Genomic DNA, 106,611 nt, shown 5'->3' on the forward strand with positions numbered 1-106,611 from the left:
GATTCACTTATTTGATATAAAAATATATTTTTTAATCCCTTTTACAGTTTGTATTAACACCCTACGCACGTATATGAATATATTCTATGTATTTCCGATTTCCGAGAGTAATTACACCCCCTCCCGTTAGCCCACTGCCCATATAACCTCGCCCGCCTCCAGACCCATACTCCATAGACTCGCGGTCTCCTACCGCCCAGACATGCGCGTGGATTCTGGCACTATTTTGGACCTGTCAAAACCTAGGTATTCTATCTCCAGCATTTGCGCTAAGGCTACCAACCAGTGAGGTCATAGTCCAGAATATTAAATTTGTAAAGGTTCTGTAACAGAAAAAAAGCAGGTAAGTTTTCATGTATAATGTTATTATTAATAAACATTAAGTCTTGTTGTTGAAGTATTAGGATTTTTATCGGTATTCGTATGTTGTAGAGATGTACAGTTAGGTATATTATAACGTGAACAATAGTGACGTATAAATGAGTAAAACAGCTTTCCTGCGAACGATATTTGATTAAGATACGTACATTTTTCATTATTTTTCCAAAAAAATATTGTGATTTATTTCGATTTTTATTTTTATGTTAGCGCGATATAATACGCAATTGTTAAATCATTGCGAATGTTGTTGTTATAAATGTTTGTTTGTGTTTGGGGGATAGTTATTTATAAATATGGCTGTAATTGTTTTTGAATCATCATCTCGTGTTCACGGATTGATAAGTCACTCCATCAATAGTTGAAATCGGCGTTATCTGATTGTGATATTTTACATTATGGATTTCTGGTATTGGTTTGTAAAGATTATTTCCTTTTTCTTGTAGTTCTCAACAATGGCTAACAACTTAAACGAAAGCCTGCTTAACGTACCCGATTCCGACGAAGACGAAGGCCTGTTGAATTTTAGCCAGTATTACTTCAGTGAGTTGTTGGAACAATAGTATGATTGAACAGAAATATTTCATCGAATAGTCTTTAAATTGTATATCCTTTTACAGAGGAGTGGTCTGAAATCGAGGCGCTTTACAAGTTGACAATGTACAATGAGAGCCTCAATGACAAGGAGGAAGACTGTAGGTCAATTTTTTTTCTTATTATGAATTATACTGTCTAAAAATATTAATACGACATAAAATTTTAGCGGGTGCTGCTGAAACATCTCAATCCGAAGATGACTCTGACATGGATAAGGATTCTGGTGAGGATGAAGAAGAGGATTACATTGAGCAGCTTGGCAACGAGTTGGACAATATGGTCAGCTTTCATATTACTTACATATCATATAAATATTCATCACACAAGGATTCACAGGATTCTAAATATAATGTTTCCCTTGCAGATACTCTCCAAGCCGAATCTGTTGTATGAGAATCCGATGAGGGAGAACAGCCGCTTCCAGATTTATTCATTCTGTAACAACAGAGTGACTACGGTATGTATAAATTTACAAATGTATTATTTTATTTGGTGTTCATTGATTTATTATTAATTTATAGGGCCAGTGCTGGACCTGGAAGCCAGATCAAATGGATGATGATTCCTATGAATCTTCTTCTTCTGATGACGAGACGTCCTCGCTTTCAGACTAAATTATTAATCTTCAATTTCATACATGTGAGTAAGGTTTGTGTACTTGGGCAAATGGACGTAAATATTATTGGATATTTAAATCCATTTGCTTATGTAAAAAACCTTATCTTGCAGAACCCTTCCCTACGATACAAGTCATTAAAATGACTGTATTTTTTAATATTTATTTTAAAAGCTTCAACTTGCTAATATCTGGGTCATCTTTGAAGAAAATTGATTTAAAAATTGTAAGTTCCAGTTCCTGGCTATTTGAAATAATCTCGGCTATAAATGTGTCTCTTAAATAATATATGTATGTAACTATGAATTAAAATAGGTTTTTAATCTAAGGTGTGGCTCAGTGTAAAAGAGCTTTAGGATTATACACTATTATTCATTCATCTGCTTTAAAAATATGATTTTATTATTTGCTGATTAAAATAAAAAAAAAAAACAAAAAAAAAAATAAAAAAAAAACAAATAAATTAACAAAAAAAAATATGGTAGTACTAAAATTAAAGGACATAGTAGGTAAGGTTTTCCCCCTTCATGGTCTTAATATTCTATCTTTTTTTTCTACTGTGATATTTTTTATCTGAAATACTAGATTTTGTTGTAATCACTTTTATCAGGCTTTCTGCTTCTCTACCTACTCACTGTATTTTTATATAATTTGCCACATATTTAAAATAGAATACATCGAACAGGATTGTATCAAAAAAAAAAGTAATATCCGGCAGCGTGTCAATAGATGGAATTTGGTCTGTGTTTCAGTGGCAGTTGTATTATTATCTGTAGGTTAATAATTGGAGTGCATATTAATGCTTCAGTAGATGTATTTAGTTATAAGGCAGATGAGATTCACATTGACGGATTTCAAGCGGTATACAGAAGCAATATTAGGAGCATAGACAATCAATTTACCCATACAGTGTTATCACAGTGTGAAACCGAGGGTTATTCTTTAACATTTCCAAATCCAGTAGTTTGTCTCCAGTAGTTTACTTTGATATCCATAAATTTAGCATCCCACTATTCCGGTTCTTGCATCTAAGAGACATAATTATAGCTCAAAAAATAACTTCAAAGACGTAGATGAGAATAATTTTGCGCTACTCATTTACCTGTCAAATATCATTTATACTTAAAGACGGTCCTAAAATTATGATTGTTTTCTCATCTACGATTTTTCATAATAAAAAAAAATACAATAATATGTAACCATTCAATGTTAAAATAGGGTTTCGACTATAGTGTAACTTGAATTCTGTGGCCGGGTATGGTTGAACTAGTTGCGCCATGTGACTTATAGTCTGGTAAAAGAAATTTGGAAGTTTTTAGGAGCGTCAACCACGCTGTGTGCCCAGATGAGAGGAATTATTCGACCTCGTCCGGCTTTGCTCGATGTTTCCCCATGCTTAGCCTTATCTTTTATATAGATAACTATATCTCAATCGAGACGTGCCAATACGTATTGCGAATTGGAAGCAGGGTAGTTAGGAAGGTATTTATCTGATAGTGTATTTTCTAAGAATTCTCGGAGAGTAAAAGTTATTTATATAGAAGAATATCCGATAAAATAGTCCAAAAAAAAAAAATGTCCTTTATGATTAAAATTTTAGAGATTAAAGTTGTGTCTATTTACTCACAAATGGGTACTAAAAGGCCTGTATTTTCTTGTAATTCATGATGTACTTAAATTCTTATTTTACGTAAATTTCGGCCGTAGCTCAAATATTAACGTATTTTTATATTGTTATGTTTACAAGACATATATCTTAATTAGTTCCTTAACAAAAACAGATCGTAACTAAACTATTTATAAATATCATTTACATATTAATAATAAAACAAGAATTTTCGGAAATCTTAGAGACTGGAGTTTTTAACTCAATTATTTATATAACTTAAACATAAAAAAAAAATTGTGACTTTTTCACGGAAATATAAGTCTTGTGGAAGAGATGCAACAAATCTTTTCACATTTCGATATTTTAAAGGCTTGCGGTACCCATATTTAATTCTATCTGTAAGCATAGATGTAAAAATCCTGTATCACTTTTGGAATTTATCAATAGGTTTTTATTATATTTTAACTATTTTAGAGTTTTAAACTATTTACATATTGGTCATCATCTTTGTTAGTTCATAAATCTCTATCTATATTTTTACTAATCTCTATTTATTATGTTATTAAGTGTCGTAGGTTAAGTATTTTATTGTTAGTTTTCTTATTAAATACAATGTATGAATTTCAATTTTAAACCTTTACCAATAACCATGAAAAAATAATTGTAACCCCTTTAAGCCAAAACGACCCACTCTCCTTGTACACGAACGTGTTTGTTCATCTATCTATCATTAACATTAATATTATACTTAATAAATGTCTACATATAATTTGTTTTATTCCTTTGCAAGGACTCTAACCCTGCGATGTTGCCCTTTATGTTTATATTTATTTCTAAGTTCGTCAGAGATCTGATGTTTTACAAACATATATGAAGGGAATAATTAAAAATATGTTTGTATAAACATATACAAACATATTTTTAATTATTCCCTTCACATTTAAACAGTGCCCCATATCTGTGTTTGTACCTTTATCACATGAATAATGCTCTAGAGTCTAGTATTCTCGTTTAAATTCCAAACACAAACTCTATAAGGTGACAGTCGCTTATTTTTTCACGAGACAGTCTAGATTTCCATTCCGTAGCTTTATTCGGAACTGTTCTTGAAAATCTTTAGTGATCTTGAGATGAATATATATATTGTTGAATTATGATAATGGTTTCAGTCTTTTGAATCGTATAATACACAACACTACTCGCTTGCGATTACTTTTCTATCCATCGTGTTCTGGTACATTATGAACAAACAGAGGCAGCCACTTTCCTCTTCAAAAATAGGTCTATTAAAATTGACAAATATCGTAAGCAAAAGATATTCTTTCTTATCATGTTTCGATTTTCATCATGTGCCGTGCCGAACATGATTTAATACTTTTGCTTTACCAAGGTATTATAACTAGTAAGTAGACATCATTGTTGAGTTTGATTCGTATCCTAAATAATAATAGAAAGAAATCCTAGAACAGAAATATCTTTTGTTTTGAAAACTGGATATTGCTTGACTAAATCGACTTGGGTCATGGACTTGATTAATCGTTCAAACTTTAGTTTAAGGGACTTCTTAAGGCGGTGAAAGGATGTGATTATATTTTGACTGACTTGTTAAGCAAGAAAAGCTCTAGGCTATGCAGGTTTTAGGAAGTGTGGTACTAGAAAAATATTTATTGCGTTCCATATTCATGAAGATAAGGTTATAAAACTACACGGCGCGGCGTAACAATAATTTGAATACATAAGACTAATATCCACGGAAAAAGGAATGAAAATTAAAATGTTTATATTCGATTATTAAAAAGCAAAATATTGTAGTAAAAAAAGTTATTGTAGTAAAAAAAAAGCAAAATATTGTAATCATAATAATCAATTGAATATCTAAATAATTCCATTGCAGTTTCAATGGATTTAAAACTTTGTATATGGATTTATACAATACAAAGAAATTAAATTAATTAATTAATAAACAAAAATTTATGTTCCCATTAAACTAACATCATTTTACTTAACTTGAACGCATCTTAAACATCACTTCAATGTTACCCTCGTTCACGCTAAATTGATAGTATAAAATAAAAAACTGTCAAATGTAATTATCTGTTATTAATAAGAATTTTACATAATAAAAATAATGACGTATATTTTTCTTTTATTTTATTAGCATTAAATAATCTTGACCTTTATAATGTTGCCAGTTGAAGCATACATAGAACGACATCTTTTAAACTTTTCTATTTCTAAAAACCTGACGATGAATGTTGGAGTTCAGGAACTCTTTCATATTACTTCGGGCAACCTGTATAGATGGCGCGTAACGCTATTTATAGAGCTTAGTAACTTATAACGTAGCATAGATGTCAGTAGGTACATCTTTGAGTTAAAGATATGTTAAAAATATACGAGCTTTTATTAAAACTGTTTATTATTGAATTATCTTGAATGGAATAGTATATTTGCGTTTAGTATCTCTTGACATTTTTGTCATTTGATTTAGAGAACTCGAAAAAAACGTTTTGCTTTTTTATAAATTTCACTTCGCTTTTTAAAAACAATTTCTACGATATTTATTTTAGCCTACAACTTAAAGGTGGCGTTAAATCTATAAAAATTGGAATAGAGGTAAAAAGAGTTTGTTGTATATTTGGAGTATTATTAACACATTTTTTTCGCAAAATTAAATAAATATCTTAATTCATATTAATGCAGTTAACTAACTTTTTGGGTATGTTTTACCAAAAAAGGAATTTGAAGCTATACGTAATTTACTCTTAAAGTATTGTAGCTTGTGCGTGGGCTGGGAAAAACTTTCATCGATCCCCAGCCTAGAGCAATGTGTTTGGGACTATGTTCTTCATTGCAGTAAATCTGTTTGCAAAGATTAAAACGTTATACTGCACAAAAGGATTCTATTTCAAGCTGAAATGAAATCTAAATCACGAGACAACCAAAATGTAAGTTAATCTTTGTTTTTATAAAGAAATACAAATTTATGATCTATTCCGAAGAATTTTTTTTACAGCACACGTATTTTGCAGTAGAACCCGCATTTTAGTGTTGAATATCTATTTTTCTTTATCCGCGATAGTCCATCAAAAACTTCCGAAGCTATCAACAACCAATCCCTTACCTTACACGTCAGTGTAATTTGCCGTATTGTCATAAAGCCGTCCATTGATTGATTTCGGAGACTCAGTAATTGTATCAGCGAGTATGGTGCGAATATTGTACTTAACTTGAGACAGGTAACAGTATAGCATTATTACTTTTAAATTTACAATATTTTTTCTTGTATAATATAAAATAAATACATATGCAATAAAGAATAATTGTTTTTCGTTCCATTAGATATATAAGTAGCTAATTTATAAGCGCTTAATACTATTTAGACTAAAGCACACACAAATATATATAAATATATATATCGGCGCAAGCAGCTTCAATGACGGATGCAACATGAAAATAACTCAAGGCTGGCATCAATTACTATAACAACTTATTGGTCGTCGTTACTATTGTTGAAAGTAAAACGAAATCAAAGAGAATAGAACCATGTTTGAATTCTGGTATAAATATGACGTCTGGACTCACGACAGGAAACTGCAGAGTTCATCGAGTGTGGATCATAAAGAATGTGATTATGAAGAACCTTCGAGAAATACAAGAACATTTAGAAGAATTGAAGTTTCATTTTAAAATATCTGGAACGTACTGAAACAAGTGACATTAGTGACGTCAGCGAGGCTGGCGTCCTGTCTTTAAAACAATGAATTTGTAATAAATCCGATATATATTTTAACCGACAATTCCTTCTTATGTTTTAAATGTTGTCAATACATCTCTTTACAATATTTTGTGACGAGTAAGTGATAACTTGAATACACTCCGCAAACAATATCCAACAAAATCACGTAAATTACGTAATCCAGAAACTTCTATGTAAAAGATAGTAAGATATACTGTTGCGTAAATTAGGTTAAATGTTTCTGTAAACAAAAACTATAAATTTTAGTTATTTACCACAACTATTAATTAATATTAGCTACTCCAAAACTAGCTCGTCTCAAAGAGCGAAGTTACTCATCAACTCGGATATTACAATGTTAATTAGAATATTTCCGAGTAACGTTGTTTCAAAAATATTTTTGAAGTAGGAAGCAGTTATTAGATTACTTCTCTTACATCGTGTTGCTCTGAATGAAAATTTGTTTGAATTAATGTACGTCAAATATACAAGATTGCATTCTAGGAATTTGTTGTTATACATTTATTTATATATTATTTTATGTACTTCCTCCAAGTTAAATACAAAAGCATTTTAAGAATAAACGTGCCTCTAATTCACCTTGTTTATATTTTGGATTTCAATGACGTCATGAAAATGAAGTCACGTTGTGCCTCTAGAACATATCCCGAAGAAAAACATTGTTTAAAAATACAATACTTCGTAAGGACGAACTGTAAAAATTTATGAGTATATTTTTGTGGAAAATTAAAAAAAGGTTCATTTTAAAATCGTAATCAACAAAAGTTTTAACGTTTCCTAAAATAGTTTTATATGATGATAAAACATTTCCAAAACAATACCGTTGTGTTATATTTTTAGTATAAGATATTTGTGCTTTAAAATCGATTAGAAACAACTCGATTCACTGATAAAATAGATTATAAAAAATGCTTATGTATTGAAGTTCTGAAATATTACAATATTTTGATTCAATTGTTTAGGCCCAAACTTTATATATATACTAGCTGTTACCCGCGACTACGTCTGCGTAAGAAAAATAATAAGAAACTATGACAAAACTTTAAAGCCCCGTATGCGCTGCCCCGTATGTCCTGCCTCACACTCGCGCGTTATAATTTCGGGATGGTCATTCGGGATCTTGAAAAAAGTATCCTAAGTTACTTTCTATTACATCAGCTACCTGCCAATAAGTCCCGTTAAACGCGGTTCAGCCATTTTAGATATTAGCCGAAACAAACATACACTCGTATTGTGTTTACATATATTTAAAAAAATAGGGGTTGGTGATAAAAAAGCAAAAACTTAGGGTTGTATGTATTTTTTGATGCCCCATTATAAAAACATAAAAAAAAGAGATATCGTTCAAAAATTTAAAAAAAAGTGTTTAAGGGTGAACAACCCTTATCAGTAAGGGGTATGAAAAATAGATGTTAGCTGATTCTCACATCTATTTAATATGCTCACAAAATTTCATGAGAATCGGTCGAGCCGTTTCGGAGGAGTACGGGAACGAATATTGTGACACGAGAATTTTATATATGTATAAAATTCTTTCAAAATCAAGATCAGTTTAGAAATATTTCGTGATCTTGTAAAGTTTTCTGTGTCTGCTGAAGATTTGTGTGCACTCGGAGAACTTTATGACTCTTCCTGTATAAAGAGTATCCTATGTCCTTAAAGATACACAAGTAACCATTTTAAAACCACCCACTATTTAATAAAATTACTTCCTCTCTGAACTTTCAATTCACTAATAATTTTCCAATCAAAACTAAAACTAAGACAAAAAAAAAATCTCATAAATATCACAAAATCACTGAATTCGGTTCAATTATCGATGAAATATTTTTGTCTATTGTTCTTATTTTTGCCGCTAAACATTTGACAAACTGTAGGTGTGACCTCAATAATACCCTGCGGGTTTTTGATTGACGCAACATCTATTTCCATTATTTCTCATCGACGTACCGAAGTTAAATGTGAACAATATTCCATGCGCGCTCAACCCTTTCAAACGGAATAAACTACTGTGAAGGTTTTACAAACTGTATGACATCGTACCATACACAGTTGACACTTCTTGTATTAATATACATATTGTAAATTTCAAGTTGCATTTCTTAAGCCTCTAGCCTATTTCATACAATCAAATATATTTAAAATAAAAGAGTCCGCTACATCGCCTACTTCAAAATTCAATGCGGTTGCGATTTACTTATTTTTGGACAAGAATTATTACGAGTCTGTACGCGAATGAGTGAGTGAGTGTGATATCTGTACATTTAATTTTATTGTCAAATATTTAGATGGCACCTATTAATTATATGTGTCGGAGTAGGGTCCAAGCCATGGTTTTTAAAAAGATTGACGTCAGCATAACTGACGTCTTTAGTCTTGACTGTCATCAGGCTCTGTGGTAATATTTCTTGTTAAACGAAACCCATGTACTGTCGGTTGACATTTTAAACATTTAAACTTTAAATGACATGACATTGGCGAAATCTGCAAGGAAACGGCACTAACCAAAAATAATAAGAAGAAACTTTAAATGATTATTTATATAAAATTTTAATAATATTTATACATTAATAGAAATATGGAGGAGTATTCAAATTAAAATTGAATATATTTCGTTGTTATTTATGGCCTCTCATATTATTAATTAATAAAATTTATTGCAATCTAAATATTATTAAATGAAATTATTCTGAACTAAATTATAACATATAAATATTATAGTCCTTTGAAATTTAATATGATCTTTTAATATCAAGACTTCAGTTCAAGCTTTGTGAATAAAGTTGTTTGGAATTGTAGGTTTCGGTAATTTCTGTTCTGTACATTTGAGTATTCTTTGATTGCAACTAAAACAATCAGCATTTGAATTATTTCAAAGCCGTAGTTTTCTGATGTTGTCTGAATAAACTATCTAGCCAATAAACTTTAACGGGATCCAACATGTACTACAAAGGAACATAAAAGCGTTTTTCAATTTACTAAATATACCGTTTCGTTACGGAAAAGCAACTATCTTTTAGTCAGCTGTTACTAAATGTTAAATTAAGTACAGAATAAAATTTATTTTTATTGTCTTCGTGTTTTTTACTTACGATATTACGTGCACAAATTTTTCACATACAACAAAAACGAAAAAAAAATACATCAAAAGGAACTTTAATTATCCCGAGAGTAGTTAACAAAACAGTCTCGTTATGTAGTTGCAGCAAGTTTTTATTTCTACCTAAATTAAGGAAATACGTGAGTACCACAACGCATTCAGGAATAAAAATACACAAAATTTTTATACAAACCAATATCTATATAAAACCAATATAATATATATTCTTGTAATATTATATGGGAAATAGAATAATTCTAACAAGATGTAAAATAAAATTGTCAAATGTAATGTTTGTATCCTACGAAACTAGACGTAGTTCGACGTTAACCTTTTCGTTTCAAAATTGCTATCGAAAACAGATAATTTAATGTACTGTAGATATCAAGACAGTTTTAGATATCCTCGTTTTAAATAACTTACATTATTATATAACAGAGTAAAACCAAATTATATATTTTTTCAAATATCATTTCTATTATTTTCGCGAGTTTTATTCATTTAAATGAAACCATCTCGTCTGCCCGTGATCACGGTTGCTGAAAAGTAACCGAAACGTCGGGAGTATGTAGTTTTTTACAAAAACGAATCACGCGTAGTTTATCCGAAAAATACTAGTTTCATTTAAATCAAAATATTTAGCGTGAGCTTAGAACTTACACCGATTAAAATTTTCCCCTGAGCTCTATCCGACGTCTAAATACTGAAGTTCTTGTACCTTAGTGTTGTGAGTGTTGATAAAATCTGAGCCTCATTTATAATCGTAGACATTGAGAATTATATATGACATTGAATTAGTTATAAGCCACACCAATGGTATCAGTAATTTTGGTTTGCACTTTACACTAATAAATAATAACAAATCTCGTTCAAAAAGATAAGTTTAATGAAAATATAAATATTATATTTAATTAATTTCTGTAATTAAGTTTCGGCTACGGCTCCGGTTTGGTAAATGGTTCGTAATTTAAAGCTTTACGTACATAATAACTACTTAACATACATGCGATCAAAACAGACTTATATTAAAAGGTGCTCATTAAACTCAGGTTTAACGTATTTTAATAATTATAGAAGAAAATAATTATGGAAAATTATTTAAATAAAAATTAAAAAATAGAAAATAGAGAATGAAAAATTAATTGAAGGAGGATTAGAATTTTCAACCTCTGGAATATTGAGTACTATGTGCTTTACCAACTAAGCTATATGACTCGAGTCGGTATATATTTTTATCTTTCCTTTATCCTTTATCTATTTTTTTTCTTTCCTTTATTTTTCAATTTTTCTTTTTTTTTCTATCTTTCCTTTTTTTCATTCTTTTTTTCTATCTTTCCTTTATCCTTTATCTATTTTTATTTAACCGTAAACATTAATGTTGAAAATATAATTGCACGAATGGAAAATTTTATTTGCTTGAATTCAATTATTACAACTGATTTTATAGTACATGTAAAATTTTTTTTTTTTCTTATAAAATCATTTGAATCAACATTTTCTAAAAATTTGTTGGATATTATGCTTGGGCTGAATCCAATATCATGAAAACCTTTAACTTATCCATGATAGACAATAAAATATTTAAAGTGTGTACTGTATACAAATGTAGGCTAAATTAGAACAATGTTTTTCTATCAGAGATAATGGAGACAAAAGTGCAGTTTGTAAAAGTATTAGATCAAAAGTAATACCTACAGATTATTCTTACTTAAATGTAAGTTAGCAATATCTCTTCGGTAATCGATAAAAATATGTATAAAAGCATTAAAAATTGGTTTTTATAACAGAAAACATAAGCATGTAGTTATAACAATATTATTTACACTTAAAGGTAACAAAGGTGTATAACATGTCAATATTGTATTTTAAAATAGATATCTATTGATCCTTCTTAATTATATAAGATAGGACTGAGAAAAATCTGTTACTAACACAAACGAATTCAAACAATTTATAGTTAGTTTTGATTATTCATGCTGATATAACTCTACTACTAATTTATCACTCAAAATTAATCTAAAGAATAATCTAATTTTTTTCATTTTCAATACAAATTGTAATATTTATAGCTTAATCTTCAACAAACAAATTTCAGTTGGTAATAATTATGAAATAAACTTCGTTAGTGCTTTAGGATCTAATCAAATACGCCCCAGCCATTCAAAATATTGTAAACACATTATAACGAGATTGCGTTAGTTTTGTACTTCAATGCAGAGCGAAAATGAAATGTACATATCTATGTAGATCGATGGGAAATGAATTGCACAGAATAAAAATATTTTTCATCAATTACATATCACCTTGTTATCTTAATTAAAACATAGTTAATAATTCAAAGAGGTTTAGTTTTGGGTTAGTTCAAATTATTTATTAATAATAACTCGAAGTTAATTGGATTTTTTAATATTATTACGATATAAAAGTATCTCATTCCCACGTTTTGCTCCATTGTGTCACTTACGGCCATACCTTTTAAATTGTCTTACAATTCGCACGGAAGCAGAATCCGCTAGCTACGTCCTGAAGACTATGTATATAGTACAGTCAAAGGCATTCCTTATGAGATTCGGCACTTTGAAACTATCATCTATATTAAAACTTTAATAACCTATCTAAAATATTCTTATACATTTAATTTTATTATTAAAGCATAGATACCAATTTAACGTATGTTTATTCTCTTCATAAATACGGATTCGATAAAAAATGTAGGTATAATGGATTTTGTTTCAAGGTTTTGTGTGTGATCTTCTTCAACGTTGTTATAATAACTATATTTAAGGTAAAAAGTAAATCCATTAATTATTCTCGATAAATCCAAAAAATCGTTAAATAAAAAGAGCCGCTAGTAGCGATTCACTTTTGAGTGTTGGGATCGCTCGGCTATATTACTTTTAATTGTCTGACCGTCACAGGCTATGCTGTAGGGTTTATTTAATCTGAAATTTGAAAGATTTTCTTGTTTCGTATTTTACTCCGAAAGTTGGAGACGAAATTCATTCTTTATAGGTTTATTCATCGTTCAATAATTACAGTTTTTGCCCTATCCAATCCGTCACAATGGGAGTTTCTTACGTAACAAAGCGAAAATTATTAAAAACGAAATAATAAGTTTGGTAGTATGCAGTATGGTAGTCAATTTTACAAAACAATAGGAACTCAAGCATTGTTCGATGCTGGTGGGAAATCAATATATTTTGTTATATTCAGCAGTGACATTGTTTTTGGGGTTCAAGTAAGGGAAAGGTGGAAAGGTACAGTATTATATTTAAGTTATAATAGTAATATCGTTACAGACAGAATGTATTAATTGGACCACTTCTAAAAAAATAACTTTATTAAAAGACTTTACTTTTTATTCTATTTAACAGACGACTATGTTTTTATTACGATAAATAAAATAAAAAAAACTTAATGATTTATCTCAAATATTGGACAAAATAAAACTGTCATATTTGTCAAATAATAAATAACTTTAAAAGCTACGAACTTTTAACTAATGATATCCAAGGTCGCGCAGCTACTCGTAAACAACGGCAATAGAAATTTGCTATAAATGATGTTATCATAGTAAACATGAGCGCATTTGAGACATATAATAATCAGTAACGAATGATAAGTATGTTGTTTTATAAACATGTTGTGGGGTTATCGGCGCCGGCGACAAGGCACGCCTCACACATAGGCTCGGGAATCGAACATTACAAAATGTTTTATATAACTGGGGGCCCGAAAATCCGATCTATGGTCAAATGTCCGTTAGGGAACTTTACTCATTCATCTTTTCCCCAAAGGCGGGGAGTGGGGCCCGGAGCGCTGCGCTACTCCGTTACGTAACCCTGGTAGAGGGACTGGGTGACGCGATTCCTAGTCGAGCCGCCCTCGCGAGCGGACCTGTCCCGACCGCATCGTACTATAACCATAGAGCACAAACGACGCAAGTGCCGCGACAGAACGCTTGCTTGACGCGCGACTCCGCTCCCTCTAAAGCAACACTTAGCTTTGTTAGAAAAACATTCGATTGCTCCCACCACAACCCCAAGACGGTAAGTAAAATTATTATTATTCTATCTCATGCGTCTTCATATGTTATATAACATTTTATTTAGGTTTTTGCATATTTTTTTTGGTCTTACATAAATATTAAATTTACCAGAAAATGCTATGCGATCGTACTATAATGTTATGGTTTGTTCTGAGAAGATTTTATTTCTGCATCTATTTTGAGTATACAACGGTTTTATCACATATATTTCAGATGCTTGCGTGACTGTTTATTTCAAATGTATGTAATTTCGGACGGCTTCCATTATCACAGTAATTTAGCTTTCTAATTGCAAAATTTTACAGTACAAAAATGATGATTATCAACAGTATCTTTAACAAAGAGAAGGGTTAAATGGAAATTTAAAATTAAAGTCCCGAAAATCTTTTGTAGCGGTATTCCCGGCTTCCGTCGGCATTTTATAAAGAAGTCAAAATAAATCTTTAGTATATCCGCATTTACTTCAATCATATAACTTATTTGTATATAAATTCCTTAATGGATAATCTGTTTGCTACAACCAGCCTGGATATTAATACCAATTAGAATCTAAAGAAAAACATATTTAAGAATGCCTCACGTCTGCATAAATTTTTTACATTTTGTTTTCTACATTCCATTAAGGGTTTAACAAAAACAAAAAATATATATATACAATTGTTAAAAAATGTGAAAACGTAGTTATAAAAACATACAAGAGTTATATATATGATATTATAGGTGATATATTGTTTAATAAAAGGTGTCATCTATTGAAAATATTTTTAAATAAATATTCTGTTAAATTCGTTTACTATTGATTATCTGATTTTGGATTGGTGTACCTCAGTGTTACGAACACCGTAGCCTGTAGGCGTAACCGTAGAGCTCTTTAAAGTGGCTATCATTTTAATACGACTTCGGAGCTAGTATCGAATATCGCGTTTTATGTTCAAATTGAACACATAATATTAGTGTCTAATGCTATCCGTGAACTTGTTACTTCAAATAATATCTATAGTTCCGTGGAATCTTAAATCCATTTGATGGTTTATTATCGATGGAAGTTAATATAATTATAAAAAGGTAATAATAATAGTTTATACATTTAATGAGTTGGCTATAAAAGAGCTGTACCATTATTTTTCATAGAATAGAAGAATACAATAGATTTATTGAAGAAATATTAGAAAACAAAGTGAAGCTGACGGTCGTAACTAAAATTATATATGAAAATTTATTATTGGTGGCATCTTTAAATCTGATGTTGTTACTGTTGTATAAACTGTGTAAATATTTCAAGATCGTGAATATATAATCAAGAAAAGAGTTATTTGGTGTGTAAATATATTTATTATGTTACTAATTTGCATATAGTATTAGAATTAGCTTAAAACAGGGTAGCTTTTGTATTATTTAAATTCTCGTTTCCCATAGATGCTGTTTGAGAGGAAATATTTTTGACGGAAAAGTATTTCATTAACAGCCATTCCTTTTCGCTAAAACCTGCATTTCAGATTAAATAAACATTTTGACTGAAAGCTCTATAGGATGATTCAATGGGAAGGTGAAGAATTCTAAAATGTGTGCAGTATTTTAAAATACCCATACTTTGAAAAGGGATGGACCATCGATTATTCGAACCTCTGAAAGATATGAATTTATAGTATGACTCTGTATGAAAATAAACTCAGCTGATATCACAAATACAGATTACTTCGCTTCCTTTGTTTTTTTACGTCAACTGTTAAAAAGAGCGAAGTTTTCGTTCTGTTTTTAAATATGTTATATTGTTGCGCATTTATATTAAAGCTTTTGAGTAATTTACGGAAATCTCAGAACATGAGCTATTGAGTTTTACTAGTGCTGTTATTATTGTCTAATAATTACGGGGATCGGTTAGTGATTGCTATAATTTTAAGATAATTAATGTTAAGAGTTCGATACAGATTCGAAACAAAAGATTTTGACAACAATAATATTGATTAAAAAAATTCTAATCTCAATTTATTTGTTCTCTTTTCGATTTTGTTTTAATATATAAGTTTATTTTTGTTTCACAAGATTGACTCTTGTGAAAGTAAAATTTTAGTAAGGTTCCCAATTAACGAAATGGACATATGACCATATACGGTGGAATTTGTTCTACGGCAATGTTTTGATTGACCTACACCTTGGCTTGCATTCTGCTCTTAATTTATATACTCCTTTGTGGGATATATTCAGAAGTTGAAATTATTTATAAATTATTTTGTTTTAATACCTGCATTGTTTTACCTTTGTTTTTTTGCAGCCGAGATCTTGCCTTCAATGTTCCAAATTGTGTTACTACAGAGCCATCCTAATTTGGAATTCAGTAAACATTGAGATTTTTAGATTTTTTTTTTTTCTATAATACTTCGTCAACACTCACTTATTTATTCTAACTTTTTGGTTCCTGAATCAGTCATTTGTTTTTCAATTCTTTTGTCTGTCGTGAACCAATAATTTATTCCACGATTTTTTTATTTAATATTTTGGTCAAAATTTTAACCATAAAATAAAAAAATATTTTGAAACAACGAAAATAATTTTCTTATCAAACTAATGAGTTAGTTATAATTTATACAAATAATAATAAAAAATTTTGACTTTGGTGATGGTGAAAGAAACTTTGTTATTATTATTTTTTTTTTACATTTTTATGCTAATTATCATATATTCCTGAAATTAATAATATGAAGAGAAAAATATTAGGTAAGAGAGTGATGTGGCGCTATTGAAAACTGTAGCTCTTTTAACGGAAGTAAGTTTCTTATTGAACGTTAACCACAATGATATGATAATGATAACAAAATACATCCATAAGATCATATCCGTTTTAATATTAATTTACAAAGTGTTTCTGGCAATTAAACTTGATTGATTTGAAATTAGTGCTTTACATATATTCCTTACAGTTATTACAGTGACGTCATTAAAAAAAGAAAATTTTATAATGAAAATAGCAATGTTTATAATTTATTTAATATTTCGATGTTTTCCTACGAGCAATAATTTTACGGCGGCCCTGTTCAGTGAGTCATGACTGATTTATTGTAAAGAATCATTTTGGCCTTTATTGTTATATGAATTGAGTGGTTTTATTAATTTATTTTGTGATTACTCTCTCAGCTTCTCACTAAATGGATATAATATGTTTACCTAGAATAGAAAAACTAAAATAAGTCGCAAATATTATTTTAAGGAAGTATATATTAGTACGTATATAAATTTTTAGTCTCTTTAAACTTAATCAATTTCAAAATAAGTCATCTTAATGTATGTTATTACTTCAACGTTTCGTTCATTCGTTAGACAAAATGGACTGGTTTTTTTGTTTACCATCAGCTGTAACAATTACCATACATTTCGTGTTGATGAAGAGCTATTCCTGAGAACTTTGATCTCAACCAACTTGTCACGTTTTGTGTTATATGAGGCCTATAAACCACATTATGTATTCCCGAATGACTTGCCATTTAGGACGGGTCCGGTTACATATATTCAGAGTGTGATATTATTAATTCATCAACGCCCGCCATAACAAAATAACTCTTACGTATTGATTTTAGGACTCTCACGTTGAAACACCAAGCGCCGGAGAGTCTAAAGCTTGCTTAAAACATAAACTTATTGGTTATAAGATAATTTTTATGCTAAATTTGTCCGACTATATGTTATTTCATCATATTTGTTTAGATATATGTATACAAAATAAAAAATGTTCGATAACAACATGATTTCTTGCAGTTGCTTTAAATGCTTTGTACAGAGAACTCAAAAGAGTCACTGGAAACCAAAAGTACATGCGTAATGTACGAATTTTTAGGAAAAAATGTTTTTTAAATTTAATTTCTAACCTCCTACAGGTGAGAGAGGGGATTGAGAAATGGGGACAAAGTGGCTGAATTGGAAAACTGGCAGCACTGTTAGAACCTAGTTAGAACTTGCAGGCTAGTTTATTTCCCTAATACTTGAGAATTTCCACCATGAGATCACATTTCTGTAGTAGTTTACTGCATTATTTATGTATTAACTTCATAGATAATGATAATCTTGAAAAAAAAAACCGATGTATTTCAAAAGGAATATCATGATTGGATACTATTTTTTGTTAGGCCATTCCGAGCTTACAATCAACGTGTGTTGAAAAATCCTTTCTTAGAAACAATGTATGAAAGATTAATATATGATATTTTACACTTTCAAAATCTCCTTAAACCTGCAAACGAGGGTGAAAAAGGTTGAGTTTGTAACGTTGGGGTAACTAAAAAAAAAATATTTAGCATAAGCCAACATTGTGTTTTAAAACAACTAAAAGGAAAAATTAATAACACTTTAAACTTTCGTAATATTATTCTCCAAAAACGCAATGTATGTCATTCGATCTCGTCTATTAAACTTTTCAAGGAATCGGGCTTAGGAAATTGTAAGCGAAAATTCTAGACATTGCAACAAAGAATTAGGCGAAAATTGACTTAATCTTCCGTTATAAGCGGAGCCGTGAAGTTAATAATCTCGGATTAAAAAGTACGGTTAATGAAAAGACTCGTTATAATAAGAGGATTTAAGCGATTAACAACTTAGCGTATTTGAAATCGGTTGTATATAAATTATGTACTATAAATCAGAGAGCGAGTTATATTTTTAATAAATATATAGTTATTGTGTTTATCTTGTTAATATCGTATATTCAAATTATTTTACATTTGCACGATAATAAAAAAAATTGTGACTGGATTTTATGGAATAAAATAGACGTTGCTCGTATACAGCATTATTATATCGAATAACTTATATTTAAATAAACTTATATATAAAGTTAACTTCTCGGAGTCCATCAATATTACATGTTAGAGAATTTAAATACATTGAATAGAGTTAATTAAGAGGTAATTTTTATTATACTGTAAGTATGAACGAAATGTTTAGAAACTTTGAGCCTAATGAAATTATATGGTGGAAGTAGTCCTCTGGAGCCAAGTTAGTTACGTGCTCACATACGCATACGTAATTTGACAATGTCCATTATAAACATGACTTTGAATTGTAATACAATGTTCAGGTTGATTACCATTTTGTTTGAATGCGGTAATAAAAGAAAAGCCTCATATATTTTTTTAAACATAAAATAATGTCATGATTCTGTAACTAAGTTATCGATAGGTCTTAAGTAACTGTACATATATTAAAAATTATATGAATATATCTTTTTGACGATGTAATTAATAAGCAAATAAAATTAAAAGAATTATAAAAGTATAAGCTCTTGAACAGATTGCAAATATAAATAAGCAATCGTTATTTGTATGTAGTTAATCTATTTATATTATATATATATATATATATATATATATATATATATTCACACACACACACACAGTTCTGTTAAAATGTAGGTGCAGCGTGGATATACGTAACAGTATATAGAAAATCAAGCAATCGGTTGGTCGTTTGATATTTAGATTAGTGGGATACTGCGCCACATTGTCTTGCATGCATATGAAAAGTCCATTATCGATATCCAATTCATTTGCAAATGAAATCACAGGTTCAATTCATATATCTATTAAAATTAAATTAAACTTTAGATTATCATTTGTTTTTTATACATATGGAAAGAAAATCTCAAAATTCTGTATGAAGATTTATTAAAAAAAAAATTAATAATACGCTATTAAAAGAGTTCATAAATTAAGAAATAAGGCATCATCTCTTATCATATGTACAAAAGTTTCAAGATTACAGCCAAATCTGAATGTTACTTTAAAATTACATAAAGATAGCTGTTTTAAGTCATGACCAAGCAGACAACTATTTATTGATATTATCGTGAAGTCGTAGTTATTAAAGCCTTTTAAAAATTGAAACGGCGAATAGAATTTATAGCAATAGTATTAAAGAACTCAGCGATTTCTATTAATAAACGTATATTGACTGACCTTTTAAACCTATTATAGAAGATGCAAGAAAAACAAGGTCGGAGGAAAAGTGGAAAAGTGAATACGTTGAGTGATGTGGAGAAGAAATATTTTTTATATATATTTTCACGACTCGATCGACCAAGCTTTTATTGCTATATCAAAGGTCGTATTTATTTTATTCATCGACTTTATTGAAGTTATATTTGAAGCAAAATAAGCATTTTTTTTTATTTACTTCATTCAATGATTTCAATAAAATAAGAAATATTTTCTCAATCTTAACCGTTAATATAACTTTGTATTCAATGCACCAGTTATAAAATGCACATAAAAATATAACTGACTGTTCCTATACTGTCAAATTGTACCTATAGACGGTTAATTAAATTTCGATTTATAAAAAAATGTATATCATCCACAAGAAGAATAGAATATTCTATTATGTAACGCCTGAAAAAAAATAAACCCAAAGATTACATCACATCCAGCCGTTGCTAGATAACCAACCTCATTCGTTACGTTATCATAAAAAAAGAATAATGACAATTAAATTACATTTTATATACATTAAAAATATATTCAAACATCTTGGCATAAAGTTTGCTTGTAGTACAAAAACTTGTTTTACATCTTTATACTGAAATGTGCAATAATAAATTAATATATACAGGACGAACTATGTATCATACAACGTACTGTTTTTGATTTTTTATTGTAATACTTAATGTGCATAAATAAATAAAAATAAAATTATATGAAATTTAATAATTATATAGTGTGCAAGAAAAGGTATAAGTCGGTTAAAACACATAGTTGAAAGCTTACTTCTGGGATTAGAGAGGCTTCCATTGTTATGCAGGAGTGATGGCAAAGCGTTGTAACGTGTAAGTTTTGAAGTATAATTAGAAAGTTTTGTGACTTAAAGGCTATATTAACACACACAGAACATAGACCATGTAGCTTTTTGTTTGCAGTCTGTAAATTTCAGTTGATACTTTGACTAAGAGGAATGTGAATGTCCATTTGCAAACATGAATCTTATAATAATTAAATATCCACGATCTTCCTTACACATTCAAATCGCGAAGAGTTTGTTTAAATTGAAATCATTGACAAAACTTTAATATTTTATCTCCTCACACCTCCAATTCGTTAGATAAGCAAATATTTGACGCGTAAATACAGTGTTGCTCAGTTTCATCAATTAAGCGGATACGTAAAGTGTTTAAGTAGCAGTGATTGCCATTACACTTTTTTTTGACTATCGCAAAACGAAAATTGGAAAAGTAAACGCTGACGTTTCAATTTTGATAGCGCGTGTCAATACGATAAAAGCTATTGATGTTTTTACTTTTAGAATTGTATTATACCTAAAACTGCCTCGTGAACAAAAAATATTCACTAAATGTCTTGAAAGCATGTATTTGTATCGGGTTTATTCAAAATGGGTGAAATAACAGAGTGTACTGTAGTGGGGTGTTCTTAGGGGACGTTCGAAAACAAACGGATTGGCATAGAAATTCCCTCATTATTACCAAGTCCTCCTGCCGGGATTAGATCTGGCTAATAACAGCCAGACTTGCTGGATATTATCAAGGAACATGATACAAATAAAATTAATTACTATTTATATTGATATCGTGACCAATTTGAGTGTATTTTAAATAAAGGTTTAAAAAAAATATCTTCTTATTGTAATCCTATTAGAAGTCTTTATCCCTATCTCTTTTTCACTAACTCTTATTGCACCCTCCATACGTCCAGCAAATCTAATTTATTAAATACTTCGTAGACAAAGTTGTTTCATTCTAGATCTCTGTAGGTCAAATAAAATGAAATAAAGTTGCGTCTAAAAAGACATGGTTCTGTTCAACAAAGCAAGGTTTATAGTATTATAGTATTGAAAGGAGAATATTTTCTTTTGATGTATTGTGATATTTTTATACCAGTATTTAAGAAATAAATCTATTTCAACATCATCAAAGGACATCGGTTACTGAGAAAATTATTTCAGAGTTTAAAATAACTGCATAGAAAATAGAAAACTGCTACAGTGAAATGTGCTTTAACTTTTAACTTCGTTAAAAATTTGTGACTTGAGGTTGTCTAGCAGCGATGTCATATAATGAGCGTGGACTGAAACAATTCACATCTAAAATTTGTTAGTAAATTAACATAATAAAAAAATTATTACAATAGTGAAGGCAACATTTGATCGAATATCGCCTAGGAAAGCCTTCCCTCTCACTCCAACCCTCATTACACAAACGGTAACTGAACTTCCGAGGGTCAGGGAGTTGATTATGGCTTAGTGATTTATCTAGATATTATAGCTATTGTTCTTGCCTCCACATTAATTAGAAAGGAGCTCGCCATGGGAAGGACTACATTTGATATAATCTAAGATTATCTAAATTATTTTAATTTATTCTAAACGTTTTGTATGAATGTTAATGTTTCTTCGTTATTTATAATAATGCTGCCTTTTAGATGGTTAAAGAGATGAATTTTGAATTTAAGAATTACATTATGCTTTAAACGTTATTCACTTCTCAAAGTAAACATAACTTGAATATTATTTTTTTTGGGCAGCTATTAAAATAATGTATTTGCTTCACGTTTTCATTATGTTGGTTTTTTAAGGTAGGAAGCGTATTATGCTGAAATCAATGAATCCTATATCATCAGTTCAAGGGAAAGGATCCATTGCGCGCCGCGCCGCCTCTATCACACCCTATCATATCAAATTGCCCTTGGTATATACATATATAATTGTAACAAGTTGGTCTCCCTTCATTCAGCTATGGAGCTAAATAAAGTATTTAATATGAATATATCTATATATTGCTTTCTCATTTAAAAAATATATCCATATTTTATTTATATTGTTTGTATTAAAATACATATAACACTTAAAAGCCAATCAAATAATCATATAAAGTCGCTAAACTGATCGAACTACTGCTATTGACATTTCATCTCATACTTTAAGATCGGTAAGATAAACTCTGAATTTAATTCAACAAACGTACGTAATATTTTAATAACTTAATTAACACTCGGATAAATTATTCAACCGAATTAGCTTCAGGAAACTTTTATTCGTTTAATATACCGTTAAAACTCCAAACGGTTAACAAAAAGAGAACCGTTTTATTGTTAAAAATATTTTAAAAATTTAACTAATAATAATCTTATATTAAAAAAATATTATTTCGAAAACTGTTAGTTAATTCTAGAAAATCTAATTTCATAAAATCCAAATAAGCACTAAAATAACACGTCGCAGCTTAACTCATCTGGAACACAAAATATTGATCGCAAAATTTCAAACGCTTTAAATCCGTGGTCTAAATAAGGAATTTAATTACAGGCGTATAAAAGAGACTATCGATTCTATCGACCATTATGCTTAACGTGATAAGGTAATTATCTAAAATTATAGAAATTATATTTCTACTCTACTATTATTTCTACATTCCACTTTAATGAATCGTTATAATGTCAACATTGTAATCTAATATTAGGAAAGAAGCTTAGCTATAATGTATAAAAGAATGTTGCTGCTATGAAAAACATTTATAGAAAATAACATAAGTCCACTTTTATTTTCTGGAAGTCGCATGGGTCTTGCATTTTTTAAAAAGCCCCCTTAAAAAAAGAGATTCTATGAATGGGGACATTAATTAGGTAATAACTTTTTCATTGATTATGATTTTTTATTGATCAAATTAAATACTCTAGAGTAGTGTAGTAGCCATTTTATACAAGTGCCGTCAAATAAAAAAGAAGTTCGAATATCTTACAGTATAGTATACAGTCTACAGTCTACAGTCTACACTCTATGGAAAACTTTTTGTGATGTCTGATATTCACTCTTTCACTTTAACAGAAGAAGGTTTTATGGGTTTTAAAACATTATTATGAAAACACTTGATTGATATCGGAAGAAGAATCGGCAACTTTTTTGTCGATCCTAAATTTTTAGAAGAAAATTTATAAATGACTTTTATTGTAATTGAGATGACTTTTTCATATTTTAGATGAAAATTACCACATATATAAATTAATTAATAAAACAGATAAATATCTTTGAATATAAATAAATAAATAGCTTTTAATGTACTGCCCTTACTTCCCCCCGCGTGGAAATATAAATAAAACGTTCAAGCTAAAAAAATATACATAATCTGTTGAGTACCAGAAGGTTACTGGACTCTGTGTTTCCTTCCAATAATAATTTTTATATTTGGGTATTTCGAAACTTGAGGGAATAGGTTATGCTTAGGAGCACCTACAGCTTCTAGGACCTACAGGTGGAAAAAAAAGCAACATTTAATATCGCAACCATACCACTTATTTTATCTGTATTATTTATACTTTTTGCAATCAATGATAATGAATTATTAAACCTGATTTTTACTTTTCTCTTTATAAGTACCGAAACACTATAGCAAATATCTTTTGCCATAAACAAATTTAGGGTCATACAAATTGTAAAAAAGTAGCAACTTTGACAGAAATAGCGAAATTCAATATAAGTCCTTATTAAAGTATAAAGTCTATTGTAAATCATTAAATTTTTGAAATGAAAATTTCATTTCAATATTATAATCGCAGTAAAGTAAGTTACATCAAAGGATTTATATGTCACTTTAAAGTAAATCATTTTAACCAGCTGGTAAAGTGAGAATGGCGTCGAATTTTGGATAACGGATTCCACTAAATTCTTGTTATCAAATTTCGTTTATTTATTAGAAAATTCACACTAATCTATGGATTAGTTATTATGATAATTTAATTTGGTTCTAAGATCAACTTAAATATTTAAATAATGATATAAACTTTCGCGAGTATTCGTTAAAATAAAAAAGGGGTAGTCGTTTAAAATAATAGGTAAGATGTAGTACATTCGAAATTATTAGTTTTGATTAAATTAAATATTTAAAAATTTAAAACATCATATTATACTCTTAATGTATTTAATTTCTTGTTCTACAATCAGAATGGTAGCAGTGTCAATTGCATTTGACTTGTATTATTTTGTACATACATATGTATATATTTTTGTGTTGTATGAAATTTTGTGTTATACGCCATATGTAGTCTTAAAATAAGCCTATACAACACGCGACAGTGGGCAATATCTATTCAAACTTCAATAAAAATATATTCTTATTTGTTATCTTTAAGTAAAAATATCCGAACATAAATATATATTGACAACACATACATTTATTATCCCAGACAGTCGATATCCAACGAACATATGCTAGATTAGGACATATAAAATTTGTTATAATCTTAAAAGAAACATTGAACAAAGCTTTCGGATTTATTCTGATATATTTACAAACTAAACATACTTATATCATATAATATGACACACTGATAGATTTGTACCATTCTAAATGTCTATAAAAATCTTTCAAGTCATAAGCCTTCTAAGAATTACCTAATTAATATAGGATTATACTTCAGAACGTTATAATATTGATAGTTGATTAAGAAAACTCACAGCATGTCTGGCGATCTCATCAATTATATCTATAATGTGTGTAAGATATAACTTTTTGCCCGTGAATTCGTTCGCTTCTATTTCATAATTGGATTGTGAGAGAAACAAATGTGAGCTTAAAAAAATGATACGGCGAAATTAACGACAGCGCCCTCTTGTATCCATATATAATAACACGTTTTTAATCTTCCGAAGATTATATCCGTATGTTAGGGCCGCGGTTAAAGTTACGGGAAGGAACTAGATTAACAATGGGTTAGAAAAAGCTTGTTAAGTTGAACTTTTAAGCGTTGTTCCGCTTCAATGTTCTTATTATAATACTTTTCATGTATTTTACCTATCTGGTCTTTAATGTATACAACTATAATAAACAACGTACTCGTTAGTGAATCTCTTATCTTCTCTCAAATAGCCCATAGGTACATAGTGATCATTAAAATTAATTATGCTTAAAAACAAAATTTTGTAACTTAACTTGAATTTTAGTTATTTTAATGATCACGGAGAAGCAATACACAGAGATCTTAAATTCAATACCTTTGGTTATCTCCACTGCTATTAAAAATATATGTCGACAACGCAATACCTCGCAGCAAATGACATAATTCTTTGAATATTTCATTGTATTTATTGAAACTCTTATTTCGTAATTTAAAATAATATAAATAAAAAAAAAAATACTTAGATTTTTTGTTCAGTTATAAAACATAAATCAGTTGCTACAAGCTTAGTAATTTGATCTTTATATCTCCTTATATTTTATACTTACTGAAGGTTCAGTGTGATTTGAAGGTTTATATACAATCGAATAAGACGTTTCATAAATCTAGGTTATTAAATCTCACGATTAACATAAACTCCGTGCTGCGGCGTGTTTCAAACAGCTCTCGCACGTTTTAAACAAACACGTCACAAATTTTGCGGATTTTTAACTGTTGCTGAAGTTTAGTAATGAAAACATATAATGGTTACTTCAATAGATATGTAGGTAACGAAGTCTTTGAAGCAGAATATTTTATGGCGTGGTGGGGAGGATTTATTGAGATTATCGGATAGAATGTAGTGGAAAATGGTCGTCTGGATACGCTTTCATACATCTCTCTTGGTTCTCTAAGATTCAGTATCAAGTTAATATCTTTATTTCTAAAGAAAAATTAAGAATATGTAGCTTTATTAGCACCTAACAATTTGCAGTTTTTATATGTAGTTAGATTCATAAAAATATCTATTTATATTTACTAAATCTATGAACATGTCTTGGAAATTATATAAAATTTTTCGATTCAACAAGTAAATGTAGTCCAAGAATACTAAAAAATATATCATTGCATTCATTCTATACATTTACAAAGTATAACGTCAATGTGTACATTGTAAAGTAGAAAATGTAGAGTATAAAGTTAAGCTTTTGACCTTCATGTTTGACTAAAATACGAGATAAGGGGTAAGGAGCACTATTCGCATTGGTGCTTACCGCTTTTGTTGTTCGCTGTATACTATGTAATGAAGAATTTTACTTATATCCTTCGAAACAAATATATGTACAGTTGATGTTTAATTGTAATAATATTAATTATAGCTTTATTTAATTGTGTGCAACAAACAGTTTCAAAGACTCGTTCCTATAGAATAAATTTAAATTAAAGTGAAAGGTCAATATCATGCCCCGTCACTTGTCCACTATTCTGTACCTTTTTGGCTTATCTCTATCTAAATTGAAGGGATAATAGTTTTCTTTACTGATAACATATACGGACAGCTTTGTTTTAACTTAAAATACAATCTCAAAACAAAAGCGAAGGCCGTGTTGATTGTTTTATACGGAGTGTACTTTAAAATTAATTAATTATCTTACAACGTGTTATTCAAAAGGGCATAAATGACAACAAAATATAAATTAAAAAAGAACTGTTTCTAATTTAAATTTTTTATTCGAGTTAAATCTCCAACTCCCGTGGGCGAAGCAGCGGGATCCGTCTAGTTTTAATATAGAAGTAAATGTCTATCCCATTTAGAGATGTTGGCTTTGACAGCGTCATCGCATATTTAATAATATGTTCGTAACTTCGACACAAAATGTCCTTTTTTAATATTTTGTTATGACAATGTAAGTTAAAAATATTAATGGACAAGACAAATAGCATTAAACACTGTTGCTATAAAAGAAATTAGTTATATAGAGCTCTGAAATGATTTCCATGTCTAACTTACAGAGATATTTTCAAATAGCTTAGTCAGGGGAAGTAAATTAAATTTACAAAATCCAGGAATATTAATCGCCTTTGCGGTTACCGACAAAGTAAATATAGATTACACAATATCAAAGCTGCTCTAGGAGGTAATTCAAACTTATATTGGAAGATTCAAATAGAAATATGAAATTAATATCACCAGTGTATTGAATATCGAAAATTCAATTATCTCAGCTTATAAAAACACATTTTAGATCGACAATTTATTATTTTTTCCTTTTGATAACGGGTTATAAAATCGAATCTCTTATAAATATTGTTCAAATCAGGAAAAGGTGTTTGACATGAGAAATAAAAATCCTTATAACAGCTACTTCCAGGGCATTGGATTTTATGGCAACATCAAACCAAGTCTCAAAAGTTTTCAGATATTATTTTATTTTCACTGCTCTTTTATGTATTTAAAAAAAATATATTATAGGTTGTGGGTTATTTCAAATATGGCCTTCATCCGTCCAAAGACGTCCACAGTATTTTCTGCCAGTGTCGTGTAAAAATATATTATATAAAGTTGTTTCATGTAATGTCTAACTAGTACCGTAATCTGTCAAAGTCACCAGACAACTTAACGTATTATGCGACCTTACCTTTATACTTGCGACTTATATTTCTCCCGTAAATTGACGTCCTGTTACGTAAGATCACATTAAGTAGTCGTAAAATTTTATTCGTATCTATTATCTGAAAATCTAGATTGGAAATATATCTATCTAATAAAGTGAGCTGTTTGTGGAGGTTTATAGAATTGCTATGATGGATTGCTTGTGACATATAATTCATCACCACTATTAGAGACAGGACAGCTTAGTCAGACGTATCCAGCTATTGATGATACAAAATTAATATATAGTTGTTATGGACACGTAACACGTCACTCATTATTAATATAAAAGGAATTAAAACGCTTAAATGAAATCGTTTACCATTTAGAAAATAATATAATGAAAAAACTAGTGAACATTACGTCTATGAATGTGATATTCTATCTATGCTTTTATGAGAGAGCTCAGTAGACTTAGAAAAAATCCTTTTACACTCCACTTGTGATGCACTTATCAGTGAATTCCGAGTAAAGTGTTGATGTAAAGTTATTTTGAACCGATAAAAGACAAAGGAATTGTTTATGTAATGGAATGTTAAACTTAAAAGGTTTTGAATTTGTTTTTTTTTTCGTTCAGATGAAGTTTCATAATCATCAAGAAAAAGGTTTCTCCAAACTTCGTTATATACAACAATGTCTTCTTATAGCCTAATTATACTTTAATATCTAAACTAAAAGTTGCTAATTCTTAATAAAATAGCAGGTTATGCTGTTTCTTACTCCGAAAAACATAATTGGGAATCATAAGGATAATCCTTTTAATATATGAGTTTTAAATGAGAAGAAATATTGTAATAAAACTTTGTTAGCTTGAATCTTACGCCCATGTATGTTTCTGAAAATCTATTTACACAATATAGTTGATGTTATTATCATTATATGTTTGTCCTCATTTTATCTCGATTATTTAGTTAATAATCGATCACGTAGTTCCTTTTACCCTAAAAAAATATTTCGTATTTTACCTCTGCCCTGATTATAGATTCTTTGCCAGCGTCGCTGAGACTGAAATATATTTGAAATGCTTTCTAACAACGAGGTCGACTTTCTCAAGGACAAAGAAAATACTCACCGAAAAATATCTCATGTCCGTCCTGAGCGTAATGAATTGAGTGCTATTGTTGTTGAATTGTAATACACCTTATTAGCAAGATTTACTTCAACGGCTTATAAAAAAATATGCTGCAACAACGAAAACAATGAAGTAAGCAATGAAGGTTTTTTTATACTTTAGAAAAAAAACCGTTTTTCGATTCCAATTTAGCACAGTTGTATGAGGTTTTTTTTGTATATGTGAATGTAATTCAAAGGACGTGTTCAATCTCAAAGTAATAATTAGGTTCAGTAGTTTCGATGAACGAGTAAAGTATATAGTACCGTTCCGACTTTAAAACCCCACCGACGACTTTTATGCTCAGCTGTTGAAATAGTTCAGAAACTCAACGCGTCACTTGTAAGCAGCACAGTGTTTGTCATAAGCGTGAATCAAGTTCGCCGAGTTGCATTTTCTCGTCTTCTCGAAGAGCAGACTATTTTGTTCCCGACCGCGATAAAATGCCTGAGGAATACGCAGTAACCTTAAAATTTTCATTGTAGAAGCCCAATCAACTATGACACAAATGTCAGATCCTGATTCACTCATCGCTGTCACTTTAGAAAATTTGTCTTTCATTTTTATAAGCTTGCTAACCGAGTAGATTAGGGACATAAGAGCTTAAACGCTCTCGTAAACTTGTACGTAAACGAACCGCTCACACATTCTTATGGCTAATTTTAAAATATTTTATATTAGAGTTAAATTCTCTTTGAAAGTTTTTTCGTATCATCACGTTGTTGCAGATATTCCATACTAAAGTGTAGGAGTGCTTTAGGTAGATAAAATCTAACAATCTCTTCTAATTATTTCAAAACTGGTACTTTTTATTGAAAACTATTTAATATCTGATAACTTTGTCTATTTAAATGGAAAAACATATAATAAAAATAATTTTCATTCTGTGCTATCTGTAATATCTGATTCATTTTATTTCCCTTGCAACCCTCAAAAGCTGTTGTCGTATTTTCTAAATATTCAAAATACCAATGTTTTTATGTTACATATTTTTATGAAAGTCAAGTAACGGAAGGTTTTTCGTTAAAAGGGTAAATAGCCGTAACACTACTAATACTTGTAACTCTCGTAAAATAGGATCGTAAAACTCTCCTAAGTCAATCGTACAATTCACGATAAAAATATTACTTGAGTCCATTACACTAAATGGTTTGAATTAATATATATATATATTTCAAACCTTATATATATATATATATATATATATATATATATATAAAAGGTTTGAAAGTTTTACGTATGTATGTTGTATGTATGTATGTTTTACGTATGTATTCCAAATTACGAAAGAACTATGAACATTAGTTCTTTAGCTGGTACAACGTTGTTTTATAACTAATAAGTTTAAATTTCAGCCAAAATAAACAAGTTACCTAAACTTGTTTCTTTTCTCCGGCTACATATATCCATCGACACACATTTCCGACGACCGGGAATCCAACACGTCAACTGTCCAATTGTCCATCCAGCACAGATAGTCATTAAGGCAAAATGTGTCAAGATATAAGAGTGTTTATGTAGATAATACACACAGAAAAACATTCACTTGATAGAGTTTAAGTATTTACAAATCTATGAATATATTTCCAATTAATCAAATAAATCTATAATGAAATGAGAGTTGATTATACTATCTGGAATAAATGACCTTTCTATTTGCAGTAAATTATTTTATGCATATAATTAGTTTATAGTCAGTCCTCCAGCGGTGCATTCTAGGTTAAAATAAATGTTTATTGGTATTTAAATAGAATTCATTCTAACATGTCATTGTTAATGAATAGAAATAACTACAATACATGTGTGATACTTGTGTTTTTCAAATTAAAAGTCTAGTTTGCAAAGTTTTCTATTTTTACATCTTCAATGAAATATGTATGTATATTTTTTCGAAGTTTTATAACATGTTTTTTTCATTAGATAAATTCTTTCTGATAGAATTGGAGACAAATCGTGACGTGTATGTAGAACTTTTTAAAAAATATTTTTGTAAAAGACAGCCTTTTCACCAGTTCAAAATAAAAAAAAAAATACAGTGTAAAATGTAATTCGTTTTCGTCTACTTTGTTTCTGCATATACTGAGCAGTGAACGTTACACAAAGTGTGGTAATGCCAAGTAATACCATTCGATTTAGTCTTTAAGGCTTTAGAATGTGACGTACAACATTATCGACTTTGCCACTCTGACCTTCGCATGTAAGCATTAGTATCGCCGTGGAAGATAAACGTACACATATGTATAACCAAACTTACTTATTTCATACCTCCCTAGTTCCAATACTGTATGAACTATTATTTCTTTTATTAGGACATCAATAAATACAATTCATTAAATAAATAATTTCCTACTTGATTAATATGACAACAAAAGATATTATTGTATTTGAAATAAGATACGGCCCATTCAACTTAAATTGAAATATCATTTCTATCATTCAATACTATTAACCGCTCGAAAAGAGTAATCTTCAAAGTTCCATCGAGCTCCTCTATAGAAAGTCAAGATATTGAAAGAATAACGACGTTGCCTACATGGCTGGTTATGATCCCTTCTTTTATTCCAGGCTTTACGTTGTTCTAATCGCGATGTCTTTTTTTTTATAGGAGAATGAAATATATTTTTTATCCTCAAATCAAACATTTAAATGGTTAAATAAATTTCATTTGATAATTAACAAACACTATTAGAACAACTGCGGTATAGGAAAAATGAATAATTTCATAGTTAACATTCAGATATACATTAATTATTTAATTTTCACAGCACATAACAGCGTCTTAGAAAATAGATCTCGTGAACTTATATAAAGGGGTTACATAAAGCACATATTCATAGAGCTGTTCATACAAAGGTGACGGCACCCACGCAGCCAGGATCTGTTACAATCTGGCGGGGGTGTTTCTGATGCACGTCGCATATTTGGCGTGGTTTCAGCTTGTTACGTACCTAAAATCGATTGTCGCACCCTTAAACGTGCCTCCGAAATAAGAAGTGACATTTAGAATTTACAATGTTAAAAACGACGTCCGTTCTTTAATTATGATAGAGATAGTAGGCATTGGAGTATCGTTGAATAATTAAATTAGACTTTATCTTGAGATCAATAAAAATAATTATAAATAAATAATAAAAATTCTTAAAGGTCAATTGAGTCACATTATAAATGCAAAGTGAGATATATCGATCATTAATGTTATGTAGCGTCTATTTAACATCTTAATGGAATTTTCCAATCCGCTCGCTACTTGAGACATTTTAAGTTATCCGATTATATTTTAACAAGGCAGGTTTAATTTTTACATAAATATTTATTTTCTTTATTCTATATTCAATGTATTAATAGATTAATATTTTGACTTTCCTTTAATATATATATATCTTATTAAATATCCTAAATATATAATTTTGGTTTGCTGATAGTTTTATTTTAATCTAAACAGATGTTGCTTTGTAGCCGTGTGTATAATTTACACAAAAATTTGCTTTACATCGCAAGACTAATAGCCAACACGAGCGTTAGACGTTCTTGTTAAAATGTACAGGCTATTCATTATTAAATTAATTTCGAGCCACACTGCAACTAACGCAGGACGCTCTGTAAGAGGTGAGCTGTTTTATTATTAATTATGCGACGACCTTAAGAAAGCACGTTCTCTATGTAATCTTTTACATCTGTAGTCTCTATTCATAGTTCAGTTTGTATCGTCGCAGTACATACGAAGCATTTTCCGTTTCTCATTCAAGAACCTGAGGAAATGGTTCCATATGAATTATTATTTATTAATGACAAATAGTTGAACCTTCATACGCAAACTTTGAGTACCTGCTCTTGTAGAAAAATAATTTAAAGAAGATGATGTGATTGACATTAGCGATAATATTTTTTTATACGATTTTAACGCGACTTAAAACTCTCGACAAGATTTCCTAACATTAAATTATGTTATCAAAATATAATTAGTTAGTTAAATTTCTGAATCAAACATGATATTTATTAGTTTTACTTCGGGCAAACAAAACCTCATTTAATAAAAAGGTTTCTTAATTTTTATTTATTTTATACAGTGCAAAATATGCATATATTTTAGCACTACTTTGATTAAGTGCGGATTATACTCTGTACCATCGTTAGTCTGCTTTTCATAAAATATTTTTTTTTACAGACGGACTTTATGGTTTAAGCTGTATCGTTTTGAGATTCTTTATTCTTTTACATTAAAAAATAGGCGGTATTTAAAAAAAAATACATTTCCTAAATATGTCGCTTAATGTATTTCGTTAGAATAAAGTTAGTATACTATTTATTGCCATGTGGGTTTCATAATTTTGATAATATTGCCTCTAGAATTGTGTATTACGTAAGCGTGGGTAAGATCAAATGAGTAAGTTGCTACAACCTTATCTGTTCAAATGACTGTTGTGATAAGGCATAAGCCTACGGATCCTCACAATATTAGTTTACAGAAACAAGAAAAAGCCTACGTTAAGATAATCGACGAATAAAATATGGCATTAAACCCACAAGTAAGATATCAGCTTTGTCAAATTATAATAAATGTTGTCTTAGGAAAACAATACATCATTTTCAACCCGACGGCGCGTGCGAATGACAATAACCATTTAATTAAACTCCGATAGCAATATTTCATTTAAATTTATGACCGAAATTGCGAAAATAAAAAAGAACATGGAGATAATAATTCTCAATAAATAAATTTTAATCAGAAACTCATAGTTGAAAATCTCGAGAAGGAAAATTTCTCTTTTTTTTCTTTCTCTATTTATAGATTGCAAACGTTTCATAGAAGAGCACTGGTATGAGCTAAAGGGTTGAGATTATTTGCTTCCAGCTTTCAAATAATACATCTCCAAAGGCTATTCACGTAAACTAGAAGTAAATTTAAGAGTAACAAAATTTTACATGACATTTCAAAAGTGAATCCTATGATTAATATGTAATGTATATTGCATTATAGTTATATTTTCTATGACATTTAGCTTCAACCACTCTCAACTATTAATAGAATAAAATTCTACAGGATACCCCGAAGCTGAAATAAATAAATTAGTCTTTCAGTCAGTTGCTTTTACAATTGAGAGGTTTTTTAATTCACGTTCAATTCTTTGACAGCGTTATTTAAGTTTGATTTCAGGTTAAAAATACCAGATAGAAGATACGTAAGGTACCAAGCTAAATGTAGATTATGTTTAAATTTTTTATTTAATAAAAGCATTATAATTATTTGCTGACAAACTTTAATGATGGACCAGGAAGATGTTGTAAAACTTAACTTCAGTACGATAGATACACCGATAAAAATTCCCCTCCGAAAATTAAGTTCATTTCTTTCCACATCATTTCAACATGAAGTTAAATATATTATCTACATATAAAAAGTTCCTTTATTAAAGATAACGAGTATTATTTGGTTCTCAGCACATCCTGCGAGTAACGAGCCCTGTCTTAACAATTAAGGAGTTTAAATGTCACCAGTGTCAGACGTCAGGCGTATGATTTCCTTGAAAGTTTTGCTATTATTAATAGAACATTAATATATATGTATATATTTTTTAATTCTAAACGCTTTGAAAGTGTCAAGTCTTTATTCAATTAAGTGTAAATTCAATTGTTACTGGCACAGTCCGCCTAAGTTCTATTGTCGCTTGCTTGTACATACTTATGTGATGTTAAAGATGAAACAGCTTTTATAATTTGGAAATTACCATTACATTAAAGTATGTATTTCTTCAAAAATATACAACTTTTTACGAAAATGATCTTTACTTTTACATTCATGGAATCAAATTGTTTTATTTTCAATCGACTCAATTTTAAAATACAAGATTATACTTTTCATCCATGTGACTTGTAATTATTTTGAAGAAAATTATTATTTTTGCAAAATTTTTTTAAGGATTAGTATATATTTTATACTTTAAATGATTTCTATATTGATGGAATTATAATTTCAATATTTTTTTTTCAAATTTGAGCATTTCCTAATCGTTTAAACGTTTTGTTTGTTGGTAAAATTTAAAACGTAATCATATTCATATATTTAAAATTAAATTCTTCAACAGTTCTTCGGCATAACTTAAAATGGAAGCGGATATAACAATCAATATGTTTAAAACAAACTTTTAGACAGAACCTGTTGCGAAAATTGTTTCTGTTGAAGATATAAACCTGTGAATAATTCATCCCATCTTATTCGTAACAGCATTTCGAAAACTAACCCTATAGTTCTTTTGAATTTAACTGTTCTGCCCGCGTAAATTTAATATTAAAAAATCTTATACGTCCGAAGATAAACATAAAAATTCATTTTTTATTTCTCTATATAATCATATTAATAAACCTATAACACTCTGTATCATTTGGGAGTAAACTATTAGGTAAATTCCGGAATATATATAAACATTTAGAACATTAAAAATACCTTCAAGTATATTTTGTGTTAGAAGTAAATGATTTGTAATTGAAAGATATGAATTTTATTTTATTTTTTATTATAGCAGTAGCTTATTACACCAAGCAAATAATAATAAAATATTTCCATATAAAATTGTAAGAAAAAGTATTTCTTGCCTGGATAAACTTTTAAAGTAGGTGATGTACCATTTAAATCAAGTTTCAAAAGTTTGTTTTCGACATGAAGGAATCGTGCTCTCTAGAAAGTCTCGAGGAAATGCCTCTGTTATTATATTTATTATTCCAAGCAATGAATATACCTAATTAAATTTATTTAGCTTTATCTTTAGCTTTAGCTATACTTTGTTATCAAATTATATATATCAGTATTATCGATCTAGCTTTGCACATAATTAATTCTAAACTATTAAATAATTGTTTAATAAAATAAAACTCCAATATTGTGAAAAACAAATCACAGAAAAAAATGTAAAAAAGCAAAAATGCCACGGACCTCGGTGATTTTTCCTTTGTGATGGAGATAATCGACGTCTGTGTAAATTAATATTACTTTTATAACTATATCAATTATCATTATTATATATACCTTTGATAATACGAGTTCTTTACTATGATGAATCTGGATATTTAATCGAAATACAGATGATTAAAATATTTGAAACGAAGTATGCCTTCAGGGAAATTAAAAACTTTTCTATGTTGATATTAATGAGTATTGGATTTTGAAGATGAACCGACTATTTAACGACGAAAGTGCTTTATTGTATTTTAATTTAATTAGAGAGAGACAGATTTAAATTCTCGGTAAATTAGAGAATTCGATAATTTTAGATATGTCATATTTAGAATTATGTTAATTATATAAGGTGGCAACCGGTGGTTCCAAAAACTACGAAACTTACTAATATGTATATTATAATAAAAATTACATATTAAAACTTATAACCTATGCCAAAGACTATATAATTGCCCCGATGTTAGGATAGCAATCCCATTCCATTGCTTGTGTGTCAGGAATCTTCTGTTTCACACGGCTTGGTGTTCGTTCCGCGGAGTCAGCAACGTCGCTCGTAATATGATTATTGTCAATACAAAGATGTTGCCCCGGCGATTTTCATTTATTTTATAATATGTAGCGCGTACGTAACATGTTTAAACACTTTCAGGAGCAATTTATATTTAAATAACTTTCTGGTATAAGATTCCAGTCGCATGTGCTGGTTATTTAACTTTCATCTCCATTCACTTTCATCTCGTGTAACGGTAAACACGATTAATGCGAAGTTATCGAAACGTCAGGGTAAATAATAAAAATGTTTACACGGCACTTAATATAAAGATTAATTTAAAAACTTAAGCTAAGCTTTTGCTTAAACCCTTTCCATATTTTATTTACTTCACTTTTATGAATTTAATTATATTTGTAATAAGAACTAGTTCAAAATTATTATTGACGGTATTACTTTGGACCTTAAAATTCAAATATTACAAGGGATAACATTTTACTTTGTTCCATTACTTAAACTTAGGAAAATTGAGAACATTAATTTATAATGAAAATAAGAAAATCCATATCATATAAGGTTTTAACGAAGTATTCAAAGAAAATTAATGTAACCATGCTTGAATTCCGGTCTACGATTGCGCAAGCAACGGTAATTCAAAATAATTTTATTAACGTTTCAGACGAAGGCTTTGTAATCCCAGTCGAAGGTGTTATGAAAGTGTAAAGATTGTAAATTAACATTGGTTATACATATATGAAAATATTAACCTAACAATTTATGAGTATAAAGAAAATTGACCTGAGGTTTCGTGAAATTATGTTTAACGCGAAAGCAATGTTGACTTAATATTTAAATTAACATTTAAATTGGACGTAATAACTTGAAGGTAATATTCCATACGTTTCTTAGACGTATTATTCACGTGTAAATGAATTTTTAATTCTATGTATCCTTAATAAAAACCACGTTTTTTAAAGAAGGTATAAAAAAAGGTTATCAAACACCTATTATAATCATAGTTTGTATATTATGTATACTAAGTAGTAAATTCTTATTTTTTACGTTGTTACAATTCACTCTATAGAAATGGTGACTAAAGTTGCATGATTAAATAAACGGTAATATTGTAAATTTACATAAAATTTTATACTCTTTATAAACTACCAGCTATTTATTTTTTTAATTTTGCTTTTAATTTCGATGTTTTAGTTTCTAGCTTTTTTACGCCTCTACATTAAAATTGTGATGTGATACGTGATTAATTGAATTGTGTATTAATCGGATATTAGTCAACAAAAAATATTAGTATTTTAATCAACGTTTTCGATACTGAATATAATAAGGTATTATAATTTTTATTTTTGTTTCTTTTTATGAATTTATTATCATTTATTTTTTTAGGAAATTATGAGTTAGGGTTATTGCTTTTTTAAAGTAGAAAATATTGCATACTTTTTTTTTGTGACAAACTATCTTGACAGGGAAAAAATTGCTTTTAGACGTGGAGCCCAAAACAACCAACGACAATAAATCTACAAAGACTGACAAAATAAAGAGATTTCTGCCAGATACCCGTAAATATAAAATATAAATGGTTTAGTTTACAACGAAAGAATCACGTCCGAGACAATAATATAGTATAAATAAAAATTTAAATTCATGTTAACGGAATAAGCGTAAATTTGATGAGTATACTTATATGAGTTTGTATGGGAAATTTATAAAAATATATTCTCTGTATAACTGATTCCTTTAAAAAAGAAATTTTCCACTTTTCAATCTAATAAAACATTTGTCTCTAGTGAACAGTTTATTCTAAGCACGACCATGATTTAGTTTTCGTATAAAAGGAATTAATATATATATTTTGTAAGCCAAAGAATTTCTTCTGTGATTATAAGACACGGACGTTAGATATATAGTCTAAGACAAAACGAAGTTTATTTCAATAATTTAACCATATCACTCTGTTATTACAAAATAAAAACGTCTACAGTGAAACAGTTCAGTTTACAAACGTTAAATTATTAGTAAATTAAGAATCGATATAGTTTCCAGATGTTGTCTATAAATTAAAATTTTGGTAGACTTGGAAAGAGATGGCTGGGTTCAATAGGACGTTATTCCAATAGGACAGTTATTTATATTTCTTTTAGAAAACAACTCTATATTCACTTGTTTTTGCTAATAAAAAAGAAAATAACTCTACAGTGTATCTGCTGAGTCCTGATAAAGGGCAAGACTAATGATTCCTGTCATAAAACATTTTCTAAGCAATATAAATTGAGTAAGAGATTCGTTTACCGCATTACGTTTTTATTATAAGAATAATATTATCAGGGTAATGCAATTTTGATGAGGCGATTACACTGTAAGAAAATTCTATGAAGATTTAAAGAGTTTATATTTAAATTATTAGCTACATTAAATATTATGCTAATACATTTGTTAGTAATGCATAATAAAAATCGAAATCTCGAAAATTTTTAATTAATTGTATTGTCGTAAAATACGTGGAACTTGTAATAAATTTCTACTAGCGCAAACTGAAAGAAGCTTGGTTGCAAGAGCATTAATTTAGACTCTTGCATGGACGTTAGCATTCAATCTTGCAAGTCACACTTGTATATTTTAAATCGACTTGTATTTTATTTACGAATATAATTTTTTTATATGAATTATTGGCTAACAATGTTGTCATGAAGATGATTTTCTATTTATTTGTGATATATTTTTTTTATATTATGTCTAGGGTCAAATATAAAACGAATTATACAGACACAATTTGACGTATATAAAAATTTGAACATCGAAACTTTTATTACAGATATAGTTTGTATATTTACATTACATTTGCGGGAATTACTCATCAGACTATACACGGTAAAAGTTTCCTACCGCACTAAGAGAATTGGTATGCCAGTTTACAAAATGGAGTCGCAAACAACTTTCTGTACGTATTCCCTATACACCTATGAACTGATGTTTGTTCAACTATCAATTAAACGGAGCAACTGCACCTAGTTGAAAAAGTCATAGACTTCAAAGAACATTTTTGAATTTTTGTGTTCAAAAGCTTCTGTGTATTGCGAAGGAAATATCATAATTGGGCTGTAAAGGTAGTCTTTGAGTTTTAGTCTTTTTTGGAAATTATATGGTATTTATTTTTTAGTAATTGTTTCTGGGTCAGACACCAAAAATTTCATTCTAACTATCAATTACATTTCTAAGATTCACGGCCCTGCGCTTTACATTATTTGTTCATATTTAGACTATTGGTTTAGAAGCTTCATATATCCATGTAAACGAGAATAGAAGCCTATTTATACATTTCTACATACTTATATGAGATATAAAAATCTAGTAGGCTATATCCTATTATTATTAAGTCATTAAATTTATACAACCTAAACTAATATAGTATACACTCGGTTTCTTTGTTCTTAATTATTATGGGGTCGAAAGTCAGAGGGGTGGTCGAAAACAAAGCGTCATTTCGGCCGCAGATATAATGGACTCATTGTTTTTTATAACATTACAGGGTATATCTATCTACTAATCTATATGATTTATGTTAAAGTGCCCCCTTAGGGGTCGAGATACAGAAAACAATCTCTGGTGAATCATTGTCAATGACATTTTGCTTAAGGGAAGGGGGAGGGGTCGAGTCGCGGTACGCAAACATCCCCTCAGTTTATATGTTAATTCAAAACGTTTTATTGTTTCCCTGACTTTATTGAGGAATAAAACGAGTACCGCTTGAGCTAGTAATTTTACATGAAATTCTACGAAAGTAACCAGCTTGAAAAGGCTCAAGTTAAATCCCCCATTCCACATCTAAAGTTTATATTTGAACGCATGACTGCTATATAGAATACCATTACTAATTAAGTCCACTTGGACATGAATGTTTTTACGAAATAAGAAAATTGTTAACAAAAATATTTCTTACAGATCAAAGCTCTTTAAATGTGGTGATTATCTCTAATTTACTATTTAAAATTGTTTTTTTTTAATATTTTATTAATATTATATTTTTTTATAATGACTTTTGTGACGGAACTGTTTCTGGTTGATATAAAAAAAAATGTAAAAAGACAGAACTCTTATATGAAACAAATGGCAGCTAGTAACAACGTCTCTATGTGTGTACAATTACTGTGATAGTTGTATCTCTTTTTGTACAACAGTTGTCATCACTAAGTTAATTATTGATTTTACACGTTCATCCATAATTTTTTTTAAATAGTTAACCGTAACTTTTTGGTGTCAGTGTTGTCTTATTACTGTAAGATGATTTTCCTAATATTTTAACTTTGTATTTATTCCATACAAAAAAAAAAACTAAACATACTTTATTGACTTCTGTGCATTGGTTGTAAAATGATTTTTATAAACCAAATATTGATTGCAATTTTGAAATTTTCATCTTCTGAAGGAAAGTAGTCTTAAGTCAGGCACGACAAAATCCCACGGTCAATATTGCAACCGTTCAACCATTTCTGAACGGTTCGGAAACACTTACAGATATATATTTCCAGTCACGTAGGATATCTACAAAATTTATATGAATTTCGTAGGCGCTGTTTTTAAAGGAGCATCTATTGATCATCAAGTTAATGGTCAGCGGTATTTAATGTTTTAACATAAATTTGCTTACAATTGTAGTCATACCAATATATTACAAAACACTTGCGTGACACGCAGGTATTTTGACACTAGATAAATAATCATTCTTTTAGAACCCATACAGGGCTATATATATATTCTAGATTTTTTTACTTTTATAGGCTCAAAAATGTGTAAATTTTATCTAGTAAATTATTCATACTTAATGAAAGGTTCCGTTACAATTGTCATAGATAAACTAATAGCTGTTTTTACATTTAAGATAGCAATATATTTCTCAATATAGAAGGTATTATATATTTTTCTACTGATTGTGAAGAAAAATAAAAATGTCAGGGTGATGGAGTGAGTTGATAAAACATTTATTACATAAAATATAATTTTAAATAATAATTTGTTAATAAATTAATTTTACTATTTCAATTAAACTTACATGATTATATTATTTACATTAAATATATAATGTACTTTTCTCTGTTAACAATACAAAATCAGCAAATAATAAATCATGTTTAAGAAGGCCGTGTGAAGCAAACTTTCAGCTAATATTTCAATAAATCTGCTTTCCGAAACTTATTGCTTTCATGCATTTTCTAGCTACACAACTTATAATGATGCCTTGGAATAAAATTAAGGTTCTTCGAAACTTATTCTAAGCAGTTCGTCGGATGGTTCTTATAAATTTTCATTTTAAAACGACACATAACATAAAAATTCCCCCAGTTATTAACAAGCCACCCCTAACTTTCCAGTTATTCTATATTTTTACCCTTCATAATAAGGGGCCGCATGCTAATGAACTAGAAAATTTTTCGGGAATTTAAAATGGTTTGAAATTCCTTATCATATGTGTTGTATAATAATGACTTGATAAAATATAAAAAGCTGCTAACTGCTTTGATTTTTTTATGTGAATTAAAATGAATTTTGCCTCATTCAACAAGCTGCATCCTCATTTTCGGTTTTATATTCAGCATTCAATGTAAAAATTGTTTTTTCGATCATAAGCGTCCACGAAACTTTTTTAGAGTACTTTATGAATCGATTCGCTCTTAATAAAAGAGCTCAAAAACTTCTACAGTTCGTGTTAACTGGAAAACTTATAGTATAGTTGCCCCTTGCTCAATTCAATTTGATCACCAAATTATATGGAAACACTTCACTTTAAGAGATGAAAAACGCTCGCTCACTTTGTCAAAGATTGAGCCGGTAGTAAAATGTAAAAAACGGATAAAGTTATAACGTAGTTTCTTTTATGTAAGAATTTTTTCCCTTATTTATGTAAGCAATTTGAGGCAGTCAATTAAAGTTAAGGAAGGTTTAATATCGAAGCAGAGGCTGTTAGTGAAATTTTAAATATCATTTTAAAGGCTTAACATTGCATTATTCCCGTAATCCTCAACTGATGGCTGGCAGTCGAAACAAATATTAATATAAAGGTCATGTATATAATTTTTATAAACGCCATTATTATACTTTATATCAAAAATGTACTGGTTCCAAATTATCCTCATATATATCTCTTGAAATACAACTTGTAACAAAATTAGGATGTAATTAACACAGATAAGATCAATTCGATTTGGAAAGCCAAATAATTTTTGTATAACAACTTATATTTGTAAATGTTCTTGAAATTAGGTGTTCTGAAACACGAAAAGTTTTATCAAGATTGAAAAAGGTTGAACGACACGTAGCCTTTTTAAATGTAACCGGGTTCTTTTGAAAAGTAAGCAATTTAAGACAAAAATACTTGTGTTCGCGTTTCTTGGCTTCATACCTGGAACCAGAAGGCACTCTTTAGTATACATTTTTTTGTTTATTCTGCTCTGTTTGTTTTGACTCTACTGCCGTATAATATTAATAAAAATCAAAAAAACCTTTATAAAACTATCACGAAGGTATTACACCTCGGTCACGGTATCAAATTATGTGTCTGATTTTATATACGACACATATTCATACAAGTTCAACATCAAAGCTAATCTTGCTTAATATTCGTGTCCCTTAAAATGTTTTGAAACACAAATTTGTGTATCACATGAACTCGTGACTTAATTTATATCAGTGTATTTTAATAATTTTACTAAGCTTTTTGGATCGTGCCGTTTGATAATACAGTTTTGCTCATAAGAAAATGTGTTATAATATCAAATAATTTATCACAATCAAATAATTGAACCTTATTTCAACGGAAATTTTGATATTTAATTTGAAGAATATAGGTACCTAATAACAATTCCTATCTATACATATCATGACAGTTATAGTATATAAATAGATAATACATAGTGAAATTCAATGGAAATGACAAAAAACAAAAGTAAACATCTTGAACCATCTATTATCCAATAATGATCATCACTTAACATTTATCTTTTAAATATGATTTTCTTTTAAATATAATATATGCACAATGCTCAGCAACATTTTTGTGATAAACTTAATATAAAATACATGCTGACAATATCTAAAAATACTACTCCTTGAAATAAATAAAGTCTCAGCGTAATTCCTTCACAAGAGATTTGGCACCAAATGTGAAATAAGAGCGTGCTGGTATTATTTAGGTAATGGAGTTTTCCGTCTTTGTAAATAAAATGTAATTTGTTTATTAACATAACACTTATAACAACAATATTATATTAAATTATTCACTTATTTAATAATCGATTTGACTGTTTTAAAATACAGCATATCCGTTGTATAACGTTTTGTCAATAGAAATAGTTTAAAAAAAAAAACAAATTTAATAGAAAACGATTTTATTACAATTTACAAATGTTCGTTGATATTATTTGCTAAGGATAAATTCACAAGCGTTTTGCATTTTTTTATTTATTTGAAACCAAATCCACAAACTCTCTACATAAAATAATACTTTTATTCGTCTGTTGCAAAAATATGAACTGCGTAAAATCTATATATATATATATAAAATGGTTTCAATTTAAAATGTTGCTGATCCCTCCAAACGACATGTAGAAAAGATATTTGCATGTAAATTTTCATAAATACTTCATAGTAAAACCAAATAATTATAAGTAAATCATAATTTTATTAATATTAAATCTATTTGTTGTAAGGATTCGATAAATAATTGATATTCATCATCAATGTCCTCGATGTTATCGTGTTCTATTAAATTCCCTATAATAATCTTAGTCTGGAGGTCATGGAAATTATAAGATAATTATGTTAATCGATATAAAAACTTAATATTACGATGAAATAAAATAAAAAAACATTATTTTCGAAATAAACATATGCTAATATGAAAAATATGTCGTCATATTTTTACAAAATAAATTTAAAACTAAATGACGATTATAATAAAAAAAAAAATAATGTTATCAAGAAATCTTACTAGATGATGCTTGTACCCTCCTCTGGCATTGTTTAAAAGCTTCAACATTTCAAGTTAAATCGTTCAGTTTGTTCCACTAACACCTGCTCAGCTCTAACAACAAGCTATGAATTTATAATATATTATTGACTCGCTTCAAACAAACTTATGAAGTACAAGCTCATGGAAATGTACATATTATTTTCTTTACCTTATCGCATACATTGCTATCAAGCCGTGATATAAAAATGTTATTTCCTCGAAAATTACATCGTATACCATATTACAGCGTATTTATTTCTGGAGCACGACAGCACTTATATGAAATGTAAATTTGCTTTTTTTATTCACTTAAACAATTATGTGACATATTTGCAAGTTAAGTGAATTTCACCTATTACTTTGTTTAACATGTTTGTCGGTTAAATTGTTTAAGTATTACAATATTGTAAAATATCTTTACCAAAATTGAAAATTTGAACTAAAACTGCTTTTTATTTCTGACTTAATTAATTAGTTGCAAATTAAAAACTAGAAAATAATTTATATATAAAAAGCCAGATTGTGTAGCAGTGACAGGCGTATTTTTTATTTTTATACTCTTTTGGTTCACTTCTTGCAGAGTTTAATACGATTTGGAAGTCATGATTCCGCGCTTTTACAATAAATGCTAGAAATTTAAGAGTAAATTTAATGTATGATCCTCGAAAATCGAGTTCATAAGCTGTTTTCACAGTCGTACAACTTTTGATCACGACGGCTTGTCAGATCTTGACATTGACCTATTTCTTTTGTTATTTCAAAAGCTGTTCTTGTTAGTAAAGCTATAAAGTATTTCGAAAAGTTTAGCAGAAACACCCTTTGAGATATCCGAGCCGTTTATGAGCCACGTAATGAAGAATAATCAAGTATGAAGACGTTTTGAAAAACTTTGCATTCTTTCAACGACAAATATGGAGGGATACGAACAGAAATATATAAAACCAAATATATATAAAGTCGTTATGCGAATCTATATGACTTTGATTGTACACTTCAGTACAAAATTCTAACGTAATTAAAAGTAATTAGAAGTAATTAGAATGACGTATTATGAGTTAAAATGTGCTCCGTTGCGACAAAATATGGTAACAAACATGCACCTGCATCGGTAACTAAATTCCGATCGATTACAAAGTCAATTAACATCGTTATTAATCCTAATTTAAGCGGTTTAGATTTCCCTCATATTGAATTATGTATACCACAAACGCGCTATCAGATGAGATGACAAATGAAGCGAGTGAAAAGCGAACGACAATCAAAACGTATCAATGTGCAGTAAGGATTAGATTTGAAATAGTTTGTATTATATGTAAGATTGTATTATATGAATATTGCTACGTTAACCTTTTACTGTACCGAAGTGACTTTTTAATTCTGTGTATGTTTATTTGATTTGTGAGATATAAGTTAAAACATAAGCGGTGGCATTTAGTTATGTTTGCAAATAAGAAACATCTGTTCTAATAGTTTTTAAGATATCTTCGTTGTTCTTCAAATATTTCAACACTTTTCAAAGTAGTAGAGCAGGAAGAGAATATTGATATAATGAAATATATTTCTTAGGAATAATTTAAAAAAAAAAGTAGAAATTTAACTTAGGATATGAAAAATATATTATGACAGGCAGCCGGATCCTGTTTAGAGATTCTATCATCTTTTAAACGAATAAAAACATCCCACTTCTTTAAGATCTTTTTCAGGAAAATACCATTTTAAAATTTTATACCCATCGTGAGACCTTAAAAATTTATTATCTCTAATGTTGCTTTTTACATCGCGGAAATTGTGGTTATAAAATTTTCTTTTTTAACTCTTTGATATACCCAACTATAATAATTTTTTGTCATTTGCATAATAAATGTATTGAAAATATAATAAACTAAACAGAAATGAGATAAAAATATAAATCAAGCTACCAAAATGAGTTAATCATTAAAATAAATTTGGATAAAATTGTAGATATATAATAATGTGTGCAATTCTAAAAGTCCTTAACACATAATCTATTTAAATTAAAAGAACAAATATAAATAATTATTCTTCATTCGTTTAAAACAAAAAAAGTCCTTATATATAATTTACAGTAACTTTAATTAAACGGTTGAAGAACGAAGTTTCAAAGTGTGACAGCAATATTGTGTTGTTGCGTCTATCCGGGAAGCGGCTTTACTTTAAGCGAGAAAACGGAATCTTTGAGTGCCTCCGGCTATGCAGTGCTGGAGACTTTGACATCCACGTGTAATTGTTCTGCTATACGGATGCTTTTTAACGTCAGTGTTAAGTTGGACCAATTACTTTTTGAGGGTCATGTAAACATACTGGGTCCGCATGAGCGTAAGATTGTTAATTTTATCTCAAAATTACACGTGAGAAATATGTCACGTAAAACTTTATGCGGGAGAAGTGAGATAAATTTTACATGATAAGATGTTTATGTTTACATTTTAGTTCTAAACATTTTCCTCTAGTGTGTTATACATAAAACGAGTAATGTTCTTATTTCAGTTATTCATATCATTGAATTTAAGCGTCAGAAAGTTTTATTACATCTATTATAGTGATATCATCATCGAGAGAAGAAAAAGTGGCGTTGGAATTCGTCACAGCGAATAAAAACAGCAGGGGCATAGTAGGAAAACATGAAATTTATTGTTTCTGTTGTTTTTATATACAAGTGTAACTAGACTAAAAGTTAGGGATAACTTTGTGTCTTTAATTAATTGCCTATACATTGATGTTAATTTATATAAAGAAATCGAGGGAAGCTGTAGCTAATTTCAAGAAACGATTGCGTCCTGCTTTCTCTACATTTTCCTAAAAATTGTTTAAAATTTTAGAAATGAAAATCGTGCTATTCATTTGTTTTAATAATATAAAGATGCATAGTATCTTCTACATAAAATGAGTAACTCAAAAATTTTCTATGTAATGCCTTTTAACTTTCATCCTAGTAATTAATTGTTGCCGGCGCTTGTATCAGTACGTTTAACAATGAACTCGTTTACGTATAAACTAATTAAAAACATAGAACGTGGATAATACTGATCGTTATATCATTAAGTTAATTATATATTTTTGTAGCAACATTTAAATCTGTGAGACTTGAGATTTAATCTACTTTATACAAAGAAGGTTATGCCAAAGTAATGTTTTAACGTTTTAAAATATATGAAGACAAGCTCTGGATTTGCTATACATAAAAAAAACATTCCATTTGGGTCAGGGATTATAGATATTATGCATGTAAAACATACATGTATGAACACATATGTATAGATACCTTATTAAATACGTGATCCGTATGCTTAGGTTAATCCCACAGTTTTGTTAATAGTTAGTCTAAGTCGCGATTTACATTAAAAATATTAAATTTATAAAGAAGTATACTGCCTTTTGATTATTATTGTTATATAGGTTATTAGTGTCAAGGGAGTAATTAATTTACATAGCTTTCCTTGTCCAGAAGCCGTCCCCAAATTTGTTTCGATTTTTTTTAATTTGTATTCAAACCGACGGCAATCGAATGTAACTAATTGGCAATTGAAACAACATGCAAATTTCTTTAATATGCAGTCAGAATAATTCACTAATAGTATTGAAATATCATTTTTTACAAAATTCAAAAGTATCGATAATTTTTATAAATTATACATCGGAAAGACTTAGCAATATATTTAAACTGCAAACTATATAAATAAATATCTTTTATTTTCTTTATATATCTTTTTTCTATTAAATTGAATCGTGAAAATAAATAAATTTATGCACAACGAAAAAATACCTCATCGCTTTAAGACGAAAATATTTCATCAGTGTGTTGATACTGATGACAAACGGATCCGAAACGTGGTGCTTCACCAAAAGCCTCACAGAGTCAAACCGCTCATAGAGCTACGAAGAGAACTGTGCTCGGAGTTTTTCTATGGGATCGAATCAGAAATGAAGAGATACATAGAAGAACGGGAGTCGCAAACATATAGCATAAAGTAAAGATGGCCGTTGGGAACGAAGAGTTCCCGAAAGGAGATCACGGAACGGAAAACGCAGCGTTGTACATCCATCTACGACTTACTCAAGGTAAAGGGTCAAGGTGGATGAAGGCTGCTTTTGATCGAAGCTAATGGAAGTCGATGAGGGAACCCTAAAGCTCAGTAGAGGACCTCACACGGCTGAGATGGTGGTGGTGATGGAAAAAATAATATTAACTAAACCAAAATTAAAGTTATCTCACTAATTGCTGTTGACCAGACTTCTTCTTTAGATATATAGTTAATTAAGTTACAAAAATATATTGTTTTAACTGTAATTACGACATAATTTCTAAAAATAACTTAGTAGGTGAATCCTTTTGTAAAATAAGTTAGTATAGCGAAATAAAACACTAACGAATGTAATCTTTTCGTATACAAAAGTCTTGAATATTTTTTCCAAGTTTTATTTTCACAATACGAAATTTATTAAATGTTTTCTGTTTAGCAAAAATATCACTTTCGTCTATTTTCCGCTCCATAAGAGCCATTCTGACTTCCTGAGTGTTCCTTCTGGTTCTTCGATACATAAATATTTTCAAGCATTCTTTGTATTTCAAACAATTTAAATCTCTCAATGCTAACTCCTTATTTAGCTTGCGTTACAAAATATGTACAAATAATTTACAAACGAAACAACATATCAGTATTAATTTTAAGGCTAATTTACGAAAAAAATATATAAATATATAAAGAGAATAATAATAATGTATAAGGTAAATAAAATAAGCACAAACTTTCTGAAAGACAAAGATGAATAAAAATAAAGCTTTGTGAAATCGAATATTTCGCGGTCAAAACAACACAAAACAATTTGTCACCCTGAAGATCTGTATACATTTCAGTACGCCTAATCAAATATCATTCGATAATTATCAAAATAATTATTCTCTCTCTCTCTGCCTAGCCTTATCCCATTTCACTTGGGGTCGGCTCTCCTCGTCATTCTTCGCCAGGTCGGTCTATCTTGGATGGTCGAAGGCTCAAGTTGGGCTTCCTTTAGATTCTGGTTTATAACAGACATCCCAGTTAAAAAGGGTCTCCTTCGCTTCTTAGGTCCGGTATCTAAGCTCAGGACTTGCCTTGTCATGTTGTCTTCAGGTCTTCTCGTTACGTGTCCGTACCACCTCAAAGGCACTTCGGAGGCGGCTATGGCTAACGAGGACCATATCATGCGCGTAGAGGACGTCCCAGGGTAGATGTTTTTAATTTAGCACGAGATTAAAAAGTAAAGGAATTAAGGCTGAGTCCTGGTGTACACCTAATCCTACGTGAAATTCATCCCTCAGACCTGTAGGAGTTCGTACTATTGGGGTGACTTTGTTATACATATCCATAACCGCTTTAACATTTTGCAATCGAAACGATTGCACTATTAGTCCTCGTGGTACTCGATCGAATGCCTTCTCTAAGTCTATAAAAGCGAGATGTGAGTCTTTTTTTTTATATTTTATACTTTTCCAATAAAATGCTTTGAGTATGAAGAGCGTCTGTTGTTGATCTTCCTTCTACAAAACCAGATTGATTTTCAGTTACCTTAGTAAGTTTCAACAGTCTGTTGTTTATGACCCTTTCCCATATCTTAAAAGTATGTGATATGAGTTTTATGGCGCGATAGTTGTCACAGAGTTTGACATCACGAATGAAATTAGGTAACTTTTTCTCCATTCACTAGGTATTTCATTACATAAAATTCCATTGAAAAGAGTTTTTAGGTACTGGATACCGATTTCCCCTAAATTTTTCCATAACTCCACGGGAATCTCATCAGGACCATTCGCTTTTTAATTTCTTCGGTGGAAATTTCCTAAAAGGTCCTTTAACGGCATCTTCTACGGTTGGTACCTTAAATTGGGAGCTCTCATTGAGAAGATGGGAATAGTGCTCCCGCCATCTCGCCTTTATGTCGGAGTTTTTGATATATTTTGTTGTTCGTATATCCAGGCTGTTCGCATATCTATCTTGCAAGTCTAAATAGTTCTCTATCATCTTTGGCATTTTCCAATTTGATATAAAAGTCTTCACCATAGGTCGCCATAGGGCAACTTCCCCTTTCACCTCTTTTTTTACACTGCGATAGATTTCGTGATCATAATCGCTGTCGCTTTTTTGCCAGATCTTAAAACGGTTTTTCTTATTTCTCACTTTTTCTTCCGCTTTTGATTGCCACCACTTAGCTTTTTTGTTGTTCGTAAGCGGTCCTCTGGAGATTCCCAATAATTCGGAAGCCTTACTCAAACATTGGTCTTGGAAACGGTTCCACATTGTTTCTGTTGTGATATCGTCTAGTTGTAATATGTTTTCAAGGTATTGCTTTACATTTACGATCAGTTAATTTCCTTCCGTGAGTGGTAATTTATGCCAACGAATTTAAGGTGTCTTTTCTTTAAGAACTTTCATAGCCTTTGAAGTGATGAAGTCGGCCACTAGTAACCGATGTTGTGATGTGAGAGACTCCCCGGGTATAACTTTGCAATCTTTAAATGTACTTAGCTTAGAACGTTTTGCTAGGATGAAATCGATTTGAGTGTTAGCACTACCATTGTTTTAGGTCTGTCAGGCTTTCAGAAAAAAGTGTTAATTATTGCCAAGTCATGGGAAGTTGCAAAGTCTAAAATGTCAACGCCTTGAACATTTTCAGTTCCGTATCCTTGTCCACCGTGTACTCTCTGATGACACGGTGAGATCATTCCAACGTGTCCATTTAAGTCTCCTGCAATATCTTTTGTTTCATCAAGCGGGTAAAATTGCATTAGGTCATTAAGATTATCCCAAAATGTTTGTTTCTCCGCGTCACTACATCCTATCTGTGGTGCATACGCGGATATCACGTTGATGCAAGGTTGCTGGTTTTCATGGTTGCTGGATGAGGAGTTTGTGAATTGGCTTGTAGTTTTACGACCGGTTGCCACCTGACGTCAAGACAGAAACCCATTGCCAACTGGGGCTTAGGATGCCACCGTTGACTTTGGTTCTTTCGCTGCCATCCTCTCCACGACAGCCAGCCTGCTGCCGCTGTGTTTCGTCGGCCCGGTAACGGAATATGTCCGAGCGGCCCGACGGGACTTATCAAAATAATTATTAATATATAAAATTACCTCAAGGCTTTATGTAGGACTAAAGAATATAGTTTATTTAACTGAACTACGAGTATTTTCTTTTTATTAAAGAAAAGGTTACGGTAAAGTCATAAGTCTTCCAAAACCAATGTAACCTATTTATATCTAATGTAATCTATTTATATAAGAAATCAAGATTTTACGCTCTCAGTATACTGTTAATACTAAAATAGTTATATAAAAAACATATGATCCCCACAATAAAACAATGACAGAAATGTTCTAATTTATACACAAGGACACCAATGTGGCATATGTGTGTAGTTTTGTTTAGGTTTCATTATTTTGGTGGCCTAATATTCTTGTACAATATTAACAAGGAAAAGAGGACGAAAACATTGAAATGGGACGTCATTCTGAGTCTAGGGCAAGAATATAACTTATATTATTTTATTTAACACTTTCATTTTACTTCAATTTTAATTTACTCGTCATTGAAGAATTAAAATAAATTAAAGAAAATATTAACATGTATCAAGATAAGTCCGGAATATTACCCAATTACGCGTTCCTAGCCATCTAACATTTTGCGTAACTTAAAGCTTTACGATAATAAATTCTTCATATTATATTCGTAATTAATTATTTCACTTTTCAAGTCAAATAATTGCCTCTTAGCGTTTTATTTAAGAAAAGCTTATCCAGTAATAAAATGTAAAAATAATGAATTCTTGTAAGACACGTTAAAAATAATTCTATGGCAGAAAATGGAGACATTTCAAAAGCTAAACTCGTAAGACTAAAGCGCTGGTATTTTCTAGCACCTTTTATGACGTCGGAAAATAGACCCACAAACAAACAATACAAATATGAAATACCACACAGACGTCAACTGAACATAATACATATGTGTTGACACAGTTTCTTACGTCACCTTTGAGACGGTATATGTTCATAAATTTTATTGAATTATCAGCAGTGTACATATATATGAGAAAAGTCTATAAGTCTAATATATGAAAAATAATAAATGACATTTTTTAAGGATCGCTTTAGAAACAGCATAAATGTAATCCAATGCAATTAAAATCAATTACTACAACATTTCATGTCTAAATGTTTGTAATATCCTGTAATATAAAGCCAAAGTTTCTGCATTAATGATTTTTTAAAAACTGGAATTTCTAAAGTGTTCAACTTCACAAAGAAATACCAATGATATAAATTAATTATATAATACTAGCCTTACTTGGTGCAGCTATAATAATTCTCTATTAAAAAATTAATTAACTTAATAACAACAATATTTTAATAAAATATACATATGACTAAACATAACGAAACAAATATCATGTCAGCTTTCCATATGTTTCTAATGTATATTCACAATCGATTTTATATTCTTTTGTCTTCAAACGGTATTACTGTTAAGCGACTGTAGGTTCTCATGCCGCATGAAGTCTTGGGGCTTTACTTTTATGTCAAAAGCTTCAAACAAGATCATTCATGCAACCTAAGCTATTCTTTCATTAAAGAAACGTAGCTTTTTTAAATTTTTAATATATAAACAAAAAAAGAGTTAAAATAAATGTTCATAATGAAATGGATTTACATAAAAACGGGATAATTTATCATTCGCCTCCCCTCTTGCACAGCTGTCCGGCGTCGTAGGTATGGTAACGACACACAACATAAATTGAAAGTCATCAGTCCATCAACCAAAATCTAAATGTCGTTATGGCTTGGCCTTTAATATATTGGAACTTTATATCCACAACAAGAAAATCTTTTCGTATTGAAATAGATTTATTGATAATAGTAACAGAATATTGCACGTAATATGAGAGAGTTTATAACCACTCGTGTGCACATTTAAAAAATATATATTTTCCTGCTGCAAGTGCATAAATAGAAACTTGGCATTCATGAAGACTTCTTCAACTGAGTTAGGTTATTCAAATAGGTTTTATTATGGATATTTCTAATGGAAAAATAGCTTAAGGAAAAAAATGCTTAATGTATTCCGTAAATCTCTCGCTATTTAATTTCCTTCAGTGACGATTATTCAAACTATCTCGTTGCTCCGCTTAAGAATTAAAATAAGATCAAGGAAACTAAATTTTCTCTAAACTCAATTTTCCGTCACTGAGGCTTGTCGAAAGGTATCACTTTATCATCTCTGGTATGTTTAATCTGCTAAGCGAATATAGGACTTCTACTAAATACTATTAAAGATGAATAAAACTAACGACTACTCTTCGACTCGGTGCTTCCTGATAATTGTTTCTCGTTTGAAATTCAGTAGATATACGAACATATATTGTAATAATTCTAAAAATTTTTGATATCATCACGAAAATGCAAAGCGAATTTTAAACATGACAGATTGTTTAACATTTCAATAACGGAAGAAAATTTTCCTCATTTCAGATACTCGACCCAATATATCAGCGTACACGTAATTACGTGATAATATTCTAGCGTTATTTAAGTGTGATGGAGAACACATGTGCATATTATCCCGGAGGATAGGTTAAAAAGTAGAATAAGGTAATACATACTCAGCCTATATAACCCTTTTGCCAAAGTTTATATTAAATGCACATGAGGATGACCACATAACTCTTATAAGTATATTCATGCAAAATTCTTAATGGTGATCGTTTTGACTGTTGATAGAAAAACGTAAAATAATATAAGTAATGGTCATTAATAATAATTGCTAAATATACAATAGATTTATAGTAACAAATAAGAAGTTAGTAGGTACTCAAATTATGCGTTATTTTAAGAGATAACACAACTCAATAACCTTTACATACGTACCTTATTAAAACTATGATAAAACAGAAGAGACAAAATCAATCATTACAAAGCTTAAAATAAATTAAGAACAAAAAATCGAAATCTTAAACAGAGATATACAAGTGTAGGGTACGGAAATGTTGATTTATCGTCATCTCATAAATGGCTTGTTTTCGTTCAATATAAGTATTTCATTTACAATTCTCCTTCGTCCTGCAATATATAGGGGAAGGGAAATGGCTATAATTTATATCGAACGGGCGGCGATGTGACTAGAGTACACGGGACGGGGTTTTCCTCGTCGTAACCAATACTAAGGTGTCATATTGCGTTCTACTGAATCATATTATTCCAAAGTATTTCTATAAATGTGAAAACATTATTAATAACTCTACCATTAATTTAATTTAGTAATATACTTTAAAAAAATCTGTAAAAAATCTTACCGTTTCTTGGATGTCAGTGTTATAAATTTCATTATGACATTAAAATCTCTTATTTTATTTTATTTAAATAACTAATGATTAGTATTTTAAGTTTTTGTGTGCTTTTATAAAAATGTATTGTGTTTTGCAGGTCATTTTAGAGGAAAAGCTGAGTAATATGTAAAACGTCACTGTCTAAGTGACGACCATAAGCAACAGTTGTACTTGGTGAAAACTCAGTCGGCGCCGGGAGTCGACTAGCGAAAATGGGAAAGAAAAACTCAAAACTAAAGCAAGATACCATCGATCGCTTGACGAATGCGACATACTGTAAGTAGATATTCTAAGCACACTTATTACGTCAAAAATTTGTATTTAACCTCGTAGAATTAGTTCTCTGTTAAATGATTTAAACATTTTTTATATAAATATATATGAAAAAATGTAAACAATCATTAAATGTAATATTAAAATAACTTCATCTTTTTTAAATAAGCAATTAATGAATAATTTAAAAAAGCTAGAATACAACGTTTAGTGACATATATTATCTATTTTTTAATCAGATAACTATATGATATGATTTCTGGTGGAAAATTGTGCTTACATACGGAGAATGAAGATATGATAATTGTCGTAACAAACTACCGAAGTCTCCTTAATGCCATGCATAAGTGAAAATCGATTCCCACACAGTTAACTTCTTGTTTATGGCAATTAGGCAATGACTATGAAAATTCAAAGCGTAGATTGTCTTGCTGAATTACTTTATGATAATTACATCTCAATTTAGGTCAAGAATATATATATAATATTAAAAATAAAAAATAAATTTTCACACTGAGGAATTACAATTAGGGAGTCGCAACAGCCCTGGCATTCGTATAACAATAGTACGAAAGGACCCTTCAGTATAATTTATGTTTTTTCTTTGTCAAGCAATTAATATCGTAGCCGCTATACAGTGATTCGTGAAATGCCTTGGCGTGCAAACGGGCAATAATAAATACAATTACAACCGCACCTTCATTCACCAAATTTACTAGGAAGCCTAACATAAATATCAATTTAAGTTCTGTGACATCGTGATTGCTTTCCTACTAGAAATGTTTTGAATATTACACAAAATGTCTCCGATAATATTAGAATCTTCTTAATCATGTAATGCATTCAGCATATTATTTTTCTTTCTATTCACCAACTATTTCCTCACGATAGATCATAAGCGAAGGGAACAAATCCAAAAATCTTTACACAACGCCATAACTACCAATCAGTACTCAATACTCTGAAGTGGATTGTGTAATTAAAATTTACTGCCCCATAAATGGCGTTATTCCAATGCTGCGTTCCGTATTCTATGTAATTGCGGGATTTTCACAAATAAGTGGCAAAGTTGGCTTTAAGGATAAGTTTAGTTACGAAGTTTGTAGCTTGGCGCCGCTCAGTCTACCCTTGACGAGTTCTATTACACAATGTCTGGATGTGTGTCACTGAAGTTTACTGAAGTAGAAGATACCTTTAGAAAGCATAGCCATTAGTTAATGTATCAAGTATTGTTCTCGTAATAATATAAAATTATGTTTGACAGGGTCGTGTTTTAATGTTTAAGATAGGAGTTATAAGAAGAATATTTCAAAGAACTTAAAGCCAATCAAGAATATCTCTATCTCTACTATTTACTTTTCTGATGCACTGTTTGCTAAACAAGTTTGAAAAAACTGACAGTTGTTTGATAGTTGTCTATCATTTGCTTAGAGAAATCACAAAACTGTAACGTAACATTAGATTATATATCAATCGGTTGTTGAGATTCTTGTCACCTATAACCCTTACCCAATTACCTCGTCGGAATAATCTTGAATTTCACCTAACAACGTCTGTTTGCTACTGCTAAATTAGTTAAGAAAATAAAATTATACAGAACAATTTTTTGACCACTTTTGTTATAATATATAAAATATATATAATCGATATTTTTTTTTAGTAATAAAAATTTTTCAGTCAAAAACATGTTGAAAAAAAATCTATATGAGATTGAATCTGTGAGATAGGCATAAATATATTTAATCCCGAAGGAAAAGCGAAAGTCGTTATTTTAAGTGCCCCGTCCTTCATCCCCTTTATAATCATTCGAGTAACTTAACCTTACTATTTCATCGATGTTATTTATCGAGTCTGTTTTTGTTACAGAATTGAAAATATGTTTTAATTTGAAAAGCCATTTCTAACTTTGTAATTTAAAACGCTTTTAGGACTATATTATTTTAGGTATGTAGAGAAAGATTCTTGAGGTATTGATTTTTTTAACGTCAGGATTTTAATTAAATAATTAGATTTGAGGCTTATTAAATAATTTTTCATTTAAATAAAACGAATATTTTCTGATTTTGTAGCAAACGTGATAAGGGGTAGATGAGATGAAAATGGTTGATTTATTTTAATATTAAAATAAACATTTGCGTATAAGTTTAAGTCATGTTAATGTTATTCAAATGTAACAGTTTTATTGTTATTAAGTTTTAAGTTTTTATAAAAAGGTTTAAAATTACCACTCAACCGGAGCCATTAATTGAAAATAGTACACAATTTAATATATTTAAATCTTATATATTATCGCAATCTGTTACGATATACAAACAATTTATTTACAATGCCTTGCCAACGACTTTGTACTGAGAAAATTTATGTCCTATCGTTGGCCTAAAATATTTAATACTTACTAAATGTGCTGACCATATCATAGATAGCCTTTGGTATAAATTTTCTTCACTGGGATTTATATTGTTTTTAATGGATTTAAGCAAATTTTATTTATATTATGTATATAAGGTAATGTATCCAAAAATTACCTGCGGTCCGTCAGCCTCCCTCAAAAATACAAATGATCTGTGTTTTGTTTTATAGTTTTATTTGTATATGAAAAAAATAAAATAAAATTGAATTAGTTTTCTTAAAGGCCTTTTAAATATCAATAACCATAATTCATAAAGGTCCAAATTTTATATTAATAGTAATTTTTGTCTTCATCTTCTTGCGCTTGGCCTTTGGTATAAATGTTAGAATAAGAAAGAAATGTATAGAGTGTGTTTAAATAATACATAGTGACGTACACTCGTGTAGACTGTGTCACGTTACTTCATACTGCGTACAACCTTAGGAAACGATACCCAGGAAACTAAACAGAACGAAGGGATAAATTATAAGTGAATAATAAATTATAGTATACGTCTTACTTTGTTAGTTTGACCAAAATTTTGTGTAGTCCTTTTTTTAAAGAATAAACTCATAAATTTTGCGAGTAGCCTTTTTTTTAACAATAAACATGCATATATCTTCACAAACTTTCACGTTTGTAATATTTTTTCCATTACACTCGGTTCTGTTTAAATAAATGTCACAATTGAATTATAACTTTGATTCAGAACCCAATACATCAACTACAGGAGGCAATATCTTAAATCATTAATATTAATAACAAAAATTCAATAACTCTAGTTTGTAAACTTCACTTACAAATTTTAACTTCAGTAAAATTCGATTATCATGACATCTAGTTTTAAATAAGTTTACCAAGAACTCGTGACGGACGGAATATTTCTCAAATAAACTACACAATCTAAGATTTTTGATGTCGTCTTTTATTTCTGTAAAATATGATCTATGTATCTTAAGCGTCATATTAATTAATCTCTAGGTTCCTAGAGTTAAAATTCGCATATACATATTTTTTTATTTCGCATATAAATATTCGCATATAAAGATGCTGATGTCGGGTCCATCGCGTTGCAGGGAGAGGAGCTTCAACAGTGCCTGGGACTTGCGAACCAGGGGTACTTTAAAAGGGCACCTATCTAACGTGTGTTAAACGCGTAAATAATTAATACAATAAAAATTGATCTTATGACAAAAATCATAATAATGAGCAAAATATACTTGTATTCATTGTTGTCATCTCCTTACAACTTTTAACTAATTTAGCAGTATTTTCAATGACTTTCCGACACATCACACGTTTCAGAAATTATAAATGATTACAAATTGATATGAACTAAATATCAACTTGAGAATAGTATGCTGATTCTAAAAAATAATAAAGTTCGTTGAAAAATGGGACACTTTTTACAGTGAATTTACAAATCGTTTCAGTTATTTTCACACTGCCATATATATATCTATAAATCTCGTTTCCAACAAACAAAAAAAAATCAGAAAAAGTTATTATGTACATAAAAAATCGCAACTGGACAGTCATATTGAATTTAAAAGGTTGTTGTTATATAAAAAATATGTTATTGAAAAAGTGAAAAAGGAAAGTCTTTAAAGCTACTGTATTAGTGTTTCACAAATGAATGTTACAAAAATTAAAATATAAAGAAAAACGGAAATTGCTTCTTTTTCGTCTGTCAGTGAGATTCTTAAGATCAATAAAGTTTACTATAATCACTTCTCCTATAACGTACCTAACATTGATCTACATAAAGGCCTATTAATTTTACAGAAATCAAATCAAGACATGTTTAGTACCGTCTGCTATCTAAGACACGTTCGTCTTTTTTATGTTTAAATCATAATTTTTTTTAAATACATTTATTCAATAAAATAATAACTTAGAAACTACATAAATTTCTGGCTTAACTGAATGAGCATCTGTCACAGTTGACTCGTTCTAAAACTGTCAAATTTAAATTATATTCCGAAACTAGTAACTCTCAAATTTCAAGTTATTTTTTTAATTAGTTCTAAATCTTGTTACAACATGAATCTATATAATATTAATATACACTACTAAATTAATAGTTTATTTGCAATTATATTTCTTTAAAATTATCGTCGATCTTAAGAACTCTCTTGAGACTTTTTTCATTAAGTTAGAATAAAATTTACAAGTAATGGCGAAAGTTAGATATAGAATAGCGTAACCTATAAAAGAGGTGGATACGAGAAATAAATCAGAGTAAATAAATAAATGCAAACTACAGAGTTATTTCGACGAGGCGAAACTTCTGACACGATATATAATATATTTGAGTTGTAACATACATTCCGGAGCACACAAAATGTTTTACCAGCTTATATGCGACTAAAGTAATAAATTATATATAAAATTCTCTCTGATTAACCCATCTTGCAATGAAAAATAAAAAACTTCATAAAATAACTGTCCTACCAAAGCCAGCCCTTAAGTTAGTGATTTGAAACGAAGTACGCAATATAATTACGTATTTTTTTTCATAACTAAAGAAGGCGTTTCAAAATCAATTAGTTACAGTGTAGACCTATATCTTGATTTAGTCCTACATTTAGTAAGATCGGGTAAAGGTACCGAAAAAACTTGCTACATCTGTGGAGAGGCAGTTAGAACTGCTAAGCATTTGCTGGTGTAATGGAGGGTACTCCTGGATAGCAGTCAATATTCGCTTCGTCACTATATGGTTTAAAAAACCATACGCGAAGCGGTTATTCTTTCGTAGGGCAAAGGGCAAGGGCGTAAAAGGAAATAACCACCTAAACCTACACCTGGGTCGCAAGTCCCAGGCATGGTTGAAGCTCCTCACCCTACTACGCGATGTACCCGGCACCCGCACGGTTAATCCATGGAATAACAAGAGGTTTCGTCTCATTTAACTAACACATTTAAATCATAATGAATTATAAACAGAATTTCAAAGAACTGTAATCTCTGATTAAACAACACAGTTTAACATATATCAATAATTTTGGTAACTTTCAACATTAAAAAGAATCTATTTTTAGAACTCCCATTCATGTGTATATATGAAAATTCTTGCTGGCTTGTGTTACATATATATATGTTTGGGTAGACTTATATAAATGCTTAGGTCATATATAAACCTTTCTAAATATAGTTTTATTAAATGTAATATAATTTATTTTAAGCAATATTCGTACGTTTTATAATATGCTTTTAGGTGCTAGCGGTTTCCATGTTATATAATTGTATTTCACAAAGCTAACATTAGCTCAGCTTAAGCTCGCTTTGAAACTGAAAACTTCTCAAATATTGTAAAAGTTAAACTTGAAAAGTATTTAGTAGATTCGGTTTAAGTTCCCTTCTAACGCCTCGTTAGTTCCTAGTGAGGATTTAAAATCCCGTCTTGTATTCAAATCGTATGGTAATTGAGATAGTGTATATATTTATTTTTATATAAATAAAACACATTGTACTACTTGAAGAATTTGTCCTTCAGTTAAATCATATAATAGGAGTTAACTTATTAGTAATTTATCATATATGTAACATTCAAATTTTACAATACAAATATGCATAAGTAATGATAGCGTTATGTTAAAGTCTAAGTTAGTAATGACTATCGATTTAAAAATACTATGATATCATATTGATTTTGCCAAAGGGGACTGCTGGAAGCATTATATTGTGAGAGCCATCGAAATATTTTTCATGCAACGCATACAATCTAAATTTTTATTCAAACGACTTTCTTTAAAAAAAAAAGTCCATATTTAACTTCGCTCCATTCGTAAACATAACTTCAAAGTTAGACTTAATAATAATTGGATTAAACTAACTTTTCAAAACCAACTGAATGAACAGCGCTGACACTTTTTCATATAACTAATCTAACTTTTTGCTTATTACTTTTTATTTCAATTTAAAATGGAGGTGTGACTATTTTAACTTTCCTTAGTGTCACCTTCGTTTAAAATTGAGTGTTTTATGTTGCCGCGCTCGCTAAAAAATAAATGCTAGTTTAAAATTAAATAAGAGACTATAAGTTACAAACGTTATTCTGATGCTTGAGGTAAATTTCCAATTAATTCAATAATCTTTTTGTAAAAATTGTCAGTTAATTTCTCTGGAGGGGTATACGGAAATATATTCTCACAATGCCTGACTGAATGTTATTTCAAGCTTAATAATTATATTGGTTAATAAATATACGTATACTTATTTCTATTTTAATCTTTTTATATTATCGAATTACCAGATCAAATACTTTGTGAATTTAATAAGAAACTATATCGCAGTTTTGATATTAAAGAATATACTTTCAATTCAAACAAAGAGTTAATTCTGTTATATCTTTAAAATTACAAACAATTCCGTCCCGTTCTCATCCCAATCTTGATTACGAAAATTAGACTTAATTATGCTGTGCTAAATTTGTTGTGTTGTTGTAGCAAATAATTAACTTTTACTTAGAAACAATATTTTTCTTTTAAATCGAACTTCCTTATATCCAAATGATTACCTAATTTTCTAACACAATTTTAACATAGTGACCAAAAAATACTTTGAAAAATCATTACACTAAGTAGTTTAAGAGAAGTAGTTCAAAATCATATGACAAAGTAATGTTGGTATTCAAGAGATTCAGACAATATAAATCAAAAATATGTACGCGCTGATACAATTCATACAAAAAAAAACGTTAACCAAAATGATATAGTCGATACTTCCAACATATTATATATACGGCTATATTTTTTGCCGGTGTAAGATATTTTACGACAGACCAAAACTCCTGCACCCTTCTTGCTATAGGCCATAAAACTTTTTCTCTTAGACCGGGTGCATATTTTATCATTTCGGACGTAAAACTACGTGTACTCACGAAATATCTTGGGAATAAATAAAATAAATTCGAAATATACTAAAGAAAGTCTCGTTATTAATAAAAAATTTGCTCGATAGAATAAAATCGTTCCTAATCTATTAATCGGTTTTAAATTCATCGACGTTTCTATCGCAAATAGCTTAGGGTTTCGATTACAGGCAGCTTTATAAAGTAGTTTGGTGTTTGAGCTATCGCACAAACTCTCAAACTAAGTCGACGATCTAAATCTATTAAAGTGGAATTGAAGTCTTCAACGGAAACTAATGTAGTAGGTATTTAATTAATCCAAACTAAAAAAATGGATATATGGCATGAGATTTAATATATAAAAAAAAATCTGTCAAATTACTAAATAAATTACAATTAATGCATCATAATTATCATTTTCTTTTTTATAAGTTGACAAAAAAAAATCAAAAGAGAAAATAAATATTATTACATCGACTTTTTAAGCAATACTTTTCAAACTAGTTTTCACCACCGACTTTACTTACGTGAAAATCTTATGTAACAATTTGTATGTATTGCATGTTCCATCAAAATTGTGATAAGAATTATTACTTATCCTTATTTATACCTTTAATGAAGTTTACAAACATTCCAAACACTAACTAAAAATTGTTTTCCAATAAATCATAAACTACTCCCATATTCTGTTATCATACTACACCTAATATACTTGAAAATCACTATCAAAGATGTAACTCATGATTATATTTTTATCATTTAACACTACATAATGAACCACTTAGGATTTTAAACATATTAAAATATTTCCTAATAAATCGAGCAAAAAATGAAAAGTTGGATTCCCTCCCTTCCGCTCGTCCAAAACCTGTTTAATTTGTTCGTCCTTTGGCTTCTGAGATGCAACAATTTAAATGCAGCTGTTACAATTTCCTTAAAACATTACGTAGTGAACACCGTATGGCAGCATATATTTTAGCTACTCTTGGGCACCATCAATCCCGTGATGATAAATCAACTGAATCATTTTTTTAACAACCTGCAACATACATTTCATTTGTCTTTAACATAAACAATGAAATAAAAATGTTAATGTGTACATATAGCTTTTTTGTTTCATCCGTTTGAATATAATAAAAATGGGAAGCATCACCTTTCTGGGTGACTTTCGATTTTACCCAGCAATTAATTTTCGGGTCACGTATAAAATCGACATTGCGATCACGTGTTGTTGCAGACACCTATGTTAATAAAATACTTAAGTTCACTCAAATAGCGTTACATGATTAATATAGGGAGAAACTAAAATGTAACACAATTAAAATTTGCATTTATGTGTAACAGAAACTCGTATCAAACTACAAACGACGAAATATCTCGGTCATACATAAATATATATTTTATGTATAGCAAAAACATTAAAACAAAGAATTTAAATGTAAATTTTTATTTACAGGTTTCTGTTTAATGTCGTGAAAATCGAAATAAGCGAAATCATTCATCTCATTTAAAGGAAACTCCGATTCGATAAAGGAATGTAGCATTTTATACATTGCTTAGGTTAAGTTAGAAGACAAAAGTACAAAGACAAATTGCAATCTTATATAGCTTTCTGAACTTGTAAGACAACTTTTTTATGATTTAATTGATAAAAGAGTTTGGGTTGCAATATTCTAGAACTAAAAAAGTTAAGGATTTAAACTTCTAACTTGACAAATATATTAAAAACTACGTTACAATGGGACAGATTTTTCTCACTCAGAGTATGAGATGTTATCTAATCGACGTCTCATAATATTTTAATTTCCTACACTATTTTGCTATCCTGAATGTCACCCGCAGAGATACTTTTCAGAGTTTATATAATAATATATAAGGGCTCTAAAATTATACTTTATAAAAGAAGTGTCTGAGGTCATATTATTATTTTGACATTTTAGTGTTTTTTATACTCAGAAATTGTTATTATTTATAAAATTTATGCACATTCATTTCTTAAGGGATCATTATTTATACACTAAATAAGTAAATAAATACCTATATATTATCAAATCCGTATCAGAATCAGCATTAGGAGTAAGACAAAAGCTGAAATATCCTGGTCGTGGACAACAAATGTATAATTAAAAAAAAGTCATAAATAAATTATATCTCAATAGCTCGTGACTCATAATAAAAATCACAAAAGGTTCCTTCATCTATATTTTGATATCTGTTAAGTAACATCAATATGTTTTGTCAATATACGAAGTAATTTCGTTTCCAATATTATCCACATAAACGTCAGTGATGCGTCAACATAATCTGAAGTCTCGTTTAAAAACATTCATAGCGTGAAATATGAAACCATAAGAATTCATTTATATTGAAAATCACCAAAGAATTGTAACGACCAATCAAAAAACACAAAAGAAGATCTTGCGTAAATATTATACAAACAGTAAATGTCTAATTTCATTGAACGCATTTATCGTATTTAAAAAAATATAAATTTCTCTTAAATGTTAGACACTCTCTGTGGAAACAAAGTTCCTTGCTTAACTTGTACTTTAATAGTATGAAACAATAATATTTTCGTGATGGATTTGAAAGTTAAAAATTTAGATCATTAAACAGTAAGCTCAGTTTTGTAAGGTACGTTTAGTTTCACTCATTATACTTTTACTTATTGTTTTATATTATGCTTTAATTTGAAGTTAATTTGAATTATTTTTGAATAAACAAATTTCTAAAAATACGAAAGTATTTAAATATTTCTGCTAAAATAAAATAATAAATAATAAAATTGATTTGTCATTTTTTTTATCATTACCTTCAAAGAAATAAATAACTGTCATATTTTCATAAAAAATAACAAAGGCTGTATATTAAGATTTTAGTCAAAATTATAACAGTAAGATAAAAATATTTTTTTGGAGCAGATTCAGCGTGCTATTTAACATTCCATCCGCGTACTGGATAATATACGTTTTCATTGTATAAAGAAGAAATGTTGTATTCTGAAATTAAATAGTTTATATTTAACATATTAACATTGACAAGATTACTCTTTTTACATTTTCATTTTTTTTCTCATTTCTCGTTTTTCTAACTTTATACTCACCGTAATAGTACATCTACCTAAAGTTTATACATCCGATAGCTCGTATTTGTAAGTTCGTTAACCAGTTATACGAATAAACAAATCATTATATATCAAGGTAACAAAATCAAATCCAAAAATCCGCTACATTACGAAATCTACAAGGTTGTGCTCGTTTATATTTATAAATAAAAGATTTGACACGATAACCTCAATCATATTTAAAAGCCAGGAGATAAGCAAATTTTATGAAGAAAAATAGAAATATTTATTTCTTTCTTATTATCTCCCCTTTCTTTTACGTCAAGTTCTGTTTTTTATTCATTTTGAATTATAAAAAACATTCTTTAAAAATTTTGTAAGGGAAAGGCCCTCGAACCGGTATTTTAGAAGTCCGTAATAAAATGTACATATGAAGCTCTTCAATTATAATAACTAGTAATAAATGAAAGCTTTCATTGCCTGCAATATTCGTTATTTTAGAACAAATATAAAAAATAATACAAAACAAGATTGAATTATATTCTATTCTACAGCTTTTCTTTATTCTAGTTTAAGTAATAAATTGACAAGTTTTATATGAATATGTATATGATATAATGTACTGAACCCCAGTGAAAAATTCTTAAAAATTATTTTTTTTATGTTTGTACCGCAATTTGATGAGGATTAGAGTCACATGTTATCGATTTATTTCATTAAGGCCTTTCACTCTCATTAAAAATAAATAACTGTTCTTGTTTCTTATGCAATGTTTGCTACCAATACCTTATTGTACGCAATATATTTTAATGGACCCTGTCGGGGACGAGCGAGAAAGGAACCCGTCTCACAGCACATGCTGAATTGCGGCAGAGCAGCCTTTCACAACCACTTTCAGAATTAACGTAACCTCTTACATGAGTTAAACACGTTGAGTAAGGAAATATGAAATACAATAAGTTGCATTATATATTTTATTACAAAAATAAAAAAGCTGTTTATAATACATAAACATAACAGTCGCAGTAAAATACTTTCATATGAACAACACAGTGCACTAATAACAAGTAATAATGATATGTCAATATGTGATAGAACAGTTGATTCTAAGCATTAGCCTGTAATCGAACAAAGAAGATGACTATGTACAGAGAGTTCTGCCACAGGCTAAAGATGTATGTACAAATAATCATTATAACTTTTATATAATTAAAATTACCTCAAGACTTTCGTATAAAAAGTGTGAATTGTTCGCATAGCAATGGTTGAATGTGTAACAATTGTAATTATCCTACCACCGAGTGACAACCATATCTATTGATTTAGCTTTAGTGAAGTGGTCCTGCGATGTGGCCGGGAGGTCCGTATTGAGAGCTGGCAGCTCCGCCATGTCCGCTGGATGAAACGCTTTCAACACCACTGGAAGCGCCAAAATCAGAAGAAATCTCTACACCTCCGTGACCAGCAGAGCCACTGAGTAAGGAACCCTCGATTCCTGATCCACCACTGATAGCACCGAGATCAGCACCACCTAAAGATCCACCGCCGATAGAACCACCTAAAGATCCACCGCCGATAGCGCCACCACCAATACCGCCACTAATTCCAGCATCAGATTCCTTTTGGGTCTGGTACTTGATGAAGTATACTTCAGGTTTGGAGGGCTGAGTTGGTGCAGCGGTGGGAATAACAATATCGGGTTGTTCTTCGGGTTTCTTGACAAGTACGTAAACAAGGGTCTTCTCTTCGTTTTGTTGTTGTACTGGGATAATGGGAGCTACTGGGGTAGGAGGGGTAGGTGCCTTAATGAAGATAATTTTGTAGTGCTTCTGTGGTGGTGCTACTGGAGTGATACGAGGAATTCTCTGTTCTTGGGGTTCTGGTGGGGGAACATGTACGTAGACATGCTTTTGAACTATGGGAGCGCTAGCGAATCCGCCACCCAAAGAACCACCAAAACCGGAGTCACCGGCAAATCCAGAGCTGAAACCTCCTCCAATTCCACTACTGATTCCACCTCCAATGCCTCCGCTGCTTAAAGAAATTCCACCAGAAGAAAGACCACCACCAAGTGATATTCCACCGGATGAGTGTCCTTCAGAAAGGCCACCAAAAGATACTCCAGAGTGACTGCTTCCGAGTCCTACAGATGAAAAACCAAAACTGCCGGATGATGCGGAGACTTTGCTTGGAGATGGGTAGCTGTAACCAACTGGTGGCTCTGGACGGCCGTATGCCAACGCCACGCAGGCGAGTACCTTTAAAGAAACAAAGATTTTTGATTAAATTACCGATATAATTAACCGGGATATGGTATTCGTGTCTGATATAAAAATATTTTTATAATATATAAAGTTTACTCCTATTGTTTTATAATTTCGCCAAGCTTTGTGGTTTTGTTAACTTATGACGTGAGGTTATTATATAATCAATAAAGGAAACATGGTCTTACAAACTGATACATTATTTAAATGTAAGGAAAGTTGCTTTACATAACAGTTGAAATAACAAAACGAATATCGATGCATACACGTCAGAGATGTTCATAATACATTAATTTTTCCAATAATATTCTGTATTTATGTAAAAGTTGCCAAAATTTAAATGATTGCTCAATGAAATCCAAACATCATCAATTGTTTCAAAACAACATTATTTCGTTAAGTGATTAAAATACTCCATATTACACCATATCTAGTCACTGCACTTCACTTGTTTTTTATTAACTTATTGTATGCATTTTAAAATGTAATACGAAAAATATTATATAAAATTAGATTATTTAATATAATATATTAGTTTTTAGATCCTACGTAAACTTACCACGAATGCGCGCATATTTTTCGTGGTGCTAGAAGATAACGAGTGAAGAGACTTCTCTGTTACGAGATGTTATATATCACTTGCAAACAATGTACTTCAGGTGATGTTCCTGACTGAGTGAACTTGTGTTGACTGATGACATTCGCCTCACCGACCCGCTCTTAAATACCAAAATGCTCATCTCGTCAGAACACTCCATCCCTACGGACATTTCACTCGGTAGCATGCAACTATCGTCATCATTTAACATACAAATGGTCCTTTCTTTTTGTCGTGGACCGCGGTAGAGCGCATTCGACACGCAGCCTTAGCGACCAACACTCGCGCGCTCGTAACATTAACATAATTCAAAAACTATACGGTTCATAATACCGTATTCACTAAACAAATTTGACTCAAAAAAAAATAAAGATGACTTTCGTCTGCGGCTAGTGAACGAAAAAGAATTTTCAATAATTTAAACCGTTTAAACAATCAGTGTAAACCATAAATATAAGTAATATATACTAAATCATCATGAGTATAATATACAACTGCAATGTATGTCATTTTTCATATTTTCTCTTTGTTGGTAGCGTTAAAGGGCAGCAAAGCAGATCACACTCGGCTGCAGAAAATTATTCCGCTGCAACCACTCTGTAGATAAAGAGCTTTATGCTATTTAAGTACTTTCAAGCAATGAAATATATGCTCTCGACGTTGCACGGATGTGTTTTTAAAGTTTTAATTTTATGTAATTATTTAGTGAATTTCATTAATTAATTAATGTGCAAGGACGTGGAATAGAAAATGACACAAATTTACATTCTGTTCTGGTCTGCATTACACGAAAATGCTTTTAAACATAAAATGTATTAGTTTAATGCAATTATAAAACTTTCCCACATCAGAAACTTTTTTAAATACCTTAATGTATTTGTAACTTTGCTCTTGTAAATCTTATGTCATAATATGCGGGAAGTATTCCTTTTCTCTATCATAATAAAACTTAGTATTTTGGACGGCAAATTAAACAATCAAATGTAGAGTAAGCAACTACTTATACTTAAATTATTATTATCTGTGTTTGTTAAATAAGAATACATATACTATTATAATTAAAAATTGGTAAATGACATCAGAGAAGAACTGGCTATAAATTGGATTTATATTTAGGTTGAATAAAATGTTTTTCATCGATATTCCAGTTTTAAAATTTATAATTTAGAAACATAATGTTATACCTAATAACAACAATGCTCAAGTAATGCTGTATAATTTTAAATTATATACCATACAGTCGTTCTCTCGTTTTGATTGCAATGTCTGATTGTAATCATCATATAGCCAATTCTAAAGGTCTAATATATTCCCAACAGATCAGGACCTGCTTGTTTCAAGCAATGGTTTTCTGATATTGCTGCAATCTCAAACCTATATACATACGAATAATATGGAAGTTTTACGTTATATTACTAGTGCGTAATGAAATAAATAAGTTTAAGGACTGGATCTGTAAGAAAATCCAATTTCATAGACTTCAAAATTCCTTGTCATCTCAATATACATGTTACTTCTTGAAAATTGAAGTAAAACTTCACATCACGGTAATATAAACTATTAAATTTTACGAAAGATATAAAAAAAAATTTACATACAATTATTTAGATACAAAATGCAAAATAGGCTCTCCAAATAAAAAATACTTTATTTGTAAATAATCGTATTACACATAGTTAAAAGAGCCGATTTTTCAAGTTCAGTTTACCAGATGCATAACTTGGTAGGCAGATTCATTAATAATATAATTTTTGAATTAAGAATGAAAAAAAAAATACAAAAATGTTTCGTATTTTACATATGTTGAATATTTATATAAAACATTTGAAATAAAATACTAAATACAATTTGATAAAAAAATATTTCAGTACTTAAAAAAAAAAAATTAACCTAAGTTAAATAAGTAAATATACATGTACATATTTAAAATGATTCACATCACCACATATCAATGTCCAGTTGATTAAAGTAATTGGAAAATTTATAATTTACTATTTGTAATCATCTAAACGTTATGGAAATAGTGTTATGAATGATCATGAGAAGCGCGTCTTCGCTCGATCAATAAGAAACCTGCCTGTTATTAAGGCACTCATCTCAACACTGAGGCAAGGTCATGTGGTTACGTCCCAAAATGTAATTATAATTTTTAAAAACATATAACCTTGTCTTTTGAATATTGACATATGAGCAATTTATATTCGAGTTTATTTTATTTAACTATTAGCCTAGGTTTAGCTGTTTGATATCTGTCAAAGTTTGAGGTAGCAAGAATTATATCAAGACAGTTGCCCAAGCTGGTTAAAAGTCCTATACTCCGCAAACATCACGAAATAATGAATGTGATTTTTGAAAGAAAAAGAACTATTACATAGAGTCAAGTTGTAAAACAGATGCTCGTGATAAGGAAAGCAATCCGAGTATATATACCTAAAGCTCAATATCGTATGATTTTAAGGTATATATGTAAAGTTACCGAAATGTAGTCATTACCTGATAAATAAACTAAAAAAATCTCAGTTTAACTATAGAATTCATTTTGTTGGATCCTTCAAATTAAAATTAGCACTGACATGTTGACTTGTCAACTTATAAACATTACAATATTATAGTAATACATATAAAGATGATTATGAAGTAAATTAGAAATACTTTAATATCAGTATAATAAAAATCAAATATGCACTTATAAACATACTCTGAAATGTTTGTAGGGCTCACAAGAAGTTTTAATTACTGTGATCCATTTGACCAACTTTTTTCACACAACACATTTAGATCATGTGTGGCACAGATTTGTTCAGAAAATATTTTTTGTAATTTCATACTTTAATGACGAAATGAGATCTAAGACTTTCGCGAGTATTTATTAAAATAAAACAAGGGTTCACATCTCGTCTGCCCGTGATCACGGTTACTGAAAACTAATCGAAACCTCGTTGTTGTGTAGTTAAAATACTAAAATTCGCATAGTAAATCCGAAAAATATTAGTTTTATTTTAAATACTAAAATTTAAATAAGTAGTTATTTTCACTGTTTTTTGCAAAAAAAAATACATACAAAACAATGCGATCGTCAAAAGTCATCATAAATAATAAACACAGTATTTGGATCTGCAATTGGTTTCTTTTTTTTGTGGCATCGTGCTTTTTGCATATTTACACACATTTATGTCTTCTTTTTCTTCTTCCTGCCAATTATCTCAGCTTAACCAGGGTCTACCTTTCTGCTCAAACTCCTCCACTTTGCACGCTCTTTGGCATCCTCGGTGGTAAGTCCATTGCTTTTTATCATACACACATTTTACGTGTGTATGATAAAAAGCAATTTTATTAGGTTATTTAACAGCCGGTTATTTGATATCATAAGGTAATATTACCGCATAAAACGTACAACGCCGCACTAGGCCTAAGATTTCTCTTGACGGCTCGGAATACAAAAAGATTTCCGATATTAAATTTCAGTTGCGAAAAAGCACAAATTAACAATTCCTTTAATATTGAAATACGAACGATAAAGAGCAAAAAATTTTTTCAATACCTCAAACAACTTATTAAATATTTTTATAAGAAAATTTGCGCCGCTGGGTCGATCACTTAAAATATTAAATAAAGTTTTTCAAATAAAGAGATTTTACAAAATAATGTAAAATTATTTTTATTTTAATAAGGAAAAGTACATATAATATTAATTATTCAATTGCGAATGTTCTTGAAATACTAAAATTAGTATAAAAATAAAAAATAAATTTAATATAAAATTTAAACAAAAATCATTCTTTGAAATGGTCAGTTTAACGTTTGGTTGTCTTGTATATATCAGGACTTAAATATTTCATACACTTCATACTATACTTTAATAAAAATATCAGTTCTACTTGAAAACTACTCAGATGTATTTATTTTAAATTATCGTACCCAATCAATGTCATTGGTTAAAAAATAATATTATTTTATTTACAACAATCGTTAAAATAATCAAATAAATTATATTTTTAGCTTGCGTTGTAACTTTTAATTTCCTAATCGAAACACAGTCAGCTAAACCTTGGACCTTTCTAAATATTCTCCGATCACAGCGACTTAATATAAATGCTTCACTTTTTTCACAATATTCTATCTGCGATGAGTGTTGAGTGTACCAATTTATGATGCCTTTCAAAATACTGAGTGTAAACTTTAGTAGCATATATCATACCTCTGTAATAATTTTAAATCTTGGATATAAAAAGGTTAAAATCTAATTAAAAATAGATAGTACAGGTTAACGGATTTTTTTTTAATCTCTAGTAATACTTTATTTAAGTACTTGAGTGTGAAAATTTGGCAAAAACTACAATTTCTGACGCAATTTAATATTTGTTTTTTGAACTTTTATTCATTTTTCTAAAATCTATCATAAAACATATATTATTGTAGGTATCTATTTACGGACATACTAAAAGAATTCCAAAAGCACATTGTAATATATATTTTACAAGTTGCTACTTTCTAGAAAATTATTCTGATAAATTTTCGAACTAATAAAAATTTACTCCTCTCCCCGGTTCTTCATCCCTTGCGAGCTAAATATTTAATTTCCGGGAATGCTGGGTGACCATTTGAATTCTATGGTTAAGAGTTGAAAGAACCCTGAGGTTTGTATAGTTAATGTTTTCATTATATATGTTCACTGTGCTTACATTTGTTTTACATATGCTTATTGTAGCATATTCTTATATATTTATGTTATATTTATTTATGTATCATCAATGTTATATATACTATTACTTTAATATTTTCTGTTTAATTATCATAAAATCACTGAACCAAAACGTGTTAATATCGATAAATAATTAATACTGATATATTTCAGATAATAAAATTCAAAAGTAGATTACTCCATTCGTGTACTCTCGTAATTGTATTAGGACCAGTTCGTTTATCTTAAGTAATTTTATTGGCATACATTTTGTAAATGTTAAAAGACATTTGATCATTCAATTCTATTTATATGTACATTTTCCTCTTCTGGTTTTTTTTATATATTTTAATAATATTATGAAATTTCCTCTTCGAAACAACGGTGGTGACAGGAAGGAATGCAAGTGTTGAATAGGAGATAGGATGAATAAATAAGATCTCGGAGAGAAATAGTTAAACATATGAATATATTTTTTTGGTACAAGAAAAAGAAGAACATTTAGAATTAATATATATATATCGAGATATCAACATTATTTCGGACCAGAACTAGTCTCACCAGAAAAAATATCGTATCAAACATTATCGAATACAAATGGGCCGAGGTGAGATGTAGATGAGAGTTAGCTCTGAGTGGATTTATCTGCAGCAAATCCGTATAAAGACCTATGCGGATCTGAATGAGACTTGAGACCTTTTTATTAAGCCCGCATTCAGGTCAGGGCTTCCTGTCTTTAACGTGGAAAATATAATAGTGTTCACCTACTTTGAATTATAGTTCTTTTTTGTTTGACAGGATAGACGGTAATATAAAAAAAAAAACACTAAACATTAATTCTTTTTGGTTTTTAGCACATTGTGCGATTCGTAATGACTTTTACGCAACGATAAAACAAAGAGCGTTTTTAAAAATATTATGAAACGTACTTGATTTTTACGTTAACCATTTATAAGTATTATTAATATATTAATAGCATAGTATATTTTCATCTCGTTTTTTATCAGTGCAACAAATTTCCAACGTCTATACGTTACGCAATGTTTTCGGAGAACACAAGAAGCTTTAATTACTAGAACCCTGACAAACTTTGTCGCTGTAAAACCCTTTTAGATGATATGCAAATCTGGGTCACCTAAAATTAATGTGAATATGATTCATTCGTATTTTTCCTTTATTTCTTTTGCCGTCTAGAAAATAGCACGTTTCTAAATTACGTTCTCAATGCAAAGGCACACCATGTGCGTCCTTGTTCCATGAACTATTGTGCAGAACAATGCGGTTTTTTATACAATAATAAGAAATGAATACTGTTTACATTATATACATTTATATTATCCACCCATATTTATTAAATACAAAATACCATAAACAATTCCCAATATTTATTACTATTTTTATTTTCCATCCAATATTACAGTCTTAATTAAAATGGTTCATCTACAATTACAAATATGTACCTATAAATGAGGATGAAAATGCATTTTAAGTTTAAAATCATCAAACGTTTAGGATTTTTTCAAATAATTTATATCGAAACACACGAAGTGGTTAAAGTAAGGTATGAAAATTTGAGGTTCAACCGCAGATGCGGTTTGCGACTTTAACGTTTTAAAGCGTCTCTACGTATAATGGATTTTTTTTTAAACCATTTTAACACCAGAAATCCAATTCTTTCAAAACTAACACATCGTGCTCTGCATTTTAATTAAAATGTAACAGGATTAGGTAAAAACAACTGGTCATGAATTTAACTTTATTTTAATCAAATAAATAATTCTATACACTCCGGTTTTTTGAATTTTAACTGTCTCATTAAACGAAGAAACTTAGCTTTTTTTCTACTATACATGATAAAAGCCAGACTATAGATTTTTAAGAACTGATAAAAAATATTAAAAAAAAAAAAATTATATAAAAAATTAAATTAATAAAAAAATAACTACTGTTTAAATTTTACACTCATGTAATTTTATTCTGATGATTTTTTATTCAAACAAAAGAAAATTTGTATATTCGATATTTATTAATCAATTTTAAATAGAAGATAGTGACTGTTGAGAATATTTTTTTTTTAATACACCTCATAACTTACAGCATCCAACATTACACCTTGTAAAATGTAACATACATATAATGTTAGTACATAATATAATTCTGACTATCATTATATAAATCAACAAAGAAAATTTATTGTAATATGAAAAAATAAATATAGTTCATTAATTAATGAACTCCATTGATATCAGATATTTCCTGGCGACAAAAGTTAGTTGTATCCATCTGAAATAATAATTGTCAATCGTATTTGTACTTCATTTGATATTTAAATTAATTTACTAAAATCAAACAATAAAGCTGTTCTTAATTAACAGTTTAATACATATAAAATTACAATAAATCCAACAAAATGATTGTTAGATTTATATAAACCTTGAATTTATTTAATACGCCGGCCGTCATTATTGCGCAAAGTTAAAAAATCTGGTTTCAGTGACGTACTTTGGGTGAATGGTGCCTTAACTAGAGTTGCCGATCTCGGCCAAAAATTACCGAATGTAGCCAATCTACTTTCGCTCTCCACCGAGACGACCACACACTAACCCTGTTTAGGAGTTTTGACGTAACACAAGTTGTCAAAACCCGTACTAACACTATAAAGCGCATACGAATAAAAAATACAGTAATATATTCGCCGTATTATAAAATTTAATCCAACATCTATCATTCTGTTTTGGTGATGTTTGAACTATTAAAAACGTGTAATATGAAAATATGTCACTTCAAATTAAAAAAATATAAGACTTAATTTGGAGATCTTCCAACATGTCATAGACATGGACAAAATCCATCGTTATTCTTTAGTCGGAATCAATTTGCATCAGAATGTTATTTCCGACTTTCGATTTGAATATTTTCATAAATAATTCAAATGTATTTTATCACATTACATTTTACTATAAGCTTTGAAGTTACGTAATATATATGAATGTATACATATTTATGTAACAATTAAAACATTTAAATTTATAAAACATGTATTCGTACGCTTAAATATTTTATCCACCGAATCTAAAAATACATTAATTAACATGAACTCTTGTTTTAAATTCTTACATAAAGACGAATTATATAAAAAATAATTAATGATATGAAACTTCGAAGAAATATATGAACGCCGCCGCTATGAGAATTTACAAGGTCGCTATTTCGAAATGCATACTAACATTGAATTATTTTATTACAACTCAATAATAAAAAGGAATTTTTAGGTAAAAGCCGAATTAAAGCTTGGCTCGTCATGAATTTTTGCGCACGTTACTTTGTTCTAATCAAGAGCACCTCTTATGACCGATCATTCTTCTGAGACCTAAATAGAGGGACACAAAAGAAACAACGAAGACTACTGAATAATTTATTGAAGAGGGTTCAGACAAACCAAGTGAATTTGGCCGTTATCCTGTTCCACGTGATAGCGTCATACTGCTGTATACAAGTGATTACACCAGTAATCTCACTATTAGTATACGAATTATCAAATAAGAAGCAACTTGGAACGTAACCAAATCTTTGGATTCCCTTCCTTTCATCCTATCCCTGAATACGATATGAATGATACTAAAATTATTTTTTATCCGTATAATACAAATGAAAACCATTGGTTTTTATTTGATTTCGAAGCTTTCATTTACATATTAATTTATTCGGTTGTAAATTTTCAATGTGATGTTGATTTGATAAAGGTATTCGTGACGACCGCAGTTTAATTACTTTAATTCACTTACAATTTGTTATAACCTTGCACAATATCTATTTTTTTTAATCTGTGACATCATTTTAATACAACTAAGTGTCAAATACAATATAATCTGCAAATTTGAATTAATTTTAGTTACAAACATGACTCTAACATAACAACTGGACCAATGGCATCCATCCATGTTAGTCACACATATATTTTTTCTATTTATACCCAATGATTGCTAGCTACTAAATAATAAGGAGAAGATTAAAAGAGCTATTTCTGTATATCCGTCATTTATCTTCTTCATTTTTAAATGTTTACATTTGTAAGTCACATATAAATCAGGATATATTTATATTTTTAAACATTGCTCCTTGGTCCAACGACTGTTGGCTATAAGGAGACGACCACAGTTCCTTTAGTCAGCTGTTCATATAGTTCGTATAGAATATAATAATTAATATATGGTACAGAGACAAATTTTATGTATGATACTGCAGTGAATTTCCACTTTCACGTCATCCGCTACTCCACTTACTCTCGGTTAAAGTGAGACTATTACTACTTAGTGCCGGAGAATACAGCACTTGGTGCCTTCCAGGGATCAACAAAAACGTGTTCTGAGACCCTAATATATATAACAGGCATTATATATCACAATCTAAAATTAATATTACGTCATTTTATATCATTTAATCATTGATATTAAATATAGATGAGTTCTATTCATATATTTCAATGTTCTTAATATAAATTACTAAACAAAAGCGAAATTAAAAAAAAATAACGCTACAAATTACTATTTGCAATTACTTCGAGATCTTTATCGAGTGCGGCGTAACTGGATTTCAACCGATTCCTCTCAATTTCTCGAAACACTTGTACAAATTTTAAATCTAAGTTGCATTGTGAGCAGTCATAGATTTAGATGTATCCCTTTCACTCACAACAATAAAACAAGCGCATCTAACTTTACGACATTAATAAACTTCCTAGTTTATTAATGTAACAATATAACATTGTTAATCCTTATTTTTATCAAGTTTGAAATTATTTATCATTTTATAAGTGAAATTGAACGTTTTTTTTATTATTATATATTTGAGTTAATAAAAAAAAAATATGATTTATATATTTTCATATCTAATAATGATAGTGTGATTTATCGAATCGTTAAGGCGATAGTCCTTTAAAACCTGGTAACGGTCTCAAAAATTATGTCACACATTGTTGTAACCAGAGCGGCAATAATGTGATTCAGATGGTTATAACACTGCACCGCTCACTTGGAGCACCACGATGAGAACTACTGCATTCTGTTCGCTTCCTTTCATTCACATCAATTTTTTAATGAAATTGTCTCTAAATTTCTTATGGAAACATTTAAAACAGAACATTAATTGTATTTTCACTTTAAACATTTTCGAAACTTTGGAATTTTTTAACAAAATTAAATCATAGTGCTCTCGACACGGGCGGGTCCTATAGCATCTTGTTTGAAATTATCATGGAGACGTTTTATTCAAATTTTGATCCTACATTTAATTAGTTAAATTTTACGATATTCTCGTTTATATGCAATCCGATATTGCATTATCTGGATTTGCTTATTAGCTATTAGGTTCAACCTTTGTGAGACATTTCGAAACCTACCATTCACTTAAAACACTCTCACCGTTTGAATAGAAATCATATTCGTATGATCGTTAACCTTATCTCCGTGTCGAGTTTCAGTGAATTTTGTAACAAAAAAAAAAATTGTGAAATTAATATTAAATACATTAATTATGAAAATTTTCTATGTATTTTTTCGTCATCATTTTTTTAAATTATTTTTGTCTTTTTGGCTTTTTTGTCATATTGTAATCAAGTACAATGGAATTAATTCTAATTCTAACTATAATAGTGATATATTTAACATAAATAGGAATAAAATACCCGAAATTTATAGTAATGTTGCTATGATCTCTTACACAGAAAATGTTCGAACAGGTTTTTCACAGACGTAGATAATCCTTTTAGCTTAACCATTAAACCGGTATATTTAAAGCGATTTTTATATTAAGCAACTCCGAGTAGACATTTCTCAAAGTCATGGAAATTTCGAATAAATATTTATACAAATAAGAACCGTTGCATCTATCATAAACGGAGACAAACAAAACAATGAAGCTAAAGTGTTATAAAAAAAATCTGGCTAAGACTAGGATTTTGGGCTATGAAAATTTTACCTTAGCAAAATATTAGTATCACAATCTATTGCTGTTTAAAGAGTTTATAAAAATACTTTGTATATAATTGAAAAAATTTCTCGTCTCATTAGTATTCCTTGGACGGGAATAAGGAAAAATATGTGTGACTTCCTAAGACTCATTTATTATTTATCAGAGAGAAAAAACATAAGCGCAAACTGAACATTCCCTACCGCTATTTAAAAATCGATTTAAAATAGTTGTATATTAAATCAATTTTTTATGCTGAAAATCAAAATTGATAATACATTTAGGTTTAAATACATTCACACGTTTATAATTTGACATAGCTCTTAAATATTATGAACATACCGAAACATTATCGCTATTAATAATTTCTGAACGGATAACATGTGTTTCATTGGCTTAATTAATTTACATTATAATATATTGTTATATCAAATACCCAACTGATAATTTGTTTTATATCGATTACCCGGTACAAATGCTACAAACAAATTTATTATGCCTACAATGATATAATTGCGATCTAGGACGTATAAAATTAATTTAGTTAATATAATATTTTTCAAGTATAAACTAAACAAAAACATCTTAGAAATATACATTACTTATAATGTTACAATCCATAAGAATAATAATTATTATGGTCTCTTCTTCATAAACTCTATTATTATTAATTTTCTCTAAAATCATTCATATTTTTATTAATTATTATTAATTTTAAAACTACCATTCTTTATTTTTCCTCTATCAAAAATAAACCTTCAATATTTTTCAATATAATTAAGAGGTAATTTTGACTATGCGAGCCTTAAATACTTTGTCAATTAAGGCCAATCATTGTGTCAGATGTATTGAATATTATATCTTAATAACAATGAAAATATTAATGAAAATTTTGAGTCTCATCATATAAATTACAGCACATAATAAAGTTAAACATTATTTATCTACTGTATGTAATTAAGAACTGTTTACGTGAGTAGTTAACAAAATTATATTTTTCATTCAATATAACACTCGCCGTAATATTAAAATAGAAACTTAATATTTTATATTACATGAATAGTTCAATCCTTTCTATATATAATCTTTACGTAAACTGGTACTGAATGAATATCATCTTGAGTATATAATACAGGTTCGCGTGTTACCAAAGCATTCGCTTCTCAGACGATCAGACGTTAGTAATAGACATATCAATTTTATTCAAAATATTGTAACATCTATATAACAAACTTAATAATATAGCAATAATAAATCTACATTTTTCATCATTAATTACTTATGTACGAACAAATTTTTTTCTTTCCCAATAATATGAAAGGAATATAAATATTTTACGAAATAATATATAAACTTATAAGAGTTTCGTATCCGCTTTTGCTCTGTACAAATCGATAAAAGACACAAATATAAAAGTTAAGAGCCATTCACCAAATTAAATAAACTAATCTAATGGATATTGGAAGTCCGAGCAACAAATTGATGGCTCTCCGTAAATTCCGTACATTTCAAACACATTCGGTTTCAAAACGTACGCAACGCGAATGCAATAACACGAGATAATGTATTAACCGACAAAGTGTTACCAAACAACATCTGAGAAACTCGATGCCTTGACATTGATTTTGTTGATAAATCCCTAATATTGCTTGTTATATGTATTCTTTAACTTGCGTTATATAAATATATACGAATATTCCAGACTTTCATTGAAAAGAAACGAGAATATTTCCATATTATTGTTGGAATATCGTAAGTATATAATTTTTGATAATTGCAAAATTATTAACAGGATTTTATTGAACTGAGTCAAAATTTATTGTTAAATAGCGTAATACAGCTTTTTGGAAGAAAAATAAAAATATTACGATAAATAAATTATAACTGCCCTGTTTTACAAATTTCTATATTGTTTAGATTAGACTTTATATTCAGGGTACTTTGGGTAAAGATTTTCAAAGACACCTTTTCCGGATTGTTGAAACCTAACCGAAAATCCATTTTAAACGTTTTATAAGTCTTTTAAAATCAACGATTAAAAAATCTTCCAAAAATCTTTACAAACAAAAACATTTATGGTTAGTATTAGAAAAATAATGTACTGAACAATATACTGACTATCTTACAAACATGCTCTCAGCCCGTTAAAACCTGTTTCCTTGTGAGCAGCATTTATTTAAACTAAGTAATAGATAACATCGCTTGAACATTAAAAAGTTTGACGTTTAGCTGTAACGTAATTACATAATTTGAAAACTTTGTTAGCGGCCTCCTGCGATGCCTTCAGTTATAAGGCAATTATAATAATGCTCCAACGCAATCAACGATCAAATATTATATGCTGTTTAAGTAAGACGTTCATTTATGTAACAAGTTTCAATGTTAAATAAATTTTATGTTGTGTTAACTTTTAAATTATCTTCATTATATACTATATTTTAACAAAAGGTTCGTTTATTTTAAAGCGTGATCATGTAGAGATATTATTTGAGCCTCTATTAACCTTGAATTATTAAAGTAGAAAGGAAATAAAACCTATATTTTGATATTAGTCAGACTAAGTCTTTTAAAATCTAGACCATATATTTTATATATGAAGCCAGATACTATTTGTCGGCCTAATTTTTTGTCGTAAAATCACCAATGTTTGACAACTTCATCATTAAAATGGATGATGAGGTTTTAATAATACAATTTTTTATCAAATTATCATTTTATAATTGTTTATAATAATAAAGTAAGATATGCAATTTTATAAAGAAAACTTAATACACGACCGACTGATTTTTATCTACATTAAATGCGTATATACATAAATAATAACGTTTTAAAAATATTATCAAAGAAAAGGAATTATGTTGAACGATAATGCGTTTTGTAGCGTAAATTTAGATACTCATTTGGCGTCAACAAGGACAGTGAAACTGGGTTAAGGTGATTAATACATTAATTAGTTGCGACCACCGTCTTTAACTTACTTTTATGCCAGTTTTACTTATATTACGCAAAAATTTTAAATTAAGCTCTTTTGTTAACTTCAAGTGACAAATATAAGTAATTTATTTTAACGAATTTTGGTACTTACGTTTTTCAGCCTATGTTCATGTTGTAAGACGCTTGTGTTATAATTAATAGATCTATTTCATTTCAAGAATAAATGCTTTAATCAGAGACTAGTTAAATTAAATTAACTATCGCGTCAGTGCAGTGAAAATTCTATATAATTTCCTGAAGGATTCAAACGAAATTAAATAAATCTTTAATATACCGAATAGTCAAAAATTTTACCATGTTATTTAATGTTTCTGCCGCAGTCTGCCAAAAGTTCGTTTCATTATCAAATGAATCATATTTCTCTCTCAGAAGCTTATCATATAAGTAACGGAAAGTTCGCAAATATAATATTAATTTATATATTGACTCATAAATATTGAATATATGGAAAACATTAAATATTTATTACTTTTAATGAAATAAAAAATATGACCTACATGATAATACATATCAATTAATTACTTTATTTGCATGTATTAAATTTGTTTTAGTTCGTTATTGACCTTGACTCTTTCTTGGAAATAAGAATAACATGCCTTTATAGATGGTTTTAATTTATATTCCTTGATATTTCTCCATAGACTTATGTCACTAATAAAATTATGTTAGTGCCAAATTCGTATTGTGATTATTTGATCTTTGACCAACAATATTGAGCATTTATATATCGTTAATATTGAAAGGCTAACCATTAATATAGAGATAAAAATATTGCAAAGGGCGCCATATAAATGTTTTTTCCTCATACCTAATATTTTAAATATTCAGAGAACTTGACCGAACTCTCGCAATTGATTCTGTCATTTACGTAACTGCATTAGAACCTATACATTTGGTTGCCAAAAATTACTTACGTAATAATACGAATATCAAAACAATTAATATAGATCTCGTTAGTATTTTGAAGAATAGTTTTTTTTTATTATTATTGTAAATATATTTTAATTTTTATTGTTAATGAAACTAACTGCAAAGTTATTTGATAGGATCGAAATTTTGTATGTATTGTATTACCCCAAGATTGTAATGACATATCGGGTACGGAGTGTTATAAGGTTTTCGTTCATAAATCTTCCCACATTATAATGTAGTATAAACTCAGGTTTTTGAATGAGAGACGTGAAACGCTTCGTATTTAGTGTCACAATGCAGACTTGTACTAAGCATACAGAACTAGTGTTGGAATTATTTAATTTTAAGCTCTATCTGACGTTTGATACGTACTTTGTTCAACCCGTTATATGTTTTCCTTTTGTATCTTTTGACAACACTTTTCCGACTTTATATAACATTCTTATACGTTTTATTATGTATCGTCAACATGCTATTTTATCATAGGATTTATGGCTGTAGGACATTTTTTCTTTAAATAATAAATGATATACAAACAATAAACTGTCATGCGTGTCGACATTTTCATAATATATATTTATTGATTACATTTTTATCGCCGCGTAACTTCTATTTACCAAATCTAGTGTAAATTTTAGAGACAATAAATAAACAGTTGGATACCTATAAAACCGGGAACATTCATTATTAACGAGGCTATAACTGTAAATTAAACAAGTCCAACATTTAAACGAGATTGTTACTCAAAGCCAGCCCTTATAATATATTTATAAATTAGTAAATATGTTCTGCATACAATAACTCTCATATAAAAGTAGGCATATCACAAAACACTATCTTTAAGGAAAAATATATTGATGTAGGGATAGATTATATAAAATTTCAATTAAAATTTCTATCATTAGCCTCGTATCGTTGCGTTTAGAAAATAAAACTATTTAATGCTAATGAACAAATGTAAGTTTCGCTCCAACGCCATTGAGGAAATGTTGACATGTGTCATCCAATCTGTCAACCGAGCTGGTTCCAGAGCTCTCGGTTCCAGCCGGATATCGGTTTTCCATAACCTTTGTGAAACTTGTTACCGTTTTTGTTAAACATCTTTGTTATACATGAATTAAACCTTTGTTTGACAGAAAAGTTGAAGTGTTGTTGATTTGAATGAGACTTTATATACATTAATATATTATCCGATTCAAGTAAACATAACTATTATAGAAAAAACAATACCCGTCTTTAATTGTTTCGTGATTCTAAAATCAGAAGAACTTGTAGAAATTGAATAATTTATATGTGATTTTAATTAACTTAATTCTATAGTATAAAGTGTGAATCAATTTATTTTCTTTTTTCTTTTAACGTAGCTTAGCCCATGAACTATTGTTAACCTTACTAGATTATAAAATTCTGAAAGCGTTTAACTAAGGGATTCGTTAAAAGGCTTTAATCATTGCAGGTGTAAACGCCTGGTTGACGGTGCAAACAAGATTTAACCATGCGTCAAGTTCTGTATACCTCTACAATAGTTGATTACTTTCACTGCAAAATAATTCCAGCTTTATTTTAAATCTTCCAATACGAGTTTACGACCGAGCTTTTTAATTATTTATTATTTCAGCATCTTTATTCATATTTAAGACCATTTTTTTTCTAGGTTTTTTTATGCTATTTTGTATAAAAATAAAAATGACAAACACCTCGGGATGGACAAAACAGTGAACAAAAAACAAATATTATTGTAAATATAATTCAATACTTATTCCAGTTATATTCTTATTGATATATTCTTTTATAATTAATATATCCTTTTTATCAAACATACAATTTGCTTAAATACTAATTAACATTTTAATACTACAATCCCCACTCATTAAATCGTTCATAAAAATAAAATAAAAAACAAGCGAATTTATATAAATATTCTATATTCTATATTTTATTCATCGAATCCGCAGTCATTGTATATCTGCATTTGCTTATTAGGTCAATGCGATGTTATGAAACTTGGAAGGCGTAACATTATATGATGTCTATTAATGTGTTTTCATTGTTGCAGTTTAAGTTTTAAATAATTTCAACACTTTTTTGAATGCACAAACACATTAACAATCTGGCAATTTTTGTCAAAGAAAATTATAACATCCCCAGAAAAAATATCTGATGAACCGCTGTCAAACACCTATGCGGTTGTTTTTAATACAGATTACGGATATGGTCGTTTTGATACACACAGTTTGTACAAAAACATTTATATGATTACAAATATTTAAAATGATTCCTAAGTTTATTTCTAAATTTTATAAACTTTGATACTTCATTGCTCTTGAGACCTGTTACGGTTCGATTACTATCTATAACGAAAATGGGATCGGCCTTTTCCTTCCGTTGTAAATCTCTGCCGACATCTGCTTTACTTACAAAATATATTGAAGGCATTTTTATGGAATTGCTGTCCGCGGCTTCGTCATCGTGGAAGATTATATAAACCGACAAATCCCTTGCATCACCTTTACCGATTTTGATGTGCTTGGGTGCAACTGCTACTATAATTTTATAATTATCTAATGTTTTATCTATAATTGGTGAGTTAAAACTAGCATTATGAGACGTCTTCGTATCATTTAACTCCATAGGTATTCTCACAGGTAATAACAATCTTGCTATTTGGTTCGTGCATCCTATTCTCATATCCGTTATTCGAGGCACAATGGCTTCTGAAAGAAGGTCTTGAGTTTCATCCTTAGTCACATCTTGCGGTACCTTCACGAACAGACCACCGAAAGATTTCATTTTGACGTCTTCCTTCGCAGATACGCGATTGAATTTCACAGTGAAGCCATTATTAATCGGGACACAAAAAACTTCGTATGAGAGTAGAATCGTGAAATAAACTCTTACACACTGAAAAAAATCAGTTTTTTTATTATTGACAAACAAATGAAAATAACGGAAATTTTACTTACATCTTTTTTAGTTACCGAACGTGATAACATCCTGAAACGTCCTAACTTTACGCCACTCGTATAGAAACTACGCAGAAACATGTTGACTGCATTGTTTGCATTGTTCCCAAACACAAAATATTGGGTAAGGATGTTTAAAGGTTTAGTCGGAAAAGATAAACATGCTGGTATCATACAACTGTTGTATTCAAATGGCATCATGACACATTAAAACAACTACGTTTAAAGAAACAACTCGATTGTAAAAAGATACAACTCAAACAAGGAACTGACGATACTGGTAGTAAAAAGACGTTATTATATAAATTTTAAATTAAGAACTCATTAAATAACACATCCCTATAGTTCACAACATTGTGTCCCAAAAGAGAAAAATGTGAAAAATAGTATATATATGTATATGAAAAAGATTTTGTTAATTTAACTGAATATAAGATATTTTCCTCGCAAGGCAAAACAACAACAATTTAACAGATTACTTACACGAGGCGTACCATTAAATAAAGTGTCGAGTAAATGTATCAAGTTGCAAGTAATTCTATACTGTAAAATTCTATCTCTCGGAATTGTTAATATAAACTGGCGGAACTGCAATTACACGACAGTCAAAACTTTAAAGTATATTCAACACTGCATCTCTCGTCGGCTTCGACGTAACCTCAAGATATCGAGAATATACCTACATTGTCCGAAACTTATTAATTTTAAACGTAAATCTATATAAAGAACTAAACAATATGTAACTTTATATATATATTTAGTTAATTATAGTTTAATAGTTAATGCATAATAATCCGTAGCGAAATAACATTCCGTATTGTCATTTTAATTTCAGTTCAAAACCAACGGTCTAAGTACATCATAATACATCAGTACATTGATTATGAATAACAGTTTCAGCTGTTATTCAAATTTATCCGATCTCTATTTGTGGTTATTGGATTATGAAACATTGATGAAGATATTATTACGTCCATAACCGCGGACTGGAGGGATTTCAATCATCATTTATATAGCCTGTGTGTTGTGGCTAGATGTTATTCATCTAAAAAATCCAATAAAGCCATATAATACATTAGATCGATACCTTTTGATAGCCATATTAATGTATAGATTAAGAATTATAAAATTTACACACGAGTATAGTTCATTTCATCCGTAAAAATCAATAAAGTAAATATATTGGGTACATATGTACTCAATTTGTAAGAGATTTTATTAAGGGAATTTTGAAAACAGAATTTATCGCACTTTTGATAAAAAATCACTTCAAACTAATTCTTATAAAATTTTTTTAAATGTGTAATTTAATATAGTTAGCTTTGGGCAATGCACTTTAACTAAACTCATTAAAATGACCAACCTGACTCTAAAGCTCCCGAAGAAATACAATTTACGAAACAGAAAAAATATATATTTTGTTTTACCTACGTAAATTTAAACTAATTTCATCGCATTTTTTATGAACTAAAGAACACTTTATTTTCTCACTTCCGAGCATTTTGTATAAAAATATTTGTGAAAGGATAAATTTTTATATTTTACGCCCAGCATCTTGCAAATAGGTTTAGTTGAAAATAGTGCTTATTTTTACATTGAAGGTGTCTCATTACAAATAAAATACTCGCCTTCCTTATTCTTAAAACACACTTTACAAAGTACATAATATATTTAAATCCGACGTAACATTGAATTTACGCCTCCCGATTTTACTGCTTCTTTAAAGGTGTAAGTCTAACCTATTCAATTTAATATGTTACTGGGATCGTAATAATATGAAGGAGTTTTGGGTCATCTATCCCATTAAGTAATGAACAGACACTGTGTCTGTGATCTTCAATTTAAAACTCTATAGTATATATATTTTAATAAACATTTCTTTTAAAAAAGATTTATTCCGATTTTCCAGTCAGTTACCAGTGTTCTATTTCAGTTTTCATTTATTTATCTGCGATATTAAAATGTTATATGCAGAATATAAAATAGCAACAAATGTTATAGTGTATAACGTTGCTTTGACTTATTTTGTGATGCGAAGTCCGAGCATACATTAATTAAAATTTTCGAGGAACAAAATTATTTTGCCCCAACTAATAAAAGTTCTTGGAAATTTACCCGTTCAACAGCTTTTATTTATGATAAAATATTTGAAATTAAATAAGGTATTTGAAATTAAATAAGGTACATAAAGTCGTCAATTAAAATATATCACTCTATCATTAGTTTGCTACTTAAGTTAAATAAACTATTTTAACGTAGAAATTTCAGTAATATGCAACATAGCGTACGCAATGTTTTTTATCTTTCTTAGTTTGGTACAGTGAGATTTCGTTACGTGTACAATAGTTAAAATAAGCTATTCACTATTACAATGTGCAATATTTATGTGAGATATAAATATCATAATATAATCTTTTATTTCTTTAAACGTTCGTTTGTTATTTACTATGATTGTGTAAAGTTTAATTTTTTTTTATTTTTGTTATGTTGAAAGAATATGTACTAACATAATATTTTCCTCTTATAAGTTAAGTAAATAAAATGTCCAGAGCGGCAGTGATTTTATAAGGTTTATTTTCAACATGTAACAGATAATATTTCTTACTTTTGACTTTCATTTAGATCTGGAACGACAACTATTTTGCGCCTGCCTTTATATGATATGAAGATACACAACCAGTTAATTGCTATTTATATTAAAATTGTATGTGTTTTATATAATTATTATTACGTAAAACTCTTCACATACTAATTGAACATATATTTTTTTAAATATCACAAGATTCTAAATACAAATCTATTTTAATTTTAACAGTCGTTATTCAAAGCGTTAATTTATTCATAACAATTTTATTCTATCTCTAAAACTAGACGAATAAAGTATTTCAATGTTTTATTCCGATATAACAAATTGTTAAGAGAAAAAATCGTATGTGACAGTTCAAACTTGCTAATATTCATCGACTGAGAGAATATATCCCCAAGATTAAACTATACAATTTAAAAGCATCACTTTTTATGTGTATTTTTTTTTATTTTGTCTAATCTATTTGTGTATGTTCGGATAACTAAACTAATATAATTCGATTCGAGTGCATGCTAAGCAGAAACAAGTTTGGATCTCGTGACAAGTTATGGGTTAAGTTTTTAGTAACGGTATTCTTCACATAACGTATTAATATATCATAAATCTGAATTGATTACAAAAAAAAATCCAGCGAGTGTTTTTTTTAAATCCTACATAGTTGTACCTGATGTAATCACGTCTATTGTAATCTGTAGACAATTTCTATTACCTTCTATTGTTAAAGTAAAAACGAATGCCCCAGGATCCAGTATGCTTGTTCATTATAGCTTGTCAAGAATGAGAAAATTTTTGCAACCTGATTTTCCAGGAACTAGAAAGAACAATACACTATGATTGATAGCTCGGCTTATCGTGTGATCATAAAATGATCAATGAAATACATTTCTTCACATGTAAAACAAAGTTTTAATACTTTTTATTGTAATTTCAAACTAATGATATCGACGTATTTGGATGCTTATGTTATTTTTATGATAAAGAACCTATTTTCTAAACAACCAATTTTTGTTTACCTTTTCGTTTTTCCGTGATATATGTAAACACTGAAAGGGGTTTTTCTGAGACATCTAAAGAATGATGAGTTATTTGTCGGGTTAAATAAGGGATATGTAGAATAGATGAAGTTGACGTAAAATAAGGCAGAATAAGAATCTTGGATTCGTTAATAAATTAGCGTGTTCTTATACTATTCAATTAACTTACATATTTACTATTATTATTTTGTATTATAATATATATAAAAACAGAATCTTTAAATTTTTATATAAAAGAAGTATTTTTTTCTAACACATAAAAATAAACGAGTTAAGTCGACAACATTCACGTCACAGAGTCCCAGACGAAATAAAAATACGCATCTTGAATTCTATTAGATGTACTTAAATAATATATTTTTAACGCCTGTCTTGGTTTCACAGTAAAACAATTCGGTATTTTATTATAATTCTCCTGACAACGTTTTTATGGTTTTTTGGATACATTTTAGATTTATGGGAAATTGGGAATATACAGCTACCAACATGCGTATCAAAATCATTTAGCTATTAGGGAGATTGGATTCTCATGAAAGTGTAACATTTGCAAAATGAAATGATAAACATGTCGTTCTGTCTTATGAATTTGTAGTGCCAATTGTCTCGGATGTCCCAATTTGTAATAGAACTTGTATGTAATCAACGGATTTGGTTACAAATTATTTATTCGTTGGCTTTGGAAACAGAATTAAGGTTATATTAAGAAAAAAACCCTATTGTAAACTCTAGAAGGGGTTGAAATAGGAACTTACAAACTATACAGTTAGTGTTGCTTGCAATTAATCTAACTATAAATTGAACGTAGCTACATCTTATACAAACGAGTTTACAACTGAAACTTGCGATTGCAAGTTTTCAAACAGTGATGAGTAAAAAAGACTGAATTGATTCAAAGTAAAACTCGATTTATTGTATGGATTTAAATTGTATATTGAAATACATGACGATTGCTTACCACGCTTTTTATGAATTCTATACAATAAAACAACTTCGTAATTTAGTTATAAACATTAATGTTAAAATTGAAATTGGAATGAAAGTATTTTATCGGATACACCTACTTTTATTTTTTTTATCTTACGGCCGTTCCTTTAATTTACAGTGACCGTGATCACGATAGTTCATCCGAAGTTCAACGTAGATATTGCGTACATGTACAAATAAACAGAGTTTAATTTTAAAAGTGTACTTAGAAAATCTTAGATACGATTATACATTGTAGTCCTCTGTCATATGCTCGAAAACATTTATAGATAAGACAATTTAGTTAACATATTTATAACTGCAAAACAAAAAAAAATATTATTGATATACGTACAATGCAATTTTTATTCATAAATTATCACCTATTCATATTTTATCATATTTAGTATATTTTCGTATAGAGGAAACTTAATGAAATGTATTTTATGTTAAATTTGTAGATAGTAATGAAGCTTACTATATACAATGTGCTATATTCGTAAAGAGTAAAGGTTAATTTAATTAATTAGTGGAATATGTTTATCACTACGCAGGCTAGAATTTACAACGTGGGTGTAACGTATCTATAAGCAATTAAGTAATATTATCGACCAGGCTAGAATGATCCCTTGGAGAGATGGAATTACAGCAGTTTTTTATTCAATTAATGGGAATTAAGAAGAATTAAACACCTCCCTGGAGGCGAAACCCTTGACCTTAGCAAGTTGTCTTTAATGGGGAAAGCGGATGTTTTTATTTAGGTTGTATTTAACATAATAGAGATGGTTCTTTTGTTAGTTTTAAAATATTTCCCTTGGCAGAAGGCCAAATCTCGTTATGGAGCAAGACAGGTTATGGTCTCGCGGCGTATGTAACTTTCTGATAATTAGTGGATATTTGGGAACAAAAGACAAAGGTGTCTCTGCAAGCCCAGTGTTTCTCAGCAAGGATAACTTTCAAGTGAGATTCTTGGTAGGAACGAATTCAAACAAAGCTCGACTTTATTTCTGTGATAAGTCAATGTCTGATAGCAAAAAGTTTGGGCTTCTTTCTGTGGATGGTCTTAAGTTGGAAAACAAGATAATACTTTCAATGTGTGTCGGTCATGCGAAGAAGGGGCTTTTTTTGTTACACCTTCCACTGAAGGAATTAACGTCCCACTGAACTTGAAAAGTCCTTGAGGAAATAGAATATTTAACTATTATTGCAAAAATAATGAAATCTTGAATACTTACGGAACTATTATAAATAAGTTGTGTTCAGAAAATACTCTTCAATATACATTGAAAATATCTTGGTTGAAGACTCAAGGAATACTCCCTAAGTATCACATATTATTTCCCTATTTTCTTAGTAAAGAGACAGTTACTACAAACATTAAAATTATTATTTAACGACGTCGTAATAACAACTAAAAATCTCTTTTGTAGAACTAAAGAATTTTTCTAATAAAAAATGACCTAATAAATTTCTAAATAAGTATCTTATGTTAAGAAATAAATGTATAAATGATATTAAAAGCTTTTATAGAGAGATAGTATATTAATTGAACGAGATGTAGATAACGAAAAATAATCTACCAACTTCTCTGATTCGTTATTATCTTACAATTGATCTCTATTACAACATCAATTCTGTTATTGCTAAATGTTTTAGAATAAAAATTTGTATTCAACACTACCGTCATATAATTTATTTTCGATAAAATAACTGCTGTGTTAGGACTATTATAGTAGATACCTATGTATGTTTCAGTTATTATTAAACTGTGTACATTATCTTGCAATACACATAAATATGTGACTGCTATCCTGATATGCTGTCAAGACCGCAGATCTAACAGCAATTACTCCTTTCACCAACCAACCAACGACCATTTTTGCTTCATATTCTTATCGTAAATATAGTAAACTTGGACATTTAACTTTTTTTAAATAGATAATTACATCAGTGTATCGGATAGTAGAAGTTGTTCTTACTAATTTATCTTAAAAATCAATCTTACTGTTATCATAAATATATTTTAAAATTAAATGTGTAATACACATGCGTTTATTTAAGATTAAAAAATGCGTCATTTTAAGCTTGCCAGGCTCTTACTTCTTAAAAGGAAAATGTATGAATTAGACTATTTAAAAAACATTGTCGAGCTTTTGGTATTAAACTAGGTTCTTTAATTGAATTGCATCAAAACAGTGTCAATGAATTTAAAAAGCGTCATCAAGAAAAACTCGGCTATAGGCCTGGCAAATATAACTCAAAATACCAACATTAATATGTTTAATAGTGAATATTGTTTTTAAAATATATTCATTTATTCTAAAATACAAAAATGTTGTTCCAACTAGCGAGTAATGTTAAAACAAAGTAAAAAACAAAACTGATGAAGTTTAAATTTGCAAACTTTTATACTTTGAAGGATATAATTACATGAAAAAAATATATTTAAAAAAATACGAATTAACAAACTTCTATAGAACTATAGAGTAAAATTGTTTAACACGTTTTGATCAGTTCTTATAATTATCTGAATTTCAACTCCTCCTCAATATTTATTTGTGATAACAATACTTCTTCGCCCGTCCCCCTTCTTCCAGTTTTGAGTCTTTGAGTTGTAATTGTTTATTAGATTATTGAATCTCACATCGTAGTTATATCTCTTTTAACCGGAAATCACATAACAGACATTACATTCTATTTCATCTGACCTACAGATTGACTTTCATCTTTTATTAAGGTTTGTCTTAAGCATTTTATATACATTACAGTCTTCGTCTAGGACTGTCTGTGAATTCGTCCGCTTGAAACCTCAAATTATGCTCCGATAGGAATGTATAATCTACGTTAAAACTGTAGAAATTATGTTAACTGACAGTCTATGTATAGTCTACGTTACATGACCTAACGCTACATACAACAGTGATGACCGGATCGAGCGGTAATTAAACAGAATGGAGGAATAAATTACGTCTAATTCTGGTGTCATTCTAAGCTACATCACTATATAGTTCCATCAAAATCTGTCTAGCAGTTTTTGTATGACAGGCAACAAACATCTATGCATATTCCCATAATTCACATTTATTAATAGCTTTGTCAAAACTTATTCGGAAACATATCTATCAATCTATCTACTTACTCTTGCAGGAATAAGTGGAGCGAAAACTCAATCAACTTTTATTAAAAATAAACTAACAAATGAAGGTGATTTTTACATCGATAAGGCTTATAGGATGAAGAAATATTTAAATATATTCTTACATAAAATGCTTTAGAGATACATTTAATTAATTGAAAGAAATATATATATCTATCTCTAAATCTGAAAAATGTTTCAATATCAATATTGTCAAAAGTTTCAGTTTCATTTCTATTCAACTAATAAAATTACATTAAATTGTTGTCGAATTAAAATGAAACTAGTATTATTCAGATATACTACTAGGATTTTATTATTTAAAAACTACATAATCCCGACGTTTCGGTTACTTTGCAGCAACCGTGATCACGGGCAGACGAGGCGTCTGCCCGGTGCTAGTCTGCCCGTAGTACATCAAAATAATACTAGTTTCATTTAAATGAATAAAACTCGCGAAAATCTTAGATCTCATTTTGTAGTCGAATATCGACAGTTGGATCATATGAAAATGTTATTTTTTTTATTATATGAGGTCATTCAGACATTACTTCTAATGGTTCATTTAGATTTTAGAACGTTGTCTTAATAAATTAATAAATTGATGCTAAGACTAAAAATATTTATACACATTATAATGATCGAGATATCTATATAGTGACAAAGTACGACGATCTTGTTGTAATTGCGATGTCGTATATAGAGTCCTCTGAAACGTATAATTTTTTGAACAACACACGATAGAACTCGTTTTCATCTTAGTCGATAAACACGAATTCCATGAATACGAGTATATTTATTTCAAAGGAAGAGTTCCATCAAATATATACAATGTAGTACAAAATATGTTTTTGCGTAAATCTTCAAAAGAGTCCAATACGAATATTATGTTACGGTATCAGTGCTACGATTACAATTCAAATTTTAAACTCGAAACTAATAATTACATGCAACTATTATTTGTCAGCTCCACACACAAGAGCCTTATTTGTGTAAGATAAAAATAGCTTTTAACAACAATGACTGGGAGAAATCTTTTAAAAAGGAAAATAACTCTGCTTTGGAGTTTCTCGCAGTAAGACATTATATAATGGCTTCTTTCCCTTCGCCTAACCACTATTGTGTACTATAGAGTCAATTTTAAAAGATTGTAATTTCGATCGCTATTTTATTTTACTCGCTAGCCGCTTATATTGCATGCCTCACATAATATAACTAAGCTTTTAATAAGTTATTGACAAACAAAGATGGCTCTTGGTTTTGAATGTCCTATTGTATAAATTCATTTGTATTTTTGGTTACATCTTACAATAAATGACACGTCTTCAATGTCTCTTTCTCTATATGTTTAGACGATATTTTACTCATATTATATAAATTGCTTTTTAGTTAATGTCTTTAAGAACCGTCTCATAAAATTTACCATTTAAACTTTCTATCTGAAACGCTTTCTGACCTGTAATCGAAGTTAAAATAGCCCGTAAACTGTGGTTTAATGGAAGTATTATGAAATAGGAAGTAAAAAAAAATTATAATCAATTGTAAGTTCCCTTAATACAGACAATTATAAAATTATGCTCAGCTAAAACTATAGATGATTTTTTATTTTTAACATCACAATTTACTTTAATAAAATTAAAAATACCATTTACATAATAAGATATTTGAATTACTCTGGATATTATATGGTTTAGAGCTTTAAGGGAATGTTTGTGTGTGTGAAGAGCCAGGCCTAAAAACTCATTAGTGAGAAAAATGTTTGTTATTTCGAAATATCCTATTACATAAAATTTGTTAAGAGGATTACTGTTTTTATTTTATTCGCACATTAACTCCAGCACTCCCACAGACATAAAGTTGTAATTAATCAATTCTATTCTTAAAATCGTTATATTGTAATTTGTCTTAAAGCATCTGGTGTCTAATTACTTGTCAGAATTATCCAAGTGGAAACAACCTTTATACCGTCTCGAAATTAAAAACGTACGTATAAATTTATTTTGTTTCTCCGTTCCTATCCTTCATTATTTGAGGTAATTAAAAAGAAAAACATACTATAACATAAGTATATATAACATAATGATATTTCAATTACAACTAATGTACAAATTAAGAGGTATGCTGAACTACTATTATAATTATTATTTCTAGCACATTTCAGAATGTCCTCCGAGAATATCTTACATACCTTTCGTTAAATATTTAATACTCAATATAACTATATAAAATTAAAGTAGTTTTTAACAACACTCAATATTTAAAATACAATTGAATTAAAAGACAATATCAATTATAAATAAATATTTATGGATATAGCATTGCTGAACTTAAATCACATTTTTATAACTCTATAGCATCACTATACATTAACATAATCAAAATGAATCTAGAATTATATCTTATAAGGGTAATTCCAGTGAAGAGTTCGCATTGCTTTACTTATTTAAACAAATACCTCTCAATAGAGACTTCATACTTTCGACGAGTCATCTTTTCCTTTATATTTAACGAACAGGACTTCGTGTTCTGAGGGTCTGTATGATGGCAATTGAGAAGACTTATCCTGATTATTCACTAAAACATATATCAAGGTCTTATCGTCACTAACACCCCATTTATTATAAGCCGTGTCCAATGCTGCTGTGTTTCTAGACTGACTTGGCAATTTTATTAATATGATCTTAAAGGTTTTTTTTGGCTGCTCAGTTGCCGGTACAATTGGAGGCTCCTCAAACTCGGGGGGTGGTACGTGAAAATAAATGTTTTTCGTTATAACTGGTGAACCCTGTGATGCACTCGGAGATGTATTTTTAATATCCTGAGATTTAGGATTTAAATCAATCGGGTTGTATATACTATGATAAGTTGAAACACTCTGAGAATTCAAAAACTTAGGCACGTCACTTTGAAAACTTGATGATGAAGCACTATTTTCAAATAAATTTTGGTTATTCTGCCCGTTACATGGTGGTTGATTGTTCACATTCATTGGTAAATTATTTTGCACGTGAACATTTTGGAATCCAAATTTTGTAGCTATGTTACTGTTAGCGTTAATTAAATTAGGTACCAAATGTAAATTCTGAACGTTTTGCGCGTTTATCGCTGTTGGCGGTTGATGTGTGAGAATCTCGTGACCCTGACCCAATAAAGGCATATACGCATCGTTGCTATTACTAAAAAGTCGGTTAGTTGTTCCCGCAAAAACATTAGAATTCATTTCGTTTCCTATTGGCACAAACTGCGTATCAGTCGGATTTGTTCTGATGTTATGATGTAAAATATTATCTTGGTAATTATGAATATTATTTCTTATATCACTGTACTTCTGCTGTTGAGAAAAATTATAATCCTTGTACGATAATGAAGAGGATATCTTTTGTTCGAATGGGTTTGAGAATCCATTTTGTGTTTGTTGAACAAAGTTAGGGTTGGCCGGTAATTCCAACCTTACATCTGGTTTCCAGTAGTTATAGCCTCCTTGGACACTCTGAAGCACTGCTATTACACTGGCTACCTAGAAGAAACATATGGAACTTAAAAAAATTACACTATTTACTTCAAACTTTCCAAAATTTTACGAACCTTTAACAAGAACATGTCGAACACGGACTCACGGTGTCAAAACGCAAATGAAAAAATATTATCGTTAAAGCTATATATAAAACTTTCCCCAAACCGGGCCTAAATATTATGTTTGATAATTTTGCATAAAGCAAGCGTTTCTAATTCAATCTCCCGTCCTCACATCTTAGGCTGTGGACATATTAGTTTCTATTTATTACATTTATTAAAGTTCTTGTTTATACCTATCAAATAATTTTACTATCGAATAGTTTAATGAAAAAAGCAATTTTATTTACATATATATATTATATTCATAGTTGTTTCTAATGTAACTATAAAAATTTTAAAACGCTTAACGCTTTTCTCAAAACCGCACACTAGATGTTACGGAGCAGCCATTTTAATTTATAATTTAAACGCGGACATTATTTAAATGCAGATGATCAAACTTTATAATGATGACTGATGTTATATAGGAATACGCATTTTGGTATAATAGAGTAGTAAATTTAACCAAGTTTTTATTTTTACTATTTTTTAAATAAATAATAATATTTTAATTAGGTAAATTGATTGTGATAAATTACTATTAGTCAGTAGCGTAGCGTAGCTGAAATACTTTAATTTAATTGTACAATCTAGCTTCTAGATAATTCGTCAGCTATTTCAAATTAAAATTTTTACGGTACGAGGAACTTAGTTATCTACAGCAATTCAGATGAATTCAAGAAAATTTAATTCCATTATATGGTTTTTGTGAACGCAGTGAAATATGTCACGCTAAAACAATTACACATAATCGTATATATTTTTGTATTTTTGGAAGTACTTTACTATCTGAGATTATTTTTTAAGTATTCAGGATACATTTTAACACATTAAATAAGTGTGTTGGAGACAGAAATATAATATTTTTGTAAAAATTAAACATTACTCATAAAATTGTTATAAACAACGCTGCCGTCTTCTGACGCACCCTCCAACATATTTAATATTTAAACAGGATAATATCGTCGCTGTTTTTTATCTTAGTAAAAAATAATGAATACATTACAAACACTTTTAGTCCAATTTTATTTACTTTTCTATAAGCTTATAATAGCAGGACCAAATAAATTTAAACCTATCTTTTCCATTTAAAATTGCAATTAAGGTATAAGTAGGACAAGAACAAAAAATATATGACAATGACATTTAAATGAACAACATTTTTCGACTGCAATTTGTTCTTTCATCTCTAGATTCAGAACAATAAAAAAAATCGTCTCGAGGAGAGGAATTTTTATACAATATTTTAAATCTTTCGTGACGTATTTTTTTTATTATTATTATTATTTTATATCATTTTTAAGGGATGAAACATGCATTTCTTGTAGAAGCATCTGAATCACAAAATTAAATATTCAAAAGACTTGCCAACTTTTTAACCTGATGACAGATGAAGCCAGACTTTGCCTTTATCCTTTGCTTATAAATTATTAAGCCCGTCTGCACATAATCTCCGCTTTTTTAACGTAACAAAAAAAAATTTAACTCACCAAAACATTATATTCTTGAATTAAAATATTACATCAAAAATAAATTGAAATCCCGAATTATGTATTTCTAGTTTACTAAATAATCTTTTTATGTGTCAGTACATTTTGGGTAAAAGTAGCAGGAGATATTATTCTAAATCCGAGTGTAAAGTCATAAAATAAAGTTTTCATTTGAATTTGCATGAAATCACAGTAATTTACTGGTAGACATATAAATAAATTTTATATCTAAATATTTTGCTTTATAGAAAATTATCAACGATTTGATTAAAAGATAACATTTTCTATTTTGCACATTCAAAGTTAAATCAACTTTTTAAACGAGCTAAGCCATAGAAAAACTCGCACAAGACGTACATATTTCTTCCAGTAAACGTAAAGAACGACTTCACCTCGGGTCTAACTCCTATTTTACATCAAAGAAAATAAAAAGTAATGGTTATCCTACAATATTTTATGTCTCTGCAGAACTTTGTCTGGAAACGCGTTTATAGAAATGGAATAGCAAGCATTCGAACTTTCGCATTTAACATATTAATGGTGTTGTCAAAAAGACATCTGCGATTACATAACATTATATGTGACCAATAATCATCATTTTATCATCTTTTCCAATCGAAACCATATTAAATACTTAACGGCCATAATCAAACTTTCTAGTTTTTGGTTTTATTTTAATTTATTTTTTAACGAAAACACGAACACGAATATCATATGAAAATTCATGTATCACTAATGTTACATCATAAATACAGAAAATTGACACGCCTATTTAAACTTATTTAAACGTGAAAGTTATCAGTATTTTTAAGAAATTTATATATTTTTTTTTTTTTTGTTTCAGTTACTGAGAAGGAAATACGACTCTGGTGAGTATGACGCTAATTTTAATATGTAAATATTCTTTAACTAGACTTAACCTAATAGAAATTTTATTAATCCAATGATACTACATACAATTCATGAAAAATATTTCCTTTACATAGGCACAAAGGCTTTTTGAAGGATTGTCCTAACGGCCTCCTCACTGAGCAGGTAAGTACTGTCAATACCTATTCAGTAATTTAACAACCCTGGCCTCATATAACGATATTAGATTCCATATAATTCACATTTATATCCGGCCATTTGATACGTCATCGATAAGCACAATGATAACAATTTATTCATTAATACTTTCAGGGATTCATAAAGATCTACAAACAATTCTTCCCTCAAGGTGACCCGAGCAAATTCGCCTCCTTAGTCTTTCGGGTCTTCGACGAAAACAACGTGAGTTATTCACAATTCTATTATATATCTAAAAACGTTAAGTTATTTGAATATTAAATCAACGTTTTCATGTTCTTTATTTCATCACGGTCACTCATTAATATTCATGAAGCTCATACAAGTAGGTACATTTCCATTTTGCGTTCTACCAATAAATCCGATCATATGGCTCCCCAAAACAGTTTTTGGTCATTTTGTTGATCTCACACATTTATTGCTTTAGTTTTATTGCATATTTATTCTCTATGGATTGCATTATTTAAAAGGGTATTAATGTTTGCTTTTCATTTAATGTGATGATAAATTCTATATAGCATGTTAATACATTTTTCAATAAAATGATCACAGACTAAAATTTACTTGGATTCAAATATATTATTGCTCGTTTTATCCATTAAATCCACGGACGCAGGTGAAATTTTACTGCGAGAGAAATTTATTTACCATTCATTTTATAATTTTCATCTCCGTAATCTTACCTAATCTGTTAGAGAGTTTCTTATAAATAAAAGTCTTTGATAATAAGTGTTTTTTAAGGATGGCTCGATCGAGTTTGAGGAGTTTATACGAGCCTTATCGGTGACGTCACGAGGAAATCTTGATGAAAAGTTACATTGTAAGTACACTTCGTTAAATGACCGAGCAATCCTGTTATGGACATTCGATTTGATGTATTAAATCTTTAAAGAACTAAAATGTCGATAGTTTCTAGAATTATGAAACTATTTTTGTTTACAAACGATGATCATTTCAGGGGCATTCCGTCTTTATGACGTAGATAACGACGGCTATATAACGAGAGACGAGATGTACAACATCGTTGACGCGATCTACCAGATGGTGGTATGGAATCATTGTTATAATAATTTAAAGTTATGTTCTAACACACTTTACTTGTGTCTTCAGCCAAAACTGTTTGTTGCTGTATAGATACGTAAAAAGCATGTTATAATGATTATCCAGACGATATCTACAGTTGTTTCCAATAGAGAAAATACTCGTTTGTTGAAAGGTTTCGTGCAGCGTCCACCACAAAATAGCTATTCATAGTAATTAGTGGTCGTAATTACTTGTAGTTACTAAAGAGTTTTCATTCAAACCGAACAACTCAAACAGGTATTCGGTAAAAAATAAAAAAAGTAAAATTTTCAAACTGATGATAAATAAAACTTTTTTTTTCAATCAAAACATATTATAATATTGAAATCATACATTTACCAAATATGACAAATATTTCAGGACTATAACAAATTTCGTGGTTGAAAAAGCACGTTTGAATCATAGCATTGAATTTCCAGGGTCAGACCCCCCAGCCGGAGGACGAGAACACACCACAGAAGCGCGTGGACAAGATCTTCGATCAGATGGACAAGAACCACGACGATCGTCTCACTTTGGAGGAGTTCCGCGAAGGCAGCAAGGCCGACCCCCGTATTGTACAGGCTCTGTCACTCGGAGGTGATTAATCGACGGTTATACTCTCACCGGATTTCTCATTTTCCCCTGAAAGCGGTAATTAATTATGTATATTATATATTTCTGCATACGTTCATTTTGTTTATTTGCCAATATGAATTGTTGTAATTGCGAGGCTGTTAGTATGTTTAGCGTTTGGGTATTGAGTGTTGCGATCAGTTATCGAATGGTTTGATAGAAATTGGACCATTGATATCATAGCTGTATTCTGATCTTTTCAAAATATATAAAACAATTTTGACTTTCTCGTCTCAATTTAAATATAATTGCAATTAATAACTAATTCGAGTTAAGAACCCAGGATTAAGACATTGGTGTTTGGTATAACACATCTTTGAAAATCTCAAAACGAACTGGTATGTATTGAACAAATCATATGTATATGATACTTACTGAAGATAATTATAGAAATGACACGGATAAGATTTACTGGATTGTACTATTTATAAAGATATTCAAATATGCATGGCTGACGGATATTAAAAGCAGTGGAAAAATTCGACTCGCTAACAATTAAGAAGATAAATTTAAATAAAAACAGCTTTGAGTTAATATCCGCTTTAATTAAAAAATTTGAGATTTTTGTTCCTAAATATGTATTAGAATATTTTTTTTTTTACTTACTCTAAAAAAATATCATCGCATTTATTATTATGAGATAGCAAGTGAATATTATAGTTCATCCGTCACCCTTGATATATTCTCTCGGCAACAGCTATAATATATAGGGTGTGTGGTATTCGCTGCAATGTATTGTAATGATCCTCGCGTCTAAACTTTCATGTTGGCAAAACAAGGATTACATATTAAATAACGTATACATTATGAGTTTATTGAGTAATCGATTAAAAGCTTTCAAATAATGAGATAAATCCGTGTGAGAGGATTGGCGTGGGAGCCAATGTTAATCGTAACATCATTTACGATTCAATCGATGTCATCGTTTTGGCAAAAGTGATCTCATCTTCCCATCCGTTGCTGGAGGCAACAACAAGATATATAAAACGAAAACAATCTTCGTATCTCGGGATATTAAATCAGCGTACTACTGAGAAAATCTATCGAATCTATTTTCATTTAACAATCGGTATTACTATTATCAGAATAAGATCAAAGTTATGAAGACATTCGCAATACACGGCCTCACAGTGACTTTTGCAGTTGACGAAACTATCAAAGTTTTAAAGTTACTTCTAGGCTGATAGCGTAGAATGATTATTCTACGGAACAATTCCGTAAATTTTATCTATGAATATAAAAGGACAAACATGAAAAAAATGACAGTAATCGTTAATTATGTAATTGTCACTATGACGTTATTATAAACAAATGGCTGATGACGTCATTAACATTTTTCTAAGCATTCCACACATAGGAACTCAAAATTTAAAAAAATATATGAGATGTTATAACAACATAGTAATAATAATTGTTGATTGTTGAATAATTAATTAAAATTAGGTTTTTTAGACTATTACCTGATAACGGGTTAAATTAACATTATTTATATTTTGAGACAATATAAATTTAAATAATGACGCGTAATTGTTTTGGGTTTTTACTACCCTATAGTTACTAAAAAAAATATGAATATGCTTAGTAACATTTTTTTTAGTTTCGTAAACTGACATCTGTTAGGTTTTAAAATTTAAACGTAAGTTTAAAATGAAAAGTAGAGATGACAGTTTATGAAGTGAAATCATTGAAAGATGAACATAAAAAGTTTGGCAGATAACAAAGCATTGTTCACGGAAGATACGTAACGGTGTGTTTAGAATCAGTTTGTTTTACCAAATGTAAACGCTTACACTAACAGTACTCAATTATATTTAAATGTCATAAGATGCTATCGAAAAATTATAGAAAAATTACCCCAATATCTACTCGTAACATAAAAGTGACGATTGCAACATTAGCTTTTTATATTGTTATAGGATGTCTCAAATGGAAGTCTCATCTAAAATCGAAACAGATTTAATAAATCGTCAGCGTTTTAAAAACTTTAACAAATTTAAAGATTTTATCGCCTTGAATATCTCTGATAATTTAACTCTCGGAAAAATATTCCCAAGATTCATTTTGGACAACTTTTATCCCAATTAGAATAGCTATGCCATGTATAAATTCATTTTCTTTCTTTCAAAATATGTGACTCATGAATATGGTTGTCTGAAAAACATCATATTATAAAGATTGCATCAATTATATTTCACTCGAGCCCCATCGCTTGCTTAGGCGCACTCGCATTATTTTTTATTTTGCGCCTTTGTTTTCAGCTTTTCGATTAATTTAAAAAAAAAACGGTAAACCGTTGTTTTTGTGGTACTTTCGCAAGTCAATTTGTCAGCAATGTAAGCTTTAAAATGCGTTCCGTAATTAATTAGAGTAGGAGATTCTTAGGGCTGTGCATTTCAACTAGGTGTAAGTGTTTTGATCTTGCGTGAGTTTTAACAGAAAGGAACCGGAATGCTACTGTTTGAGGCTGATTTTTATTTAAAATATACGCACTACATAAAACATAATATTTTTCTTATATCATGTCTAAAAACCTTTAACTCTTTGGTAGCAACGGTGCACAGACACTGTCTGATTTAAAAAAAAAATTAAATAACTTATGAACTTAAAATAACATACTTTTAGAGGCATAAACCATAAAGGTAACCTTTACCTTCAAGAAGCAATTTTCAAACCGAAATTCTAATGTTCCGTTACACAAAATTTTATCTAAACTTTTGGAAACTTTATTAAACGAGTTCACTTTCGCGACGGCAGCGAACTGAATATTACATTCTTACCAAAATATTTACCGTTACATTTTAGATAAGGTTTGAATCTATACAACATCGGTGTACGCTTAATGATTAAACATCTATATCAGCATTTTACAAATTGGTGTTTACTGAGAGAAGAACGATTGACATCTGTGTTTAGGTGCCGAGTATCAAGCACATAGTAAAATTTGTATGCTATAACGATGTTGTAAAGAAAAATTTTAGTTTGTTAAAATATAGCATTACAAATTATATAATACCAATAGGCTTCAGTGTTGTCAGAGATTAACCTTTACTCGGTCGCATCTCTTTTAGAAATTTAATCGATTCTGAATGAAGTTACCTTCATTGTAATTGTTAGATGTAGTTAAATGTTAATGTACACGTTACAATTCACTTAAGCAGAAAATTTTAAATGTGTAGTATTACAATGATAACATTTGTTGTGTATTTAATCTGTATTACAGGTAATAAAAAACATTAGAGACAGGTTACATGCATTGGAGAAAAAAAAAATGTTTCGTTGAACATGATCCAGCGACGAATTTTTGAAAATTGATAATAATTATAAAATAGATTCATAATAACTAAACGACACAGTACTAAATCATAAAGCAATTTTTTATTACCTGTACTAAAATATGTCTAGGTGTAAGTTTAGACTATAAATTAAACTTTTTCCTTCAGTTCGCTGCCCTAAATATTTCAATGGATAACCCTTCCATAAGTAGAAATCTTTATATATCACTGTAAATACTATTAGCCTACTTTACTCCATATTATAGTACCTACTATTCACTTTTAATATATACTTGATTATTAATAAAGAGTTTGAAATCGATTTGTCTTTTATTAAAACGATCTCATTAGCACGTAATTAATATTATTATTACCTAATTTCCACTGAAAATCAATTAATATATACTATACAGTATTATCTTTTAATCGTGACGCTTCAGTTGATGTAGTTTAAACCCAAAAATAAACCCAACGCGAAGTTTTAAGCAATATAACTTTTTTAATATAAAGAGCATACCTTAATTAAAAGCATTCGTTTATTTCACAATGAATTACCTACTGATAATTCACAAAGCTTGAGGCTAAAGATAATAATGATAATGTTCTATAGAACTTTGAAATAGATGAGTTCTTTTCTAAACATAGGAATCTCTGTAAATTAATAAAAAATATTTTTCTTAGTAAGGAACTAATATCATCTTTAAAAATATATTATGCATGTATCTAAGAAGAAAAAATTGTATGTTAAATTTTTTTTATATCTTAAGTGTTGAAGCAACAAGAACGAGATTTACGGGAGGTTGCGGATTGCAGGTCTCAATACGGCTCATGTCGATTAAATTTTCGTTCATATTTTCCATTTGAATTTGAATTCAAGTATTTTTGATGAAAACATGGTTTAAATTTTAAAAAAAGCATAATTATAAAAAGAACTGTAACTAAAATTGAAAAACATTGTAAATTTTTAATCAAATAGGTCTTGAGGGCGCTCGTTTTGTTGGAAGTGATTTCACTATTTCTAAGGATCAATTTGTATGTCGTATACTGTTGATATTTATCCAAGCTAATATTATGAATGGAGAAGATAATCTAACCTTTTCTTTATATGTTTTCACCGGTGAACTGCTATATCGATTTTAATAATATCTGGTACAACAAGATAGGACTTCGGAAATGACCGCGCAATAAATTTGGTGTAATACGTAGGTATGTACTTTTCTTAACATCTCAGATTCACGGACCCTAAATACATAACTAACTTAGAATTCATAATGGCCAAACTCTAATTACATCAATAAATAACTCGCAGTACCCTATTACTTATAATTTATCAAAACTCAATTGTTTCTCCTTTTTATCTCGACATTAAGATCTAATTTATCAATGACTTTTATTAAGGCTGGAACATAATAGAACCTCTTAATACGTAATGGTCTCAACAAAG

General features: G+C 29.3%; 5 protein-coding genes across 6 annotated transcripts; 2 read left to right on the forward strand and 3 right to left on the reverse strand.

Annotated features, from left to right (window-relative positions):
• Positions 1–96: 96 nt before the first annotated feature.
• Positions 97–3,969, forward strand: LOC116777534 (uncharacterized). Its single transcript, XM_032671143.2, has 6 exons — positions 97–343; positions 825–921; positions 999–1,073; positions 1,142–1,254; positions 1,340–1,432; positions 1,497–3,969. Exons 2-6 carry the CDS (start codon positions 834–836, stop codon positions 1,587–1,589), a joined length of 462 nt encoding a protein of 153 aa, XP_032527034.1. The 5' UTR covers positions 97–343; positions 825–833; the 3' UTR covers positions 1,590–3,969.
• A 9,803-nt stretch (positions 3,970–13,772) lies between these two features.
• LOC116777204 (frequenin-2) lies at positions 13,773–105,489 on the forward strand. Of its 2 annotated transcripts, XM_032670614.2 has the most exons (9): positions 13,773–14,109; positions 54,494–54,613; positions 55,445–55,623; positions 99,974–99,998; positions 100,116–100,164; positions 100,312–100,401; positions 100,939–101,017; positions 101,156–101,244; positions 101,700–105,489. In XM_032670614.2, exons 3-9 carry the CDS (start codon positions 55,560–55,562, stop codon positions 101,865–101,867), a joined length of 564 nt encoding a protein of 187 aa, XP_032526505.1. In that variant the 5' UTR covers positions 13,773–14,109; positions 54,494–54,613; positions 55,445–55,559; the 3' UTR covers positions 101,868–105,489. The 2 variants fall into 2 exon arrangements, with proteins under 2 accessions (XP_032526505.1, XP_032526506.1); XM_032670615.2 differs by lacking the exon at positions 54,494–54,613.
• LOC116777201 (keratin, type I cytoskeletal 10-like) lies at positions 66,910–68,905 on the reverse strand. The gene is made up of 2 exons (XM_032670612.2): positions 68,749–68,905; positions 66,910–68,183 (listed from the first exon to the last, which is right to left on the reverse strand). The coding sequence occupies exons 1-2, from the start codon at positions 68,761–68,763 to the stop codon at positions 67,254–67,256; spliced, it is 945 nt and encodes a 314-aa protein (XP_032526503.2). The 5' UTR covers positions 68,764–68,905; the 3' UTR covers positions 66,910–67,253.
• On the reverse strand, positions 85,248–86,633 carry LOC116777203 (uncharacterized). The gene is made up of 2 exons (XM_032670613.2): positions 86,305–86,633; positions 85,248–86,242 (listed from the first exon to the last, which is right to left on the reverse strand). The coding sequence occupies exons 1-2, from the start codon at positions 86,503–86,505 to the stop codon at positions 85,598–85,600; spliced, it is 846 nt and encodes a 281-aa protein (XP_032526504.2). The 5' UTR covers positions 86,506–86,633; the 3' UTR covers positions 85,248–85,597.
• On the reverse strand, positions 95,718–97,669 carry LOC133319954 (probable cyclin-dependent serine/threonine-protein kinase DDB_G0292550). The gene is made up of 2 exons (XM_061526332.1): positions 97,610–97,669; positions 95,718–97,541 (listed from the first exon to the last, which is right to left on the reverse strand). Exons 1-2 carry the CDS (start codon positions 97,622–97,624, stop codon positions 96,495–96,497), a joined length of 1,062 nt encoding a protein of 353 aa, XP_061382316.1. The 5' UTR covers positions 97,625–97,669; the 3' UTR covers positions 95,718–96,494.
• Positions 105,490–106,611: the final 1,122 nt, after the last annotated feature.

This window comes from Danaus plexippus, chromosome Z (genome assembly GCF_018135715.1).
Source record: "Danaus plexippus chromosome Z, MEX_DaPlex, whole genome shotgun sequence".
Taxonomy (NCBI): Eukaryota; Metazoa; Arthropoda; class Insecta; order Lepidoptera; family Nymphalidae; genus Danaus; species Danaus plexippus.

What these genes read in the sequence shown, in the direction of transcription:
- LOC116777203 (XM_032670613.2), bottom strand. Translation starts at nt 86,505, where the DNA reads ATGATGCCATTTGAATACAACAGTTGTATGATACCAGCATGTTTATCT. An exon ending in GTTCGGTAACTAAAAAAGAT is followed by an intron (nt 86,243 to 86,304) that starts GTAAGTAAAATT and finishes GATTTTTTTCAG; the next exon opens with TGTGTAAGAGTTTATTTCAC.
- LOC116777534 (XM_032671143.2), top strand. Translation starts at nt 834, where the DNA reads ATGGCTAACAACTTAAACGAAAGCCTGCTTAACGTACCCGATTCCGAC. An exon ending in CAATGACAAGGAGGAAGACT is followed by an intron (nt 1,074 to 1,141) that starts GTAGGTCAATTT and finishes ATAAAATTTTAG; the next exon opens with CGGGTGCTGCTGAAACATCT. An exon ending in GTAACAACAGAGTGACTACG is followed by an intron (nt 1,433 to 1,496) that starts GTATGTATAAAT and finishes ATTAATTTATAG; the next exon opens with GGCCAGTGCTGGACCTGGAA.
- LOC116777204 (XM_032670614.2), top strand. Translation starts at nt 55,560, where the DNA reads ATGGGAAAGAAAAACTCAAAACTAAAGCAAGATACCATCGATCGCTTG. An exon ending in GAGAAGGAAATACGACTCTG is followed by an intron (nt 99,999 to 100,115) that starts GTGAGTATGACG and finishes TCCTTTACATAG; the next exon opens with GCACAAAGGCTTTTTGAAGG. An exon ending in ACGGCCTCCTCACTGAGCAG is followed by an intron (nt 100,165 to 100,311) that starts GTAAGTACTGTC and finishes TAATACTTTCAG; the next exon opens with GGATTCATAAAGATCTACAA.